At 46.4% G+C, this 144,179-nt stretch overlaps 1 protein-coding gene across 1 annotated transcript; it reads right to left on the bottom strand.

Annotated features, from left to right (window-relative positions):
• Positions 1-41,742: 41,742 nt before the first annotated feature.
• LOC309565577 (uncharacterized protein) lies at positions 41,743-100,967 on the bottom strand (the record flags this gene model as incomplete). Its single annotated transcript, XM_082270531.1, has 2 exons — positions 41,743-41,762; positions 100,358-100,967. The coding sequence occupies 2 exons, from the start codon at positions 100,965-100,967 to the stop codon at positions 41,743-41,745; spliced, it is 630 nt and encodes a 209-aa protein (XP_082126657.1).
• Positions 100,968-144,179: the final 43,212 nt, after the last annotated feature.

The following is a 144,179-nucleotide window of genomic DNA, read 5'->3' on the forward strand; positions in this document are numbered from 1 at the left end:
GAAGGCAAAACAATGTCTTCAGTCAAATGGAAATCATAGACGACCTTTGGAAGGAACGATGGACAGGGACGAAGAATCACCTTAGCTCTGTGAACCACCAGGTAAGGTGAACGACAAGACAACGCCGACAGCTCTGACACCCTGCGTGCAGAAGTAATAGCCACCAAAAAGGCCACATCTGGGACAACTTAAGTAGGGGGACCTCCTGAAGACTTAAGAAGGGAGGTTTCTGAAAAACTGACAGCACCAAATTTAGGTCCCACGGCAGCAATGGAGACCGCACTGGAGGAGCCAAGTGTCGAACTCCCTGGATAAAGGTACGCACCAAGGAACGTGTGGCCAATGGACGTTGAAAGAAAACCGCTAACGCCGAAACCTGGCCCTTGATGGTACTCAAGGCCAGGCGCTGCTCAACCCCCCCATTGGAGGAAAGCTAATATCCGAGCCACTGAAAAGGAGCGAGGGTGAACCCCTAGAGACTCACACCATGCGATGTACGTCTTCCAAGTACGATGGTAGATCTTCCCAGAGGTAGATTTTCTAGCCTTTAAAAACGTAGGAATCACCGATTTCAGACAAACCTCTATCCTTTAGCACCTGGCTTTCAACAGCCAAGCCGTTAAAGCCAGCGACTGTAAATCCTGAGGGAAGATTGGCCCTTGGGACAGCAGATCTTCCCTGAGAGGAAGTCTCCAAGTAGCATCGGCGACCAGGCGTACCAGATCGGCGTATCAAGACCAGCGAGGCCAGTCTAGAGCCACTAGAATGACCAAAGTCCCTTCTGCCTTGATCCTGCGCAGGAGTCTTGGCAGAAGTTTGAGGGGGGGGGGGGGGAGGCGTAAATCAGATGATACTGACTCCAAGGAGCCACTAATGCGCCTGTGGTGTCGGCCAGAGGATCCCGAGACCATGCCACAAACTTCTGTACCTTCCTGTTGAGATGAGAGGCCAACAGGTCCACCTTGGGAGTACCCCACCGGAGATACAACTGATGAAACCCCTTCAGATGAAGTGACCATTCCCCCTGGTCCAACACCTGTCGACTGAGGTAATCCGCTTGCCAATTTTCACCCCTGGAATATGTACAGCAGAGAGGGCTGAAATGAATCGTTCTGCCCACCTTAGAAAGCCGGCTACTTCCCGAGCCGCCAGGACACTTCTTGTGCCCCCTTGGTGATTGACATAGGCCACGGGGGTGGCATTGTCCGATTGAATTTGTACCGGACACCCCGGAAGAAGAATTGTCCAATGATCCAGACAAAGTTTGATCACTCTGAGTTCCAGTACATTGATCGGTAGTCTGGACTCTTCCAGAGTCCAGACCCCCTGAGCACAATCTGTGCTGAGGACACCTCCCCACTGGGACAGGCTGGCATCCATGGTAACAACCGTCCAGTACAGGGGGAGAAAGGATTTTCCCTGTCAAAGTGCCAGAGAATGAAACCACCAAATCAGGGACCCTCTCGTACCCCGGCTCAACAGGATCAGATTGTCTAGAGACTGAGGATTCTTGTCCCATTTCACCAGAATCTCTTTTTGCAGAGATCTTGTGTAGAACTGTGCAAACGGAACCGCCTCAAAGGTACACCATCAGGCCCAGCACCCGCATGCAAGCCCGTAGGGATGACTGTCTGCTGGACAACAGAAGCTGGATTGCCTCCTGCAATTTCTGGAGTTTTTCCAGAGGAAGAAACACGCTGGCTGAGGCCGAGTCCAGAGTCAGACCCAGATAGTCCAGTCTTGTGGATGGGTCAAGAGCAGACTTCTGGAGGTTCAGAATCCATCCAAACTCCCTCAGAGTTCGCAGAGTAATCTCCAAGTTGTCCATCAGTACTGCCTATCAGTGAAGCCTCATCGGTGCCTCCTTATCAGTGCCCACCAGTGCCACCTATTAGTGCCGCCTATCAGTGCCGCCTATCAGTGCCCATCAGTGCAGCCTATAAGTACACTTCAGGAAAGGAGAAAAATTACCTGTTTGCAAAATTTTATAACATAAACTATGAAAAACTTTTTTTTTTTCAAGATTTTTGGTCTTTTTTTGTTTATTTAGCAAAACATAAAAAAAAAGAGGTGATTAAATACCACCAAACGAAAGCTCTATTTGTGTGATAAAAATCATACCACGCTCTACTCCAAAAAAGGTCTTTGGAGCTTCTTTGGGGCGTTTGTTGCGTACAGGGTGCCCTATAAGGGATGAATGGAACTCCAAAATGCGCAAAGGCTGGATTCAAGTGTGAATGCAGCCTTTAGGCCTTATTTACATGGGCAGCTGGAGGGTGGTAAAAATAAGCAATTGAGCCACTGTGCCCAGGGCGCCATATATGGCCCTCATGGTAACTGTAGCAGCATACTTTGGGGGGGCAGTCTGGACCGGGTACTGGTGCTTTGGGGCTGTTGATCACCAACCTTTTTATTTTTTTTTCTATTGCATTGGGCAACTGTGGCTGTCATACTGTCGTTTAGCGTTAAAGGCACAGCAGCACTACTGACAGCGACAGTTCAGAGCCAGGGGAAGCTTTCCCTCCGTTTCAGTCACATGACAGAACCAAGGGGAGGACTTCCCTCATGCTGAACTACCTGCGTCTCGTAATTAGATCTGTAGTCATGCTCTTGTAAGCGCCAATGCATTTATTGCATCATCGCCCACCCATGCATGCTGGTCTGACGTTTTTTTCCTGAACGTCCGCCGTGGCAAGTGCGGGGAAATAATGCTTAGCTCAGAAAATTCCCGTAAAACCCCTCGTGTGTCTGAACCCCTAATAAAAGTAAAACTGCGCTGAATAACTCCGGGGAATCTAGTGAGAACGTTGCTATTTTTGGCAACTTTTACTAAACACGCTCCTTAATGATAACAAAGATTTATCAATAATAGAGTTAGTACCACATGACAGCCAGCGTTGGCGCTCTCGCACTCTGTCCATATTATTACGGTTTCCTTTTTTTTTTTTTTTTCTCTTCTCCAACTGTCTGTTCTCTACCCGGAATTCAGGGCTGAAAAAAAAAAAAAAAACACAATTTAATTGAAACAGAATATTTATAATGAGTGAGAATTTCGGAGTAGGCAAGTCTGACAGGGAAGCGGCAATTAACACAATGAGGTTTTATTTGCGCAGCCAAAAATCTGAAACTCATTATATGTGACTGCAGTCTGCACGGCAACTCCAACAATGGGAAAAATAGGCAAAAAAAAATCTGAGTTGAAGTAGAATCCAGCCAAGCGGGTGATGAAGCACATCTGTTTATCTGTTTATGGATTTGTATTTCTGTCCATCCAGTCCTGAGATTTTCACACCTCCGCCGCACAGCACAGCCCTGTCTGGCAAAGGCGGGGGACCTGATTGTTTCTTCTTCTTGCAGTTCAGTAACATTTATACAGTAAATCTTGATAGCAAATGGAAAAGGGGATTTAACCACTTAAGCCCTGGAGGATTTGCCTGCTAAACGACCAGGGGGTATTTTGCGATTCGGCACTGCGTGACTTTAATGGACAATTGCGCGGTCGTGCGACGCTGTACCTAAACAAATTTGACGTCCTTTTTTTCCGACAAACAGAGCTTTCTTTTGGTGGTATTTGATTACCTGTGCGCTTTTTACTTTTTGCGCTATAAACAAAAAAAGAGCGTAAATTTTGCAAAAATAACAATATTTTTCACATTTTTTTATATGAAATTCCCCAAAAAAAAATGTAAAAATCAAAATTTTTTAACATTTTCGGCCAATTTGTTTTATGCTACATATGTTTGGTAAAAAAAATCGCAAAAAGCGTATTTTTATTGGTTTGCGCAAAAGTTATCGCGTTTACTAACAAAGGGAAAGATTTTTGTCATTTTTGTTGTTTTTTTTTTTTAACACGTAATGGCGGCGATCTGCGATTTTTTTTTGCGGTACTGCAACATTGGGGCGGACAGATCGGACCCTTGACTGACATTTTTGACACTTTTGGGGTTACCAGTGACATTTCTACAGTAATCAGTGCTATACATATGCACTGTTACTGTAAAAATACACTGGTAGTGAAGGGGTTAACTTTATTCGAGAGGGAGGGGCTGTGTGTGTCCCTAGGGGCGTGATTCTTACTGTTATTGGCTGTGACTTGAGGTGTAAGGACACTGATCAACGGTTCTACATAGTAGAGCCGTATGATCAGTGTTTTTACACCGAGGAGAATGACAGGTGGCTTGTTTACACAAGCCGCCTGACTTTCTCCCTCTCCCCCGACGATCGCCGAGTGACCGGCGGACATCGGGTCCGCCGGTCACACGCGCGGGGGGGGGGGTCCGTGACCGCGCGGGAGCGGGAGCGCGCCTCCGGCGGCGCGCGCTCGCTCGCTCCCCAGACCCTCCCAGGCTAGTGACGTTAATTAACGTCACTTTGCCTGTGAGGCGCTGACCGCCGCAGTAAATTTACTTGCAGCGGTCGGCAAGCGGTTAATGGGATTTTTAGGCTAGGTTCACACTGGTGCGATTGCAGACATTGTGCAATGACTGTGCGGTGCGATTTCAGCCATAGTTTGTAAGCCTGAAATCTCATTGCATCCGCACCAAAATGGTGCAGAACCCTTTTTATTTCTCCGCACCTGAATCGCATCGCATGTGTGTTCATTCACCCATGCAATGTGATTCTGGCAGTCGCACTGAATTCTGCGATCTGTTCCAGGGTGTCATTAATACAACATTGACACCCACAGCAGATTGCATGGACGCCATGCTCTTAGCGTGAGATGCAAAGTGGGGAAACGCAGCAAATCTTCTGCATTTCTCGCATCGCATTAGTGTAAATGGAGACTTAGGGTGCATCATAACAAATAGCAAAAATCCAGAAAAATACAATATTTATTAAAGAATTCAGTTAAAACAGTAAATCCATATATAAACGAGTAGTCATGACCCATTTCTTATAGCCCTTCAATTCATAGCAGTATTGTGGTGGTGAATCCTGAAATGCTTCTTCAGGGGATGTACCATCCGCTAAAAGGACATGGCGCTGTATCAAATAAAGACCCAGAATCAATCCACATCAATTTCACAGCTGTATGCATGTATTTGATAATGTTGATCCAGCGTGCTTACCCCAAAATTGCCTCCATATGAATTGGATATTTATTCTGTGCTATTCAAGAGGTGTTCCCAATGGTGTCAGCCAAATCCAGACCATATGTGACCACAGGAGGCATAAGAGGGATGAACTAAATATAATACAAACACGCAGGGCTGCTGTTAGAAATCGCGGGGCCCCGTACAGACTACCTGGCAGGGCCCCCCCAAGAAAATATTAAAGATATATTTACCGTAGCTAAAATTACAACAAAATCACTATTATCAGACACAAATATAACATAACTCGCATAATTCCTGCTAAATCTAAAAAAAAAAACTATGTTAAATAAAAAAGAAGATGAGATGAGAAAAATATCCAGGCTGGGCAGTTGGAGCTCAGTGATCAGAGAGACAGAGAGAGAGAAACAAAGTTACAATTTACAAATAAACTCCTGAGCAGAGATAAGTGCTGGGAGGGGGGCCCACACAAGGGAGGGGGATTAGTGAGGGACGACTGTCTCTTTCTCAACAGATAAAAGCTGATAGCAGGGAGAGGGACAGATCAGATTCAGGTGCTGGAGGAAGATTTCTGTATTTGTTGTCCATCACTAATCCCCCTCTCTGTGTGGGCCCCCCTGTGTGCTCGGGCCCCCTACAAGAGGGCTGGTGGTCCCCCCCTATCAGCGGCCCTGCAAACACATAACCACAATCTTATTGTTTCCAAGTAATAACGTAATTCATAGCAAACAATAATGACTTGTATATCTTGTTTCTCCCCCAGCCTGCGATTGGATAGTGAAAGGGGAAGCAGCAGATTGATGAGTTCAGCTCTCTATCACTCTGCTCTCTACTGCCGTCAGCATGCTGCTTATGCTGCAGTACAACTGCTTCTTCTTACTTCCTCCGCAAGAGGCTAATACCAAGATCATTTTAAGAATGTCCTATCTATCTGTGTCTGTCTGTAGCTCTCTCTATCTCTCATGTCTGTCTGTCTATATTTTTCTCTGTCTCATATCTGTCTATCTGTTTATCTGACTGACTGTCTGTCTCTCTCTCTTATGTCTGTCTGTATGTCTGTCTGTCTGTCTCTCTCTCACGTCTGTCTGTGTCTCTCTCATATCTGTATGTGTGTGTCTCCCCCTCTCTCTTTCTCTCTATCTATCTGTCTGTCTGTCTGTCTTTCTCTCTGTCTCATATCTGTCTATCTGTCTGTCTGTCTCTCTCTATCTGTCTGTCTGTCTCTCTCTCTCTCTGTCTGACTGCCTCTCTCTCTCTGTATCTGTCTGTCTGTCTCTCTCTCTCATATCTGTCTGTCTGTCTGTCTGTCTCTCTATCTATCTGTCTGTCTGTCTGTCTCTCTCTCATATCTATCTGTCTGTGCGTGTCTCCCTCTCTCTCTCTCTTTCTCTCCTTACACTTGCACAGTCAGAGATTTTGTAGGATTAGGGTCAGGTGTATGATTAACCAATTATACCAAGTGCTAATGATCATCAATTTCATATGTAGGCTGAAACAGAGTCATTAACAGAACCAGCTGTGTAGGAGTCTTAAAACTGGGTGAGGAACAGCCAAACTGCTACTAAGGTGAGGTTGTGGAAGACAGTTTGATGTCACAGGTCATACACCATGGCAAGACTGAGCACAGCAACAAGACACAAGGTAGTTATACTGCACCAGCAAGGTCTCTCCCAGGCAGAGACTTCAAAGCAGGCTGGGGCTTCAAGATGTGCTGCTCAAGCTCTTTTGAAGAAGCGCAAAGAAATGGGCAACATTAAAGACCGTAGAGGCAGTGGTCGGCCAAAAAAAACTTATTGCAGCAGATGAATGACACATCATGCTTACTTCAAAGTTCTTCAAGTAATACATTTCAGGAGTGCACTGTGTCCAGAGTGCAGGGCTCAGGAGTGCGCTCTGTCCAGAGTGCAGGGCTCAGGAGTGCGCTGTGTCCAGAGTGCAGGGCTCAGGAGTGCGCTGTGTCCAGAGTGCAGGACTCAGGAGTGCGCTGTGTCCAGAGTGCAGGACTTAAGGAGTGCGCTGTGTCCAGAGTGCAGGACTCAGGAGTGCGCTGTGTCCAGAGTGCAGGGCTCAGGGGTGCGCTGTGTCCAGAGTGCAGGGCTCAGGAGTGCGCTGTGTCCAGAGTGCAGGGCTCAGGAGTGCGCTGTGTCCAGAGTGCAGGACTCAGGAGTGCACTGTGTCCAGAGTGCAGGACTCAGGAGTGCGCTGTGTCCAGAGTGCAGGGCTCAGGAGTGCGCTGTGTCCAGAGTGCAGGACTCAGGAGTGCGCTGTGTACAGAGTACAAGGCTCAGGAGTGCACTTTGCACAAAGTACAGGGCTCAGGAGTGCACTTTGCACAAAGTACAGGGCTCAGGAGTGCACTTTGCACAAAGTACAGGGCTTAGGGGCACTATGCACAGTGTGCAACCCCAACCCCCCTCCCTGAAGCTTCCTCGCATCTCTCTCTCCTAACTTGCCTGGCTCTAGTACCTCCCTGTGTAGGCGGCTCTGCCTCAACTAGCAGGGAGCAGGAGCAGACGTGGAGAGCCTGAGGTGGTGGAATAGGGTTCTGCCATGTTCCAGCTGCAAAACTGGGTACGACGGCCACATGACATGGCCTGGAGGGCCGCATTCGGCCCGTGGACCTTGTGTTTGACATATGTGCCCTACACTGAGTATTTGGAGCCAGAGAGCGTGGACTGATGCTAGCGGTAGTGGGCTGCCTCTGTATCTGTACTATTAGAGAAGAACCAGCTATTACCAGCGGCCCCTATGGGGATGCGCTACAGTAATTTTTTGGAAATACTCCATCTGGGGAGAAAAGCAGATGAAAACACTTGTGTTGGAAAACAGGCGACTTAATGGCGCATCACCTCTCCCTAAAAATAAGCCAATATGGCAGACAGGTGGCGGGGCAGTGGCATTGAGTTTGCAGAGCTTCAGGCTACGGTCCCTCTGGTTTGTGGCACTTCCATGTACAGCGATGGCCGGATCACAAAGGTATGTGCGTGACTTTACAAAGTTCTGGCAGATAAAGTGTTACCCTCACATGTACTTCAACTTCACATTAAACTGTTTGACCGGATTCACCCTTTAATAAGCGTCCCTCTTCACAGACCCATTGCAGAGAGGGGAGCGAATTGCGCGGCGGAGAATGAGCGTGCAGAAGACAAATCACGAGCTGAAAAGTTAATTAACAATCAGGAAAATAGGAAAGATGATGTATGCAGAGTCAATTGCCTGAGCAGAGAGACAAGCTTCGAGCTGACAGTGAAATGGATGGAGCGTGTGAACCGGTCTGATGGCTTCTGGGAATCGTATGAAATGAATGTCTGACAAGGCGCTCCGGGGGCCCCCACCGCCCGAGCACCAATCAGCTGAACTTCCAGGTACCAGATGTTTACATTGTAAGAGACGCTTTCCAAGGGTCGCCCCAAACTGACATTTCCAACTGAAATGCCGAAGATTGTACACCCTTCATGACTAGGCCATTTTTTGCTACCCCTTGGCGCCGATGGAACACAAATATGCAGCCTTGGCAGGGGAGGACTGGGCCAGGGGGCAGGGGGGCAATTTCCCCCTGGGCCGCTCTGATGCCCCGTAAAAAAGGCTGCACCGCTTCTGCCACAGACATACCTAAAGGATTCCTGGTGAAAAGAAGTAAAAAGTCCCTGACGCTGACCTAGTGCAGGGTGAAGACAAGGGCGAAGCGTAGGCCCCTCCCCAGCATGGATGGTGTAAACTGTGAGCAGGGGCCGGTTCCATGCACCACTGGAGACTCTTCTGCCCCGGCCAGCCCCAAACGAGCTGACCCCCCAACCTCCCCCTGCTGGCCAGGTTGGAAACTCAGATTCAGCCAGTAAGTGGAGAGTATCTGGAACAGGGCTTCAGCTTGGAATGGGGGTCAGGAGGAGGATTGGGGGGGGGTGAGGGAAAGTGGGAAGGGGGCTGAGTCGCTGCACCATGGGCCTCTGGTTTGTACTTGCCCCCTGAAAAGTTACCAGTCTGCCCCTGAGCCTTGGCTTTAGGGGTTGTGTCGGGGTGCAGGGGCAGACTGGCAAATTTTGGCCCAGGGGGCAAATACAAACCAGAGGCCCATGGGGCAGCGACTCGGCCCCCCTCCCACTCTCCCTCTTCCTGTCCTCCTCCTGACCTCCATTCCAGGCTGAAGCCCTGCTTCTGGTACTCTCTACTCACTGGCTGAATCCGGGTTCCCAACCCGGCCAGCAGGGGGCGGTTGGGAGGAGCTGGGACAGCTCAGTTGGGGCTGGCCAGGGGAGGAGAGTCTCCAGTGGGGCATGGATCGGCCTCTGCTCAGACACAGTTTACACCATCCATGCTGGGGGGGGGGGTGGAGGGCTGCGCTCTGTCCTTGTCTTCAACCCGCACTCAGTAGGTCAGTGGTGGGGACTTTTTACTTCTCTCCACCAGGAATCCTTTAGGCATATCTGTGGCAGCCTTTTTACAGGACATCAGAGCGGTCCAGGGGGCAATTGCCCCCTGGCCCAGTCCTCCCCTACCGGGGTGATGGGTGCAGCTAGAGGCATCACCCCGGTACTGTTCTTTAGAGCCGACGGTCGGCTTTCTTGTAATGACAACCGATGCGGCTGAGAAGCCGCTCGTCTGTCATTACAAGGAATGGAAGGGGACCCCCCCCCCTCTCGCCGCCTTCCACGGCTCGCCCGGGTCTCCCGTCCCACCGGAAGACCCGAACAACCAGCCGGTACATCCGCCGGCTGGTTGGAGTTCCGAACAAAGCCGCATTTGACTCTGATGTAAAAACCTGGAAGCGATGTCATGACATTACTTCCGGGTACTGGAGCCTTAAAAAAACCTGGAGACTTAAAAAAAAAAAAAATTACAGCATTCACAACAGCCAAACTTGGCATTTTGAATGCTTTTAACTGCAGAGGAGGGGTTTGGGGTCTTTTGGACCCCCGATCCCTCCATAAAGAGCATCTGTCACTGCCTATTACTGTGACAAGGGATGTTTATATTCCTTGTGACAGCAAAAAAAGTGATCAAAAAATAAAATGTGTAAAAAAAAATAAAAATAAGAAAAAATAAAAATTTAAAGCGCCTCATCCCTCCGTGCTTGCGGGCAGAAGCGAACCCATACGCAAGTCACGCCTGAATATAAAAACGGTGTTCAAGCCACACATTTTAGGGTATTTCCTCAATCATCAGAGCGAGAGCAATCATTTATAGCACAAGACCTCCTCTGTAACTCTAAACTGGTAACTGTTAAAAATGTTTAAAGCGTCGCCTATGGAGATTTTTAAGTACCATAAGTTTGTCACCATTCCATAAGTATGCGCAATTTTTAAAGCGTAATATGTTAGGTATCTATTTACTCGCTGTAACATTTTTCACATTCTACAAATTGGGCTAACTTTACTGTTTTTTTTTTTTTTTTAATTTATGAAAGTCTATTTCTTCCCATAAAAATTGCATTCGAAAGACCGCTGCGCAAATACTGTGTGACATAAAATATTGCAACAATCGCCATTTTATTCTCTAGGATCTCTGCAAAAAAAAAATATATAAAATTTCACCAGTGACACTAATTCAGTGATCAGTGATCATACTACTGTATACACTGTAGCTGTACTAATGACACTGGGTGGGAGGGGGTTAACATTAGTGATCGACCGATATAGTTTTTTTAATGCCGATACAGATACCAATATTTTGGTCATCAGATATCGGTATCAGCCGATATCTGCTGATATTTTCGGACATGTAAAAAAAATGTTTTTTTTTTTATTTTTTTTTCTAAAGGTACTCTTGTGGAGGGATCTGAGGGTCTAAAAGACCCCAAACCCCTCCTCGGCAACGAAAAACATTCAAAACGCCAAGTTTGGCTGTTTTGAATGCTGTCAGTTTTTTTAATTCGGCGCCGAGTACCCGGAAGTGATATCATAACATCACTTCTGGGTTTTTACATAGAGACACAGTACACCGGGTCTTCTCTTCGGCAGCGGTGGAGGTAGGATGGGACGGGAAACCCGGGCGAGCCACGGAAAGGCGGTGGGGGGGGATGTCCCCTCCCGCTCATTGTAATGACAGCCAAGCGGCTTCTCAGCCGCATCGGTTGTCATTACCAGTCAGGCGACCATCGGCTATGGACACCGGTAGCGGGGTGATGCCTCTAGCTGCAGTCATCACCCCGGTACACGCACTTTCCAGAAATATCGGCAACATCGGTAAATCCAAAGGCCGATTCCGATATATTGGGGAAAGTGCATATCGGCCCTCAATATATCGGTGTTGCCGATAATCGGTCTATCCCTAGTTAACATCTAGGGCTATTTTCACTAATAGCAGGGATGAGAAATAGAGAGGTTATTCCCTCTATACAGAGCTCTGTGTTGATTGTCAACACAGGGCTCTGGGTTGTGATTGTACGCAGCCGATCATTGTACACAGCGGGAACCTGTCAGCAGGTCCTGGCCATTGATTCACAGCAGGGGACCTGCTGACAGGTTCCAGCTGTGTACAATCACATTGGGCACTGGCTGGGGGGGGGGTATGCATTGGCCTATTCACATGTGTGTTGATGATGCTCCACCACCAACCAGCACAATAAGCCGGTTGATGGTGGACAAGTGGCACCCAGTCTGCAGAATCGGCATCCTTCCTGTGCTATGTAGGGGGAAATCACATGAACATGGAGGAATCCTTTGGCAGGTGACACATTTCCTATTACTGGGTGTACAACCTTCAATTAAAACCCAGAAGAAGGCTGTGCCCAGTGTAAGCCTCGTTCTATGAAATCAATCCATCTTCTCTCGTTTGTTTGCTAAACTGCTGAACCTCGTTACGAGTTAATTAGATTTTCACAATCAGTTCACTTTCATAATTACATGGCAGAGATACATTGCACTGTACATTCTCAATCCCCCGAAGACAGATGGTCCAATACACTCTATAAATCTTTAGTCTGAGAGGCGACCGGTGAGTCACCGTGCGGTAATGGATGGGTAATGGATGGGCGGACAGGCTGATGGGCCGCATTGATTGTCCGCGGCGGGAGGTGCTGCCGATGGAGTGGTTAGGTGAAAAGGGTCCGCTGGTCTCCGCCTTCCAGTATATCTCTGCTAGTGACCTCTAATTAATCATCCTGTCTCTCCCCTAATCATTCACTGAGTGTCTTAATCAGTCAGCGTCACCTGGGTCGAACTTTCCGGCCGTTATCTTCATGGTATTGATTAATCTTGCTTCCCACACACAATATAGGTGATTGGAAATGCTACAATATTCCATGACAAGGTTGCAATGCTTTCTTCTGATTCTGCATTAGAGCAAACCTGTCATCAGGCTTTGGACATTTAAGCATATACATACTTCTAAAGTGCAGTAAATGAGCTTCAAAACAATTCTCACTGACCTCAGTAGCTGCAAGCACTGTGGAGTAATTTATCCATAATGGCAGAAGTTTTTCAATTCATTCTCTGAGCAGCTCAGCTCACCCTGCTACCCCTTCCCACAATTGACTCAGCAGAGCAGCTCACCCTTCCAGCAATAATTTAGCAGCTCGGCTCAACCTGTTCCAGGGCCGGGACAAGGGATGGGCAAGAGGGGCGGCTGCCCTGGACACTGCGGTAATAATGAGAGGTGGGAGGGCACCATAGGGAGATTGGGATTTGTGCTTGAAGGGGGAATTCGGGGGGTAGCAGGGGGTAAGAATTGTTCTAGGAGTGGAAATTTGGAGGGTGTGCTAGGAGCAGTAATTTAGGGGGATCTGTGTTGGGAAGGGGGAAGAGGATATGTGCTAGGAGGGGGGATTGTGCTAGAAGAGGTGATATGGTAGAGGGGGGAAATTGTGCTAGGAGAGGAAATATTTTTTTGGGGGGGTGGGGGGTAGGTATTTGTGCTAATAAGAATTTTGCTAGCAGGGAAAATTTTTTTTTTTTGGGGGGGGGGGGGGATTTGTGTTAGGAAGGGGGGGGGGGTTTGGAGTGGGGGGAGAGGATGAGAAGGAAAGTTTTGCAGGTAAAGGATTTGTGCTAGGAGTATTTTTTTTTGGGGGGGGGATGCGTTTGTGCTGGGGGGGGTTTGGGGGATAGGGGGACAAAGATGTGTTCTGGGAGGGGGAATTTCTACAGGGGGCAGATTTGTACTAAAAGGAGAGGGAATTTATGCTTAGGGGGTAATCATGCAGATTAGTGCTCAATATTTTTTTTTTGGGGGGGGGGGTGGATTTTTGCTGACACATAATGCTCATGCGTCGGGGGGGGGCACAGTTTGCCCTAGGCTCTAGATGACCTTGCCCCTGCACTGCCCTGTTGCCCCCCAGCAGGGAATTATTAGCTCATCTCACCTTCCCAGCAATGTCTCAAATGGTCAAATCACCCTGTTCCCCACTCCCCGCAGTGACACCCAATGGCTCATCACCCCAGCTCATCCTGCTTCTCCCAGCTGTGACCCAGTAGGTCAACTTCCCCTGCTCCCCCTCCCAGCATTGAATCAGCAGAGTGGTTCCCCTGCTCCACCTTGCAGCAAAAACTCAGCAACTCAGCTTATCTTGCTCCCCTTTCAGCAATGACTCAGCACTAGAATGTATTAAAGATTATCTTGGATCCCAATATCTCCCCCATTGTCAGAGGCTTTTATTGTGATTGCTTGGTTATTCTTTAGCAGGGATCCTCAAACTACGGGCCCCCTCCAGCTGTTGTGGAACTACACATCCCATGAGGCATTGTAAAACTCTGACATTCACAGACATGACTAGGCATGATGGGAATTGTAGTTCCTGAACAACTGGAGGGCCATAGTTTGAAGACCTCTGCTGTGCAATGCCTCCATCTCATTATGAGTTTGGTTGCCACCAGATTTCTTGGATACTTTTAAATTTTGAATATCTTTGGAGACTAATTTCAAAAAAGCCGCCACATTGGAATTTGAACTAGGTGTGGGACATAAATTAGATTTCTTTTTAAGGCAGCTTGCAGGTACGGTAGGTAATGCAGGAGGAGAAACATCTCCATCACCTTCCGCCAAAATTGTATCCAACTCAGTGGAGTCAATAAGACTCCCCGGTTCATTTTCTTCAAGTAATGCTGCCAAATTGTCTCTGGCTTCTAGATCTCTCTGGGTATATGTAGATTCTGTATCATCCTGTTTTTTTAGCAAAGAGACTTTTTAATAATAAATTACTTATGAACGTAATAAATTATTAAATAATCAATAAATAAATAAATTAAAATAATAAATGACGTGTGTCCTTGATCACCCCAAATGTATTAATTTGTGAAACAGGGCAAAAGGTGGGGCCTTTAGCTAGCACTTGACTTTCGTCCGGAGTGAGATGATAAATTAATAACGTAGTGAGGCTTGGGTGGGCGAGGTTTATGTATTTTTTGTGTGTATGTTTTGATGCTTTGTATATTTTGATGCTTTCTTGACGCGTTTGTGTTTTTCCTCGTATCTTGTCTAAAAAATCAGCCTGAGACAAAGTGTGAGATTGTGGAATTGATGATGAAGCATCTACGTTATGTGAGATTTAGTGTATGAAATTTGGCTTTTGGCTTTAACATTATCGTGTCCATCCAGGACATGCCGGGGGACATAGGAGAACATGCCGGGGAGACATAGGAGAACATGCCGGGGAGACATAGGAGAACATGCCGGGGAGACATAGGAGAACATGCCGGGGAGACATAGGAGAACATGCCGGGGAGACATAGGAGAACATGCGGGGGGAGACATAGGAGAACATGCCGGGGAGACATAGGAGAACATGCTGGGGAGACATAGGAGAACATGCCGGGGAGACATAGGAGAACATGCGGGGGGAGACATAGGAGAACATGCCGGGGAGACATAGGAGAACATGCCGGGGAGACATAGGAGAACATGCCGGGGAGACATAGGAGAACATGCTGGGGAGACATAGGAGAACATGCGGGGAGACATAGGAGAACATGCCGGGGAGACATAGGAGAACATGCTGGGGAGACATAGGAGAACATGCCGGGGAGACATAGGAGAACATGCTGGGGAGACATAGGAGAACATGCCGGGGAGACATAGGAGAACATGCTGGAGAGACATAGGAGAACATGCGGGGAGACATAGGAGAACATGCCGGGAGACATAGGAGAACATGCCGGGGAGATAGGAGAACATGCTGGGGAGACATAGGAGAACATGCGGGGAGACATAGGAGAACATGCCGGGAGACATAGGAGAACATGCCGGGGAGATAGGAGAACATGCTGGGGAGACATAGGAGAACATGCGGGGAGACATAGGAGAACATGCCGGGAGACATAGGAGAACATGCTGGGGAGACATAGGAGAACATGCCGGGAGACATAGGAGAACATGCGGGGAGACATAGGAGAACATGCCGGGGAGACATAGGAGAACATGCCGGGGAGACATAGGAGAACATGCCGGGGAGACATAGGAGAACATGCGGGGAGACATAGGAGAACATGCCGGGAGACATAGGAGAACATGCTGGGGAGACATAGGAGAACATGCCGGGAGACATAGGAGAACATGCGGGGAGACATAGGAGAACATGCCGGGGAGACATAGGAGAACATGCGGGGGAGACATAGGAGAACATGCGGGAGAGACATAGGAGAACATGCAGGGGGGAGACATAGGAGAACATGCTGGAGAGACATAGGAGAACATGCCGGGAGACATAGGAGAACATGCGGGGGGAGACATAGGAGAACATGCCGGGGAGACATAGGAGAACATGCCGGGGAGACATAGGAGAACATGCCGGGGAGACATAGGAGAACATGCCGGGGAGACATAGGAGAACATGCCGGGGAGACATAGGAGAACATGCCGGGGGGACATAGGAGAACAAGCCGGGGAGACATAGGAGAACATGCTGGGGAGACATAAGAGAACATGCCGGGGAGACATAGGAGAACATGCGGGGGAAACATAGGAGAACATGCGGGGGAGACATAGGAGAACATGCTGGGGAGACATAGGAGAACATGCCGGGAGACATAGGAGAACATGCGGGGAGACATAGGAGAACATGCCGGGGAGACATAGGAGAACATGCCGGGGAGACATAGGAGAACATGCCGGGGAGACATAGGAGAACATGCGGGGAGACATAGGAGAACATGCCGGGAGACATAGGAGAACATGCTGGGGAGACATAGGAGAACATGCCGGGAGACATAGGAGAACATGCTGGGGAGACATAGGAGAACATGCCGGGAGACATAGGAGAACATGCGGGGAGACATAGGAGAACATGCCGGGGAGACATAGGAGAACATGCGGGGGAGACATAGGAGAACATGCGGGAGAGACATAGGAGAACATGCAGGGGGGAGACATAGGAGAACATGCCGGGGAGACATAGGAGAACATGCTGGGGAGACATAGGAGAACATGCCGGGGAGACATAGGAGAGCATGCTGGAGAGACATAGGAGAACATGCGGGGAGACATAGGAGAACATGCCGGGAGACATAGGAGAACATGCCGGGGAGATAGGAGAACATGCTGGGGAGACATAGGAGAACATGCGGGGAGACATAGGAGAACATGCCGGGAGACATAGGAGAACATGCCGGGGAGATAGGAGAACATGCTGGGGAGACATAGGAGAACATGCGGGGAGACATAGGAGAACATGCCGGGAGACATAGGAGAACATGCTGGGGAGACATAGGAGAACATGCCGGGAGACATAGGAGAACATGCGGGGAGACATAGGAGAACATGCCGGGGAGACATAGGAGAACATGCCGGGGAGACATAGGAGAACATGCCGGGGAGACATAGGAGAACATGCGGGGAGACATAGGAGAACATGCCGGGAGACATAGGAGAACATGCTGGGGAGACATAGGAGAACATGCCGGGAGACATAGGAGAACATGCGGGGAGACATAGGAGAACATGCCGGGGAGACATAGGAGAACATGCGGGGGAGACATAGGAGAACATGCGGGAGAGACATAGGAGAACATGCAGGGGGGAGACATAGGAGAACATGCTGGAGAGACATAGGAGAACATGCCGGGAGACATAGGAGAACATGCGGGGGGAGACATAGGAGAACATGCCGGGGAGACATAGGAGAACATGCCGGGGAGACATAGGAGAACATGCCGGGGAGACATAGGAGAACATGCCGGGGAGACATAGGAGAACATGCCGGGGAGACATAGGAGAACATGCCGGGGGGACATAGGAGAACAAGCCGGGGAGACATAGGAGAACATGCTGGGGAGACATAAGAGAACATGCCGGGGAGACATAGGAGAACATGCGGGGGAAACATAGGAGAACATGCGGGGGAGACATAGGAGAACATGCTGGGGAGACATAGGAGAACATGCGGGGGAGACATAAGAGAACATGCCGGGGAGACATAGGAGAACATGCCGGGGAGACAAGGAGAACATGGGGTTTACTGGCTGCAGAAAAAAACGACTGATGCCAAAAACAGCAGCTGTAAAAATGTCCCGTGTGCATGAGGCCTTAGACCATGATGGGGTTTATTGCCAGTGGTGGCTGGTGCTCAATGGGTCAGGGGGGGCAGCAGACGGACCTGACCATGGACCACACCAGCTCCCACCCTATAACACCCCCCCCCCCAGTTGCCGGCTCCCTCACCATGTGTAGCCCCTGGACTGACATGTGGAGGCGGCGGCTTCCCCCTTAGTCTCCTCCGTGTCCCCCTTCGTTGGTCGGGCTTCCCCAGCGTCTCCTCTTCCTTCGCCAATAGGATGGCTTCTCCTTTCGGCCAGTCCGGAAACAGGTCTACCTGCTTCCTGATTGGCCAGGAGGAGAATCTGTGAGACAATAGCGAAAATTCATTCGCTATTGTCACACAACTGGGTGGGCTCGGGGCGCAGTGCTCTGTGCCCCGAGCCCACCCTTTTTTAAGCCTATTAGAGCCTCTGGCTCTAATCATGTGCTTCAAAAAAAAAAAATCCCCAATTGGAATCCATGCATCCGGCGCCCTGCATGTAGATTAGGGGGCCGGATGCATTGATAGGGGGGGCAGCGCCCCTGTGCCCCAAATGGACGGGCCGCCACTGTTTCTTGTGCATAGAAATCTTGCTTCTCATCTGATCCAAAGCAAACTGAGTGTCTTACTTGCGACACCCTTGGGGAACCCTAATGGTACCCCAAGGCACCACAGAACCCTAGTTGAAAAACACAGTGTTAGACGGATAAATCTTACAAAATGTAAACTGCCAAAGAAATAAAAAAAATGTTCAGGAAATGAAACGGAAACACTTTAAAATAGTCAACAAGTCAAAAAAAAAAAAAAAAAATGAAACCCCGTAAGGGACCCTCGCATTCAGGCAATAAGACTTGTTACCGTTAATTGGCGTTGCGTTATAAAATCTGTATCAGTTTTATGGCACAACGCATCCTGCGCTATCCTGAATATTGATGCAATTCAATCTGGCACCTCTCACAAAGATTCCTCTTCATAATTATAATGCAGGAAATGCGGATGGGCCCCCCCTCTGGCGTTCAGCGGTCTGAAACACGGGAGAGCCGCGGAATTTGTGATAATCACATCTGGAAGATGCAGCCCCGGCCTCGCTGACCCCCATAGTGCCCAGCGGCTCACGAGGGTCTTATTATCCTCCATAACGAGGAATATTTCATAATATACAAGTCACATAAGTGCTCCGCAGCGGCACGCTCTCATGCCAGACCGGGGGATTCTGGGTAGGGGAGCGCGCCTTGCCGCTCGGGTTGCAATCTTTTTTAGGCGGAAGGTCGTTGCGGTGAAATATGTTGACACTTTATGAATAAATTATTATAATAATACATTCATTTATGCCGCTGATTTTCGCCGCGGTCTGAACAAGCAAAGGCCCGTGAAAACATTACTCTATTGATCTGAGGCTCGCTGAAAGAAAAGCCTCTGCCTCAATATTCCCAGGGAGTTCTGCTGCAAAACTAATTTTCCGGGGTATGTGAAATGCGATATTTATGGGGCGCTATGGGAAATAAAGCAACGTGGAATTTAGTTTAGAGAATAACTTGTGATATCACCAATCAGGGACGCCGCTGTAATGAATAATGATGAGCAGTGATGCGATTGGCAATGATTTGATCGGCTCCAACGCCCGCCGTTCACCTTGTGATTTTTGATTGAATTAAAGTGAACCCCTCCTCCCCATGAGCAAAAAAAATAAAAAAATAGCTTAATAAAAAAAAAAAAAAAAATCCTTAACTACTTGCCTACTGGAGACTTTCACCCCCTTCCTGCCCCGGCCAGTTTTCAGCTTTCAGCGCTGTCACACTTTGAATGACAATTGCGCGGTCATGCTAAATGACAATTTTATAATTTTTTTTCACACAAATAGAGCTTTCTTTTTGGGGGTATTTAATCACTATTGGGGTTTTATTTTTTGCTAAACAAACTAAAAAAGACTGAACATTTTGGAAAAAAAAAAAAATTAAAATTTTGCAAACAGGTAATTTTTCTCCTTCACTGATGTGAGCTGAGGAGGCTGCACTGATGATCAATGATGAGGCAGCACTGATAGGTGCCACTGATGAGGCGGCACTGGTGGGCACTGATGAGGCTGCACTGATGGTCAATGATGAGGCGGCACTGATAGGTGCCACTGATGAGGCGGCACTGGTGGGCACTGATGAGGCTGCACTGATAGGCGGCACTGAAAGTAACTGAGAGGTAGGACTGATAGGCGACACTGATGAGGAGGCACTGATGGGCACTAATAGGCAGCACAGATAAGTCACACTGATGATGAGGCACTAATGGGCACTGATAGACAGCATTGATAGGCCACACTGACGAGGAGGCACTGATGGTCACTGATAGGCAGCACTGATAGGTGGCACTGATAGGCAGCACTGATAGGTGACACTGATGAGGAGGCACTGATGGACACTGAGAGGTAGGACTGATAGGCGACACTGATGAGGAGGCACTGATGGGCACTGATAGGCAGCACTGATAGGTGACACTGATGGGCACTGATAGGCAGCACTGACAGGTGACCCTGATGAGGAGGCACTGATAGGCAGCATTGATAGGTGACACTAATGAGGAGGCACTAATAGGCAGCATTGATAGGTGACACTAATGATGGGGCAATGATGGGCACTGATTGGCAGCACTGGTGGGCATTGTTGAGACTGCACTAATAATCAGTGCTGATGTCCCTTTAACACAATCCGGTTATCAGCTCTCTTCTTCTCTTTTCATGCTGTCAGCGTAAGGAAAGAAACCCGCTAACTGCCTTGTTTTTACATCCTGTGATCAGCTGCCATCAGACACAGCTGATCATGTGGTAAAGGGCCACTGTGATTGGCCCTTTACCCAAATCTGTAATCAGCTAATCCCATGATCATGGGTCCATGTACGCCCTCCTGGCAAAGTAAGCCTGAAATCAATCAATCAACCAATGAACTATTTTTAATCTTTTTACAGCTAGGATTAGTAAATGTATAGGAAGGTACAGGGGGGACTGACAACCCTCAGGGCTCCCAGACCAAATAAAGCAAGGGCCCCATGTCAGGCCCCACCCATGCCTGGCCCTGGCCCACCCCTACATTTTGCACATTTTTGTTTCCATCATAAAGTCTGTTAGAGTCCTCTCCGGGTCTCATTAGTGAGAAAAGGAGTATAATGGGACCTGGAGGGGGGTCTTTTTCTAATAGAGTGTACAGGGAACACCTTTATCCACTGTGGTCCTCACAGGACCCCTCCTTGTGGCATGACTCTCACTCCTGCCCCAACCTCTTACAAAGTAGAAATAAAATTGGCACTGTGTAGCATTTCCCTTACCTTAGCTATGGGTACTGTGGTTGACTGGCTCCCGTGTCCCCTGTGACTGGCTGGCTCCCACGGCCTCTCCAGCTGGCTCCTGTGGGTGGCTGGCTGACTTCTGTGGGTCTGACGAAGGTCTGAGCGCCGACATGTAACCGCCCACCACCCGCTCTATTGGACACCAGCCGCTGCGTCCAAATCCTGCCTTCAGGAAATCTCATGCCAACCGGGCTGAGACACAGACGAAAGGACGCATCTACAGGAAGCAGATCACCGGATGTCCCCATTGCAACCACTCAGCACAGCGGATAGGAAGACTCCAGACAGATCTTTGCTATGCCCATGTCATACTTACCAAATATGAGTGCTTTTACACTTTTAACCTAATAAATATTCAGAGCCTGCTGCACTTAGAGGCGCCTTGTCTTTTTATGTTTATCACTTTCAGAGCAGCTTCTCCTCTCCAGTGCTGCCGAAGTGCAGTGTCTCACCTAAAGCCTGCTGTATTCCACAGAAGCGCCCATACAACAAACCCTTTTCTCTGACTTCTGTGGGTGGCTGGCTGACTCCTGTGGGTGGGTGGGTGGGTGGTTGGCTGGCTGGCTGACTTCTGTGGGTGGCTGGGTGGCTCCTGTGGAAGGGTGGCTAGTTGACTTCTGTGGGTGGCTGGGTGGCTCCTGTGGGTGGGTGGCTGGCTGACTTCTGTGGGTGGCTGCTGGCCCCTGTGGGTGGTTCGCTGGAACCCTGTTGTGGCTAGCTCTCTGCTGTGGAATGGTGGCTGGCTGGCTGGCATGGACAGTGCACCCTGCTGCTTTGGCTGGCTGACACGCTGCTGTGGCTGACTGGCCAGGCTCCCTGCTGTGGGTGGGTGGCTTGCTGGCACAGACAGTGCACCCTGCTGTGGTTGGCTGGCCTGGCTCCCTGCTGTAGATGGGTCAGCGTGGGTGGCTGGCTGGCACCCTGGACCAGCTGTGGGTGGTTCACCGTAGGTGGCTGGCTCCTGACAGCGCGTGAGGATGTGAGAGCCGATACCCGGCAAATACACACAGGGGACATCTGCACTGACAATCAGGGCACTGATGATCAGTGCAGCCCCAGCTGTGGGTGGCTGACTGGCATTCTGCTGTGGATGGCTGGCTCCCTGGTGTGGGTGGGTCACCGTGGGTGTCTGGCTGGCTCCCTGGTGTGGGTGGGTTACCGTGGGTGTCTGGCTGGCTGACACCCTGGCCCTGCTGTAGGTGGGTCACCGTGGGTGGCTGACCCCTGACAGCACATGGGGAGAGTCTATACCCAGCAAATCCACACAGGGGACATCTGCACTGACAATCAGGGCACTGATAATCAGTGCAGCCCCAACAGTGCCCACCAGTGCTGCTAATCAGTGTCCACCAGTGCTACCAATCAGTGTCCACCTGTGCTGCCAATTAGTGCCCACCCATGCTGCCAATCATTGTCCACCCGTGCTGCCAATCAGTGTCCACCAGTGCTGCCAATCAGTGCCCATCCGTGCTCCCAATCAGTGTCCACCAGTGCATGCCAACCAGGGCCTGCCAGTGCTGCCAATCAGCGTTGCCTGTCAGTGCCCATCAGTGCTGCCTGTCGGTGCCTATCAGTGATGCAATTTCATTCAAACTGCGACAGCGCTGAAAGCTGGCCTGGGCAGGAAGGGGGTGAAAGTGCCCAGTAGGCAAGTATTTAATTGACAGCATTTTTTCACACCTGCCTAAGACTTTTTGCACAGTATGGTATGTATTGATTATAGATGAAACTGATCAGATCATTTTATGATTGGATGTGTACAACATGTGTACAACGTAAAAAATAATTGGATGCAGTACAAATGGTAACATTTTATCTATCAGTAAGAAAGGGTAAACAACTATTTCATGCGATTATTTCAGAATTGATCGTACAGCTGGCCTGGAAATAGTCACAATTCAACACAACCAGATCGCTTTAGCCATCGATCTTTCCAAAACCGAAATTGTTTCAAATGGTAGAAAAATGACTGAAAATTGCTACAATCGTACAACTATCAAAACAATCTTTTCAGCTGCAAGCTGCTCTTATCTTTTGAAGGTTTCATCGCTCTGTTCAATGTCACATTGAAATATTTTCAAACATTCTTCCTTTATTTATTTTTTTAACGTAAGTTGCTTTTCTATATTTTTCCTTTTTATTACATTTTTTGTTGATCACGTCATCACTTGTTTTTGTTTTTTTCCTTTGTAAAGCTGTAAAACTACAAACATCTGAACTTTGGAAAGGAAACAAAAAGAGATTTTTGCTACTTTGCACTTTTCTGCTTTGAGTAGCGCCTCCGGTACGGCGTTCTATTATTTCTATTATATCTGTTTTTGAAGAATGCGGTGGGTGGTTTATCGCCTTCCTGTGTACAATGTAACATTTTGATCTGCGCTACAAATTGGCTTGTAAAATAAACGTATTGTTCCAGCAAATGTCTTTGTAAAGATCTCAAAGAGATATAAGCCGCACCTGGCGCCTTTTGTATCGCACGCCTATCTCAACCTCCCCCCCCCTTCCGCTCCCCGCAAGAGCCGTTTTCGTTACAACGGCGGTTTATATTCCGCCAGAAGGAGCGCAAAGATGGCTCCCCTCAGAGTCGTGAAATCCAAATATAGTTGCTGGGAAGAGGTAGAGAGCATCAGGAGTGAAGAGCCTGGCGTCTTGCGAGTTTTTTAATACCCACAATCCACCTGGGAGCCGACCATCTACCGCGTACAAAGTTTTTGTTTGGCAGCCCGGAGGCTCCAGGTCAAGCTGAAATCGCCACCTGGCGTAAAACGACACGGCACAAGATGGTGTTTTCAGAGAATTATAAATATTCAGCTGGCGGCAAAACTTTGGAACAAAAAAAAAAAGATGTAAGAGAATATTTTCATCTATGAACGCTTTCTGCAATATCTTCCGTTACAATCACCTGGAAGTACGATAGTGTGACAAGAACAACGATGGCCCCTGGCTCTCAGGATTCTTCTGCCGCTGTGTGATATCCAAATCAACAAGAAATGAATTGATGGAAGGGGAGCAGCTGTGTGCACAGCTCAGACATATATATTGGTTGGTATAATAATTCACATAAATCCTGATTTATCTAGGAACAGGTAATACTTAACCACTTGCCGACCGCCGCACGACTATTTACTGCGGCGGTCAGCCCTGTACAGGCAAAGTGACGTAGTACTACGTCGCTAGCCTGTGAGCCTCTAGGGGGCGAGCGTGCGCCGCCGGAGGCGCGCTCCCGCCCCCGCTCGTTCCCCTAACATGTCCGCTTGTGTGACCGGCGGACCCGATGTCCGCCGGTCACTCGCAATCTCCCCGTGGAGAGGGAGAAAGGCAGGCGGCTGATGTAAACAAAGCCGCCTGTCATTCTCCCTGATCTAACTGCAGAGATCATACGATCCTGCTATGTAGGATCGTATTTCTGTGTGGTTACATCACTAGCCACACCCTTTAAAAGTTAGAAGCACGCCCCTAGGGACACATTTAACCCCTGCATCACCAATAAAGTTAACCTCTTCCCTGCCAGTGTCATTATTACCGTGACAGTGCATATTTTTAGCACTGATTACTGTAGTAATGTCACTGGTCCCCCCAAAAGTGTCAAAAATGTCAGTCAAGGGTCCGATCTGTCCGCCGTAATGTCGCAGTCCCGCAAAAAAAATCACAGATTGCCGCCATTACTCGTTAAAAAAAAAAAAATAATAAAAATTACATAAATCTTTCCCTTACTTAGTAAACGCAATAACTTTTTGCGCAAACCAATCAAAATACGCTTATTGCGATTTTTTTTTTTTACCAAAAATATGTAGCAAAAAACAAATTGGCCAAAAATGTTAAAAAATTTAGATTTTTACATTTTTTTTTGGAGAATTTCATATAAAAGAATGTGAAAAATATTGTTATTTTTTCAAAATTGTTTTCTTTTTTTGTTTATAGTGCAAAAAATAAAAATCGCACAGATGATCAAATACCACCAGAAGAAAGCTCTATTTGTGGGGAAAAAAGGACGTCAATTTTGTTTGGGTACAGCGTCGCACGACTGCGCAATTGTCCTTTAAAGTAACGCAGTGCCGAATCGCAAAATAGGGCCTGGTCATTGAGCAGCCAAATCCTCCAGTCTTAAAGTGGTTAATGGGTGCAATGGGCTCCTGAGGGTTATGGAAGCTCCAGTGCGACATTTCCTGCCTATCACAGGTGAGCGGCACTCCCGGCACCCCCCCCCCCCCCCTCGGGGTTTGGATGTTTTTGCTCTTTGTTCCACCCAAACTTAGTCATTTAATTCCCGCCGGCGGAGCAGTGCTGCTCCTGTGCTCAAATGTAAATACGAGTACTAAATCCTGCCGAGTTGAAGAAATTGTTTTTATCCTGCTGAGAAAAAAAGTACAGAATAAAAGTGAATTCCAGGCAATAGAAATATACTGATCTGGCTCATCCACCAAAGGATTCTTTAATTTTTGGCTCAGTTTGCAGGGTGACACCACATTGTGTTATACTGTAATTAAGGAATAGAATGATCTCTAATCCCCTATTGTCTGATTGGACAATAAAGAAGCAGCAGCACACATATGTCTTCATTCAGCTTTCTTTGTTTGTATGTTTGCTGTCAGCATTTGTGTATGCAGCTCATCTGATTGGCTACTAGTTGGCTCCAAAGGTTTTGGCTACACTGTGACCTTTTTTGCTATCTTTGCATTTTGTTTTTCTTTTTTTTTAAATCTCTTTAGGCCTGAAGATTATTTAAAACCCCCAAACAATATAAACTGCTCAAAGACATGAAAGGAACACTTTGAAGACCCATCAGATCTCAATATACTGGTATGGACTGGGTAATGTGTTAGGATCTATACTGGTATGGACTGGGTAATGTGTTAGGATCTATACTGATATGGACTGAGTAATGTGTTGGGATCTATACTGGTATGGACTGGGTAATGTGTTAGGATCTATACTGATATGGACTGAGTAATGTGTTAGGATCTATACTGGTATGGACTGGGTAATGTGATAGGATCTATACTGGTATGGACTGGGTAATGTGTTAGGATCTATACTGGTATGGACTGGGTAATGTGTTAGGATCTATACTGATATGGACTGAGTAATGTGTTGGGATCTATACTGGTATGGACTGGGTAATGTGTTAGGATCTATACTGATATGGACTGAGTAATGTGTTAGGATCTATACTGGTATGGACTGGGTAATGTGATAGGATCTATACTGGTATGGACTGGGTAATGTGTTAGGATCTATACTGGTATGGACTGGGTAATGTGTTAGGATCTATACTGATATGGACTGGGTAATGTGTTAGGATCTATACTGGTATGGACTGGGTAATGTGATAGGATCTATACTGGTATGGACTGGGTAATGTGTTAGGATCTATACTGGTATGGACTGGGTAATGTGTTAGGATCTATACTGATATGGACTGGGTAATGTGTTAGGATCTATACTAGTATGGACTGGGTAATGTGATAGGATCTATACTGGTATGGACTGGGTAATGTGTTAGGATCTATACTGGTATGGACTGGGTAATGTGATAGGATCTATACTGGTATGGACTGGGTAATGTGATAGGATCTATACTGGTATGGACTGGGTAATGTGATAGGATCTATACTGGTATGGACTGGGTAATGTGATAGGATCTATACTGGTATGGACTGGGTAATGTGTTAGGATCTATACTGGTATGGACTGGGTAATGTGTTAGGATCTATACTGGTATGGACTGGGTAATGTGTTAGGATCTATACTGGTATGGACTGGGTAATGTGTTAGGATCTATACTGGTATGGACTGGGTAATGTGATAGGATCTATACTGGTATGGACTGGGTAATGTGATAGGATCTATACTGGTATGGACTGGGTAATGTGATAGGATCTATACTGGTATGGACTGGGTAATGTGTTAGGATCTATACTGGTATGGACTGGGTAATGTGTTAGGATCTATACTGGTATGGACTGGGTAATGTGTTAGGATCTATACTGGTATGGACTGGGTAATGTGTTAGGATCTATACTGGTATGGACTGGGTAATGTGATAGGATCTATACTGGTATGGACTGGGTAATGTGAAAGGATCTATACTGATATGGACTGAGTAATGTGTTAGGATCTATACTGGTATGGACTGGGTAATGTATTAGGATCTATACTGGTATTCTGCACTGGCAATTGTGTGGTCATACACTGTATACAAATACTAAAAATGATACAAATAACATTTATATATTTTTTTTTCCCCACACAAATAGAGCTTTCTTTTGGTGGTATTTGGTCACTACTGGGTTTTTTATTTTTGAATACATGAACGAAAAAAGACTGAAAATTGCGAAAAAAAAACAAAATAAAACAATATTTTCTATTTTCTTTTATTTTCTATTTTCTTTTATTTTCTATTATAAAACATATCCAATGAAAAATAAATAAATAAAATTATACGTAAATGTAGGTCAAAATGTATTCTGCTACATGTTTTTGGTAAAAAAAAAAAAAAAAAACAATCCCAAGTTATAACATTTACAGACTATTATATATATATTTGAAAATCGATCAATTCTGACGGCCAATCTCTCTTGAGGCCTTTAAAATGTCAGGACCTTACAAATACCCCCCCAAATTAACCCTTTTTGGAAAGTAGCCAGTCTGAGGTATTTAGTATGAGGCATGGCAAGTTTTTTAAAAGTGTAATTTTTTGGTCACAATTTTTTGGAAAATAAATAAATAAAATAACATATTTTTTTTTTTTTTTTTTTATATACATACCGTCACCAGCACAGTACAGTGTCATGATATGACTGGTGTGGCGGAGATCAGGGACACTTACTGGTGACAGCATGTTAAAAAATATATAAATAAATAAAAAATGTAAAATGTTTTTATTAATCTTTTTTTTTAAGATATTTTTTTTCAAATACTTTCATCAGAGTAGATCAATGTTGCCATAGTAATAGGGGGGGGGGGGGTAATCAGAGATTTTTTTTTTTTACACTTTGATTGCTGGTACAATAAAAATCATTGCACCAGCAATGCTTTAAACTGTCATGAATTGGTTAAAATCATGACAGCTGTAAATATTAGTGATCTGTGATTGACTACAGAATCCGAAATATCAAAACAAAATTTCTGATGAAATTCAATTCAATTTGATTAGTTTCCGAACAGTATTCGGAATGTTTTTAAATCAAATTCGAGACTTGGAAGAGAATAAAATAGAATAGAAAATAAAGGAAAAGAATGAAAAAATTATATAACAGAATAGAATACAAAATAAAAGAATAGGAAAAAATAGAATTGAAAATAAAGGGAAAGAATAGAAAATAAAGGAATAGAATAGAACAAAATAGAACAGGAAAAAAAGAACAGAATAAAATAGAATAGAAAATAAAGGAATAAAAAAAAAATAGAATAGAATAAAATAGAATAGAATATAATCATCTTCTGAAATTAAAATTTCAAGTAGAATACATTTGAATAGAAAATAATAGACTAGAACAGAAAAAAATAGAAAGAATAGAACCTTCTGAAATTCAAAATTTGAATAGAATATTCAAATTATTATTATCTTCCCGAAAATAAATTTAAATAGCAAAGAATAGAATGGAAAAAAAACAATGAAATAGAATACAGCCATCTTCAAACATTTGAATTTTCAAAAATAATACATTTTATTTTGAATGGAATTCAATTTGAATTCGAAATGACATTTGAATTCAACTTTTCCGATTCAACTTTTTTTTTTTTAATTTGGATAAATAAAAACAAATTCGGAAAACAAATGTAACAACTTTTTTTTTCGTTCTGCACGTCTAATTGGCAATACGCTTGGGTATACTTTGTAGCGGGGGGGGGGGGGGGTCGTGTGGAAGCGATCAGGCAACGCTGTATGTCGCTGGCACGGTCGCCTTGCACACTTTTACCCACCTTGCGAATTTAGTCTGAGGGCTCCAGAGAGCAGTACTGAGGCAGAGGGGGGCTGTGAGGGTTTTCAGGAAGCTATGTACCGCCCCCCCCTGCTGGCCCCTCCCACCAGCCATGATCTGCCTGCATTACATAGAGAAGAGCAGAGACCCAGTGATGTAAGGTATGTAGTGAAGGGTTTTACCTAAAAATGTGATTAGCGTGCTGATGACGGGGGAGGGAAAATAAAATCACGTGCATAGGTGGGTTCAGCTACAACCTGCTCCTGGAAATGATTTTATAAGGAAGGTTATTGGCTATGACCCTGACGCCATGTGCACAGCAATCCAAGGGGGGGGGGGGGGGGGCACGCATTTCATATACAGTATTGGTTGCAGAGATGCATTGCTGTGTGTTGATAGGAAGAAAAGGGTTAACCCCCCCCCTCCCTGGTTGCTCAGGAGATTGGCAGCTGAGGGTGATTATTCCTGGATGGGGATGATGAGGGGATGAGGTCGCCCCCGTAGAGCAGTCAATCACCGGGTGACCAAGCCTGCTGCACCGGCATCATTACAGCGCACACCGGATGAACGCGTTTTGCTGTCACTCCCGATTCCAATCTGAGGAGTGACTCACTGGGACCTAAGGAAGGCGTCAAGGGCACAGGAGATAAGTGGGAAGAATCCCATAATCCCCGGAATACAGATGAGCCGGCGACCTCGGGAAATAAAAAGACCTCAATGTCTCCGGATTTACACCGACACCTGAAGAGAGAATAGAGGAGAATTACCCAATAAGTAAATCGGCCCTTCAATAAGTCTGCTTTAACCACTTCAATACCGGGCACTTTCACCCCCTTCCTGCCCAGGCCAATTTTCAGCTTTCAGTGCCGTGACACTTTGAATAAAAATTGCGCGGTCATGCTACACTGTACCCATATGACATTTTTATCATTTTTTTCACACAAGTAGAGCTTTTTGTTGGGGGTATTTAATCACTGGTGGGGTTTTTTATTTGTTACAAAAAAAAAAAAAAAAAAAGAAAAAAAACTGAAAATTTTGAAAAAAAAATGTTTTCTTATTTTTTGTGAGTAAATTTTGAAAATAAGTAATTTTTCTCCTTCACTGATTTGCTCAGATGAGGCTGCACTGATGGGCACTGATAGGCTGCACTGATGGGCACTGACGAGGTGGCACTGAGGAGGAGATACTAATATGCCGCACTGATGGGCACTGATAGGTGGCACTGATGAGCACTGATAGGCGACACTGATGGGCACTGATAGGCGGCACTGATGGGCACTGAGAGGTGGCACTGATGGGCACTGATAGGTAGCATTGACGGGTGGCAATGATGCGCACTGACAGGCGGCACTGATGCGCATTGATGGGCAATGACAGGCGGCACTGATGGGCAGCACAGAGGAGCAGGCACTGACTGGCAACACTATTGGCACTGATTGTGGGCACTGATGGGCACTGATAGGCGGCACTGACGGGCGGCACTGATGCGCACTGATTAGCGGAACTGATGGGCAGCACAGAGGAGAAGGCACTGACTGGCAACACTATGGGCACTGATTGTGGGCACTGATGGGCACTGGTAGGCGGCACTGACGGGTGGCACTGATGGGCACTGACAGGCGGCACTGATGAGCACTGATGGATGGCACTAATGGGCACTGACAGGCGGCACTGATGAGCACTGATGGATGGCACTGATGGGCACTGACAGGCGGCACTGATGAGCACTGATGGATGGCACTGATGGGCACTGACAGGCGGCACTGATGGGCAGGACAGATGAGCAGGCACTGATGGGCACTGACTGGCAACACTATGGGCACTGATTGTGGGCACTGATGGTGGGCACTGATGGTGGGCACTGTGAGTTTTTCTGTAATCAGGGCACTGATGATCAGTGCCCTGATTTCCTTTTCTGGACCTCCCTTTGAGGAGGAGCCACTGATCGGCTCTCCTCCCCACACACTCTGACAGTGTGAGGCGAGGAGAGCCGGTAAACGGCACTTCCTCATTTACATGTGACCGGCTGTGATTGGACACAGCCAATCACATGGGTAAAGAGCCAAGTCATTGGCTCTTTACCAAGATCAAGGTCGCGCCGTGCCCTAGCAACAATCACTGCACTGCGCGCCCCCACGGGCACGCAAGAGAGGCTGTTCAGGTGCGCCGTTATTTGATGGTGTGTGGGCGGGAAGTGGTTAAGGGCTGATTCCAGATGCTTTTCTGCATGCGTTTTTTTGATGCATTCCAGTGTGTTTTTGTTGCATTTTTGATGCAGTCCAGTGCATTTTTTCCCCTCTTTTTTTTCTTAACCTTAAGGCCCCTTTCACGCGAACGGTTAGAATTCATCTTTTAGCTGCGGAAAGAGGAACTTATTTACCGCAGCTAAAGGCAGACAATGCATCCCTATGGCCCCGTTCACACACTGCGTTTAGCAACGTTTTCATATTATACGGTTTTGTGCATTTAGGAAAAATAAAGTTGACAGCGTCCAGGAGCGATGTGCTGCAGCTATCTGTATATAAACGCAGGTAATCGCAGTACAAAGAAAAAATAAGTAAACAGTTGCTATACAAAAGGCAAGAATTTATTACCGCAGCAAAACGCAGCCGCATTTAAACGCAAGAAATCGCACATAATCGCAATGTACAAATGTGAATCATCTTTGTGCCAGGAGTGTTGGAATTTCAAAATAACAAAATGTGCTTTTACCAGCGGCACAACAACCGCCTGTGTAAAAGGGGCCTTAATAAGAACATGTGCTTTTTTGACGCGTTTTACAGCGTTCCAGTGCAGGAAAAATGCAGCATGCTCTACTTTTTTTTCCCTGGAACTGGAGCGCACTGGAACTGCAAGCTCTAGTGTAAACCATACCATTGGAAACCATATAACCAACTTTCCAAGCATTTTTGATCATTTCTACTTTGTGAATGACCTTCATTCATGTGCCATTGTGTGCTATTGTGATAGCTGTGATTGGTCACAGCTATCACATGGTACAGGTCTGCTATGATTGGCCCTGTACCATGTAATCACCGTGACCAATCGATATCTATAAAAAGCCATTGTTTATAACTGACATGTGACTGGTGTAATTGGTCACAGCAATCACATGATACCAGGGCCACGCACAAGCAATCACATGATACCAGGGCCACGCACATAGGCCTGGTACAACGATCTGTGTTCCGCTGTGTCGCTCACAGATCACTCAACTGCGTGGCCCCTAGGGGCCGCACGAGACGTGCGAATGGAAGGTTGACATATGTTGTTAAAGCGGTAGTATACTCCGCTTTTTAATTTTTACCTACAGGTAATCCTATAAGAAGACCTACAGTAAGGCTTACCTGTAGGGAGATAGGAGATAGGAGTTTAGGAGATATTCACCCTGCGACACCAGAGGCGCATGCGCTCTGAAGATCCGGCGTATCTTGCCAGACCTTTAGAGCTCCTTGCCGGAAAGTGAACTCTCGCGCGCATGCGCGGGAGTAACGTCATCGCGGCTCTGGCCACTCACAGCGCCGGAGCCACCGAACCCAGAAGAGATACCGAGGGAACATGACAGCTCCCTCAGCGGTGTCCGGGCGACCGTGTGGGGGCTTCGTTCTAAGGTAAGTATTTCATAATGTGCTAGTATGCAATGCATACTAGCACATTATGCCATTGTCCTGCAGGGTTTTTTTTTTTTTTACACCGGGGATACAACCGCTTTAAAAGCATTTCTAAATTAGTGACTTTGCCTAGGCTGAGATGATGTAATCAGTCTGCTGCAGGAAGCATTTCCTCAGTCTCCCCCTACCCCATTGATCAGACTGCAATACTGTAACTTTGTAGCAAGTCACAAAGTGAAAAGCTGCAGCAGGGGCTGATCTGTGTCTGTGTCCTATTAGCATCTATTTTACTTTTTCTTAACAGACTTTGGCAGCCTATTAACATCTGTTTCCTTTTCTTTTTCCCAGCAGATCTCCTGCAGCATATTAGCATCAACGTTTTCCCAGCAGGTTCCCTGCAGCCTATTAGCATCTAGTTAAATTTTTCACAGCAGATCTTGCTGCCTACTAGCATCTAAATCCTTTTTTTTTTCAGCAGATCGCCTGCAGCCTATTAGCATCTGTTTCCTGATTGCACGCGGGTGCTTTTTTACGCTCTGCTTCTGGAGCACAGGAAGGAACAATGTGTATATATATATATATATATTTTTTTTTTATATATATATATATATATATATATATAAATGTGTCTTCTTTTACTTGACGGGTAGCTATGAGTAAGTCCTGGTGTGGAGTGGTTGAAACGCGTCAACATACCTTTCAAGCTGTTTTTTTTTTCAGCCATGTGATGTCATAAAGCACGTCAAGGATCTTCACTGGAGTGACGCCTTGTCTTTATAATTATAGGTACTGGGGTGACTTGCAGAAGCCAAAGCTGAGCAGCGCTCTTCACCGATGAATGAAGCCGGTTGGGGTGATTAAGCAAAGCTTTTTCTTCTTTGCATGGCTGCACAGGCAGCGGGAATCTGCATGTGTACAGGATACATTATTTGGGTTTTGGTCCCTTTAACTACTTGCCTTCCAGGCAATTTCACCCCTGCCTGCCCAGGCCAATTTTCAGCTGTCAGCTCTGTCACACTTTGAATGATAATTGCGCAGTCATGCAACACTGTACCCATATAACATTTTTATCTTTTCTTTTTTTTTAGACAGTTAGAGCTTTCTTTTGGTGGTATTTAATCACCACTGGGGTTTTTTATTTTTTGCTAAACAAACAAAAATATGTACATTTTCCCCTTCACTGATGTGCGCTGATGAGTTCGCACTGATGGTCAGTTGGTCCCTGATGAGGAGGCACTGATGAGGAGGCACTGATATGCGGCACTGATGGGCACTGATAGGTGGCACTGATGGGTACTGACGGGCAGCACTAATAATCATCACTGATACACACTGACAGGCATCACTGATGGGCACTGACAGGCAGCACTGATGGGCATTAGTTGGCAGCACTGGTGGGCACTTATTGACAGCACTAGTGGGCAATGATAGGCATCACTGAGAGGCACTTACAGGCAGCACTGATGGGCATTGATTGGAAGCACTGGTGTGCACTTATTGGCAGCACTGGTGTCACTGATTGGCAGCACTGGTGGGCACTGATAGGCACTGATGGGCATTAATTGGCAGGACTGGTGGGCACTCATTGGCAGCACTGGTGTCACTGGCAGCACTGGTGGGCACTGATAGGCCTCACTGATAGGCACTGAGAGGCAGTACTGATAGGCTGCTCTGGTGTGCACAGATTGGCAGCACTGGTGGGCACTTATTGGCAGAACTGGTGTCACTGATTGGCAGCACTGGTGGGCAATGATAGGCATCACTGATAGGCACTGACAGGCATCACTGATGAGCATTAATTAGCAGCACTGGTGGGCACTTATTGGCAGCACTGGTGTAACTGATTGGCAGCACTGGTGGGCACTGATAGGCAATGCTGATAGACACTGACAGGCAGCACTGATTGGCAGCTATGGTGGGCACGGATTGGCAGCACTGGTGGGCACTGATGGGGCTGCACTAATTATCAGTACCCTGATTATCAGTGCAGATGTCCCCTATGTGGATTGCCACTTATTGGCTCTCCTCTCCTCACCTGCTGTCAGCATTGAAGGGGGCACGCTGTGGTCACTCTGCATTGAAGGGGGCACGCTGTGGTCACTCTGCATTGAAGGGGGCACGCTGTGGTCAATCTGCATTGAAGGGGGCACGCTGTGGTCACTCTACATTGAAGGGGGCACACTGTGGTCACTCTACTGGATAGCCACAGTGTGTATCACATGGCTATCCAGAAACATGTCAAGCAGCGCCACCTAGCGTGGAGTATATGCGACCCTCAGGGTAAACCCGCTGTGGGTGGTGCAACGTAGTCAGTGTGAGAGGTAGGGTCCCAGTGCAATGGAGCAACGAGTAAATATCAAATTCTGCTAAAAAATTAGGGAAAACGTCAGCAGGGATGCATTAAATGTTGGTGCAAGTGTACGGGGACGGAAGCCATGAGTAGAAAATTTGTTTACGACCGGTTCAATCGCTTTCACGACAGAAAGGAAACGACTGAGGATGAGCCACGTTCAGGTCAGTTGTCCACAAGCAGAACCCCAGACATGATTAAACAAGTGCAACAATGGCCGGCAAGAGATTGGCAATTGACTCTACAATTGATGGAATTGGGTATTAGCAAGGACACGGTACGCACCATTGTCCATGAAGATTTGGATAAACGGAAGATCTGTTCCCGGTTTGTGACGCACAAGTTTACAGACGAGCAGAAAGCAAAACAGATGGAAACCTCTGGAGATTTAATTACCATGTGTCACCAGGATCCATCCTTTCTGCCAACCATTGTCCCACAGGATGGGACCTGGTGCTACCAGTTCCATCCAGAATCCAATCAGTAATCCATCAAATGGCATTCACTGTCTTCCCCGTGACCCAAAAAGAGTCGCCTGCAAAAGTCTAAGGTCAAGACAATGTCGACGGCAATCCAAGAATGTGTGACAGCGGTTCTGTGATCGATTCCTAAAGAGGCCTTTGCTGAATGTTTCCAGAAGCTTTATGAGAGTTGTCATAAAAGTGTTGTGAAGGATGGTGTGATGGTACTCACCGTCACTGGGGGTGAAAGACAGATACTTGATGGACACTTGATGGACACTTGATGGACACTTGATGGAGAAATGGTTTTGATTTGCTTAAAATTGGTTCTGTGTTTACACTTATGATAATGTGTATTGTACTTCAGTGTCAATGACAGGCTCTCCCTATTGTTTGTGTATTGAGGTGTGATGAGGATTCTGTTAAGCCTGTCTGTCCCATTGTTAATTGTTAATTAACTCACACATTGTTTCTGTCCAGATGGCTAGATAATTAGTTCAGGTTAATTCTATTTCTGTATACAATTTCATCTGCATATGATAATGTAATCAGGCAATCCCTGACCTGTGTGTGGTAATCTGATCAGGAGGAGGATGTCCATGCTATATAAAAACTGTGTGACTGTTCAGTAAAGGAGAAGATTCCAGTACAAGCTAAGTTGTCGGCTAGCTTTGTATGGGGACGGCTGGAAAATCTGATATCTATAAAGCCGTATACTGTCGGAAGTCCACAAGTACAGTGTGGGTTGCAGTTCCATTACAGATGACGATTTTTTTTTTGAAGGCCATTAAAGGTAATTTGTATCTTCTGTTTTGTTTGTTTTTTGATACCATTCACCAAACTTTTTAGACACACCTCGTATATAGAAGGATGGTGAAGGATGGTGTGACGGTACTCACCGTCACAGGGAGTGAAAGACAGATACTTGATGGACACCGAGAAATGGTTTTGATTTGCTTCAAATTGGTTCTGTGTTTACACTTATGATAATGTGCATTGTACTTCAGTGTCAGTGACAGGCTCTCCCTATTGTTTGTGTATTGAGGTGTGATGTGGATTCTATTAAGCCTGTCTGTCCCATTGTTAATTGTTAATGAACTCACATATTGTTTCTGTCCAGATGGCTAGATAATTAGTTCAGGTTAATTCTATTTCTGTATACAATTTCATCTGCATATGATAATGTAATCATGCAACCCCTGACCTGTGTGTGGTAATCTGATCAGGAGGGGGATGTTCATGCTGTATAAAAACTGTGTGACTGTTCAGTAAAGGAGAAGATTCCAGTACAAACTAAGTTGTCGGCTAGCTTTGTATGGGGGCGGCTGGAAAATCTGATATCTATGAAGCCGTATACTGTTGGAAGTCCACAAGTACAGTGTGGGTTGCGGTTCCATTACAGATGGTGATTTTTTTTTTGAAGGCCATTAAAGGTAATTTGTTTGTATCTTCTGTTTTGTTTGTTTTTTTATACCATTCACCAAACTTTTTAGACACACCTCGTATATAGAAGGATGGTGAAGGATGGTGTGACGGTACTCACTCATTGTTTCTGTCCAGATGGCTAGATAATTAGTTCAGGCTAATTCTATTTCTGTATACAATTTCTTCTGCATCTGCATATGATAATATAATCAGGCAACCCCTGACCTGTGTGTGGTAATCTAATCAGGAGGGGGATGTTCATGCTGTATAAAAACTGTGTGACTGTTCAATAAAGGAGAAGATTCCAGTACAAGCTAAGTTGTCGGCTAGCTTGTTATGGGAGCGGCTGGAAAATCTGATATCTATGTTCACGACTTTGGAGGAAGCCGTGAACTGTCGGAAGTCCACAAGTACAGTGTGGGTTGCGGTTCCATTACAGATGGCGATTTTTTTGAAGGCATTAAAGGTAATTTGTTTGTATCTTTTGTTTTGTTTGTTTTTTGATACCATTCACCAAACGTTTTAGACACACCTCGTATATAGAAGGCAAAGGAAAGTTTTCCTTATTGTTTTGTTGTGCCGGCCGCCTGCAGCTATAGAACAGTCTTTTCTCAGCTAGCCGAAAATGAAGTCTATAAGATCTGATGATCGGCGAGGATTCTAAGCCGGTGTCCGCGGAATGATCCCCTCCATCTAATAACCTCTTTGCTGTACTCCAGGAGAGCTTAGCAGGGTTTTGTGCACTTCGGTCCCCCTCCTCTCCCGGCGACGTGAAGGGCTGAATTCTCAGTCTTTCTGAAGATTTGTCTTCTGTTATCAGAGAACCGGCTTAGAGCTAAATCCTTCGTCATCTTCTCTATAAAACCCAAACTATTTGTTGGTAAGAAAAGTTTTTCTTCTCAGGAGATTGCTGACGGTAACAGAAAAACTAATTTCAGCGATGTAGGTTTGACGAACGCGCAACTGGAGTCATTATTTGTAAGTTTACATAGAAAGTGGACTTTAATGCCGCCATTGCAGTGTGCTTGCTGCGGCTCCACATACTTTTCTAGCTGTATGGTTCAGAAGGACTATTCGCAACTGCCAAAGCCAAAACGTTTTCTTCTGGATGGAGTAGGAAGGGATTAGAAGCTTGGACGTGTTTTTATTTCTTGAGAAGGAGAAGAAAGGTGCTGGGCGCTGGATCTCTTAAAGCAGTTTGTGTCATGTGTCAGTCAGGTCTTCAGCAGTGCAGAGCAGCCTTCCTTAACCCTTTTACCTCAATTAATCGGGGGTCAGTGGGAAGAATGCTCCTTACATTGGTGGTCAGTGGGAAGAATGCTCCTTACTTTGGTGGTCGATGGGAAAAATGCCCTTTACAATGGTGGTCAGTGGGAAGAATTCCCCTTACATTGATGGTCAGTGGGAAGAATGCTCCTTACATTGGTGGCCAGTGGGAAGAATGTCTCTTACATTGGTGGTCGATGGGAAGAATGCCCTTTACAATGGTGGTCAGTGGGAAGAATGCTCCTTACATTGGTGGTCAGTGGGAAGAATGTCCCTTACATTGGTGGTCGATGGGAAGAATACTCCTTACATTGGTGGCCAGTGGGAAGAATGTCTCTTACATTGATGATCAGTGGAAAGAATGTTCCTTACATTGGGGTCAGTGGGAAGAATGCCTCTTACATTGGTGGTCAGTCGGAAGAATGCCCCTTACATTGGTGATCAGTGGAAAGAATGCCCCTTACATTGGGGTCAGTGAGAAGAATGTCCCTTACATTGGTGGTCATTGGGAAGAATGCCTCTTACATTGGTGGTCATTGGGAAGAAGGCCTCTTACATTGGTGGTCAGTGGAAAGAATGCTCCTTACATTGATGATCAGTGGGGAGAATGTCCCTTACATTGGTGGTCAGTGGGAAGAATGTCCCTTACATTGGTGGTCAGTGGGAAGAATGTCCCTTACATTGGTGGTCAGTGGGAAGAATGTCTCTTACATTGGTGGTCAGTGGGAAGAATGCTCCTTACATTGTTGGTCAGTGGGAAGAATGTCCCTTACATTGGTGCTCAGTGGGATGAATGCCCCTTACATTGATGGTCAGTGGGAAGAGTGTTTCTTACATTGGTGATCAGTGGGAAGAATGCCCCTTACATTGGTGGTCAGTGGGAAGAATGCCCCTTACATTAGTGGTCAGTGGAAAGAATGCGCCTTACATTGGTGGTCATTGGGAGAGGGGAGGGTAACACTAGGAACCAGGGCTTTTTTTCAGCAGGAACTTGGGGGAACGCAGTTCCGGCACCTCCAGCACTGAATGCATGTAATGGCAAGGAGTGCTGGGTTGTGCTACACTGTCTATTGATGCTGGCTGCTGCGGAACCTATTGTTGCTGGAGGGGATCTATGCCTGCAGGAGGATTTATTGCTGCTGGGGGGATCTGGTGTGGCTGCTGGGGGGATCTATTGTCTCTGGAAGAGATCTCCTTTTGCAGGGGGGTCTATTGTTGCTGGGGTGGGTCTTATGTTGCTGAGGGGCCAGTTGTTGCTGGGAGGGATCTACTGTTTAGGCAGCAGTCTATTGATGCTGGCTGCTGGGAGATCTGTTGTTGCTGCTGATGGCCCATTGTTTCTGGCTGATCTATTGTTGCTGGGGGATCTATTGTTGTTGGCTGCGTGGGATCTATTTTACTGCTTTTTTGTTATCATTAACAAGTTCCATACAAATTACTTAGTACCACAAATTTTACTTTGTTCTGTATTTTCTAAAAGGGATGGTACTTGTAGGTGGGTAGTGGGTGGAACCAAGGAACGGTTCACGGAGGTAGGTAGGGGCGGAGACAAGGGGTAAGTCCAAAAGAGGGAGTTCCTGCACCTATTCTCTGAAGCCCTTGCTAGGAACCAATAAGACTCATGCACATGTGCTGACAGAGAGAGCTGAGTGGTGGTTTGGTGCTTCCAATCAGTAGTTTGGAGGGGGAGGGGGGTGTCCTTGACTACACTGCACTACTTCTGCACTGCAGCCATCTGGCAGGGGAACTTGGATCACAAGCCGGGCTGAAAATAATTACAAATCCATGCATACATTATAACTGTTATTTTGGTGCACTCCCAGAGTTTAGCGGGCTCAATTAAAATAAAAAGATCAATGTATTTTAAAATTTACTGGAAGACAAAAAAAAAAAAAATATTTCTTTGAAATTCATCCCATTAATTATAGATATCGGAGCGGCACAGTCTGATAACAGAAAGCACACGCAGCGATATCCAATTGTTAAGTATTCTCTATCAGAGTTGAACCCTAAAGAGGCTGCGTGGAAATATCCGCGCCCCTCCTGTACGGTAATCAGCAAAACTGCGCAAATATTATTACAAAACAAATTATCTTTACTTAAAACACAGCCCAACACCCGTATCATGTTCCGCCGCGCAACAATGGATTAAGTAATGTTTTCTTAATTACTCAGTTTTAATTAGCTGCCGCAGGATCGTACATATATTAATAATGCTGACTGTTTCCTTTATTCTCCCTTCGGATTATTGTCCTCATTAACTTCCTCCAGAGATGGCCGGGTGCTCTGTTCTAATCAGCCTTCTTAAAGGGGAACTTCTCACAAGTCACACAATTACTTTTTTTTATCCTGTTAACCGCTTGCCGACTGCCGCAAGTAGATATACTGCGGCGGTCAGCCCCGGCCAGGCAAAGTGACGTATATATATACGTCACTAGCCTGTGACCGGTTTGTGAGCCAATAGCGGGCGAGCGCGCGCCTGCCCCGGCTCGTTCACGGAGGAGTCCGCGCGTGTGATCGGCGGACCCGATGTCCGCCGGTCACACTACGATCGTCGGTAGAGCGGGAGAAAGGCGGGCGGCTTCTGTAAACAAGCCGCCTGTCATTCTCCCCTGTGGAAAAATGGAGATCAGACGGTTCTACTATGTAGGACCGTTGATCTCTGTTTTTACAATAGTAGACATGTCCCATCACAGTTAGAAACACGCCCCTAGGACACACTTAACCCCTCCCTCTCCAATACAGTTAACCCCTTCCCTGCCAGTGTCATTTTTACAGTAACAGTGCATATGTATAGCACTGATTACTGTAGTGGTGTCACTGGTAACCCCAAAAGTGTCAAAAATGTCAGTCAAGGGTCCGATCTGTCCGCCGCAATGTCGCAGTCCCGCAAAAAAATTGCAGATCTCCGCCATTACTCGTTTAAAAAAAACACCAAAAATGACAAAAATCTTTCCCTTTGTTAGTAAACGCGATAACTTTTGCGCAAACCAATCAAAATACGCTTTTTGCGATTTTTTTTTTTACCAAACATATGTAGCATAAAACAAATTGGCTGAAAATGTTCAAAAATTTTGATTTTTACATTTTTTTTTTTTGGTAATTTCATATAAAATAATGTGAAAAATATTGTTATTTTTGCAAAATTTATGCTCTTTTTTTGTTTATAGCGCATGATCAAAAAATCGCACAGGTGATCAAATACCACCAAAAGAAAGCTCTGTTTGTGGGAAAAAAAGGACCTGAAATTTTTTTAGGTACAGCGTCGCACGACCGCGCAATTGTCCGTTAAAGTCACGCAGTAAAAAATCGCAAAAAACCCCCTGGTCAGGAAGGGGGTAAAATCTTCCGGGGCTTAAGTGGTTAATTATAATGGCAATGACCTGCTTTTAAAGCACTTTTTTTGTAGACAGTTCTATGTACTTGCTTGTAGCCTGAAGATCTGGAACCCATTATTTGAACGCACTTGAAGTCTGCATGCCTTGACACCTTTGTGGCCTACCCTGTCTTTGTCGCTGTAGACCAACCATTCTCAACCTCTTCCACATGAAGGAACTCTTGAAATAATATTTAGATCTTAGGGAACCCTTGCTAAAAATAATTATGCCTACACCGAATTAGTGGTCATTGAGTAAAGGGCTTCCTTGCACTGGTGGTCAATAAAAGGAATAGGTGGTGTTGTTTTCAGTGCCATGGGCACCATTAGGCAGGAGATCAGTCCATCACTGTCCAAGGAACCCCTAGCAACCTCTGGAGGAATCCTTGGGGTCCATAGAATGCTGGTTGAGACAGGCTGCTGCAGACTATTAAAAATAATAGTCTAAAAGATAAAAGATCTAAAAATAAGGGAGGACTTCTGCAAGAATAAGGACTTACATCAGGTCAGTCTTCCCTATAGTGGAGAAAAGAAAGAAACAGAAGGAAAATGAGAAGGAAGGTAGAGAGGTAGGAAAAAGGAGGGAATAAGGAAGCGAAGAAAGGGAAAGAGGAAGGAACGACAAAAGGAAGAGAGGAAGGAAAAAGGTAAGGAGGTATAGAAGGAAGAAAGGAAGGCATGGAGAAAAGATGGAAGGAAAGATAAGAGGGAAGAGAGAAAAGTAAGAAGAGAGGGAGAGTGGGAAGGAAGGATGGGATGGAAAAAGGAGGAAAGAAAGGAGAGAAAGAAAAGAAGGAAGGAAGAGAAGGAGGAAAGTAGGGAAAGAAGACGGGAAGAGAGGGAGGGAGGAAAGGAAGAAAAGAAGGAATGAAAAGAGGCGAGGAAGGAAAGAAGGAAGGAAGAGAGGAAGGGAGGGAAGGAAGGAAATAAGAGAAGTAGAAAGGGAAGAAAGGAGGAAAGATGGAAGGAAGGAAGAGAGGGAAGGCAGGAAGAAAGGGAAGAAAAAATATGGGATGGAAGGAGGAAGAAAGAAAGAGAGAACAGAAAAAGTAGAAGGAAGGAAGAGATGGAGGGAGGGCAGAAAGGAAGAGAGGGAGGGAGGAAAGTAGGAAAGAAGAGAGGAAGGAAGGAAAATAGGGAGGGAAGGGAGAAAAGGAGGAATTAAGAGAGGGAAGATGAAAGAAAGGATGGAGGAAAGGATGAGATTGAGAAAGGAAAAAAGGAAGTAAGGGGAGAGGACAAGAGGAAGGAAGGAAAGAAAAGAAGGAAGGAAGAGAGGGAGGAAGAAAGGCAAGAAGGATGGAAGAGAGGGAGGAAGGAAGGAAGAAAGAAAGAGAGGGAGGGAAGGAAGGAAATAGGGGATGTGGAAAGGGAGAGAAGAAAGATGAAAGGAAGAGAGGGAGGGCAGGAAGAAAGAAAGGAAAAAAGATGGGATTGAAGAAGGAAGTAAGAAAGAGAACCAAAAAATACAAGGAAGGAAGAGAGGGAGGGAAGGAAGGAAGAGAGGGAGGGAGGAATGTAGAGAAGAAAAGAGGAAGGAAGGAAGAGAGGGAGGGAAGGAATGTAGAGAAGAAAAGAGGAAGGAAGGAAGAGAGGGAGGGAAGGAAGGGAGAAAAGGAGGAAGTAAGAGAGGGAGGATGGAAGAAAGAATGAGATTGAGAAAGGAAACAAGGAAGGAAGAGGAGAGGACAGAGGGAAGGAATAGAGGGAGGAAGGAAGGAAGAACAGAAAGAAAAGAAGGAAGGAAGAGAGGATAGGGAGAGAGGGAGGAAGAGAGCGAGGAAGAAAGAAAGGATAGGACAATGGAAGAAAGGAGAGGACAGAAGGAAGAAAAGAAGAGAGGGAGGGAAGGAGGAAGGAAGAGATGGAGCGAGAGAAGGAAAGAAGAGTGGAAGGAAGGAGGAGATGGAGGAAGGAAAGAAGGAAGGAAGGGTAGGACAGATAAAGGAAAAAAGGGATGGAGGGAGGGAAGGAAGGAAAAAAGAGGTTGGAAGGAAGCATAGGACAGATAATGAAATGAAGGAAGAGAGAAAGGAAGTAAGGAAGATTGTGAGAGAGGCAGGAAGGGAAGGAAGGAAGAGAGGGAATGAGGAGAAGGAAGGAAAGAAGAAAGGAAGGAACTTCTATACAAGAGCCAGCCCTGCAAACCCCTTCTTTTCTTGGAGCAGGGGTGACCCCAGTTCCTATACTACTGATTGGCATTGTGTAACGCCTTCTCTTACTCTCTCATATGATTTTATATGGCTCTCTGCCAGAGACAGGTTCTCTTTAAACATTAAGATGTAGAGTTTGATCAGCGTCCAGCCGCACCTGCGGTCCTGACATTTAACGGCGACTGATTCTTCCTAACCGCATACTCGCTGGCCGTCCTATGTTGTTTAAGTGGCTCGCGGGAGCCGTTTCACTAGCAGATGCAGCTGCTTTTGTTAATGGTGACCTTTAAGTGAAGAAACCCAACAGGCTGAGATAACACGTTCCTGCATTAGTGAACTATTGAATGAAATATCGTCCGTTATTATTCTCAAGGTCACAAGACAGCTTTGTTAAAGTGATACCCGGCAAAATGTTCTCTGATTCCATCGTTAATCTTGATGTAAATCCTAACTGAATGACATTTAGGGGCTGATTTAAAAATCAGAGGTATGGCCATGCTGCTGATTGGCAAAAAAGAGAAAAGGAAATTTGCTTTTACAAATAGGCGTTGTGCTTTTCTGGCTTATGATCTTATCGTAGTGCTGGACAACCATATTCATACTGTGGCCCAGTGCTAGCCTCTGCTCCCCCCCCCCCCCCCCCCGTGCCCTCACCCCTGAAGGTCCCCCAGACACGTCACAGGCTGCTCATGTGATGCTACAGCAGGGGTCTTCAAACTATTGCCCTCCAGTTGTTCAGGAACTACAATTCCCATCATGCCTAGTCATGTTTGTGAATGTCATTGTTCTACAATGCCCAATGGGATGTGTAGTTCCACAACAGCTGGAGGGCCGTAGTTTGAAGATCCCTGTGCTACAGCATCCACTTCCTCTTTAAATCTTGCCCATGACTCCCTGTACTCAGTTTTCCGGGTTGAGTAATGGATGTCATTCCGCCTGGAAGATTGAGAACATCTTGTGGTGGAAAACAGGTGCTGCAGGGAACATCTCCAGATTGAGTATTGTACAGTTATGTAACTGTATTGGCCAAATAATCAGTTAAATAACAATGAGCATACAAACGGAATAGTAGAAATGGTATGAAACCATGCGGAACAAAACGTAACAGTCAATGAAGCTATCACTATAACATGGATACTTAGAAATAGTTGCCACACTTGGATACCCAGTGTCAGCACGATACAATATTGCAAAATATCTTGAAAGTTCACTATGCAAAACAAACAGTGTAACACAGACTAGGACAATTTTACAACTTTTACTTTTGATACGTTTAAAACGGAGTTGTAACACCTCTTTTAATAGGAGGTTGACTGTAGCTAGCTTAGATAGCGGGATCCAAAGGCAGGCTCCCAAAATTTAATATAACCATGGGTTCAGGAAAGCTAGCCCTCCACTGTCTATAGGTTTCTGCAAATGCTCCAATCTAATTCTGGTGTTACCCCCCCCCCCCCCCCTTCCAACAAGTGGGACACAATCATGAAGTGGAACGAAATTTATTGGATATTTCAAACTTTGTTAACAAATAAAAATCTGAAAAATTGGGCGTGCAAAATTATTCAGCCCCTTTAATTTCAGTGCAGCAAACTCTCTCCAGATGTTCAGTAAGGATCTCTGAATGATCCAATGTTGACCTAAATGACTAATGATGATAAATAGAATCCACCTGTGTGTAATCAAGTCTCCGTATAAATGCACCTGCACTGTGATAGTCTCAGAGGTCCATTTAAAGCGCAGAGAGCATCATGAAGAACAAGGAACACACCAGGCAGGTCCGAGATACTGTTGTGGAAAAGTTTAAAGCCGGATTTGGATACAAAAAGATTTCCCAAGCTTTAAACATCCCAAGGAGCACTGTGCAAGCGATAATATTGAAATGGAAGGAGTATCAGACCACTGCAAATCTACGAAGACCTGGCCGTCCCTCTAAACTTTCAGCTCATACAAGGAGAAGACTGATCAGAGATGCAGCCAAGAGGCCCATGATCACTCTGGATGAACTGCAGAGATCTACAGCTGAGGTGGGAGACTCTGTCCATAGGACAACAATCAGTCATATACTGCACAAATCTGCCCTTTATGGAAGAGTGGCAAGAAGAAAGCCATTTCTTAAAGATATCCATAAAAAGTGTTGTTTAAAGTTTGCCACAAGCCACCTGGGAGACACGAAACATGTGGAAGAAGGAGCTCTGGTCAGATGAAACCAAAATCAAACTTTTTGGCAACAATGCAAAACGTTATGTTTGGCGTAAAAGCAACACAGCCCATCACCCTGAACACACCATCCCCACTGTCAAACATGGTGGTGGCAGCATCATGGTTTGGGCCTGCTTTTCTTCAGCAGGGACAGGGAAGATGGTTAAAATTGATGGGAAGATGGATGGAGCCAAATACAGGACCATTCTGGAAGAAAACCTGATGGAGTCTGCAAAAGACCTGAGACTGGGACGGAGATTTGTCTTCCAACAAGACAATGATCCAAAACATAAAGCAAAATCTACAATGGAATTGTTCACAAATAAACATATCACTGAGCTCGAGCTGTTTTTCAAGGAGGAATGGGCAAAAATTTCAGTCTATCGATGTGCAAAACTGATAGAGACATACCCCAAGCGACTTACAGCTGTAATCGCAGCAAAAGGTAGCGCTACAAAGTATTAACTTAAGGGGGCTGAATAATTTTGCACGCCCAATTTTTCCGTTTTTTATTTGTTAAAAAAGTTTGAAATATCCAATAAATTTCGTTCCACTTCATGATTGTGTCCCACTTGTTGTTGATTCTTCGCAAAAAATTACAGTTTTATATCTTTATGATTGAAGCCTGAAATGTGGCAAAAGGTCACAAAGTTCAAGGGGGCTGAATACTTTCGCAAGGCACTGTATATATATTTTTTACACTGTGCTATAAAACATTCCCAATAGAAAAAAGTAAAAAAAAATTCACATTTCTTCATTATCCACTTCTGGACCGGAAGATTTTCCCCCTTAATGACCACGCCATAGTTTGCAATTCCGCACTGCGTTACTTTAACAGACAATTGCTCGGTCGTGCGACGCTGTAACTAAATAAAATTTATGTCTTTTTTTCTGACAAATAGAGCTTTCTGTGATTTTTTATTTTTTGCGCTATAAACAAAAAAGAGCGACAATGCAGAAAAAAACACAATATTTTCACTTTCTGCTATATAACATTCCCAAAAAATAATTTTTAAAATCACAATTTTTTAACATTTTAGGCCAATTTGTTTTCTGCTACATATTTTTGGTAAAAAAAAAATCACAATAAGCGTATTTTGATTGGTTTGCGCAAAAGTTATCGCGTCTACTAACTACGGGAAAGATTTATGTCATTTTTATTGTTTTTTTTTTTTTTTTTACTAGTAATGGCAGCGATCTGCGATTTTTATCGGGACTGCGACATTGCGGCGGACAGATCAGACCCCTAACTGACATTTTTGACACTTTTGGGGGGACCAGTAACATTACTACAGTAATCAATGCTAAAAATATGCACTGTTACTGTAATAATGACACTGGCAAGGAAGGGGTGAACCCTGTGGGTGATCAAGGGGTTAAATGTGTACCTAGGGGAGTGTTTCTAACTGTATGGGGGTTGGGCTTGTGAAATGATCATAGAGACCTGTGATCCTATATAGAAGGATCACAGGAGCTCTGTGATCATTCCAGAGAGAAGAACGGTCAGCTGTGTTTACAACAGCTGCCCGTTCTTCTCTTTCAGCGGGGAGCGATCGCGGTTGCCAGGTGGCATTCGGAGCCGCCAGCCCCATGCATCGGAGTACCCGCTGCGGAGTGGGGGGCGGGAGCTCGCCCCCTAGCTGCAGGCGCGCGACCGACGTAAACCTACGTTGTTTCGCACAGGAGGGCCGCCCTGTCGCAGTAAATCAGCGGTGGGCGGTCCGGAAGCGGTTAATTTAGGCCAATATGTATTCTGCTACATATTTTTGGTAAAAAAAATCCCAATAAGCGAATATAATATAATCAAATAATATTGATTGGTTTGCACAAAAGCTATCTTGTCTACAAACTTCGGGATATTTTTATGGCATTTTTATTTATTTTACATTTACATTTTTTTTTACTAGTAATGGCGGCGATCTGCGATTTTTAGTGGGACTGCGACATCGGACACCTGACACCTTTTGACACTTTTTTGGGGACCAGTGACATTATTACAGTGATTAGTGCTAAAAATATGCACTGTCACTGTACTAATGACACTGGCAGAGAAAGTATTAACATCAGAGGCGATCAAAGGGATAAACGTGTCCCTAGGGGGTGCTTGCTAACTGTTTGAGGGGGGTTGCTCTGACTGGATGAAGACAGAGATCAGTGTTCATGTTTAGAGATCTCCGTCTTCTCCCCTGTCAGAACGGCGATCTGCCTTGTTTACATAGTCAGACTGCCATTCTGCCTCTCTCGGGAACGATCGCAGGTGGCCAGCAGAAATTGGGTTCCCCTCTGTCCAATCAGCACGCGATCGTGCCTCCAGTGACACGCCCGTGCCACCTAGTGGCTATTGCACAAAATGACATACAGGTACGTGATATCGTGCAATAGAGCCACTTTGCCACAGTAAATGTACGTTAGACAGTCGGCAAGTGGTTAAAGTGCAACTCTACTTTTGTTGAGAAAAAAACATTTCCCTCTGGATGATCTCTGTACATTGTAAGGATTGTAACAAACTTTGTTGCAGATTCCTACCTTTTGTTATTCTGAAAAAAATCATTGTTTGTTCCTCTGTGCTGAGTGGGTGTAATGGGAGTGGTTTCATAATTATCTATCAGCTGTGGCAGCTGCAGAGCACTCATGAGGAAATCTGCTGGGCCTGCATCCCTTTAGACGTGTTCCTATTGGGAGTATCTCACCAAAAATGACATTTTTGTTGCAGGGGATGCCAGAAATCTGACTTGTATCTTAGTGAAGACTTCTGGGAAAATCGGTGAGCCAATCACACAAGCAGGAAATTATGTTTCTGGGGGTGTGGTCAGTATACATTCTGTGTATAGAACAGCTCCAGGCGGCCATATTGCATTGCATTTTCAGAACATTACAACAGCTGCAGATTGAAAAGGAAAGGTCATTTTTAATAACATTCAATAACAATATGATTTGTGTCGCAATTGTATACGCTATATTGTTTTTTTCTTTATTTGTTGATTTTTTTTTCCCCCCACGAAAATGGAGTTACCCTTTAGGCCCCTTTCACACTTATGCGACACGATTTTACTGTGATTTTGCCGCAATTTTTTGGCATGACTTTGCCGCGATTTTGACGCGATTTTGAGCAATGACTCAGGGCTATATACCTCAAAACGCATTAAAATCATGCCAAAGTAGTGCAGGAACTACTTTGAAGTCGGTGCGACTTCAAAACGCACTGATATGAATGGGGCTCATTGAAAATAATGGAAAATGACTTGTCATGCGATTTTGCGGTCCAAAATCGCGGGACAAGTCGCACAAGTGTGAAAGGGGCCTTAAGCATGGCCCAGTTTGCTACAGTGGAGAAAAGAAAAATTCCTTTCTGAAACCCCCCCCCCCCCTCAAGGATATTTACTGGATCAGTAGGTCCAGATAAAGACAGCATTTGATTGGTTGTCACAGGCCACGCCTCCAATCTTCCACTTGTCATTTTTTTGTATTTCTACCACCTTTTTTTTATTATTTCTCAGAATATATTTCCTTTTGCATCTATGTGATCCATTTCCCTTCCCTCCGGTCCTAAGTGTTTATTTTTTATGCAGAGTGCAGAAAACAAAAAACGTAAAAAATGTAAAATAAACACAGCGCTCACCTCTCTGGAAGATCTATCGCCCCCATAAAACAGTTTTCTCTGCGCGGTCAGAAATCGCTTCGCTTTGTGACTCAGAGAAATGTTGTTTGTTCAAGTACAAAATTGACTAAATCGGCCAAATAAATCTGCCCTTAGCGGGTAGCCTGCGGACGGCGGGAGAGCGGGCGGCGTTCAGCTCACCGCAGAGGGAAAGGAGCTGAAAGATGCATTCCCATCATCTCACTGCCTGCTGCATGCCCTGACTTCCCCAATCCTCTCTTCTTCCTAATAATTAAAGGCGGTAGGTGTCAGCTCCTGCCAGGTACAAGGCTTCATCTTTTCATTCTAGTATTCAAGTATCTGAAAAAACATTTTGTTCTCTTCCTGAGTGCAGCTCACCTAAAGGCAACTCTCCCGAACTGTATGCAAACTAAAGAAAGTTTTGCTACATTTACACTTTGCCACTAAATATTAATTGATGTTATGAACCCGGAACATGGCCCAGGACACAGAATTGGTTGGAGAAAGGGCCAAGATGCGGGACTATCCCGGAAAATTTAGGACACTTGGCATACAGGCAACTCTCCCTAACTGAATATAAACTAAAGAAAGTTTTGCTACATTTACACTTTGCCACTAAATATTTATTGATGCTATGATCTCAGGACATGGTCCAGGACACAGAATTGGTTGGAAAAGGGGCCAAGATGCGGTACTGTCCCAGCAAATCCTGGACAGCTGGCATACATGTAAGTCTCTCTAACTTTTTACAAACTAAAGAAAGTTTTGCTACTATTACGCTTTGCCACTAAATATTCATTGATGCTATGATCTCGGGACATGGCCCAGGACACAGAATTGGTTGGAAAAGGGGCTAAGATGCGGGACTGTCCCGGAAAATTCAGGACACTTGGCATACAGGCAACTCTCCCTAACTGAATATAAACTAAAGAAAGTTTTGCTACATTTGCACTTTGCCACTAAATATTAATTGATGCTATGATCTCAGGACATGGCCCAGGACACAGAATTGGTTGGAGAAAGGGCCAAGATGTGGGACTGTCCCGGAAAAAACCCAGGACAGTTGGCATACATGTACCTCTCCACAACTCCATACAAACTAAAGAAAAATTTTCTACAGTTACACTTTGCCACTAAATATTTATTGATGCTATGAACCCGGAACATGGCCCAGGACACAGCATTGGTTGGAGAAAGGGCCAAGATGCGGGACTGTCCCGGCAAATTCAGGACACTCGGCATACAGGCAACCCTCCCTAACTGTATTCAAGCTAAAGAAAGTTTTGCTACATTTACACTTTGCCACTAAATATTCATTGATGCTATGATCTCGGGACATGGTCCAGGACACAGCATTGGTTGGAGAAAGGGCAAAGATGCAGGCCAAGATGCGGGACTGTCGGCATACATGTAACTCTTCACAACGCTATACAAACTAAAGAACGTTTTGCTACATTTACACTTTGCGACTAAATAATCATTGATACTATCATCCCAGAACATGGCCCAGGACACAGCAATGGTTGGAGAAAGGGCCAAGATGCGGGCCAAGATGCGGGACTGTTGGCATACATGTAACTCTACACAACGCTATACAAACTAAAGAACATTTTGCTACATTTACACTTTGCCACTAAATATTCATTGATGCTATGATCTCGGGACATGGCCCAGGACACAGAATTGGTTGGAAAAGGGGCTAATATGTGGGACTGTCCCAGCAAATTCAGGACACTTGGCATACAGGCAACTCTCCCTAACTGAATATAAACTAAAGAAAGTTTTGCTACATTTACACTTTGCCACTAAATATTAATTGATGCTATGATCTCAGGACATGGCCCAGGACACAGAATCGGCTGGAGAAAGGGCCAAGATGCGGGACTGTCCCGGAAAATCAGGGACAGCTGGCATACATGTAAGTCTCTCTAACTTTTTACAAACTAAAGAAAGTTTTGCTACTATTACGCTTTGCCACTAAATATTCATTGATGCTATGATCTCGGGACATGGCCCAGGACACAGAATTGGTTGGAAAAGGGGCTAAGATGTGGGACTGTCCTGGCAAATTCAGGACACTTGGCATACAGGCAACTCTCCCTAACTGAATATAAACTAAAGAAAGTTTTGCTACATTTACACTTTGCCACTAAATATTCATTGATGCTATGATCTCGGGACATGGCCCAGGACACAGAATTGGTTGGAAAAGGGGCTAAGATGTGGGACTGTCCTGGCAAATTCAGGACACTTGGCATACAGGCAACTCTCCCTAACTGTATACAAACTAAAGAAAGTTTTGCTACATTTACACTTTGCCACTAAATATTCATTGATGCTATGATCTCGGGACATGGTCCAGGACACAGCATTGGTTGGAGAAAGGGCCAAGATGCGGGACTGTCCCGGAAAAAAAACCCAGGACAGTTGGCATACATGTACCTCTCCACAACTCTATACAAACTAAAGAAAATTTTGCTACAGTTACACTTTGCCACTAAATATTTATTGATGCTATGAACCCGGAACATGGCCCAGGACACAGCATTGGTTGGAGAAAAGGCCAAGATGCGGGACTGTCCTGGCAAATTCAGGACACTTGGCATACAGGCAACTCTCCCTAACTGTATACAAACTAAAGAAAGTTTTGCTACATTTACACTTTGCGACTAAATAATCATTGATACTATCATCCCGGAACATGGCCCAGGACACAGCAATGGTTGGAGAAAGGGCCAAGATGCGGGCCAAGATGTGGGACTGTTGGCATACATGTAACTCTTCACAACGCTATATAAACTAAAGAACGTTTTGCTACATTTACACTTTGCGACTAAATAATCATTGATACTATCATCCTGGAACATGGCCCAGGACACAGCAATGGTTGGAGAAAGGGCCAAGATGCGGGCCAAGATGCGGGACCGTTGGCATACATGTAACTCTTCACAACGCTATACAAACTAAAGAACGTTTTGCTACATTTACACTTTGCGACTAAATAATCATTGATATTATCATCCCGGAACATGGCCCAGGACACAGCAATGGTTGGAGAAAGGGCCAAGATGTTAGACTGCCCCAGAAAATCCAGGACAGTTGGCATACATGTAACTCTTCATAACTCTATACAAACTAAAGAAAGTTTTGCTACATTTACACTTTGCCACTAAATATTCAATTTCCTGCATATGCCTATTTATAATTTTCCTGTCCCTTAATAGCAGAGAAGTAAACTTACGTAAGTAATAAATTTCTCTGGAAGGGCTGGGGGAATCTGAGACAGGCCAGTGCTTATCTGTATTCATTTTCCCTGTGTCTGCCTTTTTTACAAATGACGGATTACGAAAGCGAAGACTTTATGTCTCTTTCTAGGCCCGTTACACGGTTATACATCTTTGCTGTGCAAATAGCTAATGTTCCTCGGAGGAAATAACATTTATTTTGGGAGCGAGTCGCTCTTTCGCTCCTACCTGCATGATGAGTATTTTGTACGCATAGCTGGCTCAAAGCTTGTTCAGGCAACTCTTTGTTGCTGAGGCAGAATGTTAAAGTGGACCTAACCTTAGATATAATAATAGGTAATGTAGCTATATGAGATAACAGCCCAGACACAGCTGGCAAACACCAGTATAGCAAAACCCAAGCTAATGAAAAGTAAAAGCGTGGAGTCCAGCGTGCCCCCTTTCAATGCACAGAGACCAGCGTGCCCCCATGCAAAGCACAGGGACCAGCGTGACCCCTTTCAATGCACAGAGACCAGCGTGCCCCCTTTCAATGCACAGGGACCAGCGTGCCCCCTTGCAAAGCACAGGGACCAGCGTTCCCCCTTTCAATGCACAGGGACCTGCGTGCCCCCTTTCAATGCACAGATGCCAGCGTGCCCCCTTTCAATGCACAGATGCCAGCATGCCCCCTTTCAATGCACAGATGCCAGCGTGCCCCCTTTCAATGCAGAGATACCAGCGTGCCCCTTTCAATGCAGAGATCATCGTGCCCCCTTTCAATGCAGAGTGACCAGCGTGCCCCCATTCAATGCAGAGATGCCAGCGTGCCCCCATTCAATGCAGAGATGCCAGCGTGCCCCCTTTCAATGCAGAGATGCCAGCGTGCCCCCTTTCAATGCAGAGATACCAGCATGCCCCCATTCAATGCAGAGATTCCAGCATGCCCCCATTCAATGCAGAGATGCCAGCGTGCCCCCTTTCAATGCAGAGATGCCAGCGTGCCCCCTTTCAATGCAGAGATACCAGCGTGCCCCCTTTCAATGCAGAGTGAACAGCGTGCCCCCTTTCAATGCAGAGTGAACAGCGTGCCCCCTTTCAATGCAGAGATACCAGCGTTCCCCCTTGCAATGCAGAGTGAAAAGCGTGCCCCCTTTCAATGCAGAGATGCCAGTGTGCCCCCTTCCAATGCAGAGATGTCAGCGTGCCCCCTTTCAATGCAGAGATGCCAACGTGCCCCCTTTCAATGCAGAGTGAATAGCGTGCCAAGCCCCCCCTTCCCCCCGAGACCAGTGCACTTACCTGTAGCGGCGGCTTCTCTTCAGTCCCCCGGCGTCTCCTTGAGTCCTCAGTCCTCCCACCATCTCCTCGGGCCAATGGCATGAGGAAGCGCGTATCGGACCCGCTTCCTGATTGGCCAGGAGAAGTATCCGTGTGACAATAGCGAATTCTAATTCGCTATTGTCACACAATGGGTGGGTTTGGGGCGCACTGCTCTGCGTCCCCTGGGTCCACCCTTTGCTGAAGCCTATTAGAGCCTCTGGCTCTAATCAGGTGACTAAAAAAAAAAAGCACCATTGAACTCCATGCGTCCGGCGCCCCGCATGCAGATTAGGGGGCCGGACGCATGGATGGGGGGGCGGCGCCCCTGTGCCTCCAACGCCCTGGCCGCCACTGCGATAGTGATCATGAAAGGTAGAGCGGTGATGAGGTGAAGTCCAATTTTTGTAGACAAAATTATAAATTAATAATGATAATGTGATAAGAATACAAAAATAAAAATAAATTAATCAATTAAATAGATGAGGTAAATCAGATTATCATGCAAAAAGGTCAAAAATATAGTAAAATATGTATACAGTATCTTACAAAAGTGAGTACACCCCTCACATTTTTGTAAATATTTTTCTTATTCTATGGAAAAATTATCTTTTATTTTTTCCTATATAGAATACCTGACAGTCACACACCATAAGATATACCACCCCGATTGTCTGACAATTTGCTGAAAAATTGGGTCCATTGGCAATTTTAGTGTCCAATCAGACCACTTCCTCTCTCTCTCGAGGAACTGTACGGAATCAATAAGGGATCCTTTCCCTAGTAAGACTTCTCTTCCCATGCAATAATGCACGCGTTAAACAAAAGGCCACGGGCCGAATGCGCCCCCCCCCCCAGGCCATTTCATGAGGCCCTCGCACCTCTTCAGCAGCTGTGGCACCCCCCTTGCCTTTGTCCACACCTTGTCTCAGTAGTTGGCAGCAGAGTGGACAGAACTTCTTTGCCAGATCCTGCGCTTCTAGGTGCAGCTGCAGAAAGGCTTGTCTTTGCCCATTCCCCCTTCTCTGCAGTCCACAGCAGAGAGAAGGACAGAACTCTTCCTACAGATCCTGCCCCTCCCTGTGCAGCCACAACTCCACCTTGCCTCTGCCTCGCCTAGTCTCAGCATTCAGCAGACTCTGGAAGCTGACTCCAGCCCTTCCCTGGTCCCCCTCCAGACCTAGCACTTTCTTCTTCCCAGATCCACCCGCATCTTCTTCCTAGCAGCAGCACAAGGTAAATGGGGTGCATTGTGATGTGAGGAAGGGTGGGTGACTCTTGACTTCTGATGGTGGGGGGGGGGGGGGGCTCTTGACATCTCATGGAAAGGTGTAAAGGGGGGCGTGGGGTGCTCTGAACTAATAATCTTACAGATATAACTGTCCCTTTGAGGGCAACCATAATGCTGATGCATCCCGCAATAAAATTGAGTTTAACACTCCTGCAATAATGGCACTGAGCCACCTACAGACGGGAAGGCTAACTGCACCTGCCTACAAGCCAACTGGATTTCTGGCAGAATCAACAGAAATTATTTGCAGCTATTGAACGGATACCATTTCAATGGCAGTGGCGGCCGGTGCATTGGGGGCGCAGGGGCTCCGCCCCCCCATTCATGCGTCCGGCCCCCTAATCTACATGCGGGGCGCCGGACGCATGGAGTTCAGTGGGTTTTTTTTTCTGAATCACCTGATTAGAGCCAGAGGATCTAATAGGCTTCAGAAAAGGGTGGACCCGGGGCGCAGAGCAGTGCGCCCCGAGCCCACCCATTGTGTGACAATGGGTGCACTGGTCTCGGGGGGGGGGGGGCACGGCATGCTGGGCACTCTGCATTGAAAGGGGGCACGGCACGCTGGTCACTCTGCATTGAAAGGGGGCACCCTGGTCACTCAAAAATCCGGACGCATGGAGTTCAGTGGGTTTTTTTTTTTCTGAATCACCTGATTAGAGCCAGAGGCTCTAATAGGCTTCAGAAAAGGGTGGACCCGGGGCGCAGAGTAGTGCGCCCCGAGCCCACCCATTGTGTGCACTGGTCTCGGGGGGGCACGGCATGCTGGGCACTCTGCATTGAAAGGGGGCACGGCACGCTGGTCACTCTGCATTGAAAGGGGGCACGCTGGTCACTCTGCATTGAAAGGGGGCACGGCACGCTGGTCACTCTGCATTGAAAGGGGGCACGCTGGTCACTCTGCATTGAAAGGGGGCACGCTGGTCTCTCTGCATTGAAAGGCGGCACTCTGCATTGAAAGGGGGCACACTGGTCACTCTGCATTGAAAGGGGGCACACTGGTCACTCTGCATTGAAAGGGGGCATGCTGGTCACTCTGCATTGAAGGGGCAGGCTGGTCACTCTGCATTGAAGGGGGCACACTATACCTTGATTACTGAAGGCCCCTTTCACACTTTTGTGACCTCAAAGTCACGCAATTTTTTACAGCGTTTTTTGCCACAAAGCAATGCCTATTACATTTTTCTGTTTGCGTCCCCCCCAAAAATTTTGAGCACCAGCCGCCACTGTTCAGTGGTATATTTAACAGACCTCAACTGAGCCATTCTTAATGGGGTTTGCCTGTCACTTGTTGTTATTGTCATGGAAGCAGTTACAAAAAATACAGATACAAAAAAGCATTTATCAGAATTGATTAGGATTATTGGCGTCGTTATTGTTACTATTATTGTACAGCGATGCAAAAAATGTTCTCGACTTTCCTGATGGCGGGAGAAGAAGCGGAGTGCAATTATGTCATTGGCACACAGAGGAAGCTCATGTTTTTTTATTGCGTATTAAAATTCCTCAGGGCCTCCGCAGACACCTGTGGAGAGCCGGAGAGGTGCGTGTAATCGGCTGCGCCTCCCCACCGCACTTTGTATAATGGCCGCGTCGCGTCTTATCAGCAGCGTACAGGAACTTCCACAATGAATGGACCAGGGATGTCTGTTTACCGCGCTAATGCCGGCATAATTATTTTCACAAATAACATTTTCAATATTGTTGCTGTTTTCGTGGTATCACAGGGAGGGGGAGGACTGACATAAACATCCCGGAGAGGATTTTTTTTTCCTGCCTGGCGCCTTTGGAATTGAAGAGCAACTTCAGGGGACAAAGAATATCATTCATTGAGCTGATGGTGTTATCGAGAAACTTGCCAAATGCACAAGAAAGTCATTCGAGTTTACCCAAGTTTGATGAAAATTCTTACAGCAGGCAAATTTTGGCAAAATTTTTGAGTGATGCCAGGTGGGTCTGCGGTAGCCTGTCACATGATTCTGTGTTTGCTACGTCCATCCTGTCCTCTGCTATGTGCAGGTGAGGCTTTGCTGGGAACAGATTGATAATCCAAGGAATGCGATGGTAGATTCAGGATTCTCTAGGGAATCAGTAGATTTTAGTTGCATTCCCCCTGGTCTAAACCAGTGCATCCCCAGCCAGCCAACCATCCATGACCTGGTCCCCAGTCCCCATAGCAGGTTACCTTACCTACCTCCTCACTCTCTTCTGCAGTGGTTGATTGTTTGGACCGGTGGCGTTCTAACAAACAATGAGGTCACATGTCTGCTCCTACCCCAGCATTTACACATGGAATTCCCCCGTACCAAAAGTATTGGGACACCTGCCTAGTTTTGAGGGATTGTGCCCCCTAGGGGAAGCATGATGACTTAAGTTTGATTCCCCAGTCAATAGGGTGTGGCGTTGGAACTTGTTCTCTGGTCATACCTGCCCATGACATGTCCTCTATGTAGGTGGGAGGCTGCTCTTCAGCCTCAGGATGGACAATTATATGTGTACAATACTTTTAGTTGCTGGCTGTACCTGTCATAACCATAATTCTACACTGTTCCTCACTTGCTTGTTTTTTTTTTTATGCTCTTTGTATTCAGTTTGAGTCATCCTCTATTACCCTCTTCCAACAGTCTATGTATGAGATTTGGTGGTGTTTTTGTCAGTGTTAACAGTCGGTAACTAGTCTCTGGGTCTAGTGTTCCCTGCAGGGGCCACCGTGTTCCAAAGCAGGGCTAGCCTTTGTCGCAGTGTTTCTAGTCTTTTAGGACTCAGTTTCAGTTTACGAACCTTTACAGGATCCCTTCCTGAAATGTTTGTTTGATCATACACTGTAAGGGGGATAGGACTCACTGGTTCCCACCCATTTTGTAGCCCTAGAGAGACATCAAGACAAACACAGAGGGTAGTGTAAGGTTTTGAGAATCTGGCAAGGGGTCCAAGACTCTCAACACCAAGGGGTAATTCAAACGACAATCACTTTCCCTTATCAACGACTCAGATGCGGTCGCCTGACTGAGAACTGCATCTACACAGGGTCCGCTATCGCTTCGTTGCCAGGCAATGTCTCATTCACTCCATTCACACTGACCTTTGCCACCCAGGGTAACTAACTGGCTAAGGTCCGCCCAGGATGTGCAATCATCAGACTTGGGGTTTCCTTGAGAGGTGATTAGGCTCTCTTTCCCTCAAATAACGTTCGAGAGGTCCTGTCTGACTATTATCCCAACCAAAAGGCAAAGATCTCACCTGGTCGTGAAGTGGAGCTCCAACAGTTTGGTTGGTTCCTGAGTCCAGATTCAAGACGTTGTTTCGGAGCAGGCCACCAAGATACAGCATAGTCTCCCAGACAATTCATCCAGTGGCACCTGAGACGTAGGCATGATCCAAGGGGCTGGCTCCAGGCCGATCCCCACGAGTCACGGTGGAACTGCCACTTATTTCAAAGTTCCACCTGGTTTCCCAGCCAATGCACCAAGAAATTTGGCAGCAATCAGTCGTTTGGAAACCAAAGATAGAATTTTCAGACGCAGACTTCCAGTAAAACAAACCTTTTTATTCGCTAACGAAGTGAACTTAGCCTGGCTCACGCTCGCTTGCTAAGTTCCCAAAATAGGGGTGTGCATCACTTATATATCGACAGTTGCGTCACAAGTGCAGATACAAAAAGCTATAGATACAAAATTTCCCTTTAAGCAAAACATACTTCTCTTTAGGCAGTTACTTTCTGTAATTTTCTATTTCAAGGCAGTTGACATTTGAGGTTTTGCACTTGTCTGTGTTCTTGCTAACACTTTGCTTAAAGCCGAGTTCCGGCCCCAAAATCGACATAGTCGATTTTGGGCCATCCGCTTGCTTATGGTCACCTGAAACAGAAATGGATGGTTACGATTTTTTTTTTTTTTTTACTTTCCTTGTAATTGCAGAAAAATATACTCACCTTTCTTCCACTTCCTCCCTCGGCGGCCGCGGCCCGCGCCGTCACTTCCTCTTTGCAATGATTCCTGGGAGCTGAACGTCATCGCTCCCAGGAATCAATGCGCCTGCACCGGCCCCGACGTCAGTTCCGGTGCAGGCACGTCATGCCTTGCTAAACAGCTTCTGGGCATGCCCAGAAGCTGTGCAGGGATGACGATGCAGCCCCGGAAGTGACGGCGGGGCCGGCGCAGTGCATCGTGGGACCGAAGAGGACGGAAGAGGACGCAGAAGAGGATCGCGCTGGCTTCAGCTGCCCACACCTGAGATGGCAGCGCTGGAGAAGAAATTTTCAAAGTAAGTATTTCTTCTAAAAGGTAAGTGCGAACCGGGACAGATCAGAGGCTATCAATTGTGGAATGCACTAGCCCTGACTGTCCCGGGGATATTTTCATTGAAATTTTTTTTTGGTAGCCGGAACTCCGCTTTAAGAGGAAGTCAGGCAGAAGAGGGAGAGTGAGAGGGTTGAAAGTCTCAGTTGGTTATTCTTTCTTTTGTAGTTCTATAAATAAATTTATCAGAATCAACCATTTTGTTTTACTAACCATCCGCCATGTAAGAAGGCTTTTCAGCTGATGCCACACTTAGACTGATCACTGAGCCACTGGGTAAGGAACCTTGGGTCCAAAACAGTGGGTCCTTTGCTACTGGGGTGAGTGCTACTGTAGTCTTCACTGTAAAAACCTAAACTCAACCATTCAGAGGGATGCCCTCATAGTGTTGGCAATATAGATAGGTTTGATGGTCTACAAACTTTTGGGCCTATTGTGTATGAATGAAAACATCAACTGCCTACCACTACAACACATGTGCCAAACACAAGGCCCGCATACCGAATCTGGCCCTCCAGACCATTTAATGTGGCCCTCACACCTCTCCTAGGGCTGCAGTAGAGCTCCAGCCCTCCTTTGGGCCTCCTCCAGACCCTTCACTTTCTGCTTCCTAGCCTTGGCCCCAGCCTCTTCCCAGCAGCAGCACAAGGTAAGAGGGTTGAGTGCTACTGTAGTCTTCACTGTAAAAACCTAAACTCAACCATTCAGAGGGATGCCCTCATAGTGTTGGCAATATAGATAGGTTTGATGGTCTACAAACTTTTGGGCCTATTGTGTATGAATGAAAACATCAACTGCCTACCACTACAACACATGTGCCAAACACAAGGCTCGCGGGCCGAATCTGGCCCTCCAGACCATTTAATGTGGCCCTCACACCTCTCCTAGGGCTGCAGTAGAGCTCCAGCCCTCCTTTGGGCCTCCTCCAGACCCTTCACTTTCTGCTTCCTAGCCCTGGCCCCAGCCTCTTCCCAGCAGCAGCACAAGGTAAGGGGGTGCCCTTTAATGTAAGGGAGAGAGGGGGGGGAGACTCTTGACATCTGATGTAAAGGGTTGGGATACTCTGGACTTCTAATATTACAGTTGCAACCGGCCCTTTGAGGGCAATCATAATGCTGGTGCGGCCCTCGATGAAGTTGAGTTTGACACCCCTGCACTACAATCTCCTTTAGCAAATTTTTTATGCAGCAAACAAAATGGCTGACTTCTATTCCAGCTGTGCAAATGGCATTTGCTAAATCCAATCCTCCGTCTCAAAAGAAGTAGAAGGAAACATTTTGAAGGGCATTTAGATGACTCAGAAATAAGCACGACTTCATAAACTGGTAACAGCTCAATTCTATGGGGCGACCCGTGGGGTCTTCAGGAGTTCAGACTGGTGGTTAATTAAATTTCTCTCCCCTTTGTTGTTGCTTGACAGTCAGAGCATTGGCAACGGTGGGGATATTAGTCCGATGGGAGTCAGGCTGCATTCAGCAACGACTTCAGGCGAGCCATTGAACTGCTGTCATAAGCTAGAGATTTTCAGTCACTTTCAGTCTCTGATGGCCAAGCGGCGGCTCGGCACAAGGTGAAAAGCTCTTAATTTCAATGCTAATAAAAAAAAAAAAAACTAGGCTTCTGTATATATGAGGATGCAGCCAGATCATCAACTTGCAAAAATTACAATAACTTCTAAAGGCGTCATTGTGACTCAGAAGGCGAGTTTGGAGTGACAGTGATCGAGGTTGCTTTTAATTTACACTTTAAAAATATGTCTCTTTGATATAAGAAGGCCGCCAGCTCTGAATGTCAGTAAAAAAAATCAACATTAAAACTGGTGCTAACTTATTCTGTCAATAGATACGAGTGGAAATCTTTGAAGCTGAACTCAAGGCAGATATAAAAGACACAAATTATCACAGCTGTGTATTCATTAATATATTAATAACTCATCTTTAACCACTTGCCGACCGCCGCAAGTACATATACTGCGGCGGTCAGCCCCATGCAGGCAAAGTGACGTACCGGTACGTCACTCGCCTGTGAGCCAATAGGGGGCTAACGCGCTCCGGCCGCCCCCGCTCGTTCACGGACACCTCCGCGCGAGTGACCGGGGGACCCGATGTCCGCCGGTCACTCGCGATCGTCAGTTACAGAGGGAGAAAGGCAGGCGGCTAATGTAAACATAGCCGCCTGTCATTCTCCCCTGTGTAACAGCAGAGATCATACGGTCCTGCTATGTAGGACCGTAGATCTCTGCTGTTACACGAACAGCCACATCCCTGCACAGTTAGAAACACGCCCCTAGGGACACACTTAACCCCTCCTTCTCCAATAAAGTTAACCCCTTCCCTGCCAGTGTCATTTTTACAGTAACAGTGCATATGTATAGCACTGATTACTGTAGTAATGTCACTGGTACCCCCAAAAGTGTCAAAAATGTCAGTCAAGGGTCCGATCTGTCTGCCGCAATGTCGCAGTCCCGCAAAAAAAAAATCGCAGATCGCCGCTATTACTCGTTAAAAAAAACCCCCCAAAAATGACAAAAATCTTTCCCGTAGTTAGTAAACGCAATAACTTTTGTGCAAACCAATCAAAATACGCTTATTGCGATTTTTTTTACCAAACATATGTAGCAGAAAACAAATTGGCCAAAAATGTTAAAAAAATTTTGATTTTTACATTTATTTTGGGGGGGGGGGAGGATTTCATATAAAAATTTTGAAAAATATTGTTATTTTTTCAAAATTTACGCTCTTTCTTTGCTTATAACGCGTGATCAAAAAATCGCACAGGTGATCAAATACCACCAAAAGAAAGCTCTGTTTGGGGGAAAAAAAGAACATCAAATTCGTTTAGGTACAGCGTCGCACGACCGCGCAATTGTCCGTTAAATTCACACAGTGCCAAATCGCAAAATAGGGCCTGGTCAGGAAGGGGGTAAAATCTTCCGGGGATTAAGTGGTTAAATTCAAGCAGTGTAAGTACCTGAATGTGGCCTAGTATGAGCCTCCTGCAATCCCTGTACAGCAGATCTGAAAGAGGGGGAGGGAGAAGCAGTACCAGGAGCCAATCAGGTGTGCTGCACTGCCCATGGGCTGAAAGAGGACATGCTGATAGGAGAGTGGCACAGACCCCAGACAGGTCTGGCACTTTTGTCCCAGGTTCTATTCCCTATGAGGTACACAGCTGCCAGGCACACAGCAGCTCCACAGTCTCACAACTTAAGAAACAGGCAGTGCATGTCTCTTTGTAGTTTAATGCTGGTTGAACTTGGTTAGGGTGCAGGGTGGGCCACGCATGGGCGTCCGCATGGGGGGGGCAAGCTCCCCCCCCCCCAGAATCTCAACTTCCCCTTTAAAGTGGTTGTTAAGCCACTTTTGCTATCCTGTCTTATCTGTTTAATAATCCTGTGTGCCCATGCCCCTGTGTCTGTGTTTTAAAAAAACAATCCGTTCTTTACCAGTTTTCTAAGCGCCAATCGCCACTCACAGGACCCGCCAGCTCTCTCCTCTCCCTGTCTGACAACTGCCTGCAGTGGGCGGGGCAGAGGATTCCCACTGACGTCAGTCGGGAGGGGAGGAGGGGGTGAGGAGGAGAGGCCGAGAGAGGCGGCGGGTCACGTGAGCGGCGACCAGCGCTCTGAAAACTGATAAAGAGCGGCTTATTTTTCTCCTTTAAAAATAAATATTCGCGAGTCTAGGCTTGCGCGGTGACTGACATCAGCAGCCGCGCTGTCCTCAGCCCCAGGCCCCGGTGCTATCATTCCTGGAGAGGGGGAGCCCGGGGCAAGAAAATTGAGGAGATTTGTGGCTCTGTGCACAGAGGCACGGCTCGAGACCTCACAGCGTGTACTGACGTCACGTGAATGCATGCGCCGCCTTCACGAACCCAAAACAGAGAGGGTCAGCTTTGCTTTTGCATCAGGTTTCTCAAACATTTGACTGCCTGCGCTTTATGTGATAATGATTAAGACCCTCCCCTTCATGACATTGTTGAAAAGGGGTGGAGCATGGCTGACCTTTAAATGATGCCCCCCCCTGGAAAAAGTTCTGCAGACGCCCATGCATGGAATACTTCAAATGTAGTGCAGAGTACAACAGAGGACACTTTCAGGCTATAACTAAAGTCTTCAGGGTGAACCCCCTTTGTGACTAGTGATAGGTGAGCATGCAGCTCAGGAAGCTCCAATGCATAAGCAATCTTAAGCCAGCAACTCTGGAACAATCTCTCCAAGGGTTACCAAGGACAGTCACTAGGATTTCTCCCTCTCTCAGGCTTTTACTTACTGTGCCCTGGGTACTTGGGCGCCTTCCTCCAGTACCAGTCAAATTCTGTACTGTGAGCCTCCAAGCCAGATATCACGTTCCTGGTGCTGGAAGCCAGAGGAGAGAGGGCTTTCCAATATGGCTAAGTTCCAGACTCCCCTCAAAGTGGAACAGGAGGAGTGAAGCCCAAAGAAGCACGGATCGTCTGCTGGAATTGCTTGCAGAGATGTTCTGACTGGAGCGTTGTCAGGCGAGATGTCCAGGTTCTCAGATGGGGCACCAAGATAGTGTCTGCAGACATGTGGCAGGAATCAGGGGGAGCAGGAGTCAGGAGAGAAGCCAGTTCAAAGCCAAGGCCAGTTACTGGGTGTGGACAAGGGCAAGTGTGGTCAGGAGGATGGCCAGGGTCATAAACAGGAGAGCAGGATAAGTCAGTTAAACAAGCCGGGATCAGATCAGAAGGCAGGCAGAAGACAGGTCCAGGGGCAAGCCACGTCAGTGACAGGTATCCACAGATGCCTTTGTTTTTTGTTTTTTATTGGTTGAGCCAGATGGACTTGTGTCTTTTTTTAAACCTGACCAACTATGTACATTTTTTAGCGACAGGCATTTTGCTTCAGGCGATAGAACGCCTTGATGTGAACAGGGGCCATTGAAATGAATAGGATTTGGCTTGTTGAGCATTTTAGACCTACAAGCTTCAAGCAGAAAATCGCTCAGGTGTGAACGGGGCCTAGGCCTTATGAAAAAGCTGACCATTGTAAGCACTCTGCCAGTGCTATATATTTTGGCCCAACTCCTGTAAATGCCATTTTTGTTAGACAACCTGGCCTGTTACAAAAAGTGGAAACATAACAGATTTTCTGGCAGGATCAACAGGTAATAGAACATTTCTTACAAGGGAGCTATAGACAAAAAAAAAAAAACAGCTTTATTCGTGATATTGACATATATGTTATTTTTTATTCTTATGTAGCACCCACCTAGGTAGGTAAAGCCTAGTATCTTCATCTGCTTATCAGGGGAGCCTGATTAATAGTTAGGCCTGTTACATGTGTCCAGGGTATGATTCATGTGGCCTGAGGAAGTGTCCCCACTGTATCCAATATGGGAGCCTGTTGAACAGTGGAGGAAACCCAGCCCGTGACACACAGGCACTTGTACCTAGCCCAGTGGGTTGGCACAAACAGTGGTGCATCCTGGGATATGTTATAAAAACCAAGAGTGCATGTGACAGGGTGTCTTTGGGTGGGAAGACCTAGAGTGAGGGTGACATTCGTCTCTTCTTCTGCTGCTGTGGATGGTGGTCACAGACGGTCGGCCTTGTGAGCCAGGAGTGTGGAGCTGAGCCAGGAGGTCCAGTAAAGCTGACTGGTGGAGTGGACGGCAGAGCAACCTTGGGAAAAACAGTGTCCGTGAGTACCGGGAAGCTTGCTGGGGGCCTGTCCAGGAAGGGGACCACTCCAGTGGAGAGTCAGTGGACAGGTGTCACCACACACAGCAAGTTAGAAAGGGGGTGCCAAGTTAGAACCCCAAAGAGTAATTCAAGCAGGAACACATTATCTATCTTCACTTCAGTGGCAAGGGGAAGCAGTGGCCTTGCCGCACACTACAGCTAATTGTCCTCAAGATTGTGCATAGTTCATAGTTTGAGTATCCCACTTATTCCTTCTCCTATCCCAGTTCCAAATAAAAACACAAAACCAACATCCCCTGGATTGATTATTGACTGAGCCAAGGACTTTCAATGCTATTTGTCTGCTATCAGTTGCTAAGGGTAACCCAGGGGAATCCAGAAAGTGTAATTCTCAGCAGTCCTTTAGGGGGAAGTGCTATACTTATGTGGCTGCAAACCTGTTACAAAGTCTCCGACGTTTTACTCCGTGAGGTGCCTGGAATAGACCTTGATAGTCTTCATCTTTTGATTCTGGCAACACCTGTTCCCTGTGTTCATCAATTTTTTACATCTTTCCTATCTTTTGTTCAATACCCAAAGCGGCCAGAATTGATGTAATAGCAGAAATGCCATCGCCGCGATTTAGTGGCATTAAGAATTAGGAATGTCAGATTAGGAAAGTGCTGGCGAGATAATCATTCTCATTGGCCGGCAGCTGCGCTTAGCAAAGTCATTATTCCCCGGCGGGTGGCAGAGGGTGACATGATCCCTGCCCCGCGCCGGGTGCTTGTTCACTTACAATATTACACATCAGAAGGAATGTTCTGCCAATTAATGTGAGGGTATGATCTGGAATTGCAGAATCGCTTCTCTTCCATATTCATGAAGTCTTGGAGCAACTGAACGCTCAGAAACCCTTAATATTCAGGGACTTAAAATGTCCACTAAAAAAAATCAAACGCAAATTGCTTTGCAGGAAAGATTAGCTAATAACTTTCGTAGGTAAAAGCTGCAAGCTATATTGAAAGAGTAGGACATTTCCGGAACCTGAAAGTTTAAAGAGAACTAATCTTTTCAAAGTTTATTTTTTTAAGACATATTTGTGAGCATGATCAGCGTACAACAGATCTATGAACAAAATAAAAAAGTTCATTGAGGGAACCATGAATGCCAACATGTACTGTGAAATACTGAAGCAGAGCATGATCCCTTTCCTTCGGAGACTGGGCCGCAGGGCAGTATTCCAACATGATAACGACCCCAAACACACCTCCAAGACTACCACTGTTCTGCACGGCTGTCGTCCCAGAAGGAATCCTCTTCTAAAGAAGAAGCACAAGAAAGCCTGCAAACAGTTTGCTGAAGACAAGCAGGTTGAGGACATGGATCACTGGAACCATGTACTGTGGTCTGATGACTGATGAGACCAAGATAAACTTATTTGGTTCAGATGGTGTCAAGAGTGTGTGGCGGCAACCAGGTGAGGAGTACAAAGAAAAGTGTGTCTTCCCTACAGTCAAGCATGGTGGTGGGAGTGTCATGGTCTGGGGCTGCATAAGTGCTGCCGGCACTGGGGAGCTACAGTTCATTGAGGGAACCATGAATGCCAACATGTACTGTGACATACTGAAGCAGAGCATGATCCCCTCCCTTCAGAGACTGGGCTGCAGGGCAGTATTCCAACATGATAACGACCCCAAACACACCTCCAAGATGACCACTGCCTTGCTAAAGAAGCTGAGGGTAAAGGTGATGGACTGGCCAATCATGTCTCCAGACCTAAACACTATTGAGCATCTGGGGGGCATCCTCAAACAGAAGGTGGAGGAGCGCAAGGTCTCTAACATCCACCAGCTCTGTGATGTCATCATGGAGGAGTAGAAGAGGACTCCATTGGCAAACTGTGAAGCTCTGGTGAACTCCATGCTCAATAGGGTTAAGGCAGTGCTGGAAAATAATGGTGGCCACAAAAAATATTGACACTTTGGGCCCAATTTGGACATTTACACTTAAGGGTGTACTCACTTTTGCTGCCAGCGGTTTAGACATTAATGGCTGTGTGTTGAGTTATTTTGAGGGGACAGCAAATTTACACTGTTATACAAACTGTACACTCACTACTTTACATTACAGTGTCATTTCTTCAGTGTTGTCACATGAAAGATAGAATAAAATATTTACAAAAATGTGGGGGATGTACTCACTTTTGTGAGATACTGTATCTGTAAGGGGGCAATTCTTCCCAATGACCTCAAGTCGTAGATCTAGTCATTTTTAGCAGGGGTTCCCTGAGACTGGAAAGTTATTTTAAGGGTTTCTCAGTGATGAAAAGGTTGAAAAAGACTGCACTACACAATACGCTAATTCCCATATATCCTCAAGACAGAACCTGTTGATTAGGCACATGCTAAATGTCCAGCAGTCCATTTGCACATGGTTGGTTAGGGCAGGTGTGCGACGCAGCTTGCAGTGCTGAGTAATGACCAGCATGGTGGCGAAGATGCAAGGCTGATCATTACACGTGCATTATAAAGACTTCTGGCTCAAAAAAGCTTATTGGACCTGTATATACGCTACACAATATACCAATTCCCATATTTCCTCAAGACAGGACCTGCTCATTAGGCATATGGTAAATGTCCAGCAGTCTATTTGCACATTCCTGGTTAGGGCAGGTGTGTGATGCAGCTTTCAGTGCTGAGTAATGACCAGCATGGTGGTGAAGATGCAAGGATGATCATTACACGTGTATTATACAGACTTCTGGCTCAAAAAAAGTATCTTGGACTTGTATATATATGCTACACAATATACTAATTCCCATATTTCCTCAAGACAGGACCTGTTGATTAGGCACATGCTAAATGTCCAGCAGTCTATTTGCACATGCCTGGTTAGGGCAGGTGTGCGATGCAGCTTGCAGTGCTGAGTAATGACCAGCATGGTGGTGAAGATGCAAGGCTGATCATTACACGTGTATTATACAGACTTCTGGTTCAAAAAAGCTTATTGGACCTGCATATACGCTACACAATATATCAATTCCAATATTTCCTCAAGACAGGACCTGCTGATTAGGCACATGCTAAATGTCCAGCAGTCTATTTGCACATGCTTGGTTAGGGCAGGTGTGCGATGCAGCTTTCAGTGCTGAGTAATGACCAGCATGGTGGTGAAGATGCAAGGATGATGATTACACGTATATTATACAGACTTCTGGCTCAAAAAAAGCTTCTTGGACTTGTATATATACGCTACACAATATACTAATTCCCATATTTACTCATGTCTGCCATCAATCCGCAAGGGGTTCGGGCTTACAGATATTTTTAATTTTTTTTTTCTGCATAGCTTTTACTGCTAATGACAGCATGAGCGCATCTTCATTACCCATAGCGCGGAGGAAGTGGCAGCTGCGGCTTTGATAAATAAGTAAATGATTGGAAGTTATTCAGACCGAAACAACTTTGCTTTAATGAGCTGTTGACAAATTGCTCTTGTCTCCATGCGCTGATCATTAGTGTGACTGACTTGTTGAGGTGTTTGACGGTCGTGTTTAGAACATCCATCTTTTGCCGGATTGTCCTCCTGAAGTGTGCCTGCTTAGCAAGTGTAACGAGCTTTCCTCGCCAGGTCTGGGGATTCAGATATTCCTTATTAAAGATAGGCCAAGCCAGACAGGAGAACGCAGATAGCATACCTGTAGGTTCTTCCAGTAGATCGGCTATTTTTCTGCTTCCTTCAACAGGCCAAACTGTCCAGCAAAAGTGTTAGCTAGATGGGACAAAGCATGTAAGAGGGGCCAGGGGTGCACACAATTGACAGCCTTTATATATATAGTTTTAACTCATATTTCCAAATAAAAAAGCGGCCTAAAAAAAAAATTAACTGGAGTGAAACCTTTAGTGCCGAAACACACTTTTATGCTGTGGGCATTACCCACCTGGCATTCTGGCCAGTGCTGACATATGTGAAAATCAGTGTTTTTTTTTTTTTTTTTTAGAACCCCCAAACATTATATTTTATTAATTTATATATATATATATATATATATAACATTTTCTTTTAGCACAGACCCTAGGGCAGCGATGGCGAACCATGGCACCCCAGATGATTTGGAACTACATTTCCCATGATGCTCAACTACACTGCAGAGTGCATGAGCATCATGGGAAATGTAGTTCCAAAACATCTGGGATGCCAAGGTTCGCCATCACTGCCCTAGAGAAAAAGAATGGCGGTCATTGCAATTTTTTATGCCACACGGTATTTGCGCAGCAATTTTTCAAATTTTTAAAATTTTTTTATGAATTTTAACCACTTGCCGACTGCCTAACGCCGATCTACGTCGGCAGTCAGCCCCTCACAGGCAAAGTGATGTAGGGCTACGTCACTAGCTTGTGAGGGTCTAGGGAGCGAGCGCGCGCCCCCGGAGGCGCGCTCCCGCGTGGTCACAGACCCCCCCGCGCGTGTGACCAGCGGACCCGATGTCCGCCGGTCACTCGGCGATCGGCGGGGGAGAGGGAGAATGTCAGGCAGCTTGTGTAAACAAGCCACCTGTCATTCTCCTCGCTGTAAAGACACTGATCAAACGGATCTAGTATGTAGATCCGTTGATCAGTGTCCTTACAGCTCAAGCCACAGCCAATCACAGTAGAAAGCACGCCCCTAGGGATACACACAGCCCCTCCCTCCCAAATAAAGTTAACCCCTTCACAACCAGTGTATTTTTACAGTAACAGTGCATATGTATAGCACTGATTACTGTAGAAATGTCACTGGTAACCCCAAAAGTGTCAAAAATGTCAGTCAAGGGTCCGATCTGTCCGCCCCAATGTCGCAGTACCGCAAAAAAAATCGCAGATCGCCGCCATTACGCGTTAAAAAAAAAACAACAAAAATCTTTCCCTTTGTTAGTAAACGCGATAACTTTTGCGCAAACCAATCAAAATACGCTTTTTGCGATTTTTTTTACCAAACATATGTAGCATAAAACAAATTGGCCGAAAATTTTAAAAAATTTTGATTTTTACTTTTTTTTTGGGGGGAATTTCATATAAAAAAATGTGAAAAATATTGTTATTTTTGCAAAATTGACGCTCTTTTTTTGTTTATAGCACGTGATCAAAAAAATCGCACAGGTGATCAAATACCACCAAAAGAAAGCTCTGTTTGTGGGAAAAAAAGGACGTCAAATTCGTTTAGGTACAGCGTCGCACGACCGCGCAATTGTCCGTTAAAGTCACGCAGTGCCGAATCGCAAAATACCCCCTGGTCAGGAAGGGGGTAAAATCTTCCGGGGCTTAAGTGGTTAAATTTTTCGATGAAAAACAAAACACCAAAAGTTAGCCCCAATTTTTTGTGCAATGTGAAAGATGATGTTACGCCGAGTAAATAGATATCAAACATGTCACTCTTTAAAATTGCGCACACTTGTGGAATGGCGCCAAGCTTCTGTACTTAAAGCGTAAGGCTGCATTCACACTTGAGCGTAGCGTTTTACAGCGTTTTTACCGTGATTTTACAGCAATTTTTACCTCGATTTTCAGGCGTTTTTGGAGGCAGGCATTGACATCTATCAAAAACGCTGGTAATCAGCCCAAAAAGAAGCTCATGTACTTTTTTCAGCTACAGGCGTTTTGCAAAACGCTCAGATGTGAACAGGGGCCATTTAAATGAATGGGGTTTTACTTGTTGGGCATTTTGGAACGTTTTTTTTTAGCGTTTTTGGAGCTGAAAAACACTCAAAAACGCCCAGGTGTGAATGGAGCCTTACTCCACTTTTGTTGAGAAAAAAACATTCCCCTCTGGGTGATCTCTGTACATTTCAAGGATTTTAACAAACTTTGTTGCAGATTCCTAACTTTTGTTATTCTGAAGAAATCATTGTTTGTTCCTCTGTGCTGAGTGGGTCTAATGGGAGTGGTTTCATAATTATCTATCATCTGTGGCAGCTGCAGGGCTCTAATGAGGGAAGCTGCTGGGCCTGCATCCCTTTAGACGTGTTCCTATTGGGAGCATCTCACCAAAAATGACATTTTTGTTGCAGGGGATGCCAGAAATCTGACTTGTATCTTAGTGCAGACTTCTGGGAAAATTGGTGAGCCAATCACACAAGCAGGAAATTATGTTTCTGGGGGTGTGGTCAGTATACATTCTGTGTACAGAACACCTCCAGGTAGCCATATTGCATTTCAATTTCAGAAAATTACAACAAGGAAAGGTAATTTTTAATAACATTCAATTACAATATGATTTTTGTCGCAATTGTATACGCTATATCAGGGATTCCCAAACTACAACCCTGCAGCTGTTGCAGAATTACACCTCCCATGAGGCATTGTAAAACTCTGACATTCACAGACATGACTAGGCATGATGGGAATTGTAGTTCCTGAACAACTGGAGGGCTGTAGTTTGGGAATCCCTGCGCTATATTGTTTTTTCTTTATTTGCTGATTTTTTTTTGTTTCCCCACGAAAGTGGGGTTACCCTTTAAAGTTGACAGAACAAAGATAACAAGCAATCGTGAGTATTGTGATCTGAACTGAGATCGAATTAATTGGGGAACGAATGAAGTCCATCATCCCCCCGACACCCCCAGTGGGAACAAACTGTGTCACGGGGGACAGACAAAATTCCAACCTAATGGAAACGAAGATACAGTATATGCCATAGGTTACCGATATATCCAGAAACCGAAATATACAGAAGGCATATTGATGAAGTAATCAATAAAAGGTCTTAGATATAATACATTATAGGAGTACCGGTGTGTGAAGATGGAACTGACCAGCCACTCAAATAAGCAGAGGTCAGCCCTTCTCCCCTATGGGTAGACATAACCCCTAATGAAGTAACTTTTTGTTGAGACGGTTAAAGAATAGAACAGGAAAAAGGGAGAAGATCTCAGCAAGAGGGATGGGTGAAGGAGAGGGCGTCCATATAAGGAGTCCTACAAGGCAAAGTAGCTTGAGAGGAATCACAAAGGATGCTGTATGTCATTTTTCCAAGGATCCCAGATTGCTTCGAATTGTTCAGATGTGTCCAGTAGAAGATTACCAGTCTTCTTCTGCACCATAATCCAGGATACATTTTACTTAGCTGCTGTAGAGGATACTGAAGGATGTTTCCAAGCCCGGGCTACCGTAATCTTAGCCCCCAATAAAATAAAGTGTATGAGTCTCTGGAGTGGTTTGGAACACCTGGCTGGCCTACTATTCGGTAAGGCCAGCTCGGGAGATTTTGGTAGGGTTAACCCAGTAACTTTACGCAGCAAACAAAAGATCCTATTCCAGAAGGGCATTCCCACCAAATGTGTATGAAAGATCCCAGGAGGCCACAACCTCTGAAGCATAGTGGGGAGGAATCTGGGAAAATTTTGGCCAGGCTGGAGGGCACTAAATACCAAAAACAAGTTATAAGCTTTATGTTAGCCTCCATAAGGGAGACATTTACCATTCCCCTAAAGCAAGGGTCTTCAAACGATGGCCCTCCAGTGGTTCAGAAACTAAAATTCCCATCATGCCTTGTTATGTCTGTGAATGTCAGAGTTTTCAAATGCCTCATGGGTTATGTAGTTCCACAACAGCTGGAGGACCATAGTTTGAGGATCCCAGCCCTAAAGGAGTTTTGAAACAAAGAGAACCAGGTCTCTGCCTCTCCAAGTCCCACTCCCAGCTCAACGCATACGGGGGTTTGTCTAAGGTCTCTCTTAGTAAGGCATAGATCAAAGAAATGCCTCGGCACGACTTGCACGGACTTCATATCATTGAAGTCAATGCAAGTCGCCTCCAGGTCGCCCCAAAGTAGTACAGGACCCTTTTCGGTCTTGTGTCGCTCCTATATTAGAACGGGTCCTGTACTATTCAATGGCGGGCGACCCACCGCGACTTGTCAGGCGACCAAGTCACGCTAGTGTGAATGGGGTCTTATCAATAGCTTCAGAACACCAATTTTCATAAGCAGTAACTGTTGGGGGAACAGATTTCGAATCCCACATACTGTAGATAGAAGAAAATGGCGAATTTGATGTAAGCAAAATCATTCGGATGCAGGCATATCCAATTTACTGATACGGTGGCTAGCCGACAGAGGTCCTAAGAAAGGAAATGACCAATCCCATATGGGCCCTTATTTGTCCACCACTGAAACGCCCTAATATCAAGACCCAGGGGAAAAAGAGGGTTTCGAAAAAGATGTGCTAAAGGTTTGAATCCAGAAACCAGGTAAGAAGATTTATATAAGGAATCACATAAGGCCATTGAATGAGAGAGGGTGAGGGAGAGGATTGGGGGCCTTTCTTTAGCAGGGACCCATACCAAATAACCAAATAATCAGTCTTGGAACTGCCTGTCTCTCTATATCTACCCAATCTTGGTTTTTCCCCCTGGGAGTAAATAATGAAAAACTGAGCTAATTGGGCTGCTTGAAAATATTTCCAAAGATTGGGAACCCCTAGACCACCTTGAGTAGGTCTTCTATATAAGATACTCTTTGGGCATTGATAGCCTTTATTTCCCCAAATAAATCTTGTTATCTTAGATTAATAACCCTGAAGATGGTATTGTGGGACTGGAAGGGGGAGCGACCTAAATAAGTATAGGATCCTTGAGAGAAGGCTCATTTTTACAGAGTGCGCCCTGCCCAGCCAGGACAGGTCTCCCTGCCCCCACCTGGAGAGGTCTCCACTTAGCTTTTTAAACATGTAGCAATATTTCCAGGCATTGGGCCTGATGTGGGTCTGCCATGGTCACCGGTAATACCAACAACACATTTAAACTGATTTCCCAAGTGTGAGATCTGAGTCAAAGAACAGTCCGGCATCTTTGGTTTGTTTTTTTTTTTTTGTTTTTTATATAGGGATGGGAGAAGGGAATGAGTGGGATACTCCTCTGGCTCAACTAGGTACAAATTGGGACACTTCAGAGAAAAATGCCTATCGGCGCTGAATTGACGTCGGCTTGATGCCGACCAACGCTTGCTGGCGCTTGAAATCAGACTTGCTTGTACTGTCCTGAAGACTGACTTCTGACATTCTGGTTAGCTCAAAAGTCCTTGACTGCTCCCTCCAGTCCTTCCTGACTGAGGTAGTCTTTGGTAACACTGCTGCTGCTGCAACTCTCAACACTGTACACTTCCACTGTACACTAAATACTTCAGGGCCGAACCACTGGCACCCCCCTTTGCTCTTCAGGGTCAACACTGGCACCCACTTTTACTCTTCCTGCACCGGCTAGCTAGCTCCCAGATCCCTCTGACCTTCTCCGGAGTGGTCCCCTCTCACTAGGCAGTCCCCCAGGGGCAGTTTGCAGTACTCACGACTGGGAATGCTTTCCTGAAACTCGACCCCTCTCAGCTCCGCTGGTCCACAGCACACCAGATCCTCTCTGCAGCTCAGCTCAGCCCTCTGTTCCCTCGTGCAAACCACCTGGGACACCCGATTCCTCTTGACAAGAGGAGAGACAGCCGTACTCTCCCTCCTGTGACTCTACTTTCCGCCAAAGATGCTGCGTCATGTGCTCCCCTCAAACTTATACCCACTCCCAGAATGTTGTGCGGCAGAATCTGCCTTTCCGGGGATAGATACAAGCCTGGGTTTGCCATTGGTTGGGTTTCCTCCACTGCCCAATGAGAGCCCTCATTGAGCACAGTGGGGAGACTCCCCCGCCTCAACAGCCACACCTGGGAACCATGACAACCTAACTGAAAAGATGGCCCTGCTGTTAAGCAGACAAAGCCCAACTATAGTTTGCCTAACACCTACATTGGAGGGTGCTACAAACATAGGGGGATAGTTAACATTGCAGAACTGATCTATACTGGCTGCTAAGTTGATGACCAAGAAGGGATGTGTGTGGTGCTCTAAGCAAATGTGAAATGTTGTTGAAGCCTCTCGACCAGAGTGCTGGATGTTGTAACATTCAACGCGACCGATTTGGTCATATTTACTCGAAGTCCTGAGACCCTTCCAAACACCTTCAAAATTTAAAAAATATTCAGAGAGGATATAAGCGGGGAAGTGATAAAAAGGAGCAGATCATCTGCAAACAAAGCGCATTTATGAATGCGAGAGCCACATTTCACCCCGTGTATATCAGGGTGATTCCTAATTTCAATAGCCAGGGTTTCGATTGTGATAGCGAAAATAACAGGAGAGAGGACAACCCTGTCTAGGTTTTGAAGTTTGACCTGAGCTCGCAAGGTTACATTTTTACATCTTTCATTACCTTTATAAACTGTGAACTCTGAGAACTTAGCTCAGCTTTACCCAGCGCATTACTTCAAGTGTTCTTTCCGAGGTTGCTGAGTCCAAGTCGCTTTTGTCTGCAGCACCAAATGTTCCTACCAACTGCTGCTCGCTGTTCCAAAGTTGCTATTTTAAGGGAGTGTTCAGGCGGCACTAAAAATAAGATCTTTTACTTTTATTACGTAGACTTGAGATTTATAGATCCGAGGGACATTTAATGTACCAAAATGGCACCTTAAGTGGCGCTTTAAAAGTCCCTCAGATATAATATTTTTTTTTTTGTGATATCAAGTAGCACTTTTTTTTTTTAAGATAGATTTGAAGCAGATCGCCGAGCCGAAAATGTACATTAGAGGTAAATATTATTTTGATCATGGGCTTCTGTTGATAGGAAAATGCTGCTTGCTTCCAGGTGTGCTCTGCTTGCATTTGAGGAGCTTCGTGGATCATTCACAGTTCATTGATAGGTGCATCTGACACGCAAGTGACTTCCTTCTGACCTGCAGTTAACCTCCATTTGGCCTGCAGTTTACCTTTTTCTATCCTGCATTTTACCTCATTGTGACCTGCAGCGGTCCTCTTACTTACCTGCAGCTGATCTCGTTCTTACCTGCAGTTGATGTTATTCTGATCTGCAGTTGACCTACTTCTGGCCTTCAGTTGCCCTGCATCTAACCTGCTGTTTACCTCCTTCTGACTTGCAGTTGACTGGCCTCTGACATTCAGTTGATGCTATTCTGACCTGTAGTTGACCTCTTTCTGATCTGCAGTTGACCTACTTCTGGCCTGCAGTTGCCCTGCCTCCAACCTGCTGTTTACCTCTTTCTGGCCTGCAGTTAACCTGCCACTGACCTGCATTTGAACTCCTTCTGTCCTAAAATTGACCTCCCTCTTACCTGCAGTTGACTTTCTGACCTACAGTTGATATCCTCCTTACCTGCAGTTGATGTTCGTCTAACCGGCAGCTGACCTCTTTCTGATCAGCAGTTGATCTACATCTGGCCTGCAGGTGGCCTGCCTTTGACCTGCAAGTTCCCCTCTGGCCTGCAGTTGTCCTCCTTCTGACCTGCAGTTGTTCTCCCTCTTACCTGCAGTTGACCTGTCTCTGACCTGCTGTTTACCTCCTCCTGGCCTGCAGTTAACCTGCCTCTGACCTGCATTTGAACTCCTTTTGTCCTAAAATTGACCTCCCTCTTGCCAGCAGTTGACCTTCAGACCTGCAGTTGATCTCCTTCTTACCTGCAGTTGATGTTCTTCTAAACTGCAGCTGACCTCTTTCTGATCAGCAGTTGATCTACTTCTGGCCTGCAGGTGTCCTGCCTTTGACCTGCAAGTTCCCCTCTGGCCTGCATTTGTCCTCCTTCTGACCTGAAGTTGTTCTCCCTCTGACCTGCAGTTGACCTGTTTCTGACCTGCTGTTTACCTCCTTCTGGCCTGCAGTTGACCTGCCTCTGACCTGCAGTTTACCTCCTTCTGGCCTGCAGTCGACCAGCCTCTGACCTGCAGTTTACCTCCTTCTGACCTACAGTTGATCTTATTATGACCTGCAGGTGACCTTCTTCTTGCCTACAGTTGACCACCTTCTACACTTCATCAACAAGCAGATTTTGCACTCCTACAGACTTGCATGACTCAGAGAAGTTCTGTTCGGAACAAAATCCCGTTAACACATGTCCTAAAATTGCTGATACTGGAAGAAAGTTGTGGGACACCGTCAGATGTCAGAACATAAATAATAGTAAAAAACTAGATTTAAACAAAGAGACTTTTACTTAGGATAGTGGTTTTATTTACCGTCTAGCCCTCATACAGATTGAATTGGTTAGGTGCAGGGGTGTCTTTAATATTGATTGGACCCTGGGCAAATATTTTCCTGGGCTCTCCAAAATCCACTTATTACCTATTTCCAGGCAGTGTGGGCTCAAGGGGCAGCTGCTTTGGGCCCCAGAACAATGTCTGGGCCCAGGGCAGCTGCCCCTTTTGCCCTGTGTTAAAGATGGCCCTGGTTAGGTGTCTGAGGGACACACAAAAACCATTTCCGCAGGGTATTGGTAACCACCTATTTTACCTTTTCAAAGCACCCCCCAATGCTTAAGGGCATGCAGGACAGTATTAGCGTAGTAGAAGGCAGCATGCTCGCCGCTCCATTGCTAAAGTAATGCCAGCCTTCATACCATGCCATACCATCATCATACCATACTTGTGGGCATGCCAATTTTGTCCTGCTGTGATCCACATTTTGCTGCCACATGCCAAGTCGCTCACTGCCATCCTCTTCCCTGATGTCATCAGAAGCCAGCTATGACTTCTGGGTTCAGGCAGCTGCTGCCAGGCCTGCCCTCCTCCTCCATTCACTATATATATACGTTCATCTCTCCTTTAATATGTGGCCTGCATATCAGCATTGTCCTACTGTGATCCACCTTCTGCTGCCATGCACCAGGTTCTTCCCTGATGTCATTGGGAGCTGGCTGTCTCTTCAGGGTTCAGGCAGTTGGCAACAAACAAACACAGGGGCGCACAGGCCTAGTGCATTATCCTTTGCTTGGTTTATTAAAAATAAGAAGATTAAAAATACTCACAAACGAGTTTCTTGGTTAAAAGCATATCATGTAAGGAACGCAGTCCTCAGTAGTATGATCCGAGGGTAAGTTATCCCTTGAGTTAGTAGTGGCTAACGCGTTTCGAGGGTTAGCCTCTTCCTCAGGCTCTGAGGAAGAGGCTAACCCTCGAAACACGTTAGCCACTACTAACTCAAGGGATAACTTACCCTCGGATCATACTACTGAGGACTGCGTTCCTTACATGATATGCTTTTAACCAAGAAACTCGTTTGTGAGTATTTTTAATCTTCTTATTTTTAATAAACCAAGCAAAGGATAATGCACTAGGCCTGTGCGCCCCTGTGTTTGTTTGTTGTTTACAGTATTTCCAGACTTCCCTGGTCGTGTAAAGGGCAGCAAGGCCGCAGCATTTTTTCCTGGGTTGTCGCATCCACAGCTCCAGAAACAGTGGAAAGACCTTAATGAGGTGGACTAGAAGCTACACCTCTCTGAGCGCAGGGAACTGGTGCTTTGCACCTTAAAACTTGTTTTTCAGGCAGTTGGCCCCTGATGACATGCAGCCAGGCCCTCCTTCCTCATCCATCCAATGTATGGAAGTTAATGTCTCCCAGGATATGTGGCATGCATACCACAGTTGTCCTGCTGTGATTCCCGTTCTGCTGCTATGCGCCATGTTCCTTATTGCTATCTTCTTTCCTGATGTCATTAGAAGCCAGGTGTCTCTTCTGGGTTCAGGCACCCAGTCCTTGATGACATGCCTCTAGATCTGCACTCCCTATTGGTCCACTTTGTGGAAGTCGATGTCTCCTGGGTTAAGTAGTGTGCATACCAGCGTTGTCCTACTATGATCTGCCTTCTGATGCCATACACCAGGTCCCTCATACCCATCTTCCTCCTTTATGTCATCAGGAGCTGGCTGTCTCTTCTGGGTTCAGGCAGTTGGCCTCTGATGACATTTGACCAGGCCTGCCCTCCTCATCCATCCAATGTATGGAAGATGTCTCCTGGTATATGTGGTGTGCATACCAGTATTGTCCTGTTGTGATCCACTTTCCCCTGTCACACACCAGATCCCTCATCTCCATCTTCTTTTCTGATGTCATCAGGGGCCTGCTGTCTCTTCTGGGTTCAGACAGTTGGGTCCCAAGGATGCGCCTTTAGGTCCACCCTCCTCATCGGTCCAATAGATGGAAGTTGATGCATCCTGGGATTCCTATTCGGCTGCCATGCTCCAGGTGCCTTATTGCCATCTTCTTTCCTGATGCCATTGGAAGCCAGTTGTCTCTTCTGGTATCTGGTCCCCGATGATGTGGCGCCAGGCCTGCCCTCCCTATTGGTCCACTTTATGGAAGTCAAATTTTTCTGGGTTAAGTAGTGTGCATACCAGCGTTGTCCTACTGTGATCTGCATTCTGCTGCCATACGCCAAGCTCCTCATTCCCATCTTCTTCCCTGATGTCATCAGGAGCTGGAGGTCTCTTCTGGATTCAGGCAGTTGGCTTCTGATGACAAGCAACCAGTTCTGCCCTCCTCATCCATCTAATGTATGGAAGGTTTCTCCTAGGATATGTGGTGTGCATACCAGTATTGTCCTGTTGTGATCCACTTTCCCCAGTTACACACCAGATCCCTCATCTCTATCTTCTTTTCTGATGTCATCAAGGGCCTGCTGTCTCTTTTGGGTTCAGGCAATTGGCCCCCAATAATGCTCGTTCAGGTCAACTCTCCTCATTGGTCCAATGGATGGAAGTTGATGCATCCTGGGATTCCCATTCTGCTGCCATGCACCAGGTGCCTTATCGCCATCATCTTTCCTGATGCCATTGCAAGCCAGCTGTCTCTTCTGTGTTCAGGGATCTGGTCCCTAATAAAGTGCTGCCAGGCCTGCTCTCCTTATCAGTCTTCTTTGTGGAAATCAATGCCTCCTGGGATAAGCAGTGTACATACCAGTGTTGTCTTGCCGTGATTCACATTCTGCTGCCACGTGACATGTCCCTTGCTGCCATCTTCTTTCCTGATGTCATCAGAAGCTGGCTGTCTCTTCTAAGTTCAGGCAGCCATTGCCAGGCCCCCTCTCCTCCTCTGATCACTATATGGAAGTTGATCTTTCCTTTGATATGTGGCGTGCTTACCAGTGTTTTCCTAATGTGATCCACATTCTGCTGCCATGCGCAAGGTCCTTCATAGCCATCTTCTTCCCTGATGTCATTGGGAGCAGGCTGTCTATTCTGGGTTCAGGCAGCCGCTGCCGGGTCCACCCTCCTCCTCCTTCCACTGTATGGAAAGTGGTAGTTCCCTTTGCTACGCCCCAGGTCTCTCATTGCTGTATATTTCCCTTGATGTCCTATGGAACTAACTGTCTCTTCTGGGTTCAGACAGCCGCTGCTAGGTCCACCCTGCTCCTCCTTCCACTGTATAGAAGTTGATGCTTCCTGGGATATGTGGTGTGCGTTGATCCAGGTCCCGTTGCTACGCCCACAAGTCTCTCATTACTGTCTATTTCCCCTGATGTCATTGGAAACTAACTGTCTCTTCTGGGTTCAGATAGCTGCTTCCAGGTCTACCCTCCTACGCCTTCCATTGTATGGAAGTTGATGCTTCCTGGGAAATGTGGAGTGCGTTGATCCAGGTTCCGTTGCTACGCCCCAGGACTCTCATTGCTGTCTATTTCCCTGATGTCGTTGGGAGCTAGCTGTCTCTTCTGGGTTCAAACAGCCGCTGCCAGGTCTACCCTCCTCCTCCTTCCACTGTATGGAAATTGGTGCTTCCTGGGATATGTGGTGTGCGTTGATCCAGGTTCTGTTGCTGCCCCCCCAGGTCTCTCATTGCTGTCTATTTCCCCTGATGTCATTGGGAACTAACTGTCTCTTCTGGGTTCAGACAGCCGCTGCTAGGTCCACCCTCCTACACCTTCCACTGTATAGAAGTTGATGCTTCCTGGGATATGTGGTGTGCGTTGATCCAGGTCCCGTTGCTACACTTACAAGTCTCTCATTGCTGTCTATTTCCCCCGATGTCATTGGAAACTAACTGTCTCTTCTGGGTTCAGATAGCCGCTGCCAGGTCTACCCTCCTACGCCTTCCATTGTATGGAAGTTGATGCTTCCTGGGAAATGTGGAGTGCGTTGATCCAGGTTCCGTTGCTACGCCCCAGGACTCTCATTGCTGTCTATTTCCCTGATGTCGTTGGGAGCTAGCTGTCTCTTCTGGGTTCAAACAGCCGCTGCTAGGTCCACCCTCCTCCTCCTTCCACTGTATGGAAAATTATGCTTCCTGGGATATGTGGTGTGCGTTGACTCAGGTTCTGTTGCTGCACCCCAGGTCTCTCATTGCTGTCTATTTCCCTGAAGTCATTGGGAGCTAGCTGTCTCTTCTGGGTTCAGTTGGTCGGCCCCTGATGATGTGCCACCAGGCCCACCCTCCCCATCCATGCATTGTAGAGAAGTCAATGCCTCCTGGTGGCATGCATATCAGTTACAGGTCAAAGCATAATTACAAAGGTGAACAAAAAATGTTTTCAAGTTGGGATGGCAAATGGGGGATTTCGGGAGCAAAGTTTTCTTTCAGTGTAAAGGTCTCCTTTAAAGAATACAAATAGGCAGTAATCATCCAATCATTGCTGTCATATTTTTTCCCAAGGTTCTTATGAACGATTGCACATATCGTCTGGCCGGACTCCCTCATCGTTTTATGCTTGTTAAAAGCAACAAAATGAACTCACATGAAGGAATCGACACACAATAACATAATTCTTCCTCACTCCAGTCTCCGAGGGCCGCTCATGGAGTGGAAAGCGCAGAGCCATCAGAGGAGCCCCTATCGACTGAAGAAGCCGGAGAGGGAGCCGGAGGGACGGTGAAACTGACAGATGCCTCTTTTCATATGAAGCTTCACAGAACACTGATTTCACCTACAAGAAGGCTGGAGTCAGATTGTCAGTCAAATTATTCATTAGCAGGCTGACACGTCTGGAGAAAAGGTGCAGGGAAGGAGCACTAATAAAGGGCGGCAAAGGCAGCTAGACGATTGAAGGGAAAAAAAGAGCGCCATTTCATCTTGTCTGGAACTTTGAAATATTATCGCTAATGCTTCAGTACAATCTGAATTTAGATACATAGAGGACTGAAAGCATAAAAAAAGACCAAGTGGACCATGGAGACTGCCCATTTTTAAAAAATTGTTTTTAGTGTTAGAGTTTTAATCCCGAGCATATTTAACCATTTCAGCTCTTGAACCCCCAATGGGCCAGATACATTTTTACATTTCCATTATAGGTCTGTTTATTCAATATATTTTTCATATTTCCATTTTTTTTCATTTATTTAATATAATTGTCATAAATGAACCGCTTGCCACACAGGCCAATTCTGACATTTCTCTCCTACATGTATAGATCAGTACATATATATATATATATATATATATATATATATATATATATATATATATATATATATATACACACACTGTGTATATATTGTGAGGGATTAGCTCGGTGGCGGGTGTGGATGACCCCTTGGGGGGTGCGTTTTCCAAGAGAGGTAGCCGACAAGTGCTTGCAAACAAACAGTGTGGTTTATTAAATGGTGTTTTCTTCACCAGGCTGTATGCAGCAAAACATCCAAAATAAAATAAAACAGAAAATAAATCCTTGCCTCTGTGGGCGGCTACCTTCTCACAACTGGAACCTGCCTAAGTGTCTGTCTCCAACCTACCGTCGGGCAGACTTCCTTGTCCTCCAGCGGACACTCAATAGTCCTTTTATAATAGCTTCACAGGGCAACACAGTCCTTTCTTTCTTTCACAACAACAGTTCGTCTTCTCACCTTTGAGACGTATTCACCCTTGGTTACCGTCCCGGGCACACATCACTCCGGGGGGTCTTCTCCCAGGCCCACACATCCTGTCGGGAGGCACACGCTGACTGTCCTCCTGCTCCCAGCCCACATGGCTTCAGGATGCAGCTTCTGGAGGCAGCAAACAATAGGAATTTCTCTGAACAAATTATAGAGCCTTAACTCCCTCATTCTGAACAGGTGAAGGCCTTTCAACTTCCTGCTGGCTAGCTCTGTAGCCAACACCCTAAATTAATTAATGGACTTTCTAAATCAGGTAGAAATGTATCTCCTTCCTGTGACTACATTCCCAGATTTAGCTGACCTCCTGTTACATACCCCCCCCTCTTGTTTCAACCCTAGGGTTGGGACACAGATTTCCAGGCACGCATGTGTCAAGCACTGCTGACTCACTGATAAGCCTCCTATTATCCTCAAGCTTCCGGATGAAACTGTTTTGTCATCTTCATTGACGGATTTCTCATAAATGCCACACAGTTTGTCTCTCATCTCATATACACATTCTTCAACTGCATTTTTGGCATCATTTCGCTCCTTCTCGTTTCTGTCATCTTCATTGACAGCTTTCTCATAAATGTCAGACAGCTTGTCCCTCATAACCGTCTGTCCAATCCACCATGGAGGACCGTGATCCATAGGCAACTCAATTGGGCTAGTCTTAATGTCTTCAACATTCTTAAGACGCCTCTCTCTGCAATCCATAAATGTTTTCCACAAAACTTTGAGAACCTTTGCTTCACTAAGCTTTGTTCCAAGTAGGGACTCTTGACATCCCTCTGTGACTTGAGTTGCCTCTCCATACAGCTGTACACAATCATTGACTTTTTGTTGTAAAAGGGAATGATCTTCCTTCTTGAGCTTTGCTTGCTCTAAGATGCTGTGCAGAGGATTTTCCAATTGAGACAACAGGCTGTCACACATTTCTTCAAAGTGACCCCTGTTCCTTTTCCCAGAGACATCAATATCATTCACCAAACATTTCATATTCATAGGCAGATCTGAAGCATTTGCACTCATCAACTTCTTAAACTTTTCGCCCTCCTGAGCGAGTCGCAGTAAAGGCCTACTATTTGATTTGATATTGAGTTTATATTTCTTGCCAAACTCTTCACAGAAGAAGCCAACCAGAACATCATCAACTTTCCTTCCACCAACATAGGGGTCAAAGGCAACAACACAGTTGAACCCAGCGATCTGGGTGGTATCCATTATAGACCTCCTCTCTGCATCAGTGAAGAAGCATGGAACTGCAACACATTCTTTTACAGGTTTCTTCAATGCACTTTCTGCTGAACTATTTGACCGCTCAAGGTCACCTAGTTCTTTTTCTCTATCTGAATTCCACATGGAATGCATCTCAAGATCACGATCAAACTTCTGCCACCCGTCTTTTACCAGTTCCATTTTGGAAACACTCCCTGAAAGGCACTTGAACTTAATTTGCTTCACGTTTTCATCAACAGCCTTAGTTTTCTCCACTAGGTGGCGTTTGCTTTTTTCTCCCAGATTTATATCACTTGCTTTAGTTTTCTCCGCTTTAGTTTTCTCCACTAGGTTTTCAGCCTGAACTGAGAAAACATCACATTTCTTACACAGCTCCTTTGTTTGCTGAAGTTTTTGAAGGAACGGTTTATTCCACAGGGGTGATTCAAGCCACATGTCATCACATTTCTGAGGCTCACTCAGGACAGACCCCAAAACTCTGATCCTTTTAAGAACTGCATCAGGCACACTATCCCCTCTTTGGGACAGATCCTCTGTTGCCTGGAATTCCTCTTCCAGTTCCTGCAACGGAATCTTCATCTCTTCTACTTGCTGTTCTAAGGCTCGCTTAGACTTTTCTAGCTCCTGAACGCTTTTCACAACATCATCCTTGGAGCTGACCAAATCTTCCATTTCTGTACACAGCTGTTGGTTAACTCTTTCTAGTTCAACCTTACACTCTAGAGCTTCCTCCAAAGAGCGAGCCAAGAACAGGGCTTTGCTCTCGTTATCACGCACCTCCGTTTCTGCACGTGCGCGTTCTTCTGCATATTTTGCAGACACAGTCTTCTCTTCACCAAGCATCTGATCAAACTTCTTTTTCACATCTTCAACACACTGTAATGAACCAACGCTTTCTTCCATGCGTTTTTTCATATCCGCTATCTGAGCTTGCAATGTTGCGACTTGCTCTGATAGGTTTTTCTTTGCTTCCGCCTCCTCTTTTAATTGTTCCAGGAAGCCATTTTTCTCATCTTCCATTTGTTTGAGCTTTGTGCTAAAACTCAGCCTTTGACACCTCTCTTCCTGTAAGAGTTCCTGCGTGTCTTGCAGCTGCGATTCCAAGATAGAAAAATCTTCCGCAATTTCTCTAGATTTGCTGTCTGCTTGAGAAAGCTGATTTGTAACATTGTCCAACTCAACCTGCAGTCGGTTTGCCTTCTCTGACAGCTTAGCACACAATCGGTCACCTTCTGACACCTTGACTTGCGATTCCAGAAGCTGTGCCTCTACTTTTTCCCTCTTATGTTCACAATCTTCTTTTCCCTGCATAAGAGCTTTCACCTCATTGGCTAGCTTCTGGGAATGAGACCGTAATTCTGCCACAAAGGCTTCTTTCTCCTTTAACTGCTGCTGGAAACGTTGGGCTTCACCTTTCCAACTTTCACAGTCTGCACGTAATTCATCTACCACATTGCTCAAAGTGGTGAGCTCATACACAGTACTCAGTAATTTAGCCTCTCTTTCACTTTTCTCGTTGTCGCTGAGAGACAATGTCGTTTTCAGAGCGACATTCTGTTCCTGCGACTCCTGCAGGTCTATTTTTGTAGCTCCCAAAGACTGAAGACTTTTTTCCAGCTGATTTCGTAACTCCAACATATCATGCATACTTTGCTCCTGCAAAGTCTGAATTTCAACCTCCTTTTCCTTGAGGATGGTATCTTTCTCCATTATAGTCTCTCTGCGTTTTTGCAACTCGACCAAAAGAAGAGCAGTGGATTCTTCCCACTGTGACACATGAGACTTGAGTAGTTCATTCATTTCCTGCAAGTTTCTATGCTCCATTTTAAGCAATTCCAAGGCTTGTTCCTTTTCTTCCATTTTCCGTTGCAAGGCATCCAACTCAGCCCTGCACACATACTCGGTTTCCTCCAAACCGATGGCCTCCATTGGCTGCTGGCGTCTCTGTTTCCAGCCTGCCTTGCTCTCTTGATGAGCCTTTTGTTGAGCTGCAAAGCTCTGCTGTTGAGCTGCATTTGATATAATCAGATGTTTCAACATCTCCTCCATTTTGAGTTTACTTTTCATCTGAGCACACTGCGTCTCCATAGCAGTTTCATCAGTGTTGCTAGGGACAACAACCTTCCTCTTTAGTAGACTCTCTTTAGGCATGGATGGGGCTGGTTCAGACGGCAACATCCCCTCCATCCATAGAATCCGGTCTCTCATTTCATCTATCTTTGCATTTTTCAGGCGTTTGGACCGCCCCATCTTCAATAACTCCACAAACAAATTTTTCACAGTCCAGCAAACAATTTTCAGACCACTGTCTCTTCAACACATGTAGTTTTTCTCTCTCTTGCAGGATCTCCTTTCCTGCGCACACAGTTTGTGCAGTCACTTGCACCAGACACAACAAAGTTCATCAAATAATTTTGAGACCCCTGTCTCTTTAAAACACTTTTTTTTTTTTTTTTTTTTTCTGTCAGGATCTTCTCTCCTGCACACATAGATTGTGCAATCTCATGCACCAGATAAAGTTCATCAAACATATGCACTTCCTTGCAGGGATCTCTGCTTATGCCCACTGCATACCTCCACCATATGTGAGGGATTAGCTCGGTGGCGGGTGTGGATGACCCCTTGGGGGGTGCGTTTTCCAAGAGAGGTAGCCGACAAGTGCTTGCAAACAAACAGTGTGGTTTATTAAATGGTGTTTTCTTCACCAGGCTGTATGCAGCAAAACATCCAAAATAAAATAAAACAGAAAATAAATCCTTGCCTCTGTGGGCGGCTACCTTCTCACAACTGGAACCTGCCTAAGTGTCTGTCTCCAACCTACCGTCGGGCAGACTTCCTTGTCCTCCAGCGGACACTCAATAGTCCTTTTATAATAGCTTCACAGGGCAACACAGTCCTTTCTTTCTTTCACAACAACAGTTCGTCTTCTCACCTTTGAGACGTATTCACCCTTGGTTACCGTCCCGGGCACACATCACTCCGGGGGGTCTTCTCCCAGGCCCACACATCCTGTCGGGAGGCACACGCTGACTGTCCTCCTGCTCCCAGCCCACATGGCTTCAGGATGCAGCTTCTGGAGGCAGCAAACAATAGGAATTTCTCTGAACAAATTATAGAGCCTTAACTCCCTCATTCTGAACAGGTGAAGGCCTTTCAACTTCCTGCTGGCTAGCTCTGTAGCCAACACCCTAAATTAATTAATGGACTTTCTAAATCAGGTAGAAATGTATCTCCTTCCTGTGACTACATTCCCAGATTTAGCTGACTTCCTGTTACAATATATACATATATATATATATATATATATATAAAAAAAATGTTTTGATCACTTTTATTCCTATTACAAGGAATGCAAACATCCCTTCTAATAGAAATAAGCAGGGCAGGACCTCTTTAACGTGACATCTGGGGTCAAAAAGACCTCACATCTCACATTTTTACTTAAAAGCAATAAAAAAAAAAAAAAGTTTGGCCCTTTAACCACTTAAGCCCCGGAGGATTTGGCTGCTCAAAGACCAGGCCCTATTTTGCAATTCTGCACTGCGTGACTTTAACGGACAATTGCGCGGTGGTGCGACGCTGTACCCAAATTAAATTGATGTCCTTTTTTTCCCACAAACAGAGCTTTCTTTTGGTGGTATTTGATCACCTGTGTGATTTTTATTTTTTGCGCTATAAACAAAAAAAGAGCGACAATTTTGAAAAAATAACAATATTTTTCAAATTTTTTATATGAAATTCTCCAAAAAAAATGTAAAAATCATTTTTTTAACATTTTAGACCAATTTGTTTTCTGCTACATATTTTTGGTAAAAAAAAATCGTAATAAGCGTATTTTGATTGGTTTGCGCAAAAGTTATTGCGTTTACTAACTACGGTAAAAGATTTATGTAATTTTATTGTTTTCTTTTTTTTTAACTAGTAATGGCGGCGATCTGCGATTTTTTTTGCGGGACCGCAACATTGCGGCGGACAGATCGAACCCCTGACTGAAATTTTTTACACTTTTGGGAGTACCAGTGACATTACTACAGTAATCAGTGCTATAAATATGCACTGTTACTGTAAAAATGACACTGGCAGGGAAGGGGTTAACTTTATTGGTGATCAGTGGGTTAAATGTATCCCTAGGGGTGTGATTCTAACTGTGGGGGGGGGCGTGGCTTGTGATGTAACCACAGAGACATACGATCCTACATAGCAGGATCACATAGCCTCTGTGCTTACATCAGGGAGAATGACAGATGGTTGTGTTTACATCAGCCGTCTGCCTTTCTCCCTCTCCTGCAGGAGATCACGAGTGGCCGGCGGACATCGGAGCCGCCGGTCACACCCGCGGGGATGTCTGTGAACAAGCGGGAGCGCGCGCCCGCCCCCTACAGGCTCCTGGGGCGAGCGACGTAGATCTACGTCGGTTTGCCCAGGAGTGGCTGACTGCCACAGTAAATAGTCGTGCAGCGGTTGGCAAGTGGTTAAGGTCATTGGGCAGAAGTAAGGTTTGACATTGCTCCAGTCCTCCAAGAGCATAGAGTCGATTGGGGACCCCTTACTCGACTTCCTGCCCATCAAGAGAGAGGATTGGATTGTTCTCCCCGCTACCGACGGCTCCATATCATTTGGTGGAGGGGGGATTAAGGTGTAGGGTTGCTTTTCAGGGGTTGGGCTTGGCCCCTTAGTTCCAGTGAAGGGAACTCTTAAGGCATCAGCATACCAAGACATGCTCCCAACTTTGTGGGAGGAGTTTGGGGATGGCCCCTTCCTGTTCCAACAGGACTGCGCACCAGTGCACAAAGCAAGGTCCATAAAGACATGGATGTGCGAGTTTGGGGTGGAGGAACTTGACTGGCCTGCACAGAGTCCTGACCTCAACCTGATAGAATGCCTTTGGGATGAATTAGAGCAGAGACTGCGAGCCAGACCTTCTTGTCCAACATCAGTGCCTGACCTCATAAATGCACTTCTGGGACAATGGTCAAACATTCCCATAGACACACTGCTAAACCTTGTGGACAGCCTTCCCAGAAGAGTTGAAGCTGTTATAGCTGCAAAGGGTGGACCAACTCAATATTGAACCCTACGGACTAAGCCTGGGATGCCATTAAATTTCATGTTTGTGTAAAGGCAGGCGTCCCAATACTTTTGGCAATACAGTGTTTTTTATTAACTTTTGTTGTGATGTGTGAGCTTGTACATTTTTTATTTCTGAAAAGTTTCAATTATTTATTACACTTCCTGGTTGATGGACCTTTTTTTACGAAGAGGGACATTAGAAAAAGAGAGGCTGGATCTGTGTCTGAGTCAGATGGGCTTTGATTATGCTGTGATAATTCTCTGGGGGCTCGCAATGCCAGCCTGTCGGTGACGGAGTTTCGTTGGAGGAGTTTGAGAGGAGATGTGAAAACAGTCTCTCTACAGAGAGCGGCGGGGTTTGATGTGATCATTATTTCTGGTGGTTTGCTATTGAACAAGTTTGTGGACAGGTGTCACCTCGCTATCTGATACTGAATACGTAAAGTACCTAAAAACTTCCCTAAAGTAAGTCTGTAAGTAAGTCTGTCGCATCTGACAAGTAATAGGTTTGACATAGAGAAGTAAAAAGTAGGAGCCAAGAGGTGACAGCAGGGAACTTTTTTATTTAATAATTCTCAACACTACAGGAGACCATAAAGACATACACTCACTGGCCACATTTATTTAGGTACACCTTGCTAGTACCGGGTTGCAGGGGCGTAACTACAGGGGTTGCAATTGCAACCGGGCCCCATGCTCCAGGGGGCCTGCGCGGCACCCCTGTACACCTGGATAGGAGGGGCGTTGGAAGCAGCATGTAGAGAAATCACTGTCCTCCTTTTTCCTTCTGTAGCTGCAGGAGGAAAATGGAGGAGATTGGTTCCTCTGTATGCTGCCCCCGCCGCTCCTCTTATCCAGTTCACTTGTGTTCTGCTGTCTCTGGGCCCCTGTGTGCTCCCCTGGTCCCCCCCATTGTGCTCCCTCCCCTCTCCTGCTCCTGCTAGCTGCTGAAGGGGATGTGTCACAATAGAGAAACAGTGTAGATGACAGTGTAGTATAGATGTCAGAAATCAGCAGCAGGGATGGCCAGATCTGCGTAGCTACACTCAGACAACTGAGGTCAGATTATATATATATTTAAATTAAATGTAGTAATAGTAAATCAAAAGACATCCGAACACCAGAAAACAGGAAGCACAGCAAACGTGAAGACACAAGTGGACCACAACCAAATAACCAAAATGTCTAACTAGCAACCTAAGTAGCAGGAAGCCTAACTAACAAACTAACTATATACAATATGTACAACAATACTGAACACATAACAAGAAAAGCTGGAGATGCAGGGAATAGATAGGAAGGGAGAAGCAGGACTGGGATCAGGTGCAAGAGGAGCAGAAAATAGGCAGCAGGGTTCAGGATGAAGGGCAGGAGTGAGATCAGGATCTAGGCTCAAGATAAGTGGCAAGCAGTATCTGTCAGAAAAGCAGAACACTGAAGCGAAGTGTAATAGTAGAGAAGCAACTAAATACATTCCCAGCAGCCAGCATCAGCTGGAGACTGATTACTGGAATCTGCTGGTTGCTGTGAGACACCCGCTGGTGGACACGGGAACTACAACCTCTCCCTCGGGGAAGCACAGTGCCATCAGCAAGTGAAGCAGGTCCTGACAGTAGAGCTGAAACAAGAGTTTTCTTTTTAGCTATAGTGTTTTGTTAAAAATAGATGTTCAAAGCGCCCCTGGATCCAAAGGTCATTATAATGTCACAACAAATCCAGCTTTTGTCAGCCGAGGTGTTCCTTGGCAGTCTGAAGAGTATGTAAAAGGAAGCGATCGCCACAAGTCCAGTAAAGGTTCATTTCTTCACAAGCAAGAAGTCAAAAAGTTTATCTAACACATTTCAGGGGCTCACACAACCCCCGTTTTAGCCCTAAAGAAACCGTTGGGTCTAATTTTTGATCTCTTGTTTGTTAGGAATAAACTTTTACTGGGCTTGGTCTAGACCATGGGTGTCCAACCTTTTGGCTTCTCTGGGCCACATTGAGTGTAGAGAAATTTTCTCAAGCCGCATATAAAATATATACTACAGTTAAGGTATATAAGTAATAAAACGCCGCCGTGCCGCCCCCTCGCACTAATTTAACACAACTAGAGGATTATCAAATGAAATGGAATCAGTATACAGAGGTTTACTTCTTCTGAGAAATATTAAAGGAACACTCTAACCACCATGACCACTTCAGTGATTTGAAGTGGTCATGGTGGGAGGAGTCAGAAACACGGCACATGCTGGGATATTTACAGTTATGTGCAGGGGGATAGTTGCATAGTTGTGGTCATGACGTCAGGTACTGCTGGAGAAAGCAGCGGGTGCAGTAGAGAGCCGGTGCCCATCAATGCAGTCTCACCAGTGCCCATCAATGCAGCAGCACCAGTGCCCATCAATGCAGCAGCACCAGTGCCCATCAATGCAGCCACACCAGTGCCCATCACTGTGGGTCCTGCTGGCCGCTAGCCTGTAGGTTCTGCTGGGAGGTGGCCATGGCTTGTGGGTCCTGCTGGCCACTGGTCTGTAGGTTCTGCTGGGTGCTGGCCCTGGCCTTTGGATCCTGCTGGCAGCTGGCCTGTAGGTTCTGCTGGGAGTTGGCCATAACCTGTGGGACACAGGCCATGACCAGCTCCTAGCAGGACCCACAGGTCATGGTCAGCAGGACCCGCAGGCCGTGGCCAGCAGGACCCAAAGGCCTTGGCCAGCAGGACCCAAAGGCCGTGGCCAGCAGGACCCACAGGCCGTGGCCAGCAGGACCCACAGGCCGTGGCCAGCAGGACCCACAGGCTGTGGCCAGCAGGATCCACAGGCTGTGGCCAGCAGAATCCACAGGCCATGGCAGCAGGACCCACAGTGTTGAGGGCTATTTTGAGGTTGCTGGGTGGGCACTGTGGCAGGATAAACGGGGGTTATATAGATGGGATGTGGGGGTCAGTGTCTCACCTCAGTCAGAAATGGCAGCTGCCAGCTCAGCAAGTCCCTGCATGGCCTCCTCCAGTGCTGGGGGGGGGGGGGGGGTGTGGATGCTCCTGTCCTGGGGTTAAGTAAAATTGCCAGTGCTCAGCCCGACAGCCTTAATCATGTATCCTGACTCCCTAGCGCGCCCCCTGCCTCTGCCTGCTTCAAAGATCTGAGAGTTGTAGTTTCCTGTCTGGCTGCGCAACTCTCAAGTCTCCAGCCACCGGGAGATTGAGATCAGCTAGCAAGCGGCTGGCCGCCGCGGCCGGTGTTCCGTGAAAAAACCATACCCGTGAGAAAACCATACCCTCGTCACTTCCGGTTCAGCTACGGAGGGTATGGATTTCTCACGGTAGTTAAACTTGCGGCGGGTACATTAAAACACTTCGGGTGCAACATAAATCATGTCCTCTCCTATCGCTGTAACATCCCTCATCTCCGGTAATAAATATAAAAGCGGATCACGGAGCCGCGATCGCCGTCACATTTACATCTCATACTCCCGCCGCCGCTTTTATATTTATTACCGGAGATGAGGGAAGTTACAGCGATAGGAGAGGACATGATTTATGTTGCACCCGAAGTGTTTTAATGTACCCGCCGCAAGTATAACATTAGAAACAGTGCCGTGATATTTTCATGCCCACCGAGCATGCGCACTTGTCAAATTCTTTCTCCTTCAATTACGTATCCGGGGCTCTGAGCATGCGCACTACTGCGCTGCTCTGCTATTTCAGACCGGAAGTGACGAGGGGTATGGTTTCTTCACGGGGTATGGTTTTTTAACGTTACACCGGCCTCTGCAGCTGTGTCCCTTGCCTGACAGAAGAAACAAGAAGAAAACAAAAAAATATGAAGGCAGGAGACTGTGCGGAGTCCCGCGGCCAGTGGGCCGCATTGCCTGCGACTCCGGGCCGCATGCAGCCCGCGGGCCGCAGGTTGGACATGCCTGGTCTAGACTTTTAAATCTCTCTTCCTTTAATGTACACTTCTGGATATACATTGTGACAGTTGTTTATGAATCACAAGACTGGCCGAAGAGGGTTTCATATCCCTTGGATGATAAAGTAGTTCATAGGTGCATTTCAGCTGTGCATTTTCCTATCTGTCCACAGTTCCACTTTAAGTTGTTAAAATGTTTCATATGTATGTGGAAAATAGTATTAAAATTTTTAAAAAGTTTTTTCCAAGTTTCTTTCCTAACAACAGGTTAAAAGGATTTTATTCTATATGAAGTGGTATGTGGTGATAGTTGTCCATAAGGAGGATAGCTTTGTGTTTTCCTTCTGATAGAAGATTCTAGTTCAGAAGGCGACAGATGATGTGGAGATGAGAGGTGTCAGAGGATGGAAGTTCCGTCAGGGATTTGTTAATGCACATCCCTGACTCGCAGCGCTGTCACTTTATCTAGAGCAGAATAAATCAATTGCAAGTATGGCTGACCTTTGGCATGCAAGTTGTCACTGCGCCGCTTTTCCCATGGTGCCTTGCAGTGCTGTTAATGGTGAGAATGGTGCCGGAATACACAGCGATTATTTTTATTGTTGTCTGTTTGCAACACTGAAATGATATTATTTATTAGAAAAATTATATTATGTCTTCTTCTGCCTTACTCTCCTCTCCTGAAATATTCTACGCTGGTGGAGGACTCTGCTCCTTCCTCTTATTAACTCTCCTCTCCTAAAATATTCTACACGGCTGGAGTACTCTGGGCCCTCCTGTATCGAACCCTCCTCTTCTGAAATACTCTGCTCTACTGGAGGACTCTGCTCCTTCCTCTAACTCTCCTCTCCTGAAATATTCTACACTGGTGGAGGACTCTGCTCCTTCCTCTTTTTAACTCTCCTCTCCTAAAATATTCTACACGGCTGCAGTACTCTGCGCCTTCCTGTATCAAACCCTCCTCTCCTGAAATACTCTGCTATACTGGAGGGCCCTGCTCCTTCCTCTAACTCTCCTCTCCTGGAATACTCTGCTCTACTGGAGGACTCTGCTCATTCCTTTAACTAACTCTCCTCTCCTGAAATAATCTGCTCTACTGGAGGGCTCTGCTCCTTCCTCTAACTCTCCTCTTCTGAAATACTCTGCACTGTTTAAGAACTCTGCCCCTTCCTCTTTTTTTAACTTTCCTCTCCTAAAATATTCTACACGGCTGGAGGACTCTGTGCCCTCCTGTATCGAACCCTCCTCTCCTGAAATACTCTGCTCTACTGGAGGACTCTGCTCCTTCCTCCAACTTACTCCCCTCTCCTGAAATATTCTGCTTTGCTGGAAGGCTCTGCTCCTTCCTCTAGCTCTCTTCTCCTAAAATGTTGTACACAGCTGGAGGACTCTGCTCCTTCCTCTATCTAACTCTCCTCTCCAGAAATACTCTGCACTCCTGGAGGACTCTGCTATTTCCTCTGTCCAACTCTCCTCTCCTGAAATACTCTACACTGATGGATCACTCTGCTGATCTTTTATTGAAAATAATCAAGCAACAAATTTTATACAAAAGTAAAAAACAAAAACCATAGTACAATACTAAAAACCAGTGGCGGCCCGTCCATTGGGGTCGAGGAGCACCGCCCCCCCCCCTATCCATGCGTCCAGCCCCCTAATCTACATGCAGGGCGCCGGACGCATGGATTCCAATGGGTTTTTTTATTTTTTTTGAAGTACGTGATTAGAGCCAGAGGCTCTAATAGGCTTCAAAAAAGGGTGGGCCCTGAGCCCACCCAGTTGTGTGACAATAGCGAATGAATATTCACTATTGACACACGGATTCTCCTCCTGGCCAATCAGGAAGAGGGTCCTGAGACCCGTTTCCCAATTAGCCAAAAGGAGAAGCCATGCCATTGGCCAAGGAGGAGGAGAAGCAGGAGACTGAGGGGGAAGCCGCCCCTGCTGCCTGCCCTCCATATGTCCAGGGTGAGTGAGCAAGCGACTGGGGGAGGGGGGGTATGGTGCGCGGGCTAGTGTTGTCCAGGGGGGGTATGGTGTGGTCCATCTGCCGCCCCCCTGGCCCATAAAGCACCAGCCGCCACTGCTTCAAACAGAAAACAAAGGAATTCCCCATGAGCCTTCCTTTAGGAGTGGTAGAGAGTACCAAAAAGGGTGCTGTTGCTTCTTCTGTAAAGAAGTGTTCTGTGAAGACTTCAAAGAAAAAAGCAAGGGATGAAAACATCTCTGAGTCTGACCTGCAGTATCTGGAAGAGAGAAGGAAGGTTGTGAGGCAGAAGAGACAGGCGGTGAGGACGGAACCGAGACCGGAACCCCCAGTGCCTGTCTCCAACCATTATAGGGCTTCTACTTTGGATATTTCCTCATCTGGGGCTTCTTCAGAGCAAAGTTCAGATTCTGAAATGGAGTTGGAGGAGGCCTTAAGAAAGAGAGAGGCTTCTGGTTATGAGCAGCAGAGGGGAGATAAGAAGCAACCCACCCAATAACCCAGCAGGGCTGCTGTTAGAAATCGTGGGGCCCCGTACAGACTACCTGGCAGGGCCCCCCCAAGAAAATATTAATGATATATTTAGCTAAGATTACAACAAAATCACTATTAGCAGACACAAATATAACATAACTCACATAATTCCTGATTAAGATGTGAAAAATATACAAGCTGGGCAGTTGGAGCTCAGTGATCAGAGAGACAGAGGAAGAGAAACAAAGTTACAAATAATCTCCTGAGCAGAGATAACATTAGAGCCAGTGCTGGGAGGGGGGCCCCACACAGGGAGGGGGATTAGTGAGAGACCACTGTCTCTTTCTCAGCAGATAAAAGCTGATAGCAGAGAGAGGGACAGATCAGATTCAGGTGCTGGAGGAAGATTTCTGTATTTGTTGTCCATCACTAATCCCCCTCCCTATGTGGGCCCTCCTGTGTGCTCGGGCCCCCTACAAGAGGGCTGGTGCCCCCCCCCCATCAGCGGCCCTGGTCACCAGCATTAAGTCTATTCTGGCCCCCTACAAGAGGGCTGGTGGTTCCCCCCTATCAGCGGCCCTGGCCACCAGCATTAAGTCTGTTCTGGCCCCCTACAAGAGGGCTGGTGGTCCCCCCCTATCAGCGGCCCTGGCCACCAGCATTAAGTCTGCTCGGGCCCCCTACAAGAGGGCTGGTGGTCCCCCCCTATCAGCGGCCCTGGTCACCAGCATTAAGTCTGCGCGTTCTAAGGCCTTCTTTTTGTTCCACCAATTAGATGCTGAAATTCTATTTTTGCAAGAGACTAGGCTCACCTCCTTGGCAGAGAGAGTGGAGGTATGGTCCATCTACTGGTCTAACATTCTGACACAAGAGGAGCGGGTACAGTAGGCTGGGGGGAAACAGAGACAGACACAGAAGGAATATTTACAGACACAGGAGGGTAATAAAAGCCTTTGACAATAATGAAATGCTTGTAATTATATTTCAGTATACCATAGTAACATCTGACAAAAAGATCTAAAAACACTGAAGCAACAGACTTTGTGAAGATTAATATTTGTGTCATTCTCAAAACTTTTGGCTACGGCTGTACTTCTGGAGGACTCTGCTCTTTCCTCTATCAGACTCTCCTCTCCTGAGCGAAGAAAGGAGCTGCAAAACGGAATCAGTTTGCAGCTTCTGTATGAAAGCCTCCTCTCCTTTCTATAATGTGTCACCACGCAGGAAGTATCTGTGATTGCATTAAAAAGAAAAACTTTCTGGAAAAGTAAAAGTGGATTTTCCCCGATACATAAACGCTCGGTGTGAAAATAAGGCATCCGTTCTCTCTGTGTCATTGTTCTATGTTGGAGGTAACACGCGGGTCCAAGCCGCGCTGACAGAGATGGATTTTAATGAGACACCTTCAGGAATGAAATGTCGCCGGTGTACAGGGAGATGCCACTTCTAAATAAAGTGACTTATTACTGTAAAACAAAGAGAAAACCCCCACATAACTGGAGCGGTCAGTTGCAAAGCATTATGGGTTACTGCGCAGGATTTCAGCTGACCTAGATGTTTCAAAGGTGAGGTTTTTTTTTTTTTGTTTACTAAGTTATTATTGAAAAAGTTTCGCTGATTTTTTTTTTTTTTTACATCATTGGGCTGATTTGCTAAATAAGTTATTTTAATGTTTGGAGTTTAATATGTTGATGTCTTGGTTGGTATGTTCAATCAGTTTAACCACTTGCCGACCGCCGCAAGTACATATACTGCGGCGGTCAGCCCCTCCTGGGCAAAGTGACGTACCGGTACGTCACTCGCCCACGAGCCTCTAGGGGGAAGAGAGCACAAGTGGCGTTGGTTATTAACAGAGAGGTGGAAAAGTCGACTAGATGCACTAGGACAGTGGTCTCCAAACTGCAGCCTGGGGCCAGGATGTGGCCCTTTGCTTGCCTTTATCCAGCCCTTGAGCGCTATTCCTCCCACTAATAGGATACACTTTTCTGCTGACTGACACCAACAATGGGGCACTATTCCTCCCAATGATACCAATGATGGGGCACTATTGATCTTTTATTGAAAAGAATCAAGCAACATATTTTATACAAAAGTAAAAAACATAACTATAGTACAATATTCCAACAGAAAACAAAGGAATACACATCCATGTGCAGAATATATACAATATATACATAATCCACTTCCAACATTTTTAGAAAACTATTTACATAAAGCAGCAGAGAGGGCCTAAGAGGCACAACCCATCACCTATGTATGCAGCCATTTATCAAAAACTGAGCATTAAGAAAAAATCTAGGGTGATAAGAGACAGAAAGCCACACCCAGGACAGAGACTCCTGGCAGTCAGGGAGGCTTGAAACCCCTCCACGCCTTCAACCAAGCCCTCTGACCCCACTTGTCTCTCTCAAGCGCCCGAATCTTCCCCACCTCATGCAGAATGTCACACACCACCACCTGAACAGGAAGGATTTTACGCCGAAGGGTGACCTGACACCGTGCGTTCCAGGTGTAATAACGGACTACTAAGCTAACTAAAAAAAGTGTATCCAAACAAAAGCCCCCACCAGTATTGAATGCTCCATACACCCACTCAGCATAACCCAGCCTGGAGAGGAAAGGAACACCGAGGGCCCGCCCCACCTGTTTGTATACCTCTATGTTAAAAGGGCAACGAAGCAGAAAATGGTCCATAGTCTCCTCCTCACCTGAACATTCCTCCCGAGGACAACCACGATCCATCCCACTGCGGAATTTCAAATTGCCCCGAACATAGAGCCTCCCATGGAAGCACAACCAGGCCAGATCCCTGATTTTAAGGGGGACTCTAGCCAAATTAATCAATCTTAACCCTTCCCTCAAAATTGGGCCTGGGCAATCCCTTAAGGCCAGTGGGTCATGAAAGACTTCGCTCAAGACTCGGCTCATAAGGACTTTCCTCGGAGCAGATCTGAGATCTTCAGCCGACAGTCGCCACTGCCGCAGCAACTTCAGACACGGAGCGACATAGGCTGGAAGCTGACCACGATGACCCCTGAGATTCTTCACTTGGCCACCTTCTTCCCAAAGTCGCAGAAAAGGCCTAAACCAAGAACTAAACATGCCTGTCCATCCAGGAGGTTCCACTGCAAGCATACTACCAATGTTAAACTTGAGAAATAGCAGTGAAAAGAAAAGAACGGGGTTGACCATACCTAAGCCACCCTCCCTCCTGGATAGATAGGTGACATTCCTCTTGATGGGGTTCAGTCTGTTCCCCCACAGCATCTGGAAGAACACACTATAGATCCTAGCATAGAGAGACACTGGCAAGATGCAGACAGGGCTGACATACAAGAAGATCGGTATCAGGTAAGTCTTAATCAGATCAACCCTTTCCCTCAGAGATAACTTCCATCTCTTCCAGCTGACCACCTTAGTATTGGCAACTTCCAGCCTGCCTTCCCAGTTTTTAAGGCCATAATCGCCAGGTCCGAATTCAATGCCTAATATCTTAATTTTTTCCTGGGGCACTGGAAAGGTGTCCGGGAGATCAAACCCCTCACCTTCCTTTCCCATCCAAAAAACTTCACTCTTTTCCTGATTGATCTTGGAGCCTGATGCTTCAGAGTACCGTGATGTCAGAGAGACCACCTCCTCTGCTTCATCTGTCCCAGTGACAATCACTGACACATCATCCGCATAGGCAACAACCCTCAAAGGCGGCTCACCCGGGATTCCCACTGGTACCCCACACAACATGCTGCTCTCTAGCCTCCTGATGAAGGGGTCGATTGCAAACACATAGAGCAGGGGACTCAGGGGACAACCCTGGCGCACCCCAGAACCAACCTCAAAGGACTGTCCAACCCAACCATTAACAAGAGGGAAGCTTTCTGCCCCCTTATACAAGACTTTTAACCAATCGACAAAACCACCCGGCAGACCGTACTTACTAAAGAGCAACCACAGGTACTCATGGTTGACACGATCGAAAGCCTTTGCCTGATCCAATGCCAGTAAATACTTTCCCCAGCCTGCAGCCCTGCACTGCTCCAAGGCCTCCCAGACAGCTAAAACCGCTGTGAAGGTGCTCCTACCCTGGATCGAACAGTGCTGATGGCGAGAAAGCAAAGACTCTGCTACTGCCGATAGGCGCCAGAAAAGTATCTTCGCCAGCACCTTTCTATCGACATTGAGAAGGCTGATGGGGCGCCAATTCTCAATCATCGAAGGATCTTTACCTTTTGAAAGAAGAATCACAGCTGAGTGTCTCATGGAAGGGGGAAGCACCCCCTCAGCAAGACAACTGTTAAAAATCTCTACCAAATGTGGGGCCAGAATAGACTTAAAGGCTTTGTAAAACTCAGCCGTCAGACCATCCGGTCCAGGTGACTTCTTGATGGCAAGCTGTTCAATTGCCCTCGTCACCTCTTCAACTGTGATCTCTTCTGTCAAATTCATCAAAGGGACATCTCCACCATTTAGACCTGGAGTAGAGTCCAAAAAGCTTTCCATCTTGTCTCGGTCAAGCTCTTTCCTCCCAAGAAGTTCAGCATAAAAAGACCTCACGACCTCCAGGATCCCTGACCTGGACTTTGTCAAGGAACCTGTACTATCCTTAAGGCCAACGACCATCTTAACAGCTACACCCTGTTTGCAGTTCTGGTAAGGGTCAGGCGAGTGGTATTTCCCATAGTCCCGCTCCAGAACCAAAGAGGTATGCCGATCATATTGACACTTCCTGAGGAGGATTTTCACTTCAGAGATTGCCCCAGGATCTCCTCCTCTCGAGACAAGAATATCCAGCTTCCTCCGCAAACGTTGGTAGGTCATGTATCTATTAAACTGTTTTTTATTGGCTAGGCCCCTGAAGAATCCAGCAATCCTCTTTTTGGTCAGCTCCCACCACTCAGCCTTGCTGCTACAAAAGTCCAGGATGGTCACCTGTGCCTGAAAGAATTCCTCAAAGGATTGTCTAACATGTTCTTCCTCAAGGAGAGTCGAATTCAATCTCCAGATGCCTTTGCCCCTCTGAGGGAAGTCTGAAGCATTCAAGACCACAGATAGCATACAGTGATCAGAGAACTCCACTGCCTGCACCACTGGGGGTGAGAAAGCAGAGGCCTCCTTCAAAAAAAACCTATCTATCCTACTCTGACTATTACCTCGATGAAAGGTGAACCCTGTGTCATCCGGAAGGTGCTTAATGTGCACATCCACAAGACCAGCATCCCTAACCATACTATTTAAAAAAACGCTATCATATCCCAGCCTGTCATTGAAGTCCTTCCTGTCCTTGGGCCTAGTCACAGTATTAAAGTCACCTCCAAAAACCACTTGCCGGGATGTAAAAAGAAATGGCTTGATCCTTGTAAAAAGGCATTTCCTGTCCCACTTTGTGTGCGGCCCATAAATATTAATTAGGCGCAGGTCCTGCCCTCCCACAAGGACGTCTAAGACCATACATCTCCCAATCTCCACCTCAATAACCCGCCGGACAGTTACCATGCCGGTTTTAAACAACACCGCCACCCCGCTGTAAGGCTCGGCCGCAAGAGACCAGTAAGATGGACCATACCTCCACTCTCTCTTGGCCATATGAATATCTGCCAAGGAGGTGAGCCTAGTCTCCTGCAAAAATAAAATTTCAGCATCTAATTGGCTGAACAAAAAGAAGGCCATAGAACGAGCTCTTACCGACTTAATACTGGCGACATTTATTGTCACCACTTTTAACGGAGGGGGAACCGCCATTTGGGTTATTGGGTGGATTGCTTCTTAGCTCCCCTCTGCTGCTCATCACCAGAAGCCTCTCTTTTTCTTGAGGCCTCCTCCAACTCCATTTCTGAATCTGAATTTTGTTCAGAGGAAGCTCCAGATGAGGAAATATCCCAAGCGGAAGCCCTAGAACGGTTGGGGACAGACACTGGGGCTTCCTGTCCCTGTTCCGTCCTCACCGCCTGTCTCTTCCGCCTCACAACCCTCCTTCTCTCCTCCAGGTACTGCAGGTCAGACTCCGAGATGTTTTCATCTCTTGTTTTTTTCTTCAAAGTCTTCGCAGAAGACTTCTTTACAGAAGAAGCAGCAGCACCCTTTTTGGCACATGCCACCGCTCCAGGTGGGGGGGGACCTTCCCTTAAGTCAGACCTAGGAGACTCATGGGGCAAGACTGACTTGGGGGGCACAGACTTAGAAGGTTCTGACACAAGAGGAGCGGGTACAGTAGGCTGGGGGGACACAGAGACAGCCACAGAAGGAATACCTACAGACACAGGAGGGTTGGCCACAGAAACTGGGGAGGGATCCTGAACAGGACCTGGGGGGTCAGTCACCGCAGAGTAGGATGGTACACCAGGGGCCTCATCCTCCATCCTGTCCAGCCTCAACAGCTCATCTACTACCTCCTTCTCCATATTGTGCCAGGCCTCCGGACATCGGCTGTAGGGGTGGCCAAGGCGCAAGCACAGGTTGCACCTTATCGCCTGGGTGCAGTCCCTGGCCACATGACCCTGTCCCCGACATACCGAACATATTAAGGCTGAACAGGAGGAGCTAAAGTGCCCCTTTTCTCCACAGCGGTGACACAGCTTTGGCTGACCAGGATAAAAAACAGTCATCCTATCCCTCCCTATGAAAGCCGAGGAGGGCAGGTGACGGACAACATTCCCATCCCTGGCCAACCTGACCGTTACTGACCAACCCCCAGTCCAGATGCCACGTTCATCAAGGATTTTATTTGGCGTTGTCAAAACCTCACCATAATTCCTTAACCAGACCTCCAAGTCCCGAGCAGGAACACTCTCGTTAGTGAGGATGATGGTTATTTTTTTAACCGTTGATCTTTGTGAAACAGCAACTGGTGCCAGATCTTCCCATTCGGGTCTTGACCTGCACCGAGCCTCATATCGTTCCCAGAACAGGTCAAGACCCTCTGGCCTGGTGAAGCTGATTGTGTACTCCCGGCTCCCAGCTACATGTATTAGGGCATAAAGGTCATTCGCCCCAAAGCCCATCTCCAAAATCATATCCACCACCACACGCCGTGCTGGAGAGACTGCACCACCTTCCCATTTAAGAATGACTACATTACGCCTTGGACCCCCAGCAGAAGCCAGAGACCCAAGACCGGAACCAGGGGTGCTCAAAGTGGCAGTCTGTGGTGTAAATCTCTGCCTGGAAGCAGGGTTCCTCATTGGCTGCAGCCCTGGCTTAATAATATTACCAGGTGCAGAGCGTACCACCTGAGCAAAAGAGGGCTTATCAGGGCCAAGACCCCACACTGATGTGACTTTAGCCGGTACATTATTATTACTATCCTTATTATTAATTGCTTGTACTGAGCCAGCAGGATTGTCTTTTGCACACATATTGGCAGCACTATTCAGAACACCTGAAATAGAAGAATCGTTAGAAGAATTGTTACAATCACCATTCATTATCACAGTGTCTGCTGTAGTACCACAGGTGGCCTGATGCTGCAGTGTAGAGTCCTGAACAACAGCTGTGACTGGACAAACAGCCTTGGGCTCAGCAAAAGGGGGGTTAATGGGTTGCTCAGGCTCTTGTAGTTCCTTTGCTGCAATGTCATTTTTTAAACGCAGTTTTTCCTGCAAGGAAACATCAGCAGCTGAAATATTGCTGGATACAAAATTACCAGCCTGGGTGTCATTGGGCAAAACATCAGTATTAGCCAAGGTGTTAAATGGCACAAAAATAGTTTTATCAGTCACTTGTGACTTGCTAGGTTTTACCTTATCAGGCACATTATCAGGTATGTTCTCCTCACCAAACACCAGCTGATCCGCCCGTACTGGAGACTCCACTGCCTGGATCACTTTAAGCATGCCTCCTGAGCCCTGAGAAGGTAACGGGCTGCTCACCTCACCTTGGGGGGGCAGGGGGTCAGAACTTGGGGTCCCCTCCTCCACCTCCATCTTTGCCATCCTTGCAAATCTGCGGTCATTGCAGAACTTTTCTTTAAAGGGCCCCTCTTTACCTTCCATCATGGCCACAATGGTTTCCTGGTGTTGAACCCGGACCTTTGCCAACTGGATTTCCGAATCCATAGATCCACGGCTGCGGCTGTGCAAACCTTCACGTTGCTTTCGCAGGCGTTTCAACTCTGCTCTCAGTTTGTAGAGCTGGTCTCTCTCCCTATTCAGGACCTTGACCCCGGCCACCACTCGCTCCCGAATGGACTCGGTATCCTCATCCTCACCAGGGGCAGAGAGATCTCCAGCCATGGCTTGTCCAGGAGCAGGTATGTCATCCATCAGCCCAGGGGATGGTTCAGAGCTTCCAGCAGGAGAGGCCCTGCTGGCCTGCATGGCCTCCCCAGATAGGGGCCAGCAGGGCTGGGAGAGATTTTACCGAACTCCCCTCTCACAGAAATCACCTGGAGCAGACACACAGCCAGAGAACCTTCCTGCAGCCACACCCGAAGCTGAATGATGGGAAACTACTCCTCCCACTGACAGCAATGATGGGGCACTATTCCTCCCAATGACACCAACAATGGGGCACTATTCCTCCCAATGATACCAATGATGGGGCACTATTCCTCCCACTGACACCAATGATGGGGCACTATTCCTCCCAATGATACCAATGAGGGGGCACTATTCCTCCCACTGACACCAATGATGGGGCACTATTCCTCCCAATGATACCAATGATGGGGCACTATTCCTCCCACTGACACCAATGATGGGACACTATTCCTCCCACTGACACCAATGATGGGGCACTATTCCTCCCAATGATACCAATGATGGGGCACTATTCCTCCCACTGACACCAATGATGGGACACTATTCCTCCCAATGATACCAATGATGGGGCACTATTCCTCCCACTGACACCAATGATGGGGCACTATTCCTCCCACTGACACCAATGATGGGACACTATTCCTCCCACTGACACCAATGAGGGGGCACTATTCCTCCCAATGATACCAATGAGGGGGCACTATTCCTCCCACTGACACCAATGATGGGGCACTATTCCTCCCACTGACACCAATGATGGGACACTATTCCTCCCAATGATACCAATGATGGGGCACTATTCCTCCCAATGATACCAATGATGGGGCACTATTCCTCCCACTGACACCAATGATGGGGCACTATTCCTCCCAATGATACCAATGAGGGGGCACTATTCCTCCCACTGACACCAATGATGGGGCACTATTCCTCCCACTGACACCAATGATGGGGCACTATTCCTCCCACTGATACCAATGATGGGGCACTATTCCTCCCACTGATACCAATGATGGGGCACTATTCCTCCCACTGACACCAATGATGGGGCACTATTCCTCCCACTGACACCAATGATGGGGCACTATTCCTCCCAATGATACCAACGATGGGGCACTTTTCCTTACTATTTCTGTTTACTCCCACTGATGCCAGGAAAATTTCCACTCCCTTTGGCCACAGTCCGTCCCCCCTAAAGTCTGAAGGACAATAAACTGGCCCTTTGTTTGAAAAGTTTGGAGATCCTTTCCCTAGAAGATGAAATATTTACGTGTGTGTTATTAAAGAAGAAACAAGAGAGAGACTGTATTTTAGGGCATATTTTTTTTATTTAATTTTGAGTATAATAATTATGTTGTGATAGCCCCACACATGGTTCAATTTGATCTTAACCGGTTAAACTCTGGAGGCCCGTGTCTCCTGCTCTGCAGCTTCAAATAGACTCTTGACAGTGACCCCCAGTGAAAGTTCAGTGTCTAAAGGGGAATAACATCCAAAACGACATATATCTAATTGGGGTATAATTCATGTTGGATAACTGCTGTTTCTAATATACTTCACACCACACCACGTGTCAACCGTGTCACCGCTTCCCTGTAAGATCTGCACTCACCACAATTTATTGCCTTACACTCATGTGTTTGGCAATCAGGCAAAGTATTCCTCAGGGTAGTGGATATTCCAATAGTGGTTGTCAAACATCAAGGTGATTCCGTATTGCTCCCATGTGTAAAACAAAAAGAGAACTCCAATTGTGCAACAACATATACTAAAAATTTATTAAAACATACATAAAATCTTCACCCTTTGCACTCACGTGTAAAACACTGTTAAATCGCATGAAAAATAGAGGGCTGAACCTCACATAGCATGGTCCTGGCAGACCCAGTGTAAGAAATCCTGTGTGTCACCTGACCACTATTCGCTAATGTCGGAACTGCATGTGACGTCCCTTCCCATTGCTGTGCAGTCACGTTGACGCGTTTCGTCATTACGACTTCGTCCTGGGATCCAAACATGAGAGTGTAAGGCAATAAATTAGTTACATAGTTAGTCAGGTTGAAAAAAGACACAAGTCCATCTGGCTCAACCAATACAAAACAAAAAACACAACCATACAATCCCATATACACAATCCTATGCCTGCAGTTGATCCAGAGGAAGGTGAAAAACCCCAGCAAAGCATGATCCAATTTGCTACAGCAGGGGAAAGAAATCCTTCCCGATCACTCGAGAGGCAATCAGATATTCCCTGGATCAACTTTACCTATAAATATTAGTACCCACTTATATTATGTACACCTAGGAAAGAATCCAGGCCTTTTTTAAAGCAATCTAGTGAGCTGGCCAGAACCACCTCTGGAGGGAGTCTATTCCACATTTTCACAGCTCTTACTGTGAAGGAACCTTTCCGTATTTGGAAACAAAATCTGTTTTCCTCTAGACGTAAAGAGTGCCCCCTTGTCCTCTGTGATGACCTTAAAGTGAAAAACCCAACACCAAGTTCACTATATGGACCCCTTATGTATTTATACATGTTGATCATATCCCCCCTTATGTATTTATACATGGTGATTATATCCCCCCCTTATGTATTTATACATGGTGATCATATGGGGGATATCTCCTCTTCTCAAGAGAGAATACATTCAGTTCCTCTAATCTCTCCTCATAGCTGAGCTCCTCCATGCCTCTTATCAAGTTTGGATGCCCTTATCTGCACTTTCTCCAGTTCCCCGATTATCCTTTTTTAAGAACTGGTGCCCAAAACAGAACTGCATATTCCAGATGAGGTCTTACTAATGATTTGTACAGGGGCAAAATGATATCTCTCTCTCTCTGGAATCCATGCCTCTCCTAGTACAAGAAAGGACTTTGCTTGCTTTGGAAACCGCAGCTTGGCATTGCATGCTATTATTAAGCTTATGATCTACCAGAACATCCAGATCCTTCTCCGCTATGGATTCCCCCAGTTATACTCCACCTAGTATGCATGATGCATGCATATTCTTAGCCCCAAATGGCATAACTTTACATTTATCAACATTAAACCTCATTTGCCACATAGTTGAAAAATTAAATAGTGCATTGAGGTCAGCTTGTAAGTTGGAGACGTCCTGTAAGGAAGTCATTTCACTGCATAGCTTGGTGTCATCTGCAAATTGTGGTATGTGCAATTGTGCAGATCTTACGGGGAAGTGGTGACACGTGGTGTGCTGTGAAGACCATTATAACAGCAGAGATCACACAAAAATTATACCCCAATTGAATATATGTAGTTTTGAACGTTCTTTTCATTTAGACACTGAATTGGGTGTCACAGTTTGGTTTTATTTTGATCTTTATCCCCAAAACCTACAGTTGTAAAGAGCTCTCATAAAATCATGCCGATGGAGACCGCAGCATTCCTACAAAGCCTTCCTCCGTTGCTCTGGGTTCAAAGCTGTAGCCCGCCAATTAGAGAGCAATAATGTGGTGACGTCATTGTCGTAAGCCCAACCCTACATGTTTCGTCAGATGTAACGTCATCTGGGGATTGGCTTAGACATATTGGCTTAGATATGTTAAAAATATATCGATATTTAGCGAGTCATTAAACAGTTTGGTTTTATTTTAATCTTTATTGTATTTTGGATTTATTTAACATTTCTTGCGTCACTTTTTTATGATTTTTTTTTTTTTTTAGTTTTTAATTACTGGTACATTTTGGTTTTATTTTTGTTCACACTTAGAGCTGGTTCACATTAGCTCGACTTGTCATGCGACTTGTCAGCCTGACAAGTCGCGATCCCTCGCGGTCCATTGACCGCTACAGGACCCGTTCTAATAGGAGCGACACAAGTCGCTCCGACTTAGAAAAAGGGTCCTGTACTATTTCGGGGCGACCTCGGAGCGACTTGCATAGACTTCCATTATGTGAAGTCCCTGCAAGTCGCTCCGAAGTCGTGGTGCAATGTAATGCACAAGTCGCCCCCGAAGTAGTAAGGAGTCGTGTCGCCTCAGTGTGAACCGGCTCTTAAAGCAGCAGCATCTTTTTCACACTGGGTTATTTTGTTATTTTGGTTACTGTGGCTCAGTAGTGGGATCAACAACTTAGAGGGGTTTCGGTCACTTTTGATCCTGTGTAGTATTTTAGACTTTGACAGTTCTGGGGGTGTTGGATGTGCGGTGCCTCCATCCGCAGACCCCGTTGCCTCCTGTAATGTTGTAGTGGCAGAACGACACAGCACATGGTGGGGACATCTAATGCCAGCCTAATTTTATGATGACCTTCATATATCGATATTTAGCGATACGTTAAACACGGTTTGGTTTTATTTTCATCTTTATTGTAGTTTGGATTTATTTATTATTTCTTGCGCCACTTTCTTATTATTTTTTTTATTAGTTTTTAATCACTGGTAGATTTTGGTTTTATTTTTGTTTACACGTAAAGCGGCAGCATCTATTTCACACTATTTTGTAGTTTTCGTTACTGTGGCTCAGTGGTGGGATCAACAACTTAGAGTTGTAAAGAGCTCTCATAAAATCATGCCGATGGAGACCGCAGCATTCCTACAAAGCCTTCCTCCGTTGCTCCGATGTTAGGGTACTGGTGGTAACCTGACGGCAGAGATAGGCTCCAATGTTCGCTAGAGGGCGGAGCTTGGATGGGAACCCCCCAAGGTAAGTGACACAGGCTAGCCTGAGGTGCGAAATCTAAGTATCCACCGGTTTTCGCCAGAGCCTCTGGTGGTGAGGATGGACTTCGCTGCGTGTGAATACCAGGTCGCGGTCCTCAGGGTCGCCCCACCAAAGGGAGAACCGGTCAAGGTCCGAAGGCAGGTAAACAGACAAGGGAGATCCGAGAGAATGGTCAAACAAGCCGGGGTCAGGACGGGCAGCAGACGAGCGGAGTCAGGAACAAGCCAAAAGGTCAACAGGAAATCAGCAGGAAACAGGTCACAGGTTCAGGAACAACGGCAAGAGCTGAAGACAAGACAGCAAAGTGCCAGTGCATCAGCTGCCTTTAAATAGGCCTTCTTTGGCGCCAAAACGTCTGAGTCAGTGCGTGCAAACATGAGAACGCATGACGTGCGCACAATTAGCGGTTGCTAACGGGAGCTAATTCGCGCATGCGTATTAGCCAATTAGCAGTTTCTAACAAACGGTTTCTAACATCCGGGTTCGAAGCCATAGCCCGCCAATCAGAAAGCGATAACGTGGTGATGTCACCGTCGTAAGCCCCACCCTATGCGTTTCGTCAGATATAACGTCGTCTGGGAATTGGCTTAGCTATATTAAAATATATTGATATTTAGCGATTCATTAAACACTGTTCAGTTTTTTTTTTATCTTTATTGTATTTTGGGTTTATTTATTATTTCTTGTGCCACTTTTTTTTAATTTTTTTACATTTTTTAATTACTGGTAGATTTTGGTTTTATTCTTGTTTACACTTAAAGGGACAGCATCTATTTCACACTATTTTGTAATTTTGGTTACCGTGGCGCAGTGGTGGGATCAATTCAAAGGGGTTTTCGGTCACTTTTGATCCTGTGTAGTATTTTAGACTCTTGACAGTTCTGGGGGTGTTGGATGCGCGGTGTGCCTCCATCCGCAGACCCCGCTGCCTCCTGTAATGACGTAGGGGGCTGAATGACACAGCACATGGTGGGGACATCTAATGCCAGCCTAATTTTATGATGACCTCCATATATGAATATTTAGCAATTCGTTAAACACGGTTTGGTTTTATTTTGATCTTTATTGTATTTTGGGTTTATTTATTACTTCTTGCGCCACTTTTTTATTAATGGTTTTTTTTTTGTTATTCATTTTTAATTGTTAGTAGATTTTGATTTTATTCCTGTTTACACTTAAAGCGGCAGCATCTATTTCACACTATTTTGTAATTTTGGTTACTGTGGGACAGTGGTGGGATCAGCAACTTAGAGGGGTTTCGGTCACTTTTGGTCCTGTGTAGTATTTTAGACTTTGACAGTTCTGGGGGTGTTGGATGCGCGGTGCCTCCATCCGCAGACCCCGCTGCCTCCTGTAGTGACATAGGGGGCTGAATGACACAGCACATGGTGGGGACATCTAATGTGAGCCTAATTTTATGATGACCTCCATATATCGATATTTAGCGATTTGTTGCACCCCTGCATCTCGGAAAAGGCAACATTTTCCTCTGAATTTTCGTTTTTCATCCTTGTTTTCTTGGAGATCCCAAAGACAAAGACTAAGACATCTGAGCGTGAATAATTCTGCAGAGCGGGAAGTGGCGCTGGCATGCTGCACACGTCTCAGACGTCCACCTACCTATGCACAACGCGCTAAGAATACTTCCATCTCTCGCCCACCGCCTGCTCATCAAAGACATCGGCGGTCGGGGCCGCTTTAAAGACAAAACGCGGGGCACGGGTGCCAATTGTTCACTTAGATCATTCCAAGTGAGCTCATTGATTTCTCCTTGGAGATGATATTGTTAGAATAACACAGACTAAGTGAATGTTCAATCAAACTGAGTAGAAAGCCTGAAGATTTAATCGCTCTCCGTTTATAACGCCGAGTCCTGGCCGCGTGCTGGGAGGGGGGAAGGAGGAACAGAAAGTTGGTGACCGAGGGAAAGAAAAAAAAAATTCTGTGAATTGGATCTATGGGGGTAAGAGACACATTATGATTATGATTTAGGATCCACGGAGCCCAGGGTGTATTTACTGATGAAAAAGTGCTTCCCCCATATCCACTGCACACTGTGAGCTTCTCACAATGCGTTTTAAGCATTTTAACCTCAGGCAACGCGGGGGGCTCTTTACTGTTAGGGCTACAAGATTGTGGAATTCTCTACCACAAGAGGTGGTTTCTGCAGGTAGTATGGTGGCTTTCAAAAGACTCTTAGACGTACATCTCAAGGATCAGAACATTCAGGGGTATGAGAGATGATTACAGCCACACACACCTACACAGGTTGAACTGGATGGACTATTGTCTTTATTCAACCTCACCTACTATGTAACTATGTAACTCGGCACTCTCTCTGGACACTCAGGCGACACCCCGAGCTATCCGCCTTCCTCAGACAGGAGAGACAGCCGCACTCTCCTTCCTGGGACTCTGCTCCCGCCAAAGACACCTTGCCACTCACTTCCCCCCAAATTTATACCCACTCCCAGAATCCTTTGCAGCCTAATCTGCCTTCTGGGGTAATTACAAGTCTGGATGTGTCCCCTGATTGGGCTTCCCACACTGCCCTATGAGAAGCCTCTCACAGGAGCCAGTGGGGATAATTCTCCCCTCAGCAGGCACATCTGGAAGCCCTGACACCCTAGCCAAATAAATTACAGCCCTGCTGATAGGCAGACAAGGCCCACTATACATTTACCTAGCACCTACTTGTAGGGTGCTACATGTCATTAGCATGTTGGTGAATGAATAGTGAGGGGGGGGGGGGGGGGAAGCACATGAAACCTCAGCTTTCAGTATAAGTCCAGTCAAAATTATTTTATGTTCCTTTTTGGTATAAGTGTTAGAACCTCTGTCAGGCTTTTATTGTTATCTGTGCCTGGATTCACCCTCTCTATCCTGGAGACCATTGTTACTGAGACAGAAAGTTGTGTCTTTAAATTTCACAATTGTCATCAGAATTAATGAAGGTAAGGGTAAATCCTCCAATGGGGACACCTGTTCCCGTGACAACATTCTAATTTGGAGTTTCCTGTCATTTTCAGGAATTGACTTTTTGTATCTAATGGGCAGCAAGTGAAGGAACTTTTGCTAGTAGGTGTCCCTCATTCCCATCTAAAAAAGTTGTGAGGTATGCAAATGTCTTGCTGGCATTCAGCAAGCGGTTACAGCTGGACTCCAGGATGAGTAAATAAATATTGTGTATTCTTCTTGAATCTCGGAGATCTTTGTGTATTTCTTGCAGATCTGTGCAGTAATCCAGTGTGAGACTTTTCCTTCCTGTAATAAAGACCGCTCATTGCTGCTCTCTCCTTGTGCAGGGGGACTGGTCTTGTCTCTGCCCCCTCCTGTACTTTTCGGTTGTGGGTGGAGCCTGCTGAATCCCTCCCACAGCTCTGCTTTCTCTCCTTGTGCAGGGGGACTGGTCTTGTCTCTGCCCCCTCCTGTACTTTTCTGTTGTGGGTGGAGCCTGCTAAATCCCTCCCACAGCTCTGCTTTCTCTCCTTGTGCAGGGGGACTGCTCTTGTCTCCGCCCCCTCTTGTACTTTTCTGTTGTGGGTGGAGCCTGCTGGATTCCTCCCACAGCTCTGCTTTCTCTCCTTGTGCAGGGGGACTTGTCTTGTCTCCGCCCCCCCCTGTACTTTTCTGTTGTAGGTGGAGCCTGCTGGTTTTATCTCCGCCCCTTCCTGTAGTGGATGGTGTCACTGTGAAGCCTGCCCCCCCTTGTTTTCTGTCTCTGTGAATAGACTAGAGAGATACATTGTATCAAGTGCTGCCCTGGAAGAGAAAGAAAAAAAAATGTTTGTGAAGAAAAAATATATAATAATATTTAAAAAAATAAAATAAATAATAATAAAAAAAAGATACCTAGATCATGGTTTGACCTAGGTCAGTGCCAGGGTTATTGTTTGGGTCAAGGTCAGGGTAAAAGGTCAAGGTCAAAAGACAGGGTCAGTATTTTTCGGACAGGATTTAAAAAGAAAAAAACTTTGTATCAGTGTCAGTAAGTGCCGGTTCACACATATGAGATGTCAGACATCACATGTGATTCGGAGCGCACTGCTCTGCAAGTCACATGCGATGTCTGTGCGTTGCGAATTCAGCCATACAGATTGTATCGCATTCAGACCAAAGTCGCACAGGACCCTTTTTTTGGTCCGCACCAGAATCGGATTGCCTTGGTGTTCAGATCCGATTCATGTCCAAATTGACGGTTCGCACTGCGATATGCAAACTGACCCGGGGGTGTCGTTAACTTTGTATTGACACCCCCAGCGATTTGCATATGGCAGTGTGAACTGCCTGTGAGTTGAGTGTGATGCGGGAACCTGCAGTGGATTCGCAGGGTTCCCACATCGCATATATGTGAGCCGCAGTGTTGGTCATGTAACCTAAAAAAAGTAATTAGTCATAGTTACTAGTTACTTCTCCCAAAAAGTAACTGAGTTACATCAGTAAAAAAGTAACTAATTACCAGTAAAAGTTACTATTGCGTTACTTTACCGGGGTTATGGCAGCAGATAGCAGAAAGCTACCATAACCCCGGTATTTCTTCAAACGGCGGGCGGTCCGCTTTAATATCAGTGGCGGATTTGCCGTGGGATCATCCTTATGGGCGGAGGGAGAGGTGTGTCCCCTCCCTCCCGCTGCTTCCCGATCATTTTCCCCACTTATCGGACCCATCAGTAGCAGGGAAAACGATCCAGTCCGCTCTCCTCTCAGCCAGGAAGTCGAGTGAGGGCAAGATGGCCGCAACTCCACTCTATGGCCTTGGAGGACCGTAGCAATGTCATACGTCACTTCCTAGCAACGGATTTAAAAAACCCATTTTCTTCCTCAATTAAATTTTTTTTTTTCTTTTTTAGTGTAGATGAGAGATGTGAGGTCTTTTTTGACCCCAGATCTCACATTAAAGAGGTCCTGTCCTGCTTATTTCTATTACAAGGGATGTTTTTTTTAAAAACAGTGTAAAAATAAAAGATAAAATAAATAGGAAAAAAAAATGAAAGCGCCCGTCCCCATTAGCTTGTGCGCAGAAGCGAACGCATACGCAAGTCGCGCCCACATATGTAAACTGTGTTTAAACCACACATGTGAGGTAGAGCCACGATCATTAGAACGAGAGCAATAATTTGAGCCCTGGACCTCCTCTGTAAAGCTGGATACACACTATACAACTTTTGTTGGCATATTTCCTTTAGATTTACCTTCAACTATGTAGTACAAGGGCCTGCCTGATTGCATAGAAATTGAAAGTGTTTAGGTCTGACCTCGTATTATATGATTTTGGTAAGTCTAAAGGAAAAAATCTAAAGAAAATTGTATATTGTGTATCCAGCTTTACTCTAAACTGGTAACCTGTAGAAATTTTTAAAATGTCGCCCATGAGGATTTTTAAGTACCAAGGTTTGTTTCCATTCCAGTGTGCGCAATTTTGAAGCATGACATGTTGGGTATCTATTTGCTCACCGTAACATCATCTTTCACATTATAGAAAAAAAAATTGGGCTAACTTTACTGTTTTCTTATTTTTTAACCAGTTGCCGACCGGTCAGGTTGACCGTACTGCGGCAAAGTGGTTAGTTATCGTCCAGCGACGTAGTGCTACGTCGCTGGACTCCTCCCCCTGTAGGCGGCGCTCGCGCACCGCCGGAGGCGCGCTCCCGCTGTTATCAGTCACAGCGGGAGTCGGGCCAGGGGAGGAGCGGCGGTGATCACCGCTGCTCTTCCCCGATTGTCGGGGAATCTAATTTGGAGATCCGCCGCTTGTGTAAACAGAGCGGGCGGATCTCCTAAGTGACAAACAGAGACAGATTGCAGGGTTCAGCATAGCTGAACCTGCGATCTGTCCCTGTGTCACTCAGTCACCTCCCCCCACACACGTTAGTAAGCACCAGGCATACATTAACCCCTCCCTCTCCAATAAAATTAACCCCTTCCCTGCCAGTGTCATTTTTACAGTAACAGTGCATATATATAGCACTGATTACTGCAGTAATGTCACTGGTACCCCCAAAAGTGTCAAAAATGTCAGTCAAGGGTCCGATCTGTCCGCAGCAATGTCGCAGTCCCGCAAAAAAAAAATCACAGATCGCCGCCATTACTCGTTAAAAAAAAAAAACACCAAAAATGATAGAAATCTTTCCCTTAGTTAGTAAACGCAATAACTTTTGCGCAAACCAATCAAAATACGCTTATTGTGATTTTTTTTTTTACCAAACATACTGTATGTAGCAGAAAACAAATTGGCCAAAAATTTAAAAAAATTTCGATTTTTACTTTTTTTGGGGGGAATTTCATATAAAAAAATGTGAAAAATATTGTTATTTTTTCAAAATAAATGCTCTTTTTTTGTTTATAGCGCAAAAAGTAAAAATCGCACAGGTGATCAAATACCACCAAAAGAAAGCTCTGTTTGTGGGGAAAAAAAGACGTAAATTTCGTTTGGGTACAGCTTCGCACGACCGCGCAATTGTCAGTTAAAGTCTCACAGCGCCGAATCGCAAGAAGTGGCCTGGACGTAAGACAGCAAAATCCTCCGGTGGTAAAGTGGTTAATTTAAAAAAAGGGAATTTTTTTCCAAAAAAAATTGCGTTTGTAAGACCACTGCGCAAATACGGCGTGAAAAAAAATATTGCAACAATCTCATTTTTATTCTCTCTAAAAATATATATATATAATGTTTGGGGGTTCTAAGTAATTTTCTAGCAAAAAAAAATGATTTTAACTTGTAAACAACAAGTGTCAGAAAATTATTTTCAAACTCAGAAATCTTTGAATTTTTTTTTTATTTCTTCCATAGAAAAAGGCCCAGTCCAGAAGTGGATAATAAAATATATATATATAAAAACAGGAGATATCGACTTACCACCAAATTAAATCCCAATTTGTCCTGAAAAAAAAAAAAAAAAAAGACCGCTGCGCAAATACGGTGTGATAAAAAATATTGCAACAATCTCAATTTTATTCTCTAGGGTCTCTGCTAAAATATATATATATATATATAATGTTTGGGGGTTCTAAGTAATTTTCTAGCAAAAAAAAAAAAAGATTTTAACTTGTCAGAAAAAGGCCAGGTCCAGAAGTGGATAATAAAAAAAAAAAAAAAAAAAAAAATATATATATATATATATATATATATATATATATATAAAAATCAGGAGATATCCACTTACCACCAAATAAAATCCCAATTTGTTCTGAAAAAAAAAAACGCGGTATAATCCACCTGGATGCACAAAGTAGTTGTGATGATATGTTACTGTATTACTAACACATGTCAAAATGACAAAATTTTGCATTTAGATTTAATTTACCCTTAGGCGTGAAGGGGTTAAAGGAAAAACCAGTGACCCCCCATTCTGGCCAATGAGCCGGTATACGGTCCGTGGTCTAATTTTCGCCTGAGGCGCGCAACAAAATCCCCTACAGCGTCACCTGAAATGAACGGCATTCTTTTGATATTTCTTGTTAACACCACGTTTTAAAATAAACTGCCTGTTGCCATGGCGCCGAGCGAGGGAGAACGCCAGGTGTTTGGCGTCAGGACACGTTCATGCCTTCACATTACGCCAATCTCATCACTTGGAATTGTCGGTTTTGCGATACGAGGTGGGAGGCGGATGGTGGGAAAAGATTTAAGACAGCCGAGCCCACAGTTCCCACAACTTACAGACTTTAAAGTAAGTCACTTTGCGAAGAATCTTTTTTTTTTTTTTTTTTCTCACGCTGCGCCAGGTGTCTATAATAAAGATGTCTCCTAAATTGCGCAAAGTTTAAAGGGCAACGTCGCAGGAATTCACATCTGAAGGGTAGAGAGAGAGGAGAAAAAGGGAAATGGAAGAAGAAGACACATTGTGGCAGAAATGAGACTCTTTTTTTTTTTTTCTCTTTAGACGCTTTTTGGAAAACAGCGTGCCGGCGTACTCCGTGACCCAATGTTCCAGACTGTTCCATCTACCAATCTGCAGTTTTCATCTTCTGTATAATAGAAGCCTTGAGTGTGCGTCACACAAGCGAGATCCCCAGATTTCTATTGCTTTGCGTTTTCCGTGCACGGAGACATGACAAAATAAATGTCTAATTCAGTGTTTCCAGCTGGTGATATTTTATTTTCACTATTCCAAATATCTTCAGCTGGCCTTGCAAGGTCATTTTGAGAAGGGGAGTATTGACTAGTGATCGACCGATATCGTTTTTGTTACCGCCGATACCGATATTTTGGTCATCGGATATCGGTATCGGCCGATATTGGCTGATATTTTCGGACATTAAAAAAATATATATATTTTATTTTAATGTCTGCAGTTACTGTGGTGGAGGGATCTGGGGGTCTAAAAGACCCCAAACCCCTCCTCTGCTCTTAAAAGCATTCAAAATGCCAAGTTTGGCTGTTTTGAATGCTGTAAGTTTTTTTAATTCGGCGCCGCCAGTACCTGGAAGTGATGTCATGTCAGCGCAGAATTCAAAGAAATGGAGACCTGGTCAGACGGCGGCGGTGCAGATAGAGACCTGGTCAGACGGCGGCGGTGAAGGTAGGATGCCCGGGACTCTCGGTGGGATAGGAGACCCAGGCGACCTGCGGAAGACATCCCCTCCCGCTCCTTGGAATGACAGCCAAGCGGCTTCTCAGCCGCATCAGTTGTCATTACAAGACAGCCGACCGTCGGCTATGGACGCCGGTCCCGGGGTGATGCCTCTAGCTGCAGGCATCACTCCGGTACAGCACTTTCCCGAAATATCGGCAATATCGGTAAATCAAAAGGCCGATTCCGATATATTGGGCAAAATGCATATCGGCCCTCGATATATCGGCTTTGCTGATAATTGGTCGATCACTAGTATTGACACCCTGGGGGGTTTTCCCCTTCCCTTTCCACCCTCTTTATTATTTATTTTTTTCCAATAGATTTCCAATTATACTAAATTCTGCCGACAATCCAATTATATTGCTATTTATCATTTTTTATATTTTTTATAGATATATTTAACTGCTCCTGCCCCTGAAGAAGTGGGTTGTACCCCACGATATGCGTTGGGCTATTTAGGATGCAAAACTTTATACTTATTTATACTCACATATACTGGCCTGTACTACAATTGCTGTCTATTGCTTAACCACCTCCCACCCGGGCCATTGTAGATATACGGACGGGCGGGAGTCTCGTCCTTCTGAATGGACGTTCCGGAACGTCCTTCAGAAGGAGAGAGATCGCGCCGCCGCGGGCACGCGCAGCGGCGCGATCTCGATGTGCCTGTGTCCCTCTGACACAGAGCAACATCATTCGGCAGGAGGGCCCTGTGATTGGCCCTCCTGATCACATGACGGCTGTGTCCAATCACAGCCGTCATGTAATGTAAATAGAGCCGTTGTAACGGCTTCGATCTCTTCTCCTCCTGACAGATCCTGTCAGTGAGGAGAAGAGGGATGATCGGTGCTGCTGCGGGGGTGATCAGTGAGTATTTCTAATTACTCACTGATCACAGGGGGGGTCTGTGCTGGTAATCAGAACATTGATTACCAGTGCAGCCCTGGGGGGGGGAGGGGTGCCACTAAGCCACCAGGGATGCCCACCCATGACCACCAGGGATGCCCACCATGGCCACCAGGGATGGCAAGCAGGGCTCAGAGAGCCCCCCAGTGCCCTCCCTATCAGTGTTGCCCACCAATGCCATCTATCAGTGCTGCCCACCAGTGCCGTTATTGCCATCTATCAGTGCTGCCCACCAGTGCCCATTATTGCCCACCAGTGCTGCCTATCAGTGCACATCAGTGCCCCCCATCAGTGCCAATCAGTGCCACCCATCAGTGCCGATCATTGCCGCCCAACAGTGCCACCTATCAGTGCCCATCAGTGCCCATTAGTGCCGCCAATCAGTGCCCATCAGTGCTGCCTATCAGTGCCCATCAGCGCTGCCTATCAGTGCCCACCAATGCTGCATATCAGTGCTATCTATCAGTGCCACATATCAGTGCCCATCAGTGCTGCATATCAGTGCTACCTATCAGTGCCCATCAGTGCTACATATCAGTGCCACCCCATCAGTGCCACCCCATCAGTGTCTCCTCATCAGTGCCTGTCAGTGCGGCATCATCAGTGCTCATCAGTGCAGGAAAAAACATATCTATTTACAAAATTTTATAACCTAAACAAAAAAACTTTTTTTTTTTTTTCAAACTTTTCAGTCTTTTTTTATTTGTGCACCAAAAAAGAAAAAACCTGATGGTGATCAAATACCACCAAAAGAAAGCTCTATGTGTGGGGAAAAAATGACACAAATTTGGTTTAGGTACAGTGTTGCATGACCGCGCAATTGTCATTCAAATTGCAACAGCGCTAAAAGCTGAAAATTGGTCTGGGAAGGAAGGGGGTTTAAGTGCCCTGTATTGAGGTGGTTAAAGAGGAAGTAAACCCTCTGAAAAAAAATGTGAAAAAAAAAAAACCTGTAAAGACAAAGGCATAATGAGCTAGTATGCATTGCATACTAGCTCATTAAGAAGTACTTACCTAAAAACGAAGCCCCCCGCAGTGCCAACAGGATGGCCGACATGTTCGTCCTTCCTGCTTCCTGGATCGCGTCCTCCAGCCATCTGATTGGCCGGAGGTGTGTTTACATCACTCCCGCGCATGCGCGCGGGAACCGCCAGTCACGGCACAGGGCTCTGAAGGAACGGCACAGGTGGCCGTTCTTTCAGAGCACATGCGCCGATGACGTCATTGGCTGCATGCACTGTAAATATCTCCTAAACGGTGCAAGTTTAGGAGATATTTATAGCACCTATAGGTAAGCCTTAATATAGGCTTACTTTATAGGTAAAAGTCTTTAAAGTGGAGTTCCACCCTAAAAATTTACTTTGCACCGTCCGCTAGCTTAAAAAAAACCTGAAAATTTTTTTTTTTGGTTTCACTTACCTTGTTTTTAATAAAAATATACTTACCTTCCTTCCTCTTCCTCCTTGTGCGGCCGCGGCCCCTGACGTCACTTCCTCCTTTGCATTGACTCCTGGGAGATGAGCGTCATCAATCCCAGGAGTCAATGCGCCTGCTCCGGTGTCACTTGTCACTTCCAGTGCAGGCACGTCATTCTCTGCTAAACAGTTTCTGGGCATGCGCAGAAGCTGTGCAGGGATGACGCGCCTGCCCTGGAAGTGACGAGCAGGGCATGCTGGGACTCCAACGTCACCAAAAAGGACACCGAAGAGGACGCAGAAGAGGACGCTTCGGCTTCAGCTGCCCACACCTGAGATGGCAGCGCTGGACAAGACATTTTCAAGGTAAGTATTTCTTCTAAAAGGTAAGTGCGACCCGGGACAGATCAGAGGCTATCATTGCTTAAATGCACTAGCCCTGACTGTCCCGGGAGTATTTTTAGTTAAAAAATGTTTTTTTAGGGTGGAACTCCGCTATAAAGTGGGTTTACAACCTCTTTAATATTCATCAATAATCATCAGAACCTGCATGTAACCAACTTCTGTTATTATGTTTGATATCCATGTGATACAATTTTGCCCTTTTGATGTATCTGTTAATACTGTATGTATACTTTTGTGGGATACTATTGAATAAACATTAGTTTTAGTGCCGGTTCACACTACTCCGACTTGTCAGGCGACTTGGTCACCTGACAAGTCGTGCTCCATTCTGTGCAATGGGAACCGTTCTAATAGGAGCGACTCAAGACGCTCCGACTTAGAAAAAGGTTCCTGCACTACTTTTGGCCGAAGTCGGAGTGACTTGCATTGACTTCCATTATGTGAAGTCAGTGCAAGCCGCCGCGAAGTCGTGTCGCCATAGTGTGAACCGACTCTTATATTACTCATACTGTTGTTAATGAACCCATATGTTTCTAGGTTTTATTTTACCCATTGTTAGTTGTCCTCCTCATTTAAAGTCATCGGCTGCATGCACTGTAAATATCTCCTAAACGGTGCATGTTTAGGAGATATTTATAGCACCTATAGGTAAGCCTTAATATAGGCTTACCTATAGGTAAATCTGATCAAAAGGGGTTTACAACCTCTTTAACCACTTAAGCCCCGGAAAATTTTACCCCCTTCCTGACCAGGCGTTTTTTTGCGATTTTTTACTGCGTGATTTTAACGGACAATTGCGCGGTCGTGCAACGCTGTACCTAAACGAATTTGACGTCCTTTTTTCCCCACAAACAGAGCTTTCTTTTGGTGGTATTTGATCACCTGTGCGATTTTTACTTTTTGCGCTATAAACAAAAAAAAAGCGTAAATTTTGCAAAAACAACAATATTTTTCACATTTTTTTATATGAAATTCCCCCCAAAAAAATGTAAAAATCTAAATTTTTTAACATTTTTGGCCAATTTGTTTTCTGCTACATATGTTTGGTAAAAAAAAATCACAAAAAGCGTATTTTGATTGGTTTGCGCAAAAGTTATTGCGTTTACTAACTAAGGGAAAGATTTATGTCATTTTTGGTGTTTTTTCTTTTAACGAGTAATGGCGGCGATCTGTGTTTTTTTTTGCGGTACTGCGACATTGCGGCGTACAGATCGGACCCTTGACTGACATTTCTGACACTTTTGGGGTTACCAGTGACATTACTACAGTAATCAGTGCTATACATATGCACTGTTACTGCAAAATGACACTGGTAGTGAAGGGGTTAACTTTATTTGAGAGGGAGGGGTTATGTGTGTCCCTAGGGGCGTGATTCTTACTGTGATTGGCTGTGGCTTGAAGTGTAGGAACAATGATCAACGGTCCTACATAGTAGAACCGTATGATCACTGTTTCTACACAGGGGAGAATGACAGACGGCTTGTTTACATCAGCCGCCTGCCTTTCTCCCTCTGCACCGATGATCGGCGAGTGACCGGCGGACATCGGGGAACGAGCCGGGGCGGGAGCGCGCCTCCACGGGCGGGCGCTCACCCGCTATTGGCTCCCAAGCAAGTGACAGGCTAGTGACGTACCGGTACGTCACTTTGCCTGGCCGGGGCTGACTGCCGACGTATATCGTCGTGTGGCGGTCGGCAACCGGTTAAACGTCAGGAAGCGCTGGTCGGCATTCAGCTGGCGTCAAGACAGCGCCAACGGGCATTTTTAGTTGATCCAGAGGAATATCCCACTCCTTCCCTTCTCCCATCCCCAAAACTCAATAAACAAAACCAACCAAAGATGCCGGAGTGGTCAATGTCTCAATTCTCACACTTGGGTTCACAATGTAAATGTGTTGGAGGTGTCACCGGTAACAATGGCAGACCCACATCAGGCTCAAGGCCTGGAAATATTGCTACAGCTACAAGTGGCAGTTAGAAAATATAATTGGCAGTGCAGCAGAGTAAGAAAACTTGAAGTATCTTCTTATCTTTCCTGTGTAAGTATATAGAGTTTTATAAATCCTGTTAGCCATTACTCTTTTCACTCTTTTCAGTAGTTTTTTTTATGGTCTATTGGCCATTTAATGACTCCCCCTGATAATGCTGCAGGTTGAGTTTACAAAGAAAAAAAAAAAAAAGTTGATATTATTTGCTGGAATTTTCTATTAGACGGACCAGGATTCCAAATACAAACCGCAAACAGAAAGTTTAAAGAAATCAATAGTACTTTAACATGAGCGCTGTGAATGGGAATGAATTGACTATTCAGTGGTCTCCCCTGGGGTTGGTACTTCCACCTCAGCATTGGCAGCGTGGCATTGCGCTGGACACGGCTAATACATCAAAGAGGGCTCTGTGTGTGTGTTTGTTGGGGGGGGGGGGGGGGGGGTGTTTGGCTGCATTCATCGCTACGGGGCTTTTCTGTGCTGGAAGTGCTGGAGTTCATGCACAGATGCCCCATGGAGAAGCTGAGCCCCTCCGGGCCTAACACAGAATATTAACCCTAGGAACATTTCTCTCTATTATTAAACCCTTGGGTCCCTGGACCTTGATCTCCCGAAATCCCATTCATTCCCAGAGTGATATTTAATTTCCACCCGTTATTACTTTTATCATTTGTAGCCCACCCTAACGCATTACACATCTTTTTTTATTTAATTTATAAGGCATTGATTTAGTGGAAAATTTGGATACATTTTCTTTTTCCTGGTTATTATTGGAAATAAAAAGTAATAAAAAAGCACCACATTGACCATTTGCCTACTTGGCACTTAAGCCCCCTTCCTGCCCAGGCCAATTATCAGCTTTCAGCGCTGTCGCAATTTGAATGACAATTGCACAGTTATGCAACGCTGTACCCAAATTACATTTTTATCATTTTTTTACACAAATAGAGCTTTCTTTTGGTGGTATTTAATCACTACTGGGGTTTTTATTTTTTGCTAAACAAACAAAAAAAGACAAAAAATTTATACAATTTTGCAAGCAGGTAATTTCTCATCTTCATTGATGTGCTCTGATGAGGCGGCACTGATGGGCACTGATAGGCACTGATAAGACGGCACTAATAAGGCAGCACTGCTGGGTGGCACTAATGGGTGGCACTGATGGGTGGCATTGATGAGTGCCACCGATTGGCGGCACTGATAGGTGGCACTCATTGGCACTGATGGGCACTGATAGGTGACACTGATGGGCACTGGTAGGTGACACTGATGGGCAACACTGATGATGGTGCACTGGTGAGCACTGATAAGTGGTACTGGTGGACACTGGTACAGTAGGTGGCACTGTCCTGCACTGGTAGGTAACACTGGTGGGCACTGGTAGGTGGCTCTGACCTGCACTGGTAGGTGGGACTGGTGAGCACTGGTAGGTGGCACAGGTGGGCACACATGAGGCAGCAGTTTATTTTCCTCTTCAGGACTGATGTCCCTATGACAGCAGCCGGCGATCAGCTTTTTTCTTTCTCAACATGAGGGGGGAAAAAAGCCGAATACCGGCTCTGTTTATATCACATCATCAGCTGTCATTGGCTGACAGCTGATCACGTGATAAGGGGCTGGGACCGGCCCCTTACTCCGATCTGTGATCAGCCGAATCGCATGGACTCGCTGATCACAGAGAGAGCTGAGCGCACCCCGCAGGGAGCGAGCCGAGCGCACCGAGGCAGCTCATGAATGGGAGGACGTAAATGGACGCCCTCCCGGCAATTTAGGTCCCCGCTGTTACCATCTTTCGGCTATAGCGCGGTCAGGAACAGGTTAACAGAGCAAACTGTTTCCGGGTTGTCTGCAACACCCATGCTAGTTTCTATTTCAGAGTGCAATAGACTCTTGTGCAGGTACTGCACCTAATTAACCAAGAGATTGCGGCAGTTTGCAGTGTAAAAAACTGCCACAGATCCCTGCCAGATCAGACCTTGCATACTGGATGTGAGCTGCTGCAGCCTTTATGGGGCCACTTCCTTTCTACATGTACTCCAGCGATGCCTGCGTGGCATTTTTAAGAAAAATTGTTGGATGGTGACAACAGCGGACCATGCATGTGTAATGTGTGTTGAAATGGACACTTGTAACCACCAGGGCCGGGACAAAGGGTGGGCAGGAGGGATGGCTGCCCTGGGCCCTGTGGTATCATGTGAGTTGGGGGGGCACTACAAGGAGATTGTGGGGGAGAAGATATGTGTTGGAAGGGGGAATATGGGGGGAGGCAGGGGGTAAGTATAGTTTTAGAGGGGATAATTGGGGGGGGGGGGGGTTCTAAGAAAGGTGTTTTAAGGGTATTTTTATTGGAAAGGGGGGTAGGGGGAAGAAGTTTTTTGCTAGGAGGGGGGATTTTGGGGTAATTTGTGCTGGGAGGGGGACATTTGAAGTGGGGGGAGAAGATGTGTGCTAGGATGGTACATTTTAGAAGTATTTGTGCTAGGAGAGGGTTAATTATTATTTTTTTTTTGGGGAAGAGTGCATTTGAGCTGGGGGAGATTTGGGGTTGGCGGGACAAAGATTTGTGCTGAGAGGGGGGATTTTAGCAGGCGGGTGGATTTGTGCTGGGAGGAGGGGAAATGTATGCTTAGAGGGTAAGCATGCAGATTAGTGGTCAGTGTTTCTGTGGGGGGATTTTTGCTGACAAATAATGCTCATACATCTTGTGGGGGCGCAGTTTGTCATGTTTGCCCTGGGCTATGACCTTGTCCCATCACTGGTAACCTCCACCTGAAGTCTGTGTGGCAGGGTGACTATCTATGCAGCAGCACAAGTAGCCAGGATAGAGCGTTGTCACCCTATAATAGGAAATGCCTGAACAAGAATCTTCATGTTAGGATCACCTGGGAATATTGAAGCTGCAGATTCAAATATATTCTAAGAGGCACTAGAAATGACCAGGGGCGTAACTACAGGGGTTGCAGGGGTTGCAATTGCAACCGGGCCCCATGCTACAAGGGGCCTGTGCGGCTCCCCTGTGCACCTGGATAGGAGGGGGGGGGGCAGCATGTAGAGAAATCACTGCCCTCCTTTTTCCTCCTGTAGCTGCAGGAGGAAAATGGAGGAGATTGGTTCCTCTGTATGCTGCCCCCGCCACTCCTCCTATCCAGTTCACTTGTGTTCTGCTGTCTCTGGGCCCCTGTGTGCTCCCCTGGTCCCCCCCCCCACTGTGCTGCCTCCCCCCCTCCCCCACCCACTGTGCTCCCTTCCCTCTCCTGCCGGCTGCTCCAGGGGATGTGTCACAATAGAGGACCAGGAAGGGGTCGGTAAATATGTCATTTACCAGCTCCTTCCTTTTCTGAATGGACAGAGTCATAGTCAGTGACATTGTAAAAAAATAAAATTAAATGATAAAAAATAATACAATAAAATACCAAAAAATAAACTACTGACACCAGTGGGCGGACTTCCATTATCGCAAAGGTGACACTTGCAACCGGGCCCTGGCATTCCACCACCGTGGGGAGGCCCCAAGATGGCAGGAAGGGGGCCCACTGCAGAATTAGTGAAAGGGTCCCGCTGCGGGACCGTAATAAATGGCCCCGCAACAAGAGTAAAGGGCCCCAGGATCAGTGTGAAAAGCCCCAGGCTTGAAGGGAAGGGCCCCGGGCCAGGGGTCCAGGGGGCCCTTCATGGTTTCTTGCACCGGGGCCTTGCAGATTTTAATTACGCATCTGGAAATGACAATATATTTTTAAAGTTGAGAGTTTAGTGATTGAGTTTCAATCTACTTTAGGATTATCTGACCTCCAGACGCATTGTACAAAACAAGTATATATATAATGCACTTCACAGAGATTGTAAAGGAATGTTAATCTAAATTGCGGTCTACCCGAAATCTCCATGCCCTAGCAGTTTTTGTGAATGTCACAGAGGCTTTTAGCAGATATCTTTGTCTAAACATGGGAAAGATAATGTGATGAAGGTAGGAGGGGGGGGGGGGCACCATGGATGACGGAGGGACTTTACCAGCCATGAGAAAGACGAAGGTCGATGAAAAGTATTATCTTCACTGGTGAAAAGCATTATCTTGGTTGGATAATAGCTATTGTTCCTTTGGGTGTCACATTCACATGTAGGCTCAGTCATGCCTGGCCAATCCAAGGGTGCATTGTCATGTGAGAAACCAGTGAAAGATCTTGGGAATGTTGGATCGGTTCGGTGCATTAGTCCATCCTCCGACTACAGAAAAGGTTTATGCCTCGCAGTGTTTGCTGTTCAAGAAAAAATAGATGCGACCCGTTACGGATACGTCAATAGGTGGGTATTGGTTGGGCTTGATGACTTATCCTTGTCAGCTCTTCCACAAACAAGGAGCCCCCCAAGGAGCAAAGGCCTCCTCAACTTAAAAAGTCAAAGTAAAATTGATAAAAAAAGTGCCATATGGTCTTCTTAGGCCAGGGGTGGGCAATTCATTTTCCAAAGGGGCTCCATGAGAAACTGGGACTGTTGTGGAAGGCCTCCACTGTTATACAGGCCCCAAGTGTGTGATGTCACTTCTAAAACCAGTTTGAAGTTAAGTCCAAGAAGAGGGGGTGTAGGCTCTGCCTCTTACTTGTGTGGTAGACAGCGGGCTATGGTAGAACCTTGCCACATGCCCTCACTCGCATCATAGCCTGGTTGCCAACCTCCCATGGTCTTCTCCAGTCACTCAAGGGGTGGTGTCTACCTGGTGGAAGCTGCTCGGAAAGGGCGGAAGTGCGACCGCTATCTTGGAGACCAGTAGACCAGTAAGGGTGGAAGCACAATCACTGCCATACTGTTGACTGGATGGCCTGGATCCAGGGAGCCCTCCCGACCTTATGCAGGCTGGACACGGACAGCCAAAGGGCAATATGTGGCCTGGGAGCCGTAAAATGCTTGGGTCAAACAAAATGCTACTTGTGTATAGCCAACTTAGAGGCTCATGCAGCTACTACCAGAGATAGATTGATAAAGGATACACTATAGGTTTTATTTATTACAAAGATACATATTTGCTAAAAGGCATGTGCAAAAGATGACCCATCAATCATCATATCTAAAAGAAATATGTATTGTAATACAAGACGGGATGATCTCAAAAGATATTCTGTATGTATATTATGGTGTATCGATAAATATCAAATGTTAAATAAAGGAATCCAAACGTATCCTACCTCATATACACTATGTAACCAAAAGTATTGGGACACCGGCCTTTACACGCACATGAACTTTAATGGCATCCCAGTCTTAGTCCGTAGGGTTCAATATGGAGATGGCCCACCCTTTGCAGCTATAACAGCTTCAACTCTTCTGGGAAGGCTGTCCACAAGGTTTAGGAGTGTGTCTATGGGAATGTTTATTAAAAAAGAATAGCGCAACCATGCAAAAGAAATGACTATCAAAAATGGAGACCATCCATAAATAAAAATGGGGATTTAGTTCCACCATATGGCCATATCGTGCTCAAGCCCACCACTGCGTCAAAGTACCCCATTATCGGTGGGTCCTACACTATCCATAAAAAAAGGGGTGAATCCAGCCTCTCTTACCCTTGGAGACAACGCTCCAGGTGTGTGTGGGGGATGGGATGCACACACACCTGTACTCTATTGGTGTCCTCTATCAAGTAGATATAGGAGGAGTCCCCTGCAGTGCATTAGCACACCTTCCCAGCAAGGAGCGTTGTCTCCAAGGGTAAGAGAGGCTGGATTCACCCCTTTTTTATGGATAGTGTAGGACCCACCGATAATGGGGTACTTTGACGCAGTGGTGGGCTTGAGCACGATATGGCCATATGGTGGAACTAAATCCCCATTTTTATTTATTGATGGTCTCCATATTTGATAGTCATTTCTTTTGCATGGTTGCGCTATTCTTTTTTAATATACATGTTGCTTGGTCCATAGCTGCACCGGCTTTAGATATACATGTTCAGGGTTTGCTCCCCCAATTTTTTGCTTGTTTATTATGGTAATGTTTGACCATTCTTTCAGAAGCACATTTGTGAGGTCAGGCACTGATATTGGACAAGAAGGCCTGGGTCGCAGTCTCCGCTCTAAATTATCCCAAAGGTGTTCTATCAGGTTGAGGTCAGGGCTCTGTGCAGGCCAATCAAGCTAATCCACCCCAAACTCGATCATCCATGTCTTTATGGACCTTGCTTTGTGCACTGGTCCAAATCATTTGGTGGAGGGGGGGGTTATGGTGTGGGTTGTTTTTCAGGGGTATAATTGCTGTCCCCCTTCTGCGTCGCAGGTGCTATTCCTTCTGCATAAGCAGTGTGTTTTTTTTTGTTCATTTTTTTAGTGGCACAGCAGCACTAATAATATTTAGGGCATAATTGCTGCCCCTCTTCTGCATCGCAGGTGCTATTCCTTCTGCGTTAGCAATGTGTGTGTTTTTTTTTTTTCTGTGGCACAGCAGCACTAATAATATTTAGGGCATAATTGCTGTCCTCCCTTCTGTGTCTCAGGTGCCATTCCTTCTGCATTAGCAGGGTTTTTTTGTGGCACAGCAACACTAATATTATTTAGGGCATAATTGCTGTCCCTTGTTCTGCGTCGCAGGTGCTATTCCTTCCGCATCATCCGGGGTTTTCTTTTTTTTTTGGCTTTATTACGTTTTTCTTTATAAAAAAAAAATCTATGATAAAACGGTTTATAGTGCACCAAGCACAAATGTATTGCACCCAAGCACCATGTTCCCTTCCCACACTCTATAATAAAAAGTTATAAAAATCCCCCCAAAAAATAAAAAACAATTATAAAGGGGTTTATAGTGCACCAAGCACAAAAGTATTGTACCCAAGCACCATATTTCATTTCATATTCTATAATAAAAAATTATAAACCCCCCCCCTCCAAAAAGTCCCCATCATGTCCGAAAGGCCAACAAAGAGAGGCAGATGCTCACAGGCCACTAAAAGAAAACAAGGAGCCTCTGTGTCCACAGTGAAAAGTGGTGTTCACGGACATGGTGCATCCTCTGCAGGCGGGGCACGCTTGTCCTTTTTTTCTGGTGCTGGCTGTGTTATTGAGCCACAACATGCAGAAGAGTTGGTGGAGTGAATAACTAAGCCGTCCTCATCCTCTGTCACCCAGGATCATACTAGTTTGCCTTCCACCGCAGCTGCCAAAGCAGCCTATTCCACAGGCTCCTTGTCCACTGCTACTCCTTCAGTAGCCCCACCTTAATCAGGGCCGGACTGGCCTACCGGGATACCGGGAATTTTCCCGGTGGGCCGCCGGCCCTGGGGCCGCTTTGGGGCCGCTTTAAGATTGGGGCCGCTTTAAGACGCGGCCGCTATTTGGACCGCGCCGCGGCCGCGCTGTGATGGCCGCTGCAGGGCGGTGAAGTCTTTCCTACGTGACGTCAGCCGCTGTGAGCGGCATGACGTCACATCTGGCGGGAGCGGCTGCGCGGCGCCGGCGGTGGATCATGTCACTCAGCAAGACCGACGGGAGTCGCGATGACGGCGCTGAGAGTCCTAGAGTCCAACACCACTGTCAGTACACAGACGCCAGCAGCATGATCGGCTGAGACCAAGTTAGTACCGTAATAAAAATCAGCAGCAGTGCAATTATTGATCCCATCCTCCGCCCTCCACTAGACCACCACCACCCCCTGGCCCCTGCTGATCCCACCACCCCCACAGATCTTATCCCTGATAGGATGGGGGGGAAGCAGTGGCAGTGGGGAGGATGGCACCCCCCATCACCACTGCCACTAATCTCCCCTCACCACTATAGCTGCCAATGATCTCACCACCACCACTGATTCAACCCCCCCCACCACCACCCCTGCCACCGATCCCATCCCCCTCACCACCACCACCACCACTGCCACTGATCCCACCCCCCTTACCACCATCGCTGCCACCAATCCCACCCCCTCACCACCACGGCTGCCACTAATCTCCCCTCACCAATATAGCTGCCAATGATCTCACCACCACCACTGATCCAACCCCCCCACCACCCCTGCCACCGATCCCATCCCCCTCACCACCACCACTGCCACCGATCCCACCCCCCTTACCACCATCGCTGCCACCAATCCCACCCCCTCACCACCACGGCTGCCACTAATCTCCCCTCACCAATATAGCTGCCAATGATCTCACCACCACCACTGATCCAACCCCCCCACCACCCCTGCCACCGATCCCATCCCCCTCACCACCACCACTGCCACCGATCCCACCCCCCTTACCACCATCGCTGCCACCGATCCCACCCCCCTCACCGCCACCAGTTCCACCACCGCTGCCACCGATCCCACCCCCTCACCGCCACCGGTTCCACCACCGCTGCCACCGATCCCACCCCCATCACCGTCACCGATTCCACCACCACTGCCACCCCCTCACCACCACCCCTGCTGCCACCAATCCCACCCCCCTCATCACCACCACCGCTGCCACCCCCTCACCACCACCCCCGCTGCCACCGATCCCACCCCCCTCATCACCACCACCGCTGCCACCCCCTCACCACCACCCCCGCTGCCACCGATCCCACCCCCCTCATCACCACCACCGCTGCCACCCCCTCACCACCACCCCTGCTGCCACCGATCCCACCCCCCTCACCACCACCCCTGCTGCCACTTATCCCACCTCCCTCACCATCACCGCTGCCACTTATCCCACCCCCTCACCATCACCACTGCTTCCACTGATTCCACCCCCCCCCTCACCACCACCCCTGCTGCCACTCATCCCACCCCCCTCATCATGGCCGCATCCTCTGACATCTCCTGTACCATGTCCGCACAGCCTCTGACATCTCCTGTACCATGTCCGCACAGCCTCTGACATCTCCTGTACCATGTCCGCACAGCCTCTGACATCTCATGTACCATGTCCGCACAGCCTCTGACATCTCCTGTACCATGTCCGTACAGCCTCTTATATGTCCTGTACCATGTCCGCACAGCATCTGACATCTCCTGTACCATGTCTGCACAGCCTCTGATATGTCCTGTACCATGTCCGCACAGCCTCTGATATGTCCTGTACCATGTCCGCACAGCATCTGACATCTCTTGTACCATGTCCGCACAGCCCCTGACATCTCCTGTACCATGTCCGCACAGCCTCTGACATCTCCTGTACCATGTCTGCAACCTCTGACATCTCCTGTACCATGTCCGCACAGCATCTGACATCTCCTGTAGCATGTCCGCACAGCCTCTGACATCTCCTGTACCATGTCCGCACAGCCTCTGACATCTCCTGTACCATGTCCACAGCCTCTGACATCTCCTGTACCATGTCCACAGCCTCTGACATCTCCTGTACCATGTCCGCACAGCCCCTGACATCTCCTGTACCATGTCCGCACAGCATCTGACATCTCCTGTACCATGTCTGCAACCTCTGACATCTTCTGTACCATGTCCGCACAGCCTCTGACATCTCCAGTACCATGTCCACAGCCTCTGACATCTCCTGTACCATGTCCGCACAGCCCCGACATCTCCAGTACCATGTCCACACAGCCCCTGACATCTCCAGTACCATGTCCACAGCCTCTGACATCTCCTGTACCATGTGCGCACAGCCTCTGACATCTCCTGTACCATGTCCACACAGCCCCTGACATCTCCAGTACCATGTCCACAGCCTCTGACATCTCCTGTACCATGTGCACACTGCGCACAACCTCTGACATCTCCTGTACCATGTCCGCACAGCCTCTGACATCTCCTGTACCATGTCCACAGCCTCTGACATCTCCTGTACCATGTCCGCACAACCTCTGACATCTCCTGTACCATGTCCGCACAGCCTCTGACATCTCCTGTACCATGTCCACAGCCTCTGACATCTCCTGTACCATGTCCGCACAGCCCCTGACATGTCCTGTACCATGTCTGCACAGCCTCTGACATCTCCTGTACCATGTCCGCACTTTTACCACTTTTAACTAGAATTTGCTCTTTTATTTATAAAGCCCTATATGCTTTCATATCTATATTATCTATGATAGTACACTCTTCAAATTTGCTTTAAAATGCATGGTTTTCCCTTTTATGAATAAGAAAAAAATGGCGTTATGTTGTTGGGCCGGTATAATAATGCTATGGGGCTGGTATGACATTTTTTCCAGGGCTGAATTTTATTCCCAGTCCGGCCCTGACCTTAATGCACGGAGGAGTCACCTGAATTATTCGATCATAGTGTCAGCTACATGATGCTGGAGAATGCGCAGCAATTTGAATGCTCCGATGTTGGTTCCCAGGTTTAGGAAGGGAATAACGTGAGCCTATAGAGAGGGGGTAACAATGACGGACAAGAAACTAGCAGTCAGCTGCAACATACTGCCAAGTTTGCTCCAGTGATGAGGAGGGAGGGGATGACGAGGTCACTGACTGTACTTGGGTGCCTGAGAGAACAGAGGAGGAAAGTGAGGAGGTGGAGGAGGCAGAACTCCAATGAGGCAGGATGTCCTCCAGGGGTCAGCTTATGGGCAGCCACCCTATTGTATTACACCACAGAGCTCATCAGGTGCAGGGCGCTGCTAACTCCCCACTGATTTCCAAAAGTTCATTGTTGTGGGCTTTTTTCAACACATGTGCAGCAGACTACAGCGTTGCTGTTTGCATTCTCTGTGTGAAGTGGATCAAGCGTGGCCAGAACACCACTTTGGCACCACATGCTTGTCAAGACATATGACGACCTGCCATGCAGTCAATTGATTACAGCATCAGAAAGACACACATTGTAAAAAAATTCAGACTTCTCCTTGCTCTTAATCTGGGATCTCTACCCCTACTATACCTCAAGTCTTCTCAGAAACCTGCACTGAGAGGGATGATGGTATAGCAATGGGTGCCACAGGTACTTGCACCAAATCTGCTAGCAGTACACCACCTGTTGATTTTCCTACCAAGCAAATTTCGCTACCCCAGTTGCTGAACCGTAAAGAAAAATACTGTCCCAGCCATCCACATGCTCAGCATCTAAATGCTAGCTTGGCCAAATTGCAAGCACTACAAGTGCTGCCTTTTAATCTGGTAGACTCTGCCCCTTTTGTGAATTTGTACCACAGTGGCAGGTTCCCAAAATACATTTATTTTCACCTAAGGCAATTCCAGCTCTGTACCATCATGTGGAGGGCAATGTTTTGGCCTCGTTGGGCAGAGCGATCAGCAGGCATGGTCAGGGACGTTTCATTTCCTTCATGGCGCACTGGGTAACTCTACTGGCAGCTGGGAAGGATGCAGGACAGGGTTTAGTGCTGGAGCTTGTTCCGCCACCACGCCTTCAAAAAGCTGGTGGTGATTCTGCCACATCTGTCTGCTCTACCCCCTCCTTTTCTTTTACCTCTATAGCCTCTTCTGCTGAATTGTCCTCTGAAGCAGCAGTGCTCCCTAAGCGTTCAAGGGGCTATGCAAGCAGTGAGTCTAAAAGATGTCATGCAGTGCTTCAGTTGGTCACACCAGGGCAGAGATTCTGTCAGCTCTGAAGGGGCAGGCTCAGAGGTGGTTGACACAATGGCAGCTTGAGCCAGAAATGGTTGTAGGCGACAATGGCACCAACCTTCTCTCCGCCTTCCGAGAGGGACACTTGACACATGTTCCATGCTTGGCACATGTCCTGAATCTGGTGGTGCAGCGTTTCTTGAACAGGTACCCGGGCTTACAAGATCTTCTGAGGCAGGCCAGAAAAGTCTGTGGCCATTTCCGGTGGTCATACAATGCCAGTACTCGGCTGGCTGACATTCAATGGGAATTCAACCTGCCCACAAAACGCCTCATTTGTGACATGCCCACCAGGTGGAACTCAACATTGGCAATGCTTCAGCGACTGCTCACACCGCAGAGGGCCATCAATGAGTACCTGTGTGAGTATTGCACAAGGATAGGCTCTGGGGAGCTTGGCTTCTTTTCTCCACGCCAGTGGCTGCTGATAAAGGATGCATGCACTGTCCTGTCACCTTTCAAGGAGGCCACAAGGGTGGTGAGCCGCGACAATGCATGCATCAGTGACACTATCCCTCTAGTCTTCCTGCTGCAGCACATGCTTCGTGGAATTATGGACAGGACACTTGAGGCAGAACATCGGGAGGAAGAGGAGGACTTCCTTTCCTCACAAGGCCCCCTTTATGCAGATACCATTCCTGTGGGGCCGCAAAACACACAGGAGGAGGAGGAGAGAGATTGTGGCAGCATAGATGTGGAGGATAACATACAGCAATCTTCAAAGGATGGTTTTCATTCCCAATAAACCCCAGAAGTAGTATGTGGCTGAGGAGAGGTTGCTCCTGACAATGTCATCCTTAGTGACCCAGAGGACTCAGAATCTCATGCCTCCTCAAACTTATGCTGCATGGGCTCCCTGATTCTGCAAAGCCTGCAAAAGGATCACAGGAATTGTGGTATCAAGGAGAGGGATCGTTGCCCTTCTTGATCCACATTACAAGAGTAAAGTTGCAGAGCTCATCCTGCCTTCGCAGAGGGAGCAGAGAATGAAACATCGTGAGGACGCCTTGATGAAAAATTTGTGTAACACCTTTCCAGACACTGGGAGGTTACCATTTCCTGGACAACATGTTTCTGAGGCTTTGTTTGGTCAAAGGAGGAGCAGTGGAGAAGGCAACCGGCTGACAGATGCCTTTAAACAATTCTTTAGTCCTCAGCGCCCAGAGCTGTTAGGTTTAAGCGACCATCGGCAGCGTCTGTATCATATGGTCTAGGGGCAAGAGCAGACTTGGAGACCTTTCCAACTGAGCATCCTCTGGGTTACTGGGTCTTGAGGATGGACCACTGGCCAGAACTTGCTCAATATGGAAACGAGCTACTGGCCTGTCCTGCTTTCAGTGTGCTATCCAAATGGACATTCAGTACTGCTGGAGGTTTTGTGATGGATAAAAGAGTGCATCTGTCCACTATGTTGACCGGCTGACATTTATCAAAATGCATCAGTCCTGGATCAACAGCAGCTATCAAGCCCCTGATGCTGATGTAACTGATTGAATTTGCTAGGAATCTGGGATCCCTTGAAGACTGCCTATGCTGCCTATCCTATTCCTGAATCTTGATTATGCTAGCTTTCGACAATGTTTTTGGTTTAGGGCACCACCAACACCCAAGGCCCAATTTTTCTGCGCCTGTTTGACAGGTCCATGTACTTTCAATTTATTTTTCAAATTTTTAACAGCAGGGCCCGTTCCTGCGCCCAGAAAGAGTAACTGTGAGGGGTTATAGTGTTCAGGCACCACCAACACCCAAGGCCCAAATTTTCTGCACCTGTTTGACAGGTGCATGTAATTTCAATATTTTTTTCTAATTTTTACAGCAGGGCCTGTTCCTGCGCTGTCACCCAGAGTAACTCTGAGGGGTTACAGTGTTCAGGCACCACCAACACCCAAGGCCCAATTTTTCTGCACCTGTTTGACATGTGCATGTAATTTCAATTTTTTTTTTCTAATTTTATACAGCAGGGCCCGTTCCTGCGCCCAGCCAGGGTAACAGTGAGGGGTTACAGTGTTCAGACACCACTAGAGATGGGTGAACGGTATGGGGCGAGCATGAGTTTGACCTAAACATCGCCCATTCAGGTACTCACCTAACACCTGAACTTTAACCTATAGATGGCTTTTGAAGCATCACCTACAGAAAATATAGGGTACTATGTCACCATTTCACAGGTGCATACAAATTTAGGGTTTGACATGTTGGGTATCTATTTATTTGATGCAACTTCCTCTTTTGTATTTTACCTAAAATCTGGTCAGTTTTTTGCATTTGTTTGTTCTAAAATTCACTTTAGTGCGTTTTTTTACTGAAATTTTGCATTTCCTAGACCTTAGGTCTCATGTACACTGGACGTTATTAAAAAAAGCCAGTAGCGTTAGCTGTAGAAAGCTGTAGCTGTAGAATGAGTTTTTTGGTGTTTTTGTAGTAGCGTTTTTTCAGCGTTTTTTTGGCTGTAGCGTTTTTTAGGTTTTTTTTTTTTTTTTTGGAAAATTCTTTTTATTGAAGTTTTCACACAAACAAAACATACAAAAACAATAGACCAGCTCACCCCAACATGGGGGAGTCACCCAAACAGCAACATCAAAACGGTAAAGTTCCCCCCCCCCCCCCACCCTGGCAACTAAACCCCCAAACACCGCCGGATTCCCTCCGAAAAAAGCAGGATAATGGGACCCGGAACGACTGAGCCCCGGTGTACCAGTGCCCAGCCGTCCCCGCTCCCAGCCCACACAGAAAGGAAGCATCAGACAGTTAGGTGAACATTATCATAATAAATTACAAACGCTATCTACCGTACCGTAACAGGAGACTCCACCCATGCCCTCCACACTTTCTCAAATTTCCTGGGGCACCCCCGGGACAAATATGTTTCCTTATAAAGGGGCAACACGGCATTCACCAGACCCTTCCAGTACAGCAGGGAAGGCGGGGTCACCTTCTTCCAATGTAACAATATGGCCTTCTTGGCATAAAATAGCAATATAGTTAAAAGGGTTCTATGTGCCACCGAGGGAACCACCTCCTCCACCAAACCCAGCAGACAAACACTTGGAGTCAGCGGGACCGCAGTCATCAGCACCTCCCCTAAGCAGGTGGTAACTTCCGACCAGTAGCGCTGAATCAGCGGGCAATCCCAGAAAATATGGGACGCATCCGCCGGAGAGGCAGAGCATCGCCAGCATTCAGCGGAGGACGTGGGGTAAATTTTAGCTAGTCTAGCAGGAGTGTAGTATATCCTGTGGAGAAACTTGAACTGAATAAGTTTGTCTCTAGCAGCAACGAGGTGTTTGAATGGGTCAACCCACATGTCATCCCAGTCCTCCCCCTGAAGTTCAGGAATTTCAGCAGTCCAACGCTCCCTACACTTCACAATACTTGGTGGAGTCAGTCTGAACAAATCCTTGTAAACTGAAGATAGGGTTTTGGTAAGGTCAGGATTAGTTAGCATTAATTCCAGGTCAGATGGTACCGGTTCAATTTTGGCGTCAGAAAATTGGCATTGAAAGGCGTGACGCAGCTGTAGGTATCTGAAAAAATGAGTTGAGGGTAAGTCATGTCTTGTACGTAGGTTGTCAAATGATAGCAATTCTCCCTCCGTCGTTATGTCCCCTAACGTCTTCACCCCCACAGTAGCCCACACCATAGGGTCAGGTAAGCGGTAAAAATGAGGGAGCTTTGGATTCATCCAAAGAGGGGTAGACGGGGAAAGGCCAACATAGCTGGGGCAGGCCAGTCGTACAGTCTGGCTCCACGCCCTAATGGTAGCCTTCATTGACGCTGTCAACGGGAGGTCGGAACCCACCCCCCTGTGGAGAGCCAGACGGAGACTTTCATAGGAACCCAGGTGCGCCGCCTCTAGGACCGTAGCCGAGTCCTCCTCATCCGCCCGTAGCCATCGCCTCGCAAAAACCATTTGCCCAGCCAGATAATATTTCCGCCAATCAGGGAGAGCCAGACCCCCGCTACCCCAAGGCTCCTGGAGGGCCCGAAGGCCAATCCTGGGAACCCCGGGGGACCAGAGGAAGGAGCTGATAATACTGTCTAATCTGCTAAAAAACGTCTTTGGAACCCACAGTGGGGAGTGGCGCAAGAAATATAGAACCACAGGGAGAAACTTCATTTTAAGGAGGGCTATTCTCCCCAATAGGGAAAGTGGAATCTTCCTCCACACCTGCACCAGGCGCTGAAGCCTAGGCAGGAGGGGGAGGAGATTCAGGTTATAATAGTCCTTCAGATGCCTAGTTACCCGGACCCCAAGGTAGGTAAATGTGTCAACCCAACCCGGGAAGGGGCCATCTCCTACTAGTGCACCAGGCACTCCTGTGACAGACAACATCGAGGACTTTCCCCAATTCACCCGGAGTCCCGAATACTTGCCAAATTCATCCAAGATCCGTAAGACAGCCTGCAAGGAAGGACCAGGATCATTAAGGAAAAGAAGCATGTCATCAGCGTATAACGCCACACACTCCTTTATGGAGCCTACTCTGACCGCTTCAAAGCCCTGCGAGGAGCGCAATGCAATGGCAACCGGTTCGATGGTAAGCGCAAAAAGGAAGGGCGATAGGGGGCAACCTTGACGGGTCCCCCTACCCACCCTAAAATACACCGAGGTCAACAGACCTAAGCGAATGGCCGTACGAGGAGAAGAATATAGCAGTTTCACCCAAGTCCGGAAATTGGGGCCAAAACCCATGAGCGACAGGACCGTGTGCATATAGGTCCAGTCGACAGAGTCGAAGGCCTTTTCTATATCAATAGAGACCACTACGCGTTGCGAGGAGGCGGCCACCGGGAGTTGGAGGTGCGTAAACAGACGCCGAATATTGGTATCTACCGATTTCCCCGGCATGAAACCCGTCTGGTCAGGGTCAACTTTTTAGGTTTTTTTTTAAACAAAATTATACTCCCACAAACGCTTATGGCTCAAAAAGGCTGATAAACCCCGTATAGCTGCATTTTTCAGCGTTTTTTTTTACACCCCTGCCCTAAAATGCTGATAACAGCCAATGTGCGCATGGACACATAGGATAACATGCTGGGGAGTTTATTAGCTGCAGAAAAAAAAACATCTGAAGCCAAAAACAGTCACTGTACAAACATGCATGAGGCCTAGCGGTAATTTGTCAAGAAAAAAAACCCGGTCCAACTGGAGGTTGGGCACTTCCGAATTTTCTGCCTATAGGCTCCTGAGATGTAAATCTGGCCCTGCAAATAGACTGTGCACTCTACAAGAGCAGTTGCTCTACCAAGGCCACTGATAGGGGGGACCACCAGTCCTCCTGTAGGGGGCTCAGTCACACAGGGGGGCCCCAACAGCACGGGGAATCGATGTGGTCAGGAGGAGGGGCAATTACAGAAGGAAGCCCTTTTCAGCTCTCTGCAGCAGCTTAAAGACAGTTTCTCACCCTCCTGCCAGCTTTCAGCTGCTGCAGGGAGAGACACAGACACAGGGCATCGTTCCTGTAATTGCTTCTCTGACACCGATCCCCCTCCCTGTTCTGCCTGCTTCAACCCCCCCTTTCCCGTGTGCCCCCCTGTCACTGTGCTGCCCCCCTGCCGCATCCTGCAGCACTACAGGCTTCCCTGTCCTGTAAAAAAATAACAAAAAAAAAAAATAATAATAATTAAACATTGTAATAAATAATTTAAAAAAATTGTAAATAAAAGAATTGTTACATTTTTTTACATTTAAAAAAAAGTTATACATTTTTATAAAAAAAAAAAAATGAAAAAAACTATTAAAAAATGGCTAATTCACACAGGTTATCTGGTATGTTTGTGTCTGCTAATAATGATTTTAGTGTATATTTAGTGAAAATATTGTCTTGATAAATTCAGGTAAGCTGTACGGGGCCCCCGTGATTTCAAACAGCAGCCCTGTGGTCTACAGCAAGGGTCTTCAAACTATGGCCCTCCAGTTGTTCAGGAACTATAATTCCCATCATGCCTTGTCATGTCAGTAAATGTCAGAGATTTACAATGCCTCATGGAAGTGTAGTTCCGCAACAGTTGGAAGGCCGTAGTTGAGGATCCCTGTTCCAAAGCTTAGTAAATGAGCAGAGGCTCTGCTGACTTCCATCATCCAATCACGTGCAAGCAAAAATGCTGTTTTTTTTTTTTTTGTTTTGTTTTTTTTTTGCTTGCATGTGATTTGGTATTATTTGCAAAGTAAAGCATTACCTCACTTACTAAGCTCTGGAGCAACTGCACTTGCAAAGTGCACAATCTATTTGCCCTTAGTACATCAACCCCTAGGTATCTACCTGTTTGCGTCCCCACTGCATACACATGAAGATGCAGGTGACCCAAATTTGTCTGCTGGCTGTGGTTATATTGTTAAGGGGTAACTACACTTTGGTGGGGGAAAAAAATAGCAAATAAAGAAAAAACAATATAGCGTATACAATTGCGACACAAATCATATTATAATTGAATGTTATTAAAAATGACCTTTCCTTTTCAATCTGCAGCTGTCATATTTTCTGAAATTGCAATATGGCCGCCTGGAGCTGTTCTGTACACAGAATGTATACTGACCACACCCCCAGAAACATCATTTCCTGCTTGTGTGATTGGCTCACCGATTTTCCCAGAAGTCTGCACTAAGATACAAGTCAGATTTCTGGCATCCCCTGCAACATAAATCTAATTTTTGGTGAGATACTCCCAATAGGAACACATCTAAAGGAATGTAGGCCCAGCAGATTTCCTCATTAGAGCCCTGCAGCTGCCACAGCTAATAGATAATTATGAAGCCACTCCCGTTAGACTCAGTCAGCACAGGAGATCAGAGGAATAAACATGGATTTCTTCAGGATAACAAATAGTAGGAATCTGCAACAAAGTTTGTTATAATCCTTGTAATGTACAGAGATCACCCAGAGGGGAATGTTTTTTTTTCTCAACAAAAGTGGAGTTACGCTTTAAGGCAGTGATGGAGAACCGTGGCACCCCAGATGTTTTGGAACTACATTTCCCATGATGCTCAACTACACTGCAGAGTGCATGAGTATCATGGGAAATGTAGTTCCAAAACATCTGGGGTGCCAAAGTTCGCCATCACTGCTTTAAAGCGGAGTTCCACCCTAAAAATAAACTTTGCAGCATCAGTTAGCTTAAAAAAACCTGAAATAAGAATTTGATAGTTAATATTTTTTTTTTCACTTACCTTGTTTTTAATGAAAATAAACGTATCTTCCTTCCTCTTCCTCCCTGTGCGGCCGCGGCCCCCGACGTCACTTCCTCACTTCCTCTTTTGCATTGCGTCCTGGGAGATGAGCGTCATCAATCCCAGGATGCAATGGGAACGGCCCCGGCCGCTACTCTGATTGCCGATCGCAATCTACAGCGCATGGGCGAGATTGCGATCTGCATTCTGGGTAGCCAGGAACCCGGAAGAAGGACACAGCGGGGGACGCCATGGCTTCAGATGCCCACACTGGAGATGGCCGCGCTCTGCAATCAATTTTAAAGGTAAGTATTTATCTTTATTCTATAACTGTAATGACCTTTTAATGTGGGGTTAGTGTTAGGGTAATTGGGGATAGGTTAGGATTAGGGGGGTATTTTTATGTAAAAAATGTGTATGTGGTCGGAACTCCGCTTTAAGGTTTCCATAATACTGGAGACTTTAATGACATGCAGTTAGCAAAATGGCCACAGGGGGAACTGTTGCCACACATTTCTAACTCACTTTGGCTTTTCAGTAAGCAGCGGTGTCACTCAAGAGTGTGGTTAATAATAGCACATTCTAGAGCGTCATGCTGCTTGCCTCCGCACACGCCACATACAGCAGATTATAAATTGTATAAATATTTATATGTGACCTTCGTGTTTGCATCTGTGAGATGTGAGCATTGCTTCTAACATCCTGTCCTGATGCCTATATTCAAATCTGCTCACAGAAAATAACCAGCCGCTGCTGAGGAATGTATTTATTGGCTTTGCAGGGACCGTGCGCGATGGCATACAAGCGGGATCAACTGTGCCAGGCCCTCCAAAGGAATTAATAGGCAAAGTGCTGGGAGAATCAATGATTTTCCTTCCCCCGAGAGGCAAATGTCAAAAAGGAGAAATGGAAACTGCACCGTTCACCGTATCATAAATATACATGAACCAAACCTTCCCAAGACCTAAATTTCCCTTTAAAAATTGAAATGTGCAACAATGTGTGCGGCACAACACCAATTATCTTTTCATCTGTTTCTGAGGATGGCATTCTGACCACTACCGTAAGAGGGGCATTCTTCCAACTGTCCACCAATGAATTGTTTTTAACCAGGGGTTCCGCGGCACCTAAAAATTATTTCCAAGGTTTCTCTGGGGTAAAAAGGTTGAGGAAGGGTGCTCTACACAGAGAATGCATGTTTATTTGTAGTTTACCAGCCAGGCCCTCTATTCTGCATCGGCCCCACGTTGGAAGATGGATGGAGGGAGGAGTCGGAGATGGGTGGGGCCAGTAATCGGCGCAGAGGACGAGGAAGATCCTCCTCCGCTGACCGCTTTGCATAATGGTGGGTCCTCTCTGCTCTCTCCACTTGGCCTCGCTTTCGTCCTCTGCTCTGGAGACCGTGACGTCAATGGTTGCTAGACGCCAAGCAGCTGGTGATCTAGCAACCGGGTCTCCGGGGCTGTCGACGGCCACGGCCAGTCAGTGAGTCACTAGATTTCTTGTTCAATGCAATGCATACTGACCCCTTAATGAAGAAACTGAGTGGCCTTTTCTGGGGGATCAGATCGGCCCCGGGGGAAATTGCCACCCTGCCCCCCGGCCCAGTCCGCCCCTGATACCTGGGCACCAACAGGGGCTGACTGGCAAGTTTCAGCCCAGGGGGCAAGTACAAAACAGAGACCCATGGTGCAATGACTCGGCTCCCCTCCCACTCTCCCTCGCCCACCTTCCCACTCTCCCAAACCTTCTCCTGACCCAGAGTCCAAGCTATTTCCCTGCTCAAGATACTCTCTACTCACCGGCTGAATCCGGGTTCCTGACCTGGCCAGCAAGGGGAGGTTGGGGGGAGCTGGGACAGCTCAGTTGGAGCTGGCTGGGGCAGAAGAGTCTCCAGTGGAGCATGGAACCGGCCTGTGCTCAGACACAGTTTACACCATCCATGCTGGTGGGGGGGAGGCCAGCGCTTTGTCCTTGTCTTCAACCCGCACTCAGTAGGTCAGCGGCAGGGACTTTTTACTTCTCTTCACCAGGAATCATTTAGGCATGTCTGTAGCAGAAGCGGTGCAGCCTTTTTATGGGGCATCAGAGAAGCCCAGGGGGCAATTTCCCCCCTGCCCCCTGGCCCAGTCCTCCCCTGGGGACCAAACAATGTTCCTGCAATGTTCTTTGTGGTGGTTTTGTTACAACCAAGGTATGCAGAATACCATCTCTGAACGCACAACACATTGAACCTTGAAGCAGATGGGCTACAGTAGCAGAAGACCACACCGGGTGCCACTCCTGTCAGCTAAGAACAGAGAACTGAGGCTACAATTCGCACAGGCTCACCAAAATTGGGCAATAGAAGACTGGAAGAAAAAAATTGCCTGGTCTGATGAGTCTCGATTTCAGCTGTGACATTCAGATGGTGGGGTTAGAATTTGGTGTAAGCAACATGAATGCATGGATCCATTCTGCCTTGTATCAACAGTTCAGGCTGGTGGTGTAATGGTATGGGGGATATTTTCTTGGCACACTTTGGGCCCTTTAGAATAGGATAAAAAAAGATGTTGGCTCTAGCGACAAGCCGGACTACAGCCACATCCCTGTATCACGTGGAAAAGGAAAAACTCAGGGGTGGTTGTCGACGATCCAGTCCTAAGAGGACAGGAAGGTTGACCAAACCCTTACCCTGTAGAAAATGGAATTTTGAAGGCTGAAGGGTGGTCTGTAGTAATCCTACACAATATTAATATAAAAGAGTTAAACTTTATTAAAGTACAATAACAATACATATTAAGAACATAGTGTATAAAAACTCTTGTATTGGCTTCTTCAGGGACCAGATAGTAAGCTGTACACTCACTACTTTACATTGTAGCAAAGTGTCATTTCTTTAGGCCCCGTTCACATACAAGCGACGCTACTTCGCACCGCGACCTCCGAGGTCGCGGTGCGAGCAGCGCGCCGCGACCTCGGAGCGGCCGCCACGGACTTCATAACATTGAAGTCTATGGCGGTCGCCTCCTGGTCGCCCCAAAGAAGCTCCGGACCCTCTTTCTAAGTCGGAGCGACTTGTGTCGCTCCTATTAGAACGGGTCCGCAGCTTCCCTATGGGAGGCGACCTACGGCGACCTGTGAGGCGACCAGGTCGCCTCACAGGTCGCCTTAGTGTGAACGGGGGCTCAGTGTCGTCACATGAAAAGATAGAATAAAATATTTACATAAATGTGAGGGATGTACTTACTTCTGTGAGATACTGTACAGTACATAGAATTCAAAGGATGCATTTTTCTTGAGCATTTTTTGCGCTAAATGTACCGATAATGGCCGACAATAAATATATATTCATTTGAATTCATGATAGTAATTTAAAAAGTTGAATACAATACAATTATATATATAAAAATATATATTTAACCACTTGCCGACCCCTGCACGACTATTTACTGCGGCAGTCAGCTTCCTACAGGCAAAGCGACGTAGACCTACGTCACTCGCCCACGAGCCGGCCCCCGCTCGTTCCCTGCCTTCCCCGCGCGTGTGACCGGCGGCTCCGATGGCCGCCGGCCACTTGCGATCTCCCGCAGGAGAGGGAGAAAGACAGACAGCTGATGTAAACACAGCCGTCTGTCATTCTCACTGAAGTAATGACATAGGCTATGCGATCCTGCTATGTAGGATCGTATATCTCTGTGATTACTTCACTAGCCGCGCCCCCTAACAGTTAGAATCACGCCCCTAGGGACACACTTAACCCCTTGATCAACCAATAAAGTTAACCCCTTCCCTGCCAGTGTCATTTTTACAGTAACAGTGCATATTTTTAGCACTGATTACTGTAGTAATGTCACTGGTACCCCCAAAAGTGTCAAAAATGTCAGTCAGGGGTCCGCAATGTCGCAGTCCCGCAAAAAAAATCGCAGATCACCATCATTACTAGTTAAAAAAAAAAAACAATAAAAATGACATAAATCTTTCCCGTAGTTAGTAAACGCAATAACTTTTGCGC

This window comes from Pelophylax lessonae, assembly GCF_965119305.1.
Source record: "Pelophylax lessonae genome assembly, chromosome: 10".
Lineage (NCBI taxonomy): Eukaryota > Metazoa > Chordata > Amphibia > Anura > Ranidae > Pelophylax > Pelophylax lessonae.